Raw genomic sequence first — 144,179 nt, forward strand, 5'->3', positions numbered from 1 at the left:
TTCCACATAGGTAACCTACTGTTATCTAAGCATTATTAAATAGTCCATTCTTTCTCCACTGATCTATAAATGAGAGTTCTAATATATGGTTTGGGGACTCAATTCTGTTCCATTAATCTCTTTGTCTATTCCTTCACCAATACCATACTTTAAAATTTTCTATAGCTTTAAAATATGTCTTAATCCACCTCTACCTTGTTCTTCTTTAAGAAAGTTTAGTTCTTTGACTTTCTAAATAAATTCTAGAATAACTTGTTAAATTCTGTAAAAAAAAAAAATCCTTCTGGGATTTTGACAAGAATTACTTTGAGTCTATAGATTAATACCAGGAGTTTTTACATCTTCCTGTTAATTAATAAGGTGTGTCTTTCCATTAATTTAGGTCCATTTTCCTGCCTTCCAATGAGTTTTTTATAATTTTCTTCTCTTTTACCTTAAATCCAGAGTAATTTCATCTCAAGTTCCTTAACTAATTACATCTGCAAAGACCCTATTTCCCCAAATGACCAATTTTTGAGGTTCCAGGTGGTCATGATTTGGGGGGACACTATTCAGCCCTCTACATTAGTCTTGCCATGACCATTGATATAATGCTGAATAGACATCCTTATTATTGATTTTGGAATGAATGATTTTAACATTTCCCCATCGAATAGGATACTTTGCTGTCACTGATGCAGATGTTCTTTATCAAGCCAAGGCAGTTTCCTCTCCTAGCTTGCCAAAATGAATGTGTGCATGTGTGCTTCATGTAAGCTTAATAAATTTTATCAAGCAATTTTTCTGAATCTATTAAGAAGATAATATATAAATTTTCTCTTTTAATCCATTACTTAGTAAATTACAATAATCAGTTTTCTAGTATTGAACTCAAAAGCTTGCATCTCTATAATAAATCCAATTTAATTATGATGCATTATTCTTTTTTTTTCAATTGTTGGCTTTAGTTTGCCAATAGTTAAGATTTTTACACCTATGTTCATTAGTGTGAATGGCCCATAAATCCTTCCTTTATGTTCTTATTAGTTTTGATATTAAAGTTATACTAAAATCAAAGTGAATTTGGCACTGAACCTTACTTTCTGAAAGAGTTATATATATTTTTGAATGTTTGGTAGAGCTGAATGGACTTGCTCCTTGTTTTTGGGAAAAAATTTGAAATATTGCTAAATTTTTTCAGTAAAGGTAATTGTAGGTCTTTCATTTTCCTTAATTTTAATTTTTTCTAGGAATATGCCCATTTCACTTAGTATTTCAAATATATTGACATACATGTTTTAAACATTTTCTTATAATATTTTTGTTGCTATTGTCTTAGTCACATCCTCGTTTCTAATGTTTATTCCTGTCTTCCCTTTTTCTTGATCTGATTTCTGAGTGTTTTCAAAGACCTAATATTGGGCTTTGCTGATCCTCTCCACTGTATCTTGCTTACTGTTTTATTAGTTTCTACAGTTCGTTCTTGTCTAATATTAACACTTAATCTTGTAACTTACCTTCTAAATATAGCTTAGTTGCATCCTACAAATTTTGATATATAATACTTTATTTATGGCTCAGTTTCTAGGAGTTTCTTATTTCCATTAAGATTGCTTTTTGAGTTATGGGTTATTTAGTTTTCAAAGATATGCTTATCTATTTGTTCTTGTTTCCTAATGAAGTGTATTTCTGTTGGGGAACTTGAGAGTCTGATAATTTTTTAATATTTTAATTTTCCCCTAAAGTCTATCGTGTCTAATAATAATATAACTACACCAGCTCTCTCTTGATTTTTTTTTGCCTGATCATTTGCCTATAATGTTTTTGCTTTCAGCCCTTCTGAGTTCTTTGCTGTTGCCGTGTCTTTTACAAGTAGTGTACAGTTAAATTGGGTATCATTGATACAATTAGATAGTCCCTACTTTTTAGAGAGTATAGACCATTTACATTAGTATCTACCAACTTATTTTGTGCTTCCCAGGTCCACTGGATCAATGTGAGATCAACTTGGTCCAGGTTTCTGTTTGTCTCTTGGCCTCCACAAGCCTCCACTCTAGATAGGGAACCAGGGTGGTGTTTCAAGTCTCCTAGTATCCATGTCAGCTGCGAATATAATCTGGTAGATGGTCACAGGTCCATTCAGGGAAAGATTGGGAGAAAATCTGTCATTTATACTTGTAATAATGTGTTAGGGTTCTTACTCAAGGGGATCAGTCTTCCCGTCAATCAATGCTCTCTGAGTCAGAAAACTAGCTCAGACCTGAAACTTGATGAAGGGCCCTGATTTTCTACTGCAGTAGCTGACCTCACCAATCACCTTGCCAGATCTCAATTTTTTCTGGTTATACAAGTCAAGGAACACCATTGACTGCTTATCTATGTAATCCCTAAGAATACCACAGGCTATCAGCTATCACGAAGTCATTCAGTTGCCACTCTGGTCTTGCTGTCATTAATAATAATTATGTCCACTTTGCCTCTGTTGGTTAAGTGTCACAACCTGGCCTCTGCCATTTTGAATCATTCCTGTTATTACTGAGGAACCCAATATCACGCACCACATGCTACTCTCAGCTCTAGCTCATAGAGGATAGCCACCACCAAGTTTCTAAAAGAAACATCTTACTAATGCATTTCTTATTAACTTCTTGAATTATTGAAGGGGATCTTTTGGATCCTCCCAGGGAACCGAGGTGATGGGTAGTCTGATCTTATGTAATAAGTTTATTTTAAAATTGTCATTTCCCTGAGGCTTCTGACTCCTTCTTAACACTCTGCCAAGGCATCTCCTATGTCCCTACTTTATTTTCTTTAGGCCAGAAGTCTGTCCACCAAGCATCAAGGAGCCATCTGAGCTGCATAAGGATCACTTGCCAAGACTCAGTCATAGAGAGTACTTCCATGTCAATTAACATCCGCCCTGATCCACCACCTTCAAGTTCTATTCAATCACATGTTTTTGCAAGTCCTGCTGGTACATGTCTTGTAATTTGGGGCTGTACATTTTACTTCCTCTCAGAAAAGGCTCAACATTTCCCTGCTTGGGCTATACTGACATGACCCTGATTATTGGTCTGGAAGAAGTAGGAAATGGCAGGACTAAATCTTGAGGAAAACATGTACAACTTATGAGGCACGTACCCCAGCTGAGATCTTTCCACGTTCTCCAAATAAAGAAAGAATAGTTCAAGGTCCAGAAGAATCTGTGGCTCAAGATTTTCTGGCTTATTCACCAAATGTTCCCGTGCCAGTTCTGAAGGTACCACTCTTTATCTAGTAGATGCCTGAATTTACCATAGGGCTGTTTAGGCTGTGCTTTCATTGTCTTCCCTGTCATTCTGTTAACTTTACAATTAAACCCTGGGCCTGGCTTTCATCACTATCTGTTCTATGGCTGTGTGAGATAAGGGACTTTTAAACACTGACATATAGAGCCTCTTGCTTTCAAAGCATACCTTGAATGATAGTTGGTTAGCCTGAGTCTGTCATTTTCTTTTTTTTTTTTTTTTGAGGCTCCTAAAGCAGATAACAAAGGCCAGCAAACCCCAGAAGCCTTATAATTATCATTGCCTTCATATTTTTCAAGTGCCATTGCCACTGCACAAGCTCCCACTTGAATTTTGTCTTTATCCGCCAGTGAGAGTCTTAGTACTTATAACGCTACTGCATGCCGGGGGTTATCACCACTCCACCTTTTCTCAACAATGACAGTTCCAGAATTTCATCCTGAGTGTCTGTTTTTTAGGGTCACTTGTAGTCCCAACTGTCTTAACCGGGTTCCTCTTTCACCAGAGAAAGCAGAGTCCGGATCCTTCTCTTCCTCAGAAAGCAGAGACTGAGACACAAGGTTGGATGAAGAGAGCTTACATTAGGAGATGGAAAATTTGAAAGAGAAAGCCAATAAAAAGCCATGTCATCAAGGTGGTCACTGGTGTGGGCAGTTGGGGTTTGTGCCTACTCAGACCTTCTGAACTGCCATGTAGAAAGTTTTTCAGGATTGTCTCCTCCAACAGATAAAAGAGGGGAGCATTTTTAAACTAGTTCCCGTGTCTGATTGGTTAGAACCTGCTCTATATACTTCCATACATGTGGAAACATACCAGGTAGGTATGTGCAGGCATCGCAGATTTGGCATCGGAGAAACCTAAGGAAGAAAGCAAGATATACGTAGCTCAGCTAGGGTGGGACACATTCAGGTTATGCCAATTAAAAGCTGGTTACCGGAGCGATGGCTGGAGTAAAAGATGGGCCCTGTCACTGTCAAGCAGGATGCAGGGCAAGCCTGATACATTTATTTAAACTTTTTAAACATAACAGTCTTGTACTTTGTATCTCATAATCTCAACACCCACAGTTCTTGCTAGTCCAATTCAGTATTCTGTTTTGCTAACTTTCATTGATAATAATTTCTTAGACTGTGTTAGTAATTTCAAATTGTGAGCTCCTACTTCTTGAAAGTATCTGTGAAATAAAGTTAAATTTGAGGCCTGTGTTTAAAAAGTGTCCCTCCAGTGAAGCTATCAACTCCATTCTACCCAGTTTCTGAGAGTAGTATCAACCAGGGGCTACTATAAACTAAATTTTGATTTAGGTTTTTGTGGACAGATAAATCATGTGACTTACTATTCCAATCCTATTCTGAGAGCTTATAGCTACAAAGTCTCAGAGGACATGTTTATTGCCTTTTTTACTTGACCAAGAGCCAAGGTCAAGGTACATAAGTATACCTACTATCTTCTATTATGGTCAGATTTTCTAGTTGTCTACTATGGGTGTCACCTTTGGGAGTGCTAGCCTTTGGAAAAATCTCCATTTCATCCTCACCCCCCTCCTCCAGCCCACATCTTGTCTCCTGACTCTACAAAAGGTTGGCCCATTAACACAACCTCTGAGACACGGAGGGTTGCTAGACTCCCTTATGGTCAAAACAGGCTCTAGTGCGCAATTACCTCTCTGGATTGGTGCTTTCCCATCATTTCTATACCAATTATTTCTTTAACTTTGCTAACTCCTCCAATATGTTTCTTTTTTTTTTTTAATTTTTATTTATTTATTTATTTTGGCTGTGTTGGGTCTTCATCTCTGTGCGAGGGCTTTCTCTAGTTGTGGCAAGCGAGGGCCACTCTTCATCGCAGTGCTGGGGCCTTTCACTATTGCGGCCTCTCTTGTTGTGGAGCACAGGCTCCAGACGCGCAGGCTCAGTAGTTGTGGCTCACGGGCCTAGTTGCTCCGCGGCATGTGGGATCTTCCCAGACCAGGGCTCGAACCCGTGTCCCCTGCATTAGCAGGCAGGCTCTCAACCACTGCGCCACCAGGGAAACCCCTCCAATATGTTTCTTAAAATTATATTTGGTTATTCTGTGCCAAGAAGGTTTTCTCTGAATATTTAATCCACCATGTTACCAAAACAGATGTCTCTAGGTTCTGAACATCTTTACCTGAATGTCTCATAGAATCTTCAAAAACTGCACTCATCTCTTTTCCCCACAAACCCATTCTTCCTCCTGTATTCTGTATCTCCAACACGGGTACCTTAACCCATAGAGTCGCCCAAGGCTTTTAGAAGCCATTATATTGCCTTCTCTTTTCATCATATTATCACACCAATTTTTACCACTTACATCTCTTAAGCTTACCCACACTCTACTTTCCACTAGCGTGCCACTCCTGACTTAATTCAAGTTGCTTAAGATTTCTCTCCTGGACTATTAAAATCGCCTAATAAATAGGTGAACCCCATATGTTCATTTACTTTCTAAACTATTCTCCAGGTTGTTGCCACAGTGATATTTCTAACATCCAATCTAGCCATGATACTTGCTTGTAATATTCTTTATCATCCTTCTTTTGACAGAATACTGTCCACACAACTTAGGATGATCTACAAGGTAATTTCTCACCTAGCCCCTGGATTGCCTGCCTCTACTTTTTGGACCATATTCTTCTCTGTACCTGGAATGCTCTTCTTACACCCCATTATTTCCTTGAATTCTCCTAAAATCCTTTGAACCCTTTCCCTATGGCTTTAATAAGCATCTCCTCCTCTGGGCTCACATAACAGTTTTAGATACCTCTGTTTTGATGCCTTCCACCTAGCGGTGATAATTTAATCATTTGTTTGTCTACACCAGTAGGTTACCTAAAGTATCTTTAGGTTATCTAAAGTATCTTTAGATTTTGTACCCCCAGCAAGTAGTAGAAGCCACAGATTGTGATATTTCGATAATATACCATATCATGTTAAGTGAATACATATAAAAATGAATGACAAGGCTTTATATTTCCTCTGAGATGTAATGCTTACCAAGGTTGGACATTGTTACCTTTGAAAAGGAAGAAAAAAATAATAATACAAGTTTACCTAAAAGGTAAGTGAAAAGTACCAAAGATACTTCTTTGTATCTTGTATGTTCACCTTTTATTCAAATTTGTTTTCTACATATTTTCAGTCTTTCATTTATATTGAAGCATATTAAATTGTCATTGAAAAAAGACTATCAGATGATAGCATTTATTTCTTGAAAATTATTATGCAGTGTATTCTTTCAGAAACTACAATTTATACTACCGAATAGAAACACACTTTGAATAGAGTGTTTTCACATTTATGTATGTTTAAATTGTTTCACATGGAGAAGCAGCAAGGAATAATGTTCTAGTGTTACTTTATAAAGTATCACAACATTAACTTTTTCACTCTGATTTCACAATGCAACTTGCAAATATGCAAAAAAGGATTATTTAAAATGATTTTTGCATTAAAATAATGTCAAAGCATTTATATTTTGTAATAAGGATAATGAGATTAAAGCAGTAATAAAAATATATGAGGTATTAAAACTAGTGTATAGGTTCAGAAGAATAAAGAAGATAAAGGCAAGTGGAATTCACACACTGTAATGTATACTATTACTATAGAAATAAACAGGAAATAAAAATATCAAATGATATAAAATAAATAACATGAAATAAGCTTACCAGGTGACCTTAAGAGATGTAATTAAGACTCTCACAAAGGTGGTTGTCCCCCATATAAAATATATTATTAATACATGTAATATATAATGTATAGACACACATGCACATATGTATACACTTAATATACCAGTCAACATTATGTTAAGAAACATACTCTTTCAGGGCTTCCCTGGTGGCGCAGTGGTTAAGAATCTGCCTGCCAATGCAGGGGACATAGGTTCGAGCCCTGGCCAGGGAAGATCCCACATGCCGTGGAGCAACTAAGCCAGTGTGCCACAACTACTGAGCCTGCGCTCTAGAGCCCGTGAGCCACAACTACTGAGGCTGCGTGCCACAACTACTGAAGCCCGCACTCCTAGAGCCCGTGCTCCGCAACAAGAGAAGCCACTGCAATGAGAAGCCCGCGTACCACAATGAAGAGTAGTCCCCACTCGCTGCAACTAGAGGAAGCCCGCATGCAGCAACAAAGACCCAATGCAGTCAAAAATACATAAATAAAATTTTAAAAAATTTAAAAAAAGAAACATACGCCTTCATAATTTAGTACTGCTGAACTTTCATCAATGAACACATGTAAGACATGACTACCCCCTACCCAACACTTTCTATCTCCTTTTTATTGCTTTATTTTTTCAAAAATATTTTTGCCCTTCCAACACACTGTACAATTTACTCATGTATTTTCTTTATTACTCTCTCCTCCATGTAGAATTGAAACTCCAAGAGCTTACAGGGTAGATAATTAATATTTGCTAAATAAATGAATATTGTCATTTTCACTCAGTCTTTAGTCTATGTTTACTATGTACATATGTTACCCCATCTCTTTTTTCTTTTTATTTTTTTATTGAATATAGTTGTTGTACAATATTATATGTTACAGTTGTACAATATAGTGACACAATTTTTAAAGGTTATACTTCATTTATAGTTATTATAAAATATTGGATATGTTCCCCACGTTGTACAATATATCCTTGTAGCTTGTTTTACACCTAAAGTTTGTACCTCTTAATCCCCTTCCCCTATATTGCCCCTCCCCCTTCCCTCTCCCCACTGGTAACCACTAGTTTGTTCTCTATATCTGTGGACATCACTCCCATCTCTTAGCATTGCCTACCATTCTATTAAATTGAAACGGTAGATAAAGTTATATATAGGCATGCAATTATTTATATTATATATAAAACTAACATATATAATTATGTGAATATATTGGATATTACTAATTAATTGTTACAATTGCCTAGAAAGGAATGAACAAAATTCATTTCTCATATTTTTAAACAAAAAGAAGTTATGACTATAGTAAAAGCAGTTAACTTGGCCAAGTATTTGTAGGGTTCTAATAAAATCACCACTTATTTCTTATGTACTTAATTGTCAGTTTTGAAAGGGCAGGAGGAAAGGCCTTATACAGCACCCTCCATTTAGGAAACTTATTGAAATTGATATCCATTTCCTTGGAGGAATTACATTAACTATATTATAAAAGGGATCACAGAATTATGTTAAGAATTATTTCCAACTGCTTACTCTTAATTGATTCTATATTAGAAGTGGAAAATAAAGAGGACAGAAACACCATCCAACATTTTACCAATTAGACTATACTACCCAAGAGAAAAATTAAAAACACTCATTTTTAAAATGTTTTTAATCCATTATAAGTAGAATTACCATTCAGACATTCAAAATCAGCAATCAGTCGAACAATTCCTTGTATTTAAAAAAGAAAGAAAGCCTCTTTGGTGCTCTTTTTATATATCAAAAATACTAAGTAAGTTCTTGCTATCAAAATATAAATTCTTAAATCTTTAGGAAAATATTCCCCACTTGCTTTCCTAAAAACACTACTATCCCATCAAAAACTAGTGTCCCATAGATACTAATCAATTTTTTTAAAAATACATTTTGGTCAAATAATTTAGAAAAATAATTTAGAAAATTCTCAGTTAAGTATATTTAAATAAAGTTATGAATTACAGAATTTCCCACATCCTATCTCAAACTTACTTGCCCCGATTGTCCTAAGACTACTGTCCACCCACTCCCCTCCGCAACACACATCAGGATCACCTATCTTGAGGTACACTATGCTCCAAGAACTGCCGGATCAGTATAAACATCATCAAAATCATTAATTGTTTCGCGTTTATTAGTTCTATGGAACTCCACCTCAAACCAAGAATTTTTTTAAGACAATAACTATTAAAGTACAGTTATTGTCTTAAAAAAAGCCCGTGCGCCACAGCTACTGAGCCTGCGCTCAAGAGCCCGCAAGCCACAACTACTGAGTGCACAACTACTGAAGCCTGCGCGCCTACAGCCCGTGCTCTACTACAAGAGAAGCCACCGCAATGAGAAGCCCGCGCACCACAACGAAGAGTAGCCCCCGCTCACCACAACTAGAGAAAGCCCATGCACAGGAACGACGACCCAACACAGCCAAAAATTAAAAAGCAAACAAATAAATAAATAAATTTATTAAAAAAAAATCATTCCTATGGACTGGGATTAGGTTGGGCAGCATATCGATTCCAGGCCAAGCAGGAACAAATCCAACTGTCTTTCTGTATCTTTCAAAGTTATCAAAGCAATATTGTTATAATCTGTACTTCTCACAAATATTCCAGTGGATTCATTTGATGTAGTCATTACAGCAAGTCAGAGTTACTGATTTTTCTATTATATGTACTCTTCTTTCCAAGAGTTTTGGAACTGGAATAAATTTTGAATGATCCCCAAACTCTCCAATGTGTTGTCTATATTCATTCACTGCATTCCTCACTTATCAAGTCTCCTCAGTTCTCTCTACTTTCATTCCCACTACCATATTAAAACCATCCCATGGAAGGATATCAACAGTCTATATCTTGAGTAAGTTTATGGTCAATACCTTGCCTTTACTTGACTCAACATTTGACATACTCTCCTCTTTGAAACACTTTGAACATTGTCCTTTCTGTAATTCAATCTGGTTTTCCTCCTGCCTCAATGGCCAATAATTCTTTACTGGTTCCTCATGTTCTAAACAGCTCTTAAGTTCACACTTGATCTCCATGTGGCAAAATCCAATTGTTACTTCTCAAAATCCAACTGATCTGACCGTGATGGTTAATTCTATGTGTCTACCTGACTGGGCACTGGAATGCCCAGATATCTGGTTAAACATTATGCTTAGATATGTCTGTGAGGGTATTTCTGGAAGAGATTACATTTGAATCTCTGGACTGGGTAAGGCACGTTGCACCCCAGTGTGGGTAGACACCATCCAATCCATTTAGTGCCTAAATTGAACAAAAAGGCAGAGGCCGAGGAAGGGAGAGGTCTCTCTCTGCCTGACAGTTTGAGCTGGGATATCACCCTTCTCCTACCCTTGGACTAGAATTTATACCATTGATGCTCCTTGTTCTCAAGCCTTCAGACTCAGACTAAAACTACATCACAAGGCTCCCCGTGTCTCCAGCTTGCAGATGGCAGATTGTAGGACATCTCAGCCTCCATAATGGTGTGAGCCAAGATAGAGAGAAAGAAAGAGATGTGTGTGTGTGTGTGTGGATAGATAATTAGATAGATGATAGATAGTAAATTACATATATATGTATATATTCAGGTTATGTATATATATATATATATATATATATATGTATATGTAAAATTTACCATGCTGGATCACTGCCTCCTCTTTAAAGTAATTTTTTCACTTTGTGTTAAAGATAACAGACTTATATTTTTGTTACTCTTACCGTATTTCCTGCTCCTTCTCAGCTCCGTGCTGGTTCTTCTTCACCTCCCTAATATCCCTGACTATGTTCTCATTTCTTTATCCACACTCCCTCTGACTAGGTGACTTAATTCAGTCTCATGGATTTATATGTAATCTATACACTGATGACTCTATATCTTCTATGCTGATGATTCTCAAATCTGTATCTTTAATGCTGGCTTCTCAAAGACTGATATATCCTACTGCCTATACACCATTTCCACTTTGATACCTGGTGAGCATCTTAAATTAATGTGACTTAAACTGAGTATGTTAGTTTAGGGACCTAAACTGAATGGTCACCCCCAACGTCTATACAGCTTATCCCCATTTATTTGCATCTCCATATATGGTGCCACCATCTGCCCAATAGCTCAGGCCATTTGTAATCATCCTTGATTCCTCTCTTTCCTTAAAATACTTCTAATTGACCAGCAAGTCCTTTTGGTTCGACTTCCAAACTATATCTTAAATCTGACTACTTATAACCAACCTCACTGCCTCAACTCCAATTCAAAATATATCTGCCAAATGCCTGAAACAGCCTTGTAAAAGTCTTCCACTTTTCACTTTTCAGTTTTACACAGAGAAGCCAATGTTAACTTGCTAAAGTGTAAGTCAGATCATGTCTCTTTCCTATTTTAACACCATCCAATAAATGTTTAATAAATTTAGAATAAAATCAGAATCTCTTACCATAACCTAAGACCCTACACGATCTGGCCCCTAACTTACCCTCTAGTTCTACACTCTTTTTTTCTGTCCCTTTAAACCCCTGACTTTGTCCCCTTCTCAGAACCTTGCCCTTACTCTTCTATATGCCTGTTCTATTCCCCTTACTCAGATCTTTGTATAGCTGTCTTCTTTTCACTATTTAGATGTCAACTTCAATGTCCCCTCCTCAGAATAGTTTCTTATTAGCCCCTACTAAAGAATCCTCTACCAGTTTATATCATATTAATGTCTTTTATTTTCCATTCAGAATTTATTTCCATCTGAAATTATCATACTTTTTTTCATTTATCTCTTTACAACATTTTTGAGGGTGAAGACGTTGCTGTCTCATTTGTCAATGAACATCCTCCATTGCCTAGAACAATGTACGATACAAAAATTTGTTGAAGGACTGTGAATATCCCCCAAAGTTATCAGGTGAATAGAAAAGCTAATCTCATTCATTTAGGAAGTAACTTCCCTCCTCCTAACAGTCATATAAGGGTCCTGGGAAGCTTAATAGATATAAGCAGAAAGAGTCTTTTGGCCTTCAGTGTATACTTGTGTGGTAGCCAGACTCCAAGATGGTCTCCAATGAGCCTCATCTTCTGGAATTCAGACCTTTGTGTAGTCCCCTCCGACATTGTATCTGAAATGGTCTATGGGACCAACAGAATATTACAAAAGTAACATTGTGAGACTCCTAAGGCAAGCCCCAAAAGATACTGCTACTTGCTTCTTGGATCATTCACTTTGTGGCAAGCCAAGCACTATGTCCTGAAAATCCATAAGCCACCCTGGAACAGAAGGAATGAAAGGAACAAAAGTCTTTTGCCAGCAGCAACTTATTAGCCATAGGAATGAACCATCTTAGAGATAGAACCTCGAGCTCTAGTCAAGTCTTCAGATGACTGTAGCTCTGGACAACATCTTGGCTGCAACCTCATGAGAAATCCTGAGCCAGAGCTACCCAGCTAGGATGTGCCTGAATCCCTGATCAACAGATACTATGATAAGCATTGAGGTTAGTTATAACCACAATTAGTGACTAATATACCTGATCTCTACTGATATGTTCATTTTCCGAGTCCTTAAATTTTTCCTCCTTCTGTGCCCTCCTTTCTCCCCTACTTGGCTCATTCTTAAAATGTTATCACACCCTTTCCTGCAATCCCTCTACCTCAGGGAGCCTAGGATATTGAAATTAAAAGACAAGAGAGGAAGGTCTTCTGTGTGTCTGACAATTTTGCTTCCAACACTATAACAACAAAGCTACAGATACAGAGGTTGGCTGATTTCTTGGGAAATAAGGAAAAAAATCATGTATAAAAAAATTCAACTTAGCACATGTAAATTGGAAGTTAAAGAATGGTACCTACTTTATAGGTGTTCTGAAAGGAACAAGTAAGATATTGCATTTAAAGTTCCGAGCATGACTGATCCACGGTTAGAGCTAACTAAATATAGGCTATTATTATTGGCTTTTCTTTTGCCTGACTCTTTTTTTATTTGAACAGGCTTTTAATTCACTAAAATAGATTAGTGAAAATAGTATATTATAAACTCCTAACACTGCACCATAGCTGATGATTCATATGAGAGAAGTGTTTTCTAAAACCTGTTATCGTAAATTGAGAACAGACTTTTTAATACATACATTTTTGGAGAAAAAAATTAAGCTGAAAATTAACCAAAGGCTATGTTATCTTAATTGTAATAAGAGATTGTCATCTAACATATTGAAAACTAGAGAGGGATGAGTAAGAGACTTAAAAAGTAGTAAGAAAGTAAAAGCAGCAAGAGATTGACTTGAATGTCATTATCTTATTGCCTTTTGTAACTAAAAATGTATTGTTTCTCACATAAAGCAAAGCACTGAAAACTATTTGGCAGCAAGGTTATTATTTCACATATAATTACATCTCATACGGAGGTACATCGGCAGACATGTGGTGGCTAAATTGTCCATTTTCAACTAGAAAAAAGAAATGCAGTTCTTTTTTCACTTACATCAGTCAAGAAGATAGCCACCCACAGGAAGAGATAAAGACTTATTTAACACTAGATCTATAACCAATGATTTTAGTTATCACTTGAAATTAGTGAGAATTTTGAAATAGACTTAAGATTATTTGAAGAGCAATTTGGTACCAAAGTCAAATAGCAGATGAAATGGAAAAGTAAAAAAAGGAAAGAGAAACTGCTTGTTTCCATTCCTTGAATGTGTTTGGATTTAGAGATTTCTAAAACAGGATTTCTCATAGCCAATTAACCCCTGAAAGCACAGATGTATTAATTCACCATTTTTGAAAATAAATTAAGCATTTAATTAAATTATCTTCTCTATTAACCGATTAGATAAATCCTGAGTCAATGAATATACCTAAACATTATCCAGGGTGCCAACAACAAAGAGTGTTATTTATAAAAACCAGACAACTAAATTCTAACCCTCTAAGCTGCCCATTCTGAATATTTGTTAAATCATCAGAAGAGTACTAGTAACTGTAATTTTAGATAAGTATGGTCTGCAGGTATTTGTAATGTAGATGTGATAGCAAATACTTACATTCTTGAAAATTTGGAGAAAATGTTATCATCTGAATTCCTTTTAAGGAGAGCTCCTATCCAGGTGAAAGAAATACTTGGATCAAGCAGGACATGGAGGGTAATATTCCCAAGGTATGTTCAAGTTATATGAGATTTGGAGAGGAATTTTTTTCTACTTTTGAGGCTGAGAGGGGAAAAAAAAGATGGAGGGGTTAGGAAGAAACTGGAAGTAAGGAATAAACTGGGAGTAAGGAAAAGGAAGAAGGTTTGTGCATCATGACAGGTCTCACAAAGTCCCAAGGTTTAGTAAAGTCAACCACACTCGCAAAATGTTGAGTGGATGTGTGTGTGTGTGTGTGCGCGCACGTGTGTGTGTGTGCGCTGATAAAAGGGTTCGATTTTCAAGGATAGGGGAGCATGTAGCAAAAAAGCTTGCGAGGTAAAATGAATGGATGGTCTTAGATTATCATACTAACTGAAGTAAGCCAGACAGAGAAAGACAAATATCATATGATATTGCTTATATGTAGAATCTAAAGATATAAATGAACTTATATACAAAACATAAATAGACACACAGACATAGAAAACAAACTTATGGTTACCAAAGGGGAAAGGGGAGGAGGGATAAATTAGGAGTTTGGGATTAACAGATATACACTACTATATACAAAGTAGATAACTAACAAGGACCTACTGTATAGCACAGGGATCTATATTCAATATCTTATAATAACCTATAAGGGAAAAGAATCTGAAAAAGAATATATATATATATATAACTGAATATATATATATATATATATATATATATATATATATATATATATATATATATATATATATATATATAACTAAATCATTTTGGTCTACACCTAAAACTAACACAACATTGTAAATCAACTATACTTCAATAAAATAATTTTTTTTAAAGGTTTGCAAAATGCAAGCCTTAGAAAATTCTCAGGGACCATGGGGAAGGATAACTTTTGATATTCACAGGTCCAAGAACTGAGGGTTCTAAGTTCACCTTGCTCTTCAAAGAACAGAAAGACACCAATAGCCAATACAGTGTCTGTTCCTTGGTAAATAGTTTCTTCCTTTCCACCTTTCCATCATTAAATAAACAATTTTTGGATTAGTTAGGCTTCTTTCCTAACCTTCCCTGAATTCTATACGAGTTTTTCCAGTATAGCTGATGTCATACTTATATCATTAGCCACTAGAAAGAACTACTAAAATATAAAAGAGATTTTGGGGAAAAGAGATCAAAGTACAGACAACAAGCAAGTAAACAGAAGTAGGATGAGATGATACAGAGTGAGCAAGTTGAACCGTTTCACTCTAACTTTGTGCTTGTTCTCCTAAGAGCTTATCTTTTCCTCTGAAAAACTTCAGACCTTCCCCAAATTCTCTGAAAATTCCCAACTGTTTATGTTTTGGCAGTCACTTTTATTTGGTGTCCTATATCTCCTCTCAAACTCTCCTTGTCTCACCTCCTCCAGCTTGTATACACTATTCACAAACCCAACTGTGAAACACAGACACTTTTCCTGATTTCAGGGGTAGGGGGATATATACATGTAAATCATATGAGTCTAGAAAATTTTACTGCAGGCTGAAGATTGAATTGAGGATTAAATTTCAGATCCACATGCGAATGCCTTACCTTGGAATACTAAACATCCTTGGTCACCAAGAAATTTCACCTCTTGTAGTCTATGTAACCATCCTGACTCTGGCTCAGGATGCTTTTTTTCTTCACTCCTCTCTTCCTTTTCATTTACTCTTTGCTCTTTCACCCTTAAATTCATCTTCATTTCTTATGTGGAGAAGTCTAGCTCTCTTTTTTGTTTTGGAGTCTCCCTCTAAACCCTACCCTAGAAGCTTTAGTTTCTGATCAAAGACATCTACACCGGAAACGAATCACATTACTCACTTAGGGACAGAATTGTGTTTTAAAGTAGCATAGTAACATTTTTCCTCTCCTCTACATATGTCTTTTCTGGTGCAATGGCCAAAACCTGCATTTTTATATGCCTCCTTCAGCTCTGCACATTATAGGGTTTCAAGCATAATAAATGCTGGCAAGATTTATTAAATTTGGGGACCAGATTCAGAGAGAAAGAAATATGAAATCTAGTTATCTTTACTTCTAACACAGTTTGGCTTCGATACTTACTAAGAGCTAATTATTTGATTTTTTTATACTTCATTTCCCAGCTGCAAAATGGAGTTAAAATGGTAATATACTGTGCATGTCTTATAGGGTTACTTTATGTATCAAAAGAAATATATATGAGATTATTTTGAAAACCAAGAAGTCTCCTACAAACATTTGGCTATGCTACTAAACTTTATCTTCTACCCTGTAGATGAGGCTGGTATATAGAGTACATAAGCATTTTATGATCCTGCTTTTGAAAACACACACACACACACACACACACACACACACACACACAGAGAAATTAGAATCCTGTGTAAAATACATAGTAAGTTTCAAATAAACATGAGATAATAAAAAGATTTGTAATATGCATTGGAGGTTATCAGTGGACTTACGGAAATAAGTAAGAATGACAATTTATGAATGTGACCTTAGAAACTGTTACCAATATGTGACTGTCTCTGTGAAAATAGTTAAATATCATCAGAGAACAAGTCTTAAGTCACTATTTTACCCATAAAAATCCAAATTTATTTCTCATTTACTGGAAAAGCAGTGACGGGGTATTTTTAAGACACAAAGCAAAATGCAGAAATCTGTATATTATGATGACAAGCATATTAGGATAATACTTATGCCAGTCAAATAGTTCTACTTCTTTATTTCTTATCCTGCAAAAACATCTCCTCAGTGTCGGTGGTATTTTACTTCTGAGATGAAATTTTATCAGTTTAACATTACCTTTTCTTTAATTCCCCCTTGCTATGTCTCGCTAGGTACCTAAGAAAGACAAAGCTGGAACACTGAAGGCCCCATCATGGCACTTATCTAGGACTCTGGGATAAAAGGCATAAAATGGGTGGACCCATCCACAATTAATCATGGATGGTGATATCTTTATTGGCTACTGACCTTGCAATGAGTTGCATGAGTTATAAGAAGGTTCTCTGTTACCTCAGTCCCTATTCTCTTGAAGCAGGATATAAATCACTTTAGCCTCATGAATTGCTCATATTTACAAAGTATACCTCCAAATTTTCCACAGAGGATGCGGGGTAACCACTTCTTTTTCCAATTTAAAAAAAAAAATAATTTTTCAGCTTGTTCAGATGTCATGCAAGGAGGCTGATGATGGAGATGATCTGACTGAGAGTGACCTGAGGATCCACGGTGGATGTCAGCGAGAAGCCTGGAGAGAAGCGGACAGATTCCATCATCCCCATTTTGAGGTTGTTTGCATTACTTCTTCTCTAACCTTACGCTCGAAGCAACACTCATGGTAGATTGCCTTACTCTGTTCCATTAAGAACTGAAGCATGTAATAAATCAAATTCCATAGTGAAAAATCTTGTTTCAGTGGCATGATAAGTTGCTTCTTGGCTGAAATTCAGATAAAGAATATCTGGATTTAGTAAATATACTTCTCCATATTTTCTTGAAACCTAGAATTTAAGTATTAAGTGATGCTTGGAAAAATGGGTGAATAGAAAGAAGAGAGAGGGGCATGGCCTTCAGAAATATCAAGAGATCTCAGTGGACATATACCATAGTGTGAATTCTGAATAATTTTTCCTGTGTATGTAGTTATGGTCATGAGGAGAAAAAAAATATATATATTAAGCCTTGTTCTTAAAGACTCTATGTATTAAATGTAAATGTCCAAGACCATTACACAGTAACATGTCACACAAAATGTATACTCTACCATAAAGAAAAATATAACTTTCTCTCAAAAGAAATTACCCTAGTTTTAGTTTCATTAAACCCAGGGGAAACTAATGCTAATAAACCATCTATTAGAGAACTTTTAACCAAATGTTAAAGTTTCAAGCAATAAAATAGAATCTAGCCACAGACAAACATGAACTTCCCATTTTGAAAGATACTGGATTAAAATATTTAGTTATTAAAGAGACATTTTTCAATATTTACTGTGCATAATTGCTATTTTGACACATTGAGGGGCACAACGTATAAAATGTCATCTCTGCCCCTAAGGTTTTAGTCGCCCATGGGCGGGATAAAGACAGCCATGTGTGTAACTAGAATACAAGGCAGGCTAAGAGAAGTGCATTATGATAGGAATAAACCACACTTTGGTAATTTAGAGCATAACACTTGGCTTTGATCATCATTCAAATTTCATAATAGCTAAAGCATCTGACTCTGGCCTTGCAGAGGAGTGATCGTCTGATACGCAGAAACTGGGAGACACATCAGGTAGTGACAGCAAAAGCAAAGTCACAGGGACAGCCGTAGGAAGAGTAATCTCTGACATTGAATGAGCTCATCCTGTATGCTAGGCACCGCTCTAAGCATTAACCTGCTTTAACTCATTTCGTTCTCACAAAAGCCCTAGAAGGTGGGTACTCCTATTGTTATTCCCACTCAGCAGATGAGGAACTGAGGCACGGAGTGTGTAAGTCATCAGCCTACGTGAGCACTGAGTTTGGTTCTCAAACTCAGTCTGGTTCACACCCAGTCTATTTTCAGCAAGTTCAGGGGACTAATTGGATTTTGAGAGAAGATGGGCTAAAACTAAAGACATATTGTGGAGGATCTCAGACAACGAGTAGCTACTGATGGTTGTTGAGCAAAGGAATGACTAGAGACGTATAATACTTTAGAAAGAAATCTGATATCAGTCTGTATATTAGTTTTGGAAAATAAGCCTTACGATCAAAGGGACTGGTTAGGAAGCTATTGCAATCATCTAAGATAGTGTCGGAACGGGAAAATGTAAATGTGAAGGAAAATGGGTAACTGCTAGTATGTAGTTTATCTTCTCCTCTCAATTTAAAAAGATATTTACCTTCCACCTCCACTACTGGGTTATCCAGACTTGACAAGAGGACAACATAATCCAGCAAATAGTATATTTAGTCTTATTTTCTTAGTGATTTAGGTTGCTTCCCTAGCATAAATTATAAGCCTATGAAGATTATTACTTAATTGCACAAAAGAAATAATACAACAGCTCTGCGTGCCTAGTGACCTGAAGGAATGGACACACTTCTGAAGAATCAACTAATATGTATGCAGAAAAAAATCAAAATTTATCATTACCACACAAACACACTGGGTAAATATTTTTCCAATGTCTTGAGAAAATTCCCCCACTTTAAAACTTTACAGACACAATTTATGATTGATACCCAGTAAATATTACCTTTTAATGGCAATGATATTTTATGTCCCCTCTTCATTTTTTTTAATACTAAGGTCCTAAGGAATTTGTGACATTCTTATTCTAATGTTATATTTTAAAAGGGTTCTTCTCTAACTTGAGAGTTTTTATGTGAGTTTTCATTTTTTTCTGCACTTCAAAAAAGAAAAGCAGGATTTCACTGGTTTGTTTTTGGTGCCATCTGTGTTATCAGCAAAGAAAACCTAGCATAAGCTTAAAACAATGCAAGAGAGAACTATGTAAAATTCAGCTAAAACTGTCACAGTGAAACTGCTAAATTTCACAGAGATCAAATTCCAGTACCCTGAAAATGTTTTGGGGCCTGCCTAGAATTTCGCACCTCATTAGGTGTGAAAAACATAAACTGAGCACTGTTTTTTGCAAAATTTTGTACATGATGAGAACAGTTGGGGAAACCAAGCTCTTCATAGCCCTTCGATCTGGTATTCGGAAGACTGAGGAAAGTGATTGAAGGCTGCACCTTTTACAGATTCTGGGCACTTGTTCAGTGATTGTTTTTGAATCTTCAAGTGGCTTATGAAATAATTAATTCATTCTCACATTTCCATTTCTTTCCAGAACACAAAATTAGCACTTTTTGTTTTTTTTAAAAAATCAGGGAGATGGAGAGTCAAAAATACCTGGTCAAATTTCATATTCCAAGACCAGTTCCGAGGTCCAGAACTCACATTTTCTGAGTCAAACTATTCAACTCTAGATACTACATTTCTCTAATGGTCCCCATCCTTAAATTTCAGTAATTTCTCTCTGCTTACCAGACATCTTGGTGGGATTTAGCTCTATGTGCATATTAATACATTCCATTTATAAAGGTTGAAAACTCTGACTCATTGCCCATCAAGTTAAAGCACAAATTCAAGATTTTTAAGTACTTAATCTGTACCATGTAATGAGATTTCTATTACAAGTCAAAAAAAAGAAGTGCACTTAGGATACAGTCCAAAATAAAACTACCGAACCTAAGTGTGAATCAGAGCTTCCCAAGCATTTCTTTATTTTCCACACATTTTCCCCCAGCATCTATAAATGAAACGTCTTTCATTATCACCAATCCTGTACCACAAAAGTCTCCTGTCCTGCATGGAGTATCAAATTTTACAACATACCATCCAAACTTGTGCATCTTTTTATAATAATGTGTAAGAGCATCTCTCATTTCCTATCATTTAACACAAACATTTCTCCTTACTTAAAAGAATGATAGAGACCATTGAGTATACAACCACATTTGATACCATCGTTCATTTCCATGGCAACTTGTACTTTTTTAGCTGCAAAAAGTGACATATGGTTCAAAAGTGAGTAATACAAAAGGTCATTTCATCTTCCAATACCTAAAATATTTTTACACTGTACCTCCCAGTTATTCCCACCTTCAAAAGCAAGGACTTTGCAGATTGAAATAATAAAGGGTAATTATAATGTAGTTTAGAAATAAAAAAGGATATGTTTGGGTTTTTTTTTATATAATTTTTTTTTTAAATTTATTTATTATTTATTTTTGGCTGTGTTGGGTCTTCGTTTCTGTTCGAGGGCTTTCTCTAGTTGTGGCAAGCGGGGGCCACTCTTCATCGCGGTGCGCAGGCCTCTCACTATCACGGCCTCTCTTGTTGCGGAGCACAGGCTCCAGACGCACAGGCTCAGTAATTGTGGCTCACGGGCCCAGCTGCTCTGCGGCATGTGGGATCTTCCCAGACCAGGGCTCGAACCCGTGTCCCCTGCATTGGCAGGCAGATTCTCAACCACTGCGCCACCAGGGAAGCCCAAAAAAGGATATGTTTTTAAATCTATGATTGATAATCCTACTGTTTGTCCCTACTAGTATTCTAGAATAGTCAACAGAGAAAATGACTCTAGAAGTCAGTGTGCATTCAAAGGCTATGCTGGCTAATCCCATTTCTTTCTAGATAGAATTGCTGGATCACTACATGAAGTCAGTGTTGTGGAGTATATTTGATAATTTGTTATGACAATTTAGTTGGAAACTAAAGTATTTTATATTAGTGAGTATATTATAATTAACTCTGGTAAATGATACCAAAATGAGTATTTTAGGTTTCACTATTCCAGGCAAAAACCTGAAGGGAGAAATCAGTGTAATCATGCTTTCTTCCCCACGATAAAGGGGAGAAGTAAATCTCTGTTATTTCGCTAAAGTAAAATTTTTAGTATATTTTGTTTTAAAAAAAACAGCTGACAAGGAGGAGCTATCTCAGTGATAGTACTTGTAGAGAAACAGTAACTTCCTGCCAATGAGGTTAATGTTGATAGATAATGTCCTTTGGATATTTCAGATGACTCAGTATTGTCTGTTTATTTGCCTAAAAGAGAAGAGTTTGGCTTCACTGGGAGGATGAAATACTTTGAATTTGTAACTTTTCTCTAAAGAAAAGCAATCTGCTTTTATCAACTGGAGAACAGTGTGAGAGGAGAAAGAGTGGGGGAGGACACACATTTATTGCCAACAGCACAACAAACAATGAGAATTGAAAATTTATTACATAATCAGTAACATACTAGAATTTGTGCAAGGGCACAAAAGGAATTATTGTCCTCACTGAACTTGCACTATATGAAAGGAAGCACAAAACCAAGACTATAGAACCTCCCAATGCATCCTATCAGGATGAGTAGGGGCTTTTTTCCAAGGACAGTTAAGCAAGTGTTCCTGTCTCAGTTAGGATTCTTAGGTGAAAGGGTGTTTATTAAACCTGGAATTCTGGGGAAGAGGGCAAGTTAGGAACTACACTATTTAATTTTCATTTCGAAGTCCATTAGTAGAATCCAATGGTGAGCTCAGAAATCTAAATAGAAACATCATGTCATAGTTTTGCTTGTTCTAAAATTATGTATATAATGTAGAATATGCCTTTAATCAGAAACAGTCATCTTCTTGCTATTTATATGTAACGGAATCCCCATGTGTCGGGGGAAAAGCAAGGAGTACATACATTTGTACAAACTCTCAAAGCTCTGACGTCTCAGGTACATTCTGTTCAAGCAGTAGCTGGCATGTTGGGATTCTTCCTTCTCTAAGGTCTTTTTGTGCAGGGGACAATAGTCACAGAAACATGGAATGTAGTACTTTTCTCTTTAGGCATACAGACCGAGTTCAAGGACATTTTCCAAATGTATCTCAGTAAAAGTTTACTGACAGAGAACCACCCAAAGTAAGAAGACATTGTCTAGATCTTTTTGGTTTGACCTTTATATACAGCCTGTAGAAATGTGTTCAATTCTCATACTTATCATCCAATGTATAGCTTAATAGGCCTCTCCACTTAATGCTATCTGAAGGTTTAAGAAGAAAGCTTCGTCTTTAGAGAAGGACAGAGTGAATAAGCCACAGTCAGTTCTGTAGCAGTGAACATAGGACTTCTCTTGTGGGTGTATGTGTGTTTGTTTGATTTTGAATGATCAATCACTTGAGGGTCCCTCTGACATAATCTGGTCACCATATTCCCATTTCACCCACAATGGTTTCATAACAAATTATCAGATATACTCTGCAATACTGACTTCATCTCGTGATCTAGCAATTACTGTGATTATTAGTGATCTAGATTACTACAAATCTAGAAGGAAATGGGATTAGCAAGCATAGCCTTTGAATCCACAGTGACTTCTAGGAATCCACACTGACTTCTAGAGTCATTTTCTCTGTTGACTAACTATTCTAGAATACTAGTAGGGACAAACAGTAGTATTATCAATCATAGGTTTAAAAACGTATCCTTTTTTATTTCTAAAAGAGGACAATTTCCTACCCGTAATCTCCTTATTTTCTTAAAGATTATTGATGGTAACATTGAGAGTGCTCCTATAAATTCTTTAGACCTCAGAAAATAATGGTTCATACCTGCAGTCAGATCAGATGAAGCGTGATGCCGGAATGCAGAAGTATTTTGTCCCCAAAGTGCCGTCCCTTGAAGTCCTGTAAGACATATTGTGCTGCAAGGTCTTCCCTCAAGCCCAGCCAACAAGCTTATGACTTAAAACCTACTCCAGAGAACACAGTCTTCACTGCTCTCCCTCTAAATTCACCTCTCTGTCAGCTTCTCTCCTCAGTGTCTATGGAGAGGTGGTCCTAATGGGATATGTTAGGACACACTTTAGGAGGCATGCCTCGTAACACTAAGATTAACTTTCAGACACAGAGACAGTATTGTTCCGAGGTCTATGGGCCTAGACAATACCTGGTTGAATATGTTAACATGTCCTAAGAAAAAAAAATACTATACACAAAAGTGGGAATAAGCTGGTTAGCTTCAAATGTTGAGAAAAGGCAGAATGACAGGGATGAGAGTTAGGGTCACTCATGTTGGAACTGCCCAGGGCATAGAAAGATTTTACCCCTTGGACTTAATCATCATGGTTTCTTTGGTATTATCACCCATACAGATATCTCAGTTAAGAAAATTTAAGACCAACTTGACCTTGTTTTTCTTTCATGCTCATCAAGAAAACTGATGATTTTGCTTCCCAAGTAGTAATTCTCTACCAGGAGAGGACCTCTTCCATATCTTCCAGTATGAGCAACTTCACCAAGTCAAGTTCTCAATATTGAGGACTTAATATACCATGAATGGTTCTAAGTGTTAAGTGTGAATTTATTTAATCCTCACAGCAATCCTAGGAAGTACTGAGAGCTACAACTCTTCCTCTGTTCCTGATAATCTTTAGAGAATGCATGTACCATTCTTTTAAGCAGGAAGTTCAGTCTCTTCTTTGTGGCCTCCTTGATCTCAGCTTGGCTGGTCATCCTAATCCACAAGTGGGCCAATCCAACTCCTCAACAAGAAAGAACTGGAGAATCTGTTTTTTTTTTAAATTTTTATTTATTTATTTATTTATGGCTGTGTTGGGTCTTCGTTTCTGTGCGAGGGCTTTCTCTAGTTGCGGCAAGTGGGGGCCACTCTTCATCGCGGTGCACGGGCCTCTCATCATCGCGGCCTCTCTTGTTGCGGAGCACAGGCTCCAGACACGCGGGCTCAGCAATTGTGGCTCACGGGCCTAGTTGCTCCGCGGCATGTGGGATCTTCCCAGACCAGGGCTCGAACCCGTGTCCCCTGCATTGGCAGGCAGATTCTCAACCACTGCGCCACCAGGGAAGCCCGGAGAATCTGTTAATTCACTACTGCTGCTATTTCTGATCATGTACATTCTAACAGATATTTTTCTGTGACTGTTTTGGACCTCAGGCTAAACTAGTTTATATTCATATTTACAGTTATTTTCCTGTGAGCACAATGGAATGCCAGGAGTTCTGAGTCATAAGGGGCCCTAGTCTCAGCCACACATGGTGTCAGATCTGCCCTCCCTCTCAACATTTATATCCTTGGATTATGCTTAGGTCACTGGATTAAAGTTCTCTTTTGGAGCCATTAATGTCTTCTCCCCACAGCTTGAATTTAGCCACCCTAGTCCTTCCAAATGGGCTTCCCTAATTTTTAACTGCAAGATCAGAAAGTTGAGGTCTCACTCTCTTATTTTCTAGAAGGTTCCTGGACCCATGTTGCAAATTTCTTTTTCCTTTCCCATAGTAATGTATCAAGTGATATTGTGTAGAATATGCCTTTGTCAGGCTATAGAGGATTCTATTACACTTTTTTCCAAGTATAATGGGTGAAATAAGACCTATACATAAGCAGAAGGCCACATAGCATTACTTTCATGAAAAAGATAGATGATTTGCTTAGTCCTTCTTGACCAAGAATGTCTGGAGTTACTTATTCATCTTTATGTAAATTTGTATACATCACCTTCATGTACATTCATTATATTTAATTAATTAAAGTACTTGTTTCAATTTCCCCTTAAGAAGTGGATCCACTTTTTGTGCACTAGCATGACCCACGTAGGCCAAGGTGAAAGACTAAAACTAGAATCAAGTTGAACTGAGTAGAACATGCACAGTTTAATCATGCTGAACTACCCTCTAGAATGTCCTAGGCTTTCTCTTCCCTCAAGCTTCTATACATTCTTCCCACCTTGTCTCTGTCATTCTTCCAAAGGGGAGAGCCCTTTGGCCTGTTTTCTTCCCACTCACCCTGAAGATCTTAGCTGGACAGCACCTCCTTCCCTGGAGGTGGGGAACATGCATTTCTTTTTTGCAGTTGGATCCCTTCTGCCTGGCATGTTATCTGGCACATGGTAAGTGATAAATAAATAATGTTGAATGAATTAATAATCTGCAAGTTGGCAACCAGATCTCAGCTGTATCCACCTGAAATCACACTATCTCATCTTCCTCAAAACCAGCTCTCCCTCCACACTCCTCTGTCAAGAGATCCAATATTCTCCTTGTCATTCTGAACCATAACCTTCTAATCACTTTTGGCACATCCCCTCCCCTTCATCTCCTACTCTAGTTACTTAAAAATGTCCGATTCTTTCTTTATAATGTCACTTGGATTCTGCCTCACTCCATTCTGACTATGCCTTTACACCCTTATGATCTAATATATGAATTACTGCAATCGTCTCTTAAATGGTCACCCAGGTTTCAGACTCCATCAACATACCAAAAGATCCTAAATCTCACTGCTAGACTAATTTTCCTAAAATACCACCTTCATTATGTCACTCATTTGTCTACTAAGTCAAGAAAAAAAGAAAAAGTCTCTGTCTTTTTTAAGGACCTTCATAATTGGACACATGCTAAGTCTCCAAACTACTTTCCATTTATACCATCTGTTCTCATCAAAGAAATTTCCTCACTACCCCAATAGACAAAGCATCCAGTCTCACTTCTTTCCCATATTGGAATTTTGGGTTATATACTATATATCTACCCTATATTGTAATATGTACAATGGTTACTCCATATTGCAATGTATTTAATACATGACACATCATCCAAGGTTAAGCTCAAGTGACCAATGCCTATATGAAGACATCGTCACTAAACCACATGAACCAATCAGTACCTCAACACCCTTATTAAAAACATCATTTTCTACAGCAATTTCTCTGCATTTCATTATGGATTATCTTTTATGTTTTTCTGATTACTACATGTGACCTAGGCATGGCTTCTTGATATCAGTGAGTATCTTTAATCAATAGCAAAATATTGCATGCAGTAGGTGTTCCTCAGATTCTTGGAACTGTATTAGTCAATTCAGTAAATATTTATTAAATAACCACTATATATCAGGCACTGAGGATACAGCAGAAAATAAAACATATTTGCCATTACGTTCTAATGGTAGCTATTGAAAACACAAAAAGAAACAAAACAAATAAAAAACATTTCATGTAGCAGTGTGTGGATTGCATATTTATAATATATTTACATTAAATCACGTTTCCTCGCAAGTACAAATAGAAGCCTCTTGGATTCTTGTGTTGTATTTGAAAAATCTTACCTCCTCTAACTGTTACCCCCAAAACCAACGTCTACTTTCACTGCTTTTTAGGCATAGATTAGTCCTTATTTTTGCAAGTGAACTTTCGTAAGACTTATATCTTCAAACCAGAATGAAACTGAAATATTATCTTTAAGAATTAATTATAATTGAATATATGCCAAAAGTACATAAAGAAGAAAAGCTCTGGCATGCTATTCTGCCAGAATAGAAATAGATTTTGGACTCACTTCACTTTCTAGTAAATTAATGTCCAAAAGCACACGAGAGCAAATGTGCACACGTTTGTAATCTCGGCAAAGAGGTCAGGGTGCGCGCAGAACCTAGAATTTCATCTTTCCCTCTCCTCCAGAAGGTTATCTTACCTGTGGTCTCTATATAATGTTTATCAATCATGATCTCTGAAATGCTTCCTAAAGTCCATTCTTTTAAATAACTCTCTGTACATGTATGTGCAGTTTTACTGTTTTTCCTGATAAAGAACATATTTTACACCTTTCTATATAGTGGAAGGGAGGCATAATATGTTCAGTTGATTCGCCTCCATAAGGACCTGCAAAGTGAAATTCACTGAACTATTGACATTCATCAGAAGAATCATAGTTGTGTGTGTATATATACATACATATTCATTGCATCTTATTAGGTCATAACTGTATGCCAGGCATTGTGCGCAGCTCTGAGGATGCTGACATTAGACGTTACAATTCCTGCTCGGGAGGAGTTCACAGTCGAGTGAGGAGGACAAAACTCACAAATGATCCACCATGGTGCTGGGTGAGATGTACGGTACTAGAAACATAAATAGCTTCACTTTCAAGGAATTTTAGCTCTGAAAGAAACCTCAACATCACTGAGTCCAACTCAAGTGAGAGAAAGGAGGTCCCTATATCCTGTTGGTTCCTCAAAAGCAGCTGGAACCCAGGTCTCCTGAGACCAGGAAGATCTCAGTCTGGTTCTGCCTTTTTATCAAGCCATTTGCCAAAAGATTGATTTCTCTTCTAAGACCAGGTGGTTTGCACAGTCAACAAATTAGTTAAATGTATACAACAAGCTTTAAAATATATTAAAAGAGTAACACAAATTAGTTAATATCTCACAAAGCATGATGATAAATATTGTCATTCAATATGTGAGATGCATTACACTATCTGTTATTCCTGTCTAATTTCCTGATTTCTTCCACTAATGTGGGTTGTGCAAATTATTAAATTAACTTCAGGGCTTAGTTCATACTGAACCATCGCCAAATTCAGTGACAGAAGGAAAGATATAGGAGTAGCCGTATATAAAATTACTGTTGGGTAAAACAAGTGATTCTTCTTCTTGGTCATAAAATAATACACACTCTTCTGGTGAATTGTCTCATCCAAAAAATGAGATTCTTATCATATGAGTTTTATGTTCTCTATCTACTCATATATATAATATATATATATATATGTATATATATTGAATATGGTTTTTTTCCTTTTAAAAATGTCTGCATTGTCCAAAACCTTGTTTGAATGCTAGTAACTCTGATATAAATGTGTATGCATATCGTGTGTGTTTTCAAGATCCAACTTTGTAAGTTCAATAGGACTTTGTGTTATGTTTTATGAGAAAGTTAGGACTAAATTGGACCATTTTTTTATAAGATAACTATTGTAATATTGCATTGGATTTATTAAAGCAATTTTGCTAATGCTTCTTTTCAGAAAACACTGATACTTTCAGATACCTTCTATGCTTACCTTTTAATGAAGACTATTTTAAGGTGATTCTTGCAGATTTTAGCTACTTAGTTTCCTATGCATTTTTAAGGTATGTATATGCAACACTCCAAAAGAACCACACACACACAAAAAATGTATGTGTAGTAGCAATCATATCAGAAAGAACAGAAAAACATTTTAAAGCAAAGGAGGAATGTCACTTATTCAGGAAATACAAAATATTTCTTATTCAATGGTAGAGATTTTTATATTTACAAAGAAATGACACTTTAAAAGATAATTATGTGTTTCAGCGAATGTTTTTAAGAAACTAAACTAAAACTACAGAAATTAATTTAATATATTATTCATTTAAATCAAGTATCTTTTCTTCTTGTGAAATACCTAGATAACTGGGGTAATTTGAAGGAACTTTTAAAATTACCTGGCAAATTGCCTTGATCTTCCGCCTCAATATTCTATTTTACTTCGCAGATTAAATAGTCTTACCCTCCAAATAGAATGATTTCCTCCTATCGCTCCTTCTGGGTCATTGTCAGTTCCCTGGGGAGTTGTAAGATTAAAGGTGTCTAGGATGTGCTAGAAGATCCCAGCTTTTAAATCAATCTGATTTCCTGTCTTAAGCAGGCAATTACCATAGCAAAACTGCCTGAATTCTGTTTTCCAAGCCATGGGAAAATGGAGTCCTGAATAATTTCCATGGTAATTTCTACACGTCACCTTTATATTGTTTCAGTAAACGAAAGTTTCCTTAAACACCATCAGCAACAATATGGGTAAAACCTGTTTTTTTAGTTTTATCAATTCTAAGTTAAAATGCCTCCATTTATAAAACCCTAAAAAACACTTGCTCCCAACCTCTGTTTTCTGTTCACTGGGACAGAACAGCTGCCGTCTGGAAGCCACAGGCACATCTGTAACTATATCAGCCATACAATTAGAAGTCTAGTCTTCAGAAAGTCATATTTGAAGAGTAACAAAAATCAGTTTATCCGACCTGCATAAAGCCATTCAAGTATACTATATTTATCATATTAAAAATGCATCGTTAATATTTAAAAGCAGGAGCAGTTGCTCAATAAGCTAATGGTATAGTCTGAAAACTACGGTCAAGATTGTGTTGTTGAATTCGCAGTTGGCTAAAGGGGAAAGAGAAGGAGGCAGGGAATGTGAATGACCTTGCGCCAAGGTGGTAGGCCCTCAGAGATTCTGCCGTCGGCTGGGGTTGAGCTCCACTCGGAGGATGTTTACTGCACTGCACCCTGACGGCTGAGAATGAAAGTGTCCCTCTAAACACATGAGCTTGAAATCGCTTCACCTTAGAGCCTAAACGTCTGTCTCTATGGGCATGTGAATGTGAACACATATTTGTATTTATGGGGAGAATTTATGGGCTTTTGCCTGTGTGCAACAATGACTCCAGGCTCGTCACAGAACATGTTGTAGAAAACAGCATGAAGAAATTTAACGAGAAAAAAGAAAACGGATGGAAGAAAACTTAACCTTCGTGAGAATCATGTCAACTTATAAACTAGTAAATGATCACCTTTATGACTGGTTGGTTTATTCACCTCACATCATCTTGAAAAGAGCTAGACAAGGTTCCTGAAATCTATTAATTAGTTTCCTCTAGCAAATATTAACTCAGCAAAATCCTATTCTTTCATTAAATATGTGTAGAATGTTAAATTGAAATATCTACATCTGTATACCTAGTCCCTGAGTAGATAAATCTAACTTGCAAAATCTTTTCTTAAAAGTATAATTTAATAGCAAACTTACTTGATTGTTTTCTATAATTCTTTTGTAACAAATTGTGCACATCTAAATTTACTATAGTTAACATACTACTCATTGGTAACAAGAACATTACAAAATAATGATAAATATAATTTTCACCTAAAATCTTCTATGGGGGAGATGACCATAAAGTAAAAATTAAAAAGAGAGAGGTAAAAGAAAAATAGTCAGCAATTGCCTTTTCACTCCTTGGGACATTCTTTTTAAAGTGGTAACTGTGACATAAAATAGGTGATATACCTGTTTAAGGTCTTTGGGATGGCACTTTCCTTAACAAACATTTTAAATACTTTATGAGAAAAAAACATTGTTCTCTCATTTCTAATAAAATATCATGGTATATAAGGCCAATCTGTGAACTAGAAATAGATCTACTTTCTTTTTTTTTTTGGAGTAGTAGAACCTCTTTGGCTGTCAATGACTACCCTCAATTATTAAAAATAAGGAAACCATATCAAAATATTTATTAAATTACTATTTAGCCAAATTGTCAGAAATATTATTTTTTACTTTTGGATAAATTAGTCTACATTTAGAATCCACAATATTAAGGTAGTCTTTCAGGGACAAAAGCCTTAAAAATCTAAAATCCTTAAATGTTATTTAAAGTAAGAATCTGTTTTTCCAGGTAAACATAACAATGTTTCCTGGATTTGTTGTTTTAGTTTTTAGTGGTTTAGGAACTGCTTCTATTCCTTAATATCTACTATATTTTCTTAATCTTTTCACATTCCTCTTCTTCTGGGTATTCTCTGTAAGTAATTATTTACTTGCCTTTGTAAGCTGATCAATAACCAACTGTGAGATAATTTACAGGTCTTGTGAAATATCTATCCATGTGTATACTTTTTAATGTAATGGATTTCAGAGATATGCAGCTTGAAAGATAATCTTCAGCAGATGCATTTTATATTAAACATTAGCATTGCTGGCTTTCTAACACTGAACACTTCAACCTCGACCATAACATCATTTTCTCTTGCACCAACTTTGTATTCACCTATATATGCATTGCAAATAGCAAAATGTTCCCCCATATGTGCTCTCAAAAAATCATATAGGTTTTATGAAATGTGCAGTTTACAAAAAAAAGTAACGTCCTGCTGAATATGAAAAGTTACAAAGGGATTGATTGGTTGGTTCCAGTGAGATATCTTTGTTAGTTATTATACTTGGTTAACGGGATTAAGTTCTCAAAGACTCATAATAATTGGTGACTACTAATTTTATCCACTTGGGCAGACTATTTAAATATGAAAAGATAAGATTTTCACAGAAGGAGGATGGGCTGAATGAACTAAGCCTCCATGCATTCACTTACTTCATGTGTTTGTTTAATAAATTCTCATTTAGCATTTTCTATGTGCCTGGCATCAGAAGGTACTTTTTATCATATACAATCCCAGCAGGTAAAAGAAGCTGGAAATTCTCAACTGAGATTTTTTTTTTTTTGAATTTTTGAATTTTATTTATTTTTTATACAGCAGGATCTTATTAGTTATCTATTTTATACATTTTAGTGTATATATGTCAATCTCAATCTCTCAACTGAGATTCTGAAACAAAATTTTAAAGGATCTATTTACAGGTGTGGGCAAAGTTAAGAAAAATCTACAACAACTTTTTCAGGTCTCCAAGATAAAAAGCAGTGTGAACTCAGAAAGCCGTTAATCTCACCATTAGGCTTGAAGGAGCAAGAGAAAAAAAAAATGATATAACCACATGTACAGTTAGAATGTAGCCGTCAGGACATGAGGAGGGAATGCTTTCCAGTTGGAGCTTCCTCCTCTGCCCACCACCTCTGCCTGGGCTTCCCATTGGCTGGACTCCAGGGAATCTGGGAAGAAGGGAGCCCAGGTGATGTAGTCCACAGGGGTCAGGATTCAAGGGCACAGAGCAGGACAACGAAAAGCAGAGAATGGAGAAAGGGAGTTGGCAACTGAGAACAGTGCTTCCTGGTGCTGAAGATAGGATATGCATAATAAAAGGACCTCACAGACTAACCAGGTATTTGGGTATGTAAATAAATGTGAGCAAATAATTTCAGTATGGAGCAAGGATGCTATACTAGAATAGATTTCTTAGTAATGATGCAAAGCAGGTGGAGATTCTTTTCCACTTATTGAATCCATGTAAGCTTTACAGAGAATCAGAGGAAACAGAATTCAAGGCACACTGATTTGAGCTCTGGTAACAAGCACAGCAGATGACCAAGCTGAAGTGTTCTATCATGATAAAGTAACCAAATTTAACAATAAAAAATAATGTGGGCCAACCTAAAAGCCTACACTCTATTCCCTTTAAAAATATGTCTTTATGCTTTCACTCGAAAATATTTAAAGCATTTTTATATGCCAGGTACGTGTACTGGGTTCTCACGGTGCCTAAAATTTAGTTAAAGATATCAGTAGATTGAGGAAGTAGAGGATGCTTTGGGAGCACATAGTGATGACACTGAACCTGCTATCCAGGTAACAGAGAAGTCGTCTGGTAGGAAGTGATGATAAGTTGAGACTCCAGAGATGACTAGAAATTATTCATTTAAAGATAGAGGGAAAGGTTTCCAGGGAGAAGCTTCTATGAAGGTCCAGAGATGAGAGAGATCAGGGTATGCTCAGAAAACTGAAAGGAGTTCAGTTTGAGGGAACATCAGGCATCCATAATAAGTGAGCACATTTTTTGAGCACTTAATATGTGCCAGGCACTTCTCCTGATCTGTCCCACTTAATTTTTAAAACAATACCGCAAGGAAGTACTACTGTTGTCTGCCTTTTGCAGTGGAGGAAACAAGAACTGAGAGGTTGAGTCACACCTGTAGTAAGAGTCCTAGAAGTGACATGATCGGGTTTGAATGTTAGGGACTTCCCTGGTGGCGCAGTGGTTAAGAATCCGCCTGCCAATGCAGGGGACACGGGTTTGAGCCCTGGTCCAGGAAGATCCCACATGCCGCGGAGCAACAAAGCCCATGCGCCACAACTACTGAGCCGGCACTCTAGAGCCCATGAGCCACAACTACTGAGCCTGCGTGCCACAACTACTGAAGCCTGCACACCTAGACCCCGTGCTCCACAACAAGAGAAGCCACTGCAGTGAGAAGCCCATGCACCACAACGAAGAGTAGCCCCTGCTGGCTGCAACTAGAGAAAGCCCACGTGCAGCAATGAAGACGCAATGCAGCCAAAAATAATAAATAAATAAATGTAGTAAAAATCTTTTTTGAATGTTAGAAAGATTCCTCTAACAGTAAGAGAGGCAGGGTTTCAGAGGGGTGTAGGATGGATGCTGGGAGACAAATTAGGAGGTAACTGCATTAGAGCAGACAATATTTGATGAGGACTTAAACTAAGGCAGTGTGCTTGTGTAATGCAGGGAAAAAAGGAGATGTGGTAGACATCACCCAGATAGAATGGAAGGATATGGTCACATGAGAAGAGCAGAATGTGGAAAACGAAAACTCTAGGGAGTGCCTGAGTCTCTGGCTTAGTTAACTGAGAGCAGAGCAATATCATTAGCCAACATAAAACAATAAGGAAGAAATACATTTGTAAAGAAAGAAAATTAGGTTCCTTTAGAACATGACAAGGGGCACTTGTGGGACATGAAGTTTGAAATGTCGAGGAACAGCAGGACGAATGTAGGAATAAACAGTAGGAAAGCTAGACTGAAGCTACAGAGAGGGGAGTTACCGGCATAAGTGAGGCTCTCGTTCAATGAGAGGGGATGAAATCACCAAAGGAGAGTGTATCACATCGCAGGTCTAGAGAACTGAGGCTAGAAGCCTGGAGAACAGTAGCACTGAAGTAGAACAAAGAAGCAAGACAGAAAAGTGACATCAGAGACAGAAGGAATTATTCATACTGATGTTTAACTAAACAAGAACAGAATTTCAAATAAGGATGGAGAGACATCATCAAATATCCTAGGTGGGTTCAGAAGAGTCTTTGAGGTTTGGGGATTTGGAAGTCATGGATAAACTTTCATGTCCAATACAGGCCAGATTTCTCCAATGTGAGGGAACGTCCTTGCTGCTTACAAGGATGTGCAGCAAGGATGTGAAATAAATTTGTGAAAACAAATTCCAAATTCATGGGCAAGCTTCATGAGTCTCCTGAATCTGGTTCTACACCTCAGAGAATCAGAAGACACCAAGGCTGAAAGAAATTTATAAAAACATAAGCAAGCATGGTGTGAGCAAGGCAAGGTGGGGAAGTGGGGAAGTGGCTATGAGCTTTGCAGCCACTGAGCACATTCAGCTGAAGATAAAGGATCAACCTTCAAATATTCTATGCCATACAAGGATGTGTGTGCCCAGATAAAAGAACTGTGCAGATTTGGGGGAAAAGAGTTCAGAGATGCAGGTCCCTAAATGAAGCTGCCAGCTCACTTTCTTAAATTCTACTTCTTCAGTCAAAATTCTGCAAAATACCTAGCTTTAAAAGTTTCCCTCACTCAAACATGAGCAATCACTGTAAAAGAACCAGCATGGAATCATGCAAAACTAATTCACTTAAAAAAATGAAATTATTATTATAAATACAAGTCACAGGGAGGTTGCATACCAGCCAATAAAATAAGCCAGGGAGCAAAGGACATTTGAAACAACACCCTTGTTCTCGATTTCAAAAATGTAACAGCACAGTATCGTGGCAAACACATGGTCTTTCAGCCAGACCATGTGGGGTTCAATCTTGAGTTGCAGGTTATTGGCTGGGTGACCTGGCAGATTGCTTATTATTTCTGCGTTTCGGTGTCTTCAATGGCAAAATGAAGATGACAATAATAATATCTACCTCATAGGTTCTTGAAAAGAAGAAAATGATTTGATAGAAGCAAAGTGCTTGGGGGAGTATTTCATAAATACTAAGTATGATGTTAAGTGTAAGTACTTTCTATTATTCTTAACCACTTTGAAATGAAGTCTCAAAGTAAAAATAAAGATGAAAAAAAAGAGATTATATGACAACAGAGAGAGATTGAAAGTGACCTTAACAGAATTTGGGAAAGAAAAAATGAAAAAAAAAAAAAAAAAGAGCAAATAAATCATTGCAGGAATTCTAAGCTAGCAAGGCAAATACATAAATATTAAAAATAGGTAGACCCTTTTGTCATTAGAAATTATCTTGAAATGTCAAATCATTAAATGTTTCAAATTTTTTTAATGTAAAATGCACTTAAGGTTTTTTTCGTGTTATGTATATGCAGTTATGGAAAAATCACATGCTTCAGATCTTTTTACGTTTCTTCAAAGCATTACTTTAAATGCACACTTTGAGGCTTTTCTTTTCTATGTTAATAAGCTCTTTACCTGAACTCCCATCAGTAAAATGAAGGAAGAGCCAAGATATAATCATTAAGTGAAGACACTAAATCATCATAATTTTAGGTCAAAGCTTTCTCTTTTTCATCAATGGCGGCTTATTAATATATTTAATTCTAACTTTACCTTTTGAATATAAATTTAAGAAATAAATGAAATTCGGAGTTCTCGTCTTAACACCAATATTTGTAATTAGTAAAAGAAATTTCTAAGCTAAATAAACATCTTCTGTCTGTAACATCATCAGTTCTGGCCATGACTCCCTTGAATAAAATTTATTTATTATTTTTAAAACATCTCATAATGTGATATCATGTATTTTATTGATATTATCTTATTTTGAGTTTTGTTTGAAAGGATTATTTGTTAATTAGTAATGTGGGATAGTTATTCTGAAGCTAGTTTTCTGAATAAGAAACGAAATAAGAAAAATGTTTTATGTAGTATTTATCTTAATTTTTTACATCTATCTTTTTTCACATGTGTATTTTAATTTTTTGAACGTTGGTTTTTCTGTTCTTTTCTATAACATTACATAGTTAGTCTTAGATTCATGTCTGAGTTTAACCAAGAATTTTTAAAGACTCTTGAGCTGGTTTCAATTCATTATATGTGATGCTCTAGCTTTTAAGATTTCTTACTTAAAATGTGAATACTGGAAAACCATATATAACAAAAATATCTTAATTTTGGAGATAGATCATGACTATTATTGTCCAATAATATGACAAACTCTGCTTCTTAATGTGGGTGTGTTAGTGTGTGTGTAGTTGAAATTTTAAAAGAACTGGGATGTTGATATGATTTTTGTTAAAAATGTTTTTGAGAAACTTGGAAGATTTTTTTAGCACCCAAAAGACAATTCCTGCTTTCCTATAAATCTTACTAAGTATCACATAAATTAAGTTAAACATGCTACCTTTTTTTCAATATAATTAAGTAAAAATAAGGACACAAAACACATAAAACTCTTGAACTTCAAAGGAATAAGTTAGCAGCATTGAGTGTAAATAATGTTTATGGAGTAAACATAATTGGGCTGCAAGTGAAAAGAGGTTATATATTTAAACCGACTCAACCATCTGTGAAGATGTTCCAGAGGAGGTGAGTTTGTTGGACCTGTGTGAATAAAAGACAGAGAAGACTTTCTTGGATTCCTTTTTTCTTTCTAGCTGGTATCTGAATCAATGTGAGTGGGTGAGATCACCCAGGCAGAGTGTGAACTGAGGGCAAATTGAGAAGTGTGAATTGCAAAGCAAAAGGGGTCAATGAAACAATCCAGGGGAGAGACATATTTTAAAAATGGATACCAGAGACACTAAAGGAACTAAGGAGGAATAAATAGCAAAATGGGGGCAAATCAGGAGAAAGCAGTACCTTGGAGGAGAAATACTGGGGCAAAAGGCATTTTGGGCAAAGGGAAAATAGGTATTTGAAAAGGAGAAAGTTCAGGGACAGAAATGCTATAGAAAGTTCAGGGACAGAAATTCTCCCACAGCTGGATAATTTGGAGGACACTGGTGATCTTTACTAGAGGAAAGAGCAATTGGTGGTATTAGATGCCATATTTCAGGGTGATCAGCACTGGTGATTATTGGTGAGTAAAGAGGGGAAATAGAGACAGCTATTGCAGACTATTCTCTCTAGAAATTTGGCTGTGAATGGAAGGGGATAACGGGATATGGGAATGGGTCATGTCAACTACAAATTGGCATCTTTCCATTGGCACTTGCCATCTACCTCTACAAGGATTAAATCATGTACAGCTGCAGCTGCTGACTTTCAACACCCCCTAAAAGGAGTTCAGGGTGGAGAGCTGAAACGAGGCACTCTGTGCTCTGGGAAAAACTGGCAGAACAGGTCTTCAGATAGTTAGATATTTTCAGGAGCCAATTTTACGAGCCTTGTATCTCCTCATATCTAGAAAAGCACTAAAATCCTTCATGGTGACGTCTGCTCCTCGTGACTAGCAGTAACCTGCACGAGACTAGCAGAAACCTTCTGCAAAAAATATGTGCTCGATTGCATGTATTCCCCCTTCACCAAAATCACATATATACTGACCTTCCCCCCTGCCTCTTTGGAGCAGTTTCGCAGAGCTATCTGGGATGCTGTCTCCTGGCCTGCAGTCTTCATTTTGCCCCAAATAAAACTTAACTCGCAACTCTCACGTTGTGCATTTTTTCTTAAGTCGAGAGTCACATAACCTTGGAGTAAACATAGGGTCATAATAATTGTAATAAAACATTATTTTGGGCCATCCGCAAAATCTTTTCAACATTTTAGGAAGTCCCTGAAAATGTATCATTTGCAATCAAAACCCTAGCCCTTGAGCCACACCAACTCATGCCTTCAGCATGTGTATGTCAGCACAGTTCTCTCAACTTGATGGCTCTGTTTTCTCTCCAACTTTGGCTGCTTTTGCTATCGTTGTTGTGTGACATCACCAATTCCTTTTCTTTTAAATGTAAAATATAACTTAAGTCACTGGGTCCTCTTCCTCCTTTTTTCTGATGTGTGCCGTCTTTTCCATATCTTTAATTTCTGCTTTAACAGCATCTCTCTGAAGTGGGGAAAACGCCACTCTAATCTTACAACTACACATAATGAGCTTTACAGTATGGAGAAAGCATTGTAATTTCCTTGAATGGAAATTATTAATTTTAAACCACAAACCTAACCAAATCCCATCACACGAAATAACTAAAAATATTTATCCTGTATTGTTCTGTCTCTACCACATGGACAGAGTAGCTGGGATTTTTTCCCCTGATACTAGTGTTATGTCATTTTTAACATCTTCTCTTCTTGGCACTTGAGCAGAAGCTATTGGAGTAAATAATAGAGCCACAAAATAGTCTGAGCAGCACATACTGAATCAGTATTGATGGAGCAGAGAAACTTGGAATAGCAAACTAGAAGTAATCCCATGGACTTCAGAGCACAGAATGAGAAGCAGATTGGAAATGGCTGGCTATAGATGGATTGAGAACAATTATGCATTTCTTGGATTTTGTTTTAAAAAGTGTACCTTGAGTGTCTATTGTTTTGGGAGGAGAATTAGGAAAAAGGGTTTTTCTCAATAAACTCCTGTGTCACCTAACACACTGTAGTGGGTAGGCACTCAATACATGTTTGGAGACTAATTTACCCTAAAAAACTCAAATATTGTATTGTCTGAATGAGCAAATTAATGTACAATAATTAAATATCCAGCCAATAAAGTTACACCAAGTAAACCAAAGCTTACAAATCTCAGACACTTCAGAAAAATTTTAGAATCACTATTTGATAGGCTAAGACAAAATTAGTTCAGTCTCATTAAAATACTGAAATCAAACCTTGTTATTTTTTTAATCAACATGAAACTAAATGTTTACTTTTCAAGATTTGTTGTCACTGCTCACTAGAGAAAATTAACTGTTTCATTATTTATCATTAGTGGCCCATTTACGTAATGTGCCACTTTGTTTTGTTTTTCATCTGTGAAAAATTAACAATGAATTTGAATTCTTTGAGGCTCCAGACCCTTATATTTATATGCAAAGTTGTCCACAGAATCTATTTTATGCTATTTTTTTTAAACTGGTACACACTGTTCACACCTATATTTCAAGTTTGGAAATGCATATTTGCAAGCAGCAATACAAAAGCATTCACGAAGAATGCATAATCTCTGAAAATTATGAAAATATCCCCGCTACCAATACATTTCTAAATACAAAGCTGACTACCATATTGTTACTTCCGTGTAGCAGGAGAAGTTCATTTTCAAAACAGATAAAACTCAGTCTTTAGATGTGAATGGTATGAATGACAGTCTTTTTTTTTTTTTTTTTTTAATTTCTTAGTTGTTTGGGATCCTTAAGCATGCAAGTCTCAAAGAGGAGGGTCCACAAAGGAACCAGGGTTGTCTTATGACACCCAGTTAAGCCAGAGCTGGGAATGCCTCTGGGTCATCCACATCAGGAGGAGAAGCACTTGACTTGTCAGTCCTGATGCCATGGTTTGGATGTCCACCACGCCCATGGCCACCTCGTCCTCCCCTGCCGCCACGTCCTGGGCGGCCAGGGTCTCCGAAATTGATCTCCAGCGGAGACGTTATATCATTTGCTGGCTTCCGGAAACGGTGATCCATAACTGAGCCTTCAGCATGAGCCTCTTCACTTTTTGACTTATGAAGAACAAATCCCTTCTTCCACTGCCCATCAGCACCTTCACTGTGTTTTCAGATATTAAATTCTACTTTTGCCCGGTCCTTATTTTGAATAGCCTTCCACACATCCAAAGTCATTTCTTTTGGGTCTTCTTCCTTTACTTCTTCAACTTCATTCTCCTTATTTTCAGCGTCTGCCACTGGATGTTCTTCACCTTCAGGTGTTTCCTCAGTCACATGTGATTGCTGCAAGTCAGTTAATTCATCTTTGGCAGTTCCCCAGCTGTGAGATCCGCTACCTCCACGCTTGTCCTCATGCTTCAGGCCAGATCTGTCACTTCCACTCTGCCTATCAAATTCACGTTTGCCACGAGAATCAAAGCCACCTCCCCGGCCCATTCCTCGTCCACGACCTCCTCAACCTCTTCCAAGACCACCAAGGCCTCGGATAGGCCAGTCAATAATCAGTCTATCAACTGAAAATTCTCCTCCTTCACCCTTTTCTTCAGGTGGCTTTTCAAATCGTCCTTCACGAGGGGGTCACCTTTCTGGTCTCCTATCAATTATCTTCTCTTCACCCTGAAGTTGTTGATCAGATCTTCTTCCAAGGCGTCTTATTCCTTCTTTCTTAAGCGCCACGGGCGGCTGCATCTCCTCCTTCTTGTCAACCACGCCGACACTGGGGGGCAGCGGGTTCTTGCGGTCTTTCTGGGACTCTTTACGCAGCTGTTTGCCCGCCATGTTGGAGCTTGTCTGGGCTGCAGCCTGAGCTGCGCTCTTGGTCCCAGGGCCCCCAACGCCGCCCCCGCCGGCTTCTTTTTTCTTGTTCTCTGCTGCCTTCAACACCTCCAAGGGGTCCGATTCCTCGTCAAATAACTGGTCGGATCGGTTGGTGACCACCCAGACGAAGCCTTCCTGTAAGTGCCCAGGCACGATGGCGGCTCGGGGGCGCGTTCCTCCACGGATTGCAGCGGGTCTCGCCGAGCCGAGAGCGCCTGCTTCAGCCCTTCCCGCAAGATGGCCGGCCTATTCTTTTTGAATAAACTCTTAAATGAACATTACTTCCGCTTTCTTCCTAAAACCTTTTTATATTCTTATAAGATTGTTATCCAGATGATTTATTCTTTGCTGATTAAAGATGAAGAAGACCATAAGTTTATTAATTGTTAGATTTATATGTGCAACGTGAATGTGAGTGAATCAAATGTAAATCCCATGTCGTGTGCAAATGTACAATAGATTTATGTAATCTAACAAATGTATAAAGGAAATTTGACGGTATGCACTAAAAATTATTTTGCGGCACATATAACATAAAATTTGCATTATAAACCAAGGTGCTGTCTGCAACTCACATATGCAGCAGAATATGTCTGCATCCTCAAAGCTGCTCTAATCCTACAAGTACACATAAAGAGCTTTATAGTATGGAGAAGGCATTGCAATTTCCTTGAAAGGAAATTTTTTAAAAAAAATTTTTTTTATTTATTTATTTTTGGCTGTGTTGGGTCTTCGTTTCTGTGCGAGGACTTTCTCTAGTTGAGGCGAGCGGGGGCCACTCTTCATCGTGGTGCACGGGCCTCTCACTGTCGCGGCCTCTCTTGTTGCGGAGCACAGGCTCCAGACACGCAGGCTCAGTAATTGTGGCTCACGAGCCCAGTTGCTCCATGGCATGTGGGATCTTCCCAAACCAGGGCTCGAACCCGTGTCCCCTGCATTGGCAGGCAGATTCTCAACCACTGCGCTACCAGGAGAGCCCCCGAAATTATTAATTTTAAGCCACAAAACCAAACCGAATCCCATCACACACACCCTAAAAATCTAGAATCCCTAATGTTCACCAAGTTTAGTATCTTGAGCCTTGAATTAAATTTGTAGAACTCAGATCCTACATGGATGCATACATCCTCTGGATTAGACAATGTACTTGTCATTCTAGCATCATATCGCTTGAGGTCCAATGTTCTCAAATTTTTACTTCCAATTTTCATACTTTCCTCTGCCCTTGTATTAATTTTGGTCATGTTTACCTTAGAAGTAGACAGGGGTGATAATTTATTTATTTTAGATGATATCTAGCTTATTTAGAGCAAGTAATTTCATACTCTATGAAAATTAAAATATTGTGATTATGAAACTTTTTGTCAAAATCAACATCTATTGTTAGGAGACACTGACATGATGCTTTATAACTTTTTAGTCATCCAGCCAAAGGGTAGTTTGGTTTCATAGATAACTATGTTAATGATCATTTCAAATTTTCCTATTATTAGTGCAGCTTTATATTTAGAAGAGTTGGTGAATAAAATAATTATCCATCTTGACTGTAGAGCTTGTCTTTCTAACTGTCCTACATAAAATCTTTAGGCAGAAGAAACAATCAAAGCTTTGTAGAACAAATGAATTAATTGTAAAATTAATTGGGCCATGTTTCTACTTTTAAAAATCAAGTTACATTTTAGTGAGTCTGTGAAAACTCTTACTAAAGAAAGCCACAATCAGGCTGAATATACTAATGAAATTGGCTCCCTACATTTTAGGGAATTATTTTCTGTATCTTATCAAGGATGCTTAATATATATTATAAAGCAAAATTAAGAAAAAATACTAAAAAAATAATGGTGAACTATTTCATATGATTTTCTAGAGATGAGAAACATCACTGATTTGCTAATGATACACATGTTTTTTGCATTAGCTTTTAGATTGGAAGGCTCTATTTCCACAGATTTCACATTAAGAAACTTTTGCATTCCCTACAAATACTGACTCCATAACAAAAGCATAAGAAAGTATGCTTTGTACCCAAATTGGGTGATATTTCACTCATCAGTTTTTTTGCTGTTTTTTTAAATCTTGCTTTAATATTTGCATCACAGCACCAGAGAAATTAAGTGAGACACTGCAGAAGAATTCTGCGACACTATAAAAAAAAGCTTCTACAAGTTGTAGTTTTTTTTAAAGAATGGAGTCAGTGTGTTGTTTCTGTGCCCTTTAGTTAAGTGAATATATCATAGTTGTTTTTTAGTGAGCTTTATAATGTTGAGAGTTAGAAAGCTTACTTAGGTATAAAGATCAAGGTTATAGCATGCAAAGAACCAGAGTGGTTATGAAGGAAAGAAGAAAGGGGAAGAAGGGGGAAGGGAGGGAAGAAGAATTTATTTTTTACCAAAAAAAAAAAAAAAATCTTTTTTCTTACACGGCTACATATATGGTTTTAATTGTCCTCCCTCAAATGTATTCTCTCATGTGAGTTCTGTAGATGTCCTCAGAGCAGCACTTTCCCGACAATTTCTTTCACCATCACTTGACCTTAAAATGTGATGTGTGGAACACTTTAACACTCCCACAGACCCAAATGTAGAAAATAAATAACTCACTATACTCACATAGTAAGAGTGAAACAATTCATAAATATTTATTGAGAGAGTGAGTAGAGCTTTGAAATGAGAGTGTGGCTCTGAAATTGAGGTCGATCTGAGTTGTGTTCTGGTGTCAGGATTTAATTACTGAATGACTGTATCCAAGTTTATCATTCCCACCGGTACTGTGTGGCAGCGTCTCTGTCTTCTTGATTTAATTCTTGCTTTAGCTACAGTATAAAGCCTGGCTCTCAGTCACTATTTGTTGAATGTATTAATGTATAAGCACACCCCAAAGTTATCATCCAAGTAAGAAAAACAATTGGTACCTTAACAGGTACAACAAAAACTTTATGGTCAATGTTTCGGAATGGAAGAATCAGATTTCTGAGGGGAAGTGGCATTTCACAGTCGATAGGACTGGACCAGGAGCATCCTGAATGATAGGTAAGGAGTTTGGCTGCTTTCTTAGGCAATTTAGAGTCCTTCTTAGGATGCTGTCTTCATTTCTATTTTACCTGTTACTTTCTCAGTTTTGCAAACCCAGAGAGCACGAGTCCCGGACAAGGGGAGTGGGGCAGGGGAGGAGAGGGATTCAATACGAAGATGTATTTCCAGTCACCTTGACCGGAATTGCTTGATCTTGCAGGAACTTCCTCCAAGACCTAAGTAAACTACAGATCAGGTCAGTTGTGTCTAAAGGAAGACATGGGGAAAACTTAATTCGCTTGCTTCCATGAGTCAAAGCTGTGTCCAAGGCTCATTAATTCTCTTGAACTTCTAAGTTTGGCTTGCAGCCCTGAGCCAGACAAACAATAGCCTTCACTCTCACATTAACAAGGCAGCCCCAGAGCAGTGAGCAGAGGTGTACTTCCTTTGCTTTGGAAATTGTACATGAGGTGTTGAGATGGCGTGGCCGCGAGATCGAGGCAGTCAGAATTATTGCACGGAGTGTCCAGATAGACACCCCGGCCCTCACTCATCTGAACTTTTTATAAGACAGAAATCAAATTTGGGGGATTATGCTGCTGAGATTTAGGGGTAGTTTGCTGTTGCACAAGGAGTGGACTGTTCCAATAACAATAAAATTAAAATATGTGGCATTAGCTTAGCAATCGGGCTAGGGTAGCATGGAAACAGCCACTGGAATTTGGAAAGATGGCAATCCATATTTTACAGAAACAAAATATTCGGTAAAACTGTTGCTTGTTATGATCTGTGAAGAATCATGTATGTTTAATGAACGGGCAGCATCAGGAAAAGGGTTGGAGGACAGATGTTTAGAAGTGTGCTTTTTGTGTAAATGGCCGCATTTGGCATGATATTAGAAGAGGTGCATTTCAGGAAAGAAATGAAAGATATTCAAGAGATTCCAAAAATTGAGAGACTTATATTTTAAGAATTGCTGAATCATTTGAGAACAAAAACAGAAGGTCTCTGCACAACAAAGCCTGATTAAAACCTGGTTTTGTGACAAAGATCACACCAAGGAAAGGGCCTTTGCACCTACTGTTTTAACCCCGGAACAGTTTAAATTGACTCAGGGAAAAAAAATCAGGTTAAGGTGTAAGTTTCACTCAGAAGCTGGAAAACCTCAGAGGAGCCTCCTTCAAATTGAGAGAGAAGTAAGAAAACCAGAAAAGAGAGAAAGAAAACAGATCTATGAACTGCTTAAAAAAGAAATATCTGTGGAGGTAGTTACTGGCTTGTGGAACTAATCGGAATCAATTTTTTGAGAGAGTTATACTGCCAAAGAAACTCTCGGCCTGGACTCTAAAATTCTGTGACTGTTAGAGATTTAGATTCTGTGACGCTCAAATCCCCAACCTTTCTTGAGCAGGAAGTTGCCTGAGAAATCTATTATGCTATCAGGTAGAACACATTCTCCAACACCATTACTGATGTGGTCCAAGAGGATAATAGAAAATTTATATGTTTATATAATAATAATAATTTAATAATAATAATAATAAAATTTATAAAAATAATACACCCAAGTGTACTCGTGGATGGATGGATAGATGGGTGAGGTATATAAAACATTCAATAAGTGCTGTGAAGATAAATAATAAGGATGAGAGGATGGGGCAACAAGGGGGTCAGGGAAGGCCTATTTGAGACTACAGTTTATCACATTTAACACACTGTTGACACTGTAACTCTAAGTTCAAAGTTTATTTACTTATTTTCTTTTATTTTTAATAGAGCTTTTCCTCAGGTACCTCTACCTCTTCTGTTTCTTAGCACTGTCTGCCTCTGAAATATTGGTGACCTTGGTGTTCTGTCCTCGGCTTTTCTCCTTTTCTACCTCCATCTGCCCTCTCTGGGCAATTGCATCATGTTTTCATTCATTCGTTCATTCATTCATTCATTCCACAAGTATTTTTGAACTGCTGTTATACGCCAGGTGCTGTGCTAAGCTCTAGGGAAACAACAGTTGCTCTCAGCCTTAGAGTAGAGTAGGAGATAGAGCCATTAAATAGATAATTACATGTATAATTATTTAATTACAACTGTGGTAAAGGCTGCAAAGGAAAAGTGCAGGCTGTTCTGAGAATATGGTAAGGACATCTAGAGAGAACAAGGTAGTGGGGAAGCTTTACAGACAGAGAGGACAGTGTATGCAAAGACCCTGAGGCAGAGAGAAGTCACTTTCAGGTCAGTGGCCCTTTGAAAGTAAGGATAGAGGACGCCTCTAAATTCTATTTGTATCTGCAGCACTGCCACGGTATTTGGAACAGAGCAAACACTTAACAAGTTCTTCTTAAACAAATATCTTAAATAATTAGTGATGGGGAAAAATAAACCCAGTGAGAAGGCAAATGGAATAGTGGAGAAATTAACAAGGATTATATACAGTAAAATTTACATAACACAACTTGCTAATGAGATTCTATTAATTCTTTTGTTAGGGACACAATATTATTCAAAGATGAGTGTCAACTTTATGAGTCACCCATGTGGGGTTTAGAACTAAACTAATTCTCAAGTTCAAATTCAATTCTCATGGCTTATAAAAGAAATTATTTTTTCTTGCTATCTGAAATGAATGTATGTTAAAAAGAAATACGGGCTGAGTTTACTTATCTAGTACTTCTAATTTAAAGTTGGGATTTACAGCCTACATTAATTATATAAGCTATAAAACAATGGTTTTTTGCTCTGGTTTGAAAATTCACTTCCTCTCCGTAGTAGCACGATGGTTTTTTTTGTTGTTGTCGTTCCTATTTTTTGTTAAAGCCATAGGAAGAAAGAATGAATTTGAGAGTCCTTTATTATCCCAATCTGTAACTTATCACTTTTCACTGTGCAGTAAAATCTACATATATTCTTTTTCATGTATTACCTAGAAGGAGAATAGTATTATATTTATGTCCTATTTTATAGCTGAGTGTTTTATGGATTCAGATGGGGTTATATGGTTGCCAAGTAAATCAGTATTGTAATTCTATCTTCTAAGTATCTCTTAGAGTTCTCTGACTCTTGCCATTTCCACTGCCCCATCCTTTCAGATAACCATCTTCTACCTCCTAGACCTTTAGAAATTTGTCCTAACTCCTCTTCCTGCAACTGGGTTTGATGCCTCAAGAGCTAGAGTGATTCTTTTTTGATACATACCCTGAGAATGTTATTCCTCCTCTTAGAAAAGTTCAATAGAGCCTTGGAACAACTCAATCTGTATTGTAAAGTGTCAGGAAGAGGAGTCGGATGGCAGTGAGTTAGACGTGAATGTAAAGGCAATAGAGGCAATAAGATTGAATTTTCAGTAAATTTGGCCAGAAAGGAAATGAGAAAAAATGGGAAGTTGAGGGAATGAAGGAACCAAGAGAAAGATGGGCTAATTATTAAAAGAAGGTCTTAGAAGGTCTGAGGAAATCGGAGAGAAGGCACTGATGAAGGTATTAGTTTCACAGAAGAATGGATGGATAGGTTGAATAGGTATCTTCCTGAAAGAGGAAAGACAGAAGAGAAGTGGAAGATGATGTAAAGATATTAAAAAACTGAAAAAGGACAAAATGAGGAAAAATACATTGGATGACCTTCAGCTTCCCCTTTAATGAGGAGGCAAGATCATCTACAGAAAAAATGTATAAAAATTATAAATCATCCCTAATACTATACTATAGGGCCCCTAAAATCAAGCAGATATTAAAATTTTAATACTTTATTTTATAAACTGAACAAAATGCTTTGTTACTTTGCTGTGAGACCAAACAACTTCTTCTGACATCTTTCCAGTAAATCTAAGTGATAATGAGCACAAACTATGAATATAATACAATTGGAGATGAATTACATACTTACGCTACTACCGTAGGAAAATAATCATTTCAGAAGCCATAGTTATGGTCAAAGACTGTATCTAAAGTGATATTATGCTCAGATCAAATGTGGGGCACAGAAAAGGTTATTTAAAATAAATTTTAATGATCATACTAATAGTTAACATGTTTTGAAATCTCACATTAAAATAAGTTATTTCCTTTGAAAAGGTAAAATTATTAACATTTATGTGATGCAAAAAAAAAACTGAACAACAAAGTCTGAATGATGATGATGATAGATGGTAATACTATCATTTGAATTAGCATAAATCATTGGGAAAATCTGATTATAAAAAGGCAAAGCAGTTTAGCAAATGGTCATATTTCACATCATAAATGTGAAATATTATAATTCTATTGTCTATTCTTTCTATGAAAAGTTAGCTCCTTCAGGATGTCTTAATGAATAATAAAACTGACTTAATTTTTCCCACTGCAGTCAACTTTTCTGTCATGTTATTAATGATTAATAATGACTGTATGCTCAATCGTTTTTTTTTCTTCTCCAGATAAAAGTAGTATTCTAACATAAGACTTTTTTTTAGCTGTATAGGGGGTAAAAAGATACTCTGAACATACAGAACAGCTGAAATAAAAGAGAAATGTCAATCAATATCTCCACTCTACTCAAAATAATTAACTTATAATACCTAGGCTTCAGTAAGTTATTTTATCATGTTCTAGAAGAGATGGCATATGTTTTGCATGTATTACATTATCTTCATTGGTATTTTTACATTATAATACGGTGGATTTGAACTTAGAGCTAGACTTTTTAAAATAAGAAAATACAGTACCAATTCAAGAATATCTTAGCTGAATAAAAAATGACAATCCATATTTTTTTAACTGTAAGAGTTCATGTTTGTATAAATGTTTCTCTACACATCTGTAAGAACAGCAGCCTTTGACAAAGGTTTAAAAAGACCTATGAAAACCAAACATAATAACATTGTTATTCTGCTACTTATTAACAGAACAATGCTTCCTATAACAATTAGATATGAATATTGCAAACTGAATTTAATATTAAGCTGTCTTTGAAATGCCACTTTGCAGCAGGTTTTCAAATGCTTAAAGCACAGCAGGAGATTAAGTCCATCTTCAAATATTAAATCAAAACCTTTTTTTAACCTGATAAATCTTACTGAAAGCAAGGGCTTCTTTTCAAGAGGGAGTTATTCAACTATCAGAAGAGAAAATGAAACCTCCCGACCATTGACTATAGTTGGTACATGATCCATTTCTACAATAAAATACAAAGGTAGAAAGATTAGATAGTATAGATAGTTAGATAGATAGAGAGAGAGAGAGAGAGAGAGAGATGGAGGTAGATAATAGGTGATAGATGGATAGATGGATGGATGGATAGATAGATGATAGATAGATAGATAGATTGACAGGGAGATAGATGATAGATTACATAGATAGATGGATAGAGCGATAGGGAGATAGATAATAGTAGATAGATGATAGATAGATAGATAGATAGATAGATAGATAGATAGATAGATAGATAGATGATAGATAGATAGATAGATGATAGATGCAACAGGGATTGGACTCCCAAATCGGTATAAATGAACACACATTTGCACGCACTCTTTTATGACTGCAGCCCAATGTTTATCTTAAAATGATAATTAGATACTTCATCATTTAACTTTTGCTATGTTTACATATTACTTCCCATCTGCATAAGCTCGTTGAAGGTCTTACATTTCTTTGTATTCATGAAAGATGCCCAACATTTATTGGTTTGACGATTCTTCATAAGATGTTACAAATACATCTATGCTCAGTGTAAAGACACCAACAAAGTAATTTTCTACCTACGTACCTAGCTACCTATCTACCTCCTATCCATCCATCTAACTAACTAATTACTACCTGCCTACATATCCATCATTAATTTTCCCTTCTTTGCAAGGTGGGAATTTCAGCCAAGGTGAGAGTATTCAATTCTCAAATTCATCACATGAACTCTAAGAGTCAACCATCCATCCTGTCACACATGTGTCGAAGGCAAACTGTCCTAAAGTTAACTGGTAGCCTGATGTGGGTAATGCCTGTTTTCCACATTAATTAACTCTCTGTGGAACTGGAATTCTCTTCCCAAGTTGCTCCTACAAAACCAACCACCAGGAAGCTTGAAATAACCATTTCACTTGCATAATAGAAAAATGCAATAAAAAGCCAGAACAAACACATTGCCAAATATTTCTAAATGTCTTAAATAAAGTGATACTTAACACATTTGAGTTTAAGGAGAATAGCTAATATAATCTTCCTAACGACCTCAATGACACTGTATTTCTTTTTCTGCTTTTGCTCATCCTTACCTTTTTTTTTTCTAGCTGAGAAATGCCAAGTGTGGGCCAACTGAAGGAATTATTTTTAAGTAGATGTTATTTCCAAGAATTTATAATGAGATGATCACTTTTATTTCTTAAAGCCAAACAGTTCAGTGATAGATAGTAACAATTCAGCTCTAACTTATCAAATAGAGAGAGGCAGATTCACTCTGTACACAGGGTTATTTGCTTTCTCTATTTTATGAGCATTGCCACTCTCTTTAAAATTGAGCCTATAAATAATATATAAGTGGAAATCTATCAGATGTTGCTTGTTTACTTGTATAATACTGATAATTCAAGATTTATATCTTGTATTTTAACTGAGAGAATCTGATTAAATCATAGACCTACTGAATACAATTTTTTATTTCTATAGATTTGGCTAAAAAATTAAAGTTATAGAGACTGAATAGATTTACTGGTTGAAATAAAATGCCACAGTGGAAATATGAAAGTGGTTTCAGAGAATAATAAATACGATTCCCAATCCTAGCAAAGCCAATTACCAATGTATATCAGGAGTCAGGTTCCTTAATCTTCAAGAGACCTCAGTTTCCTTATCTCTAAAACTGGGCTACTAATCATATCTACCTCATGGGATAGAGCTTAAAAAAAGCTTGATAATATTTTAATAGAATACTGAGTGGGATTTTTCACATGTCCTGGAATTGGTCATTCTTGTCCAAAGTTCAGATGGATAAGGTACTCAAAAGTCTACTTTATTAAACAAATCCACCAATGCTCACTAAGGAAGAAGTAGAATGGATTCTACCACCACCAGCAATCACAACTTCTCTGTCTATATAAGAACAGGCTGGAGAGGAGGAATTAGTCATATTCTGTATTGTAAAGTGTATAGTGTTTGACATGAGTAGCTTCTTTTCACCCCTTCCTCTGTAGAAGAAGGGTGGGTGACCTCCCTCTCCACCAAATCACTTTGAGGAGGACTTCAAGAAAATCACTCCTAGAAACCAGGGCTTTCTACAATCACAGGAGCTCTTTGGCTGGATACACGAAATATCTGCTGACCCACTCTGATTCTGCAATCACTACAGGCCTTGGGAGAGTTGATGATGTGCCTCCAAATTTAAAGATATTGGTATCTGCTTAGTGTCTGGATTTAAAGAAAGCATCAGGCCATGAAGTGAGAAGCAATTGTAATTTAGCATATATGGAAAGAAAGTCCTATTGACCTATGCCCCATCTCAGTATTCCTAGAAAACAAAAAAGAAAACATCATTCATGGTTTCTCTCCTTCCACCTGGAAAAGCACAAAGGCCAGAGGAAGAGGGACGGGTTGTAAGACTGCTCAGGAGACTTAGTCCAGGCACAGAAACTGCCTACTTGGGGTGTGTGTTGGGGGCTCGGGGCAAATAAAATTGTCTTCTGGCTGCCTTCTCTGCCTAGATCTTAACCTTGGAGGTGGGAAGGTTAAGCTGAGCATCACCCAAGGAAACAATGAACCACATCAGCAGAAACCAAAAATAGAAATGAGAAACATTATAGTATAAGTAAAGCCAGATGATTTAACAAAAATCATTCAAAACCTTCATTTGTTAAGCAGTAATCCATTTCAAAATTTTAAGTGATGAAGACAGGAAATTGAGAGGAAAGAAGAGTGTGGGGAGTACTCGGGTTAATCCAGCAACAAAGTGGTAGACGCTTTCACTGCAAACTGCATGACATCCAAGTGCCAGACAAATCTACCTTAAATATGCATGTGTTGAATATTTGTGATGTGACTATTCAGAGAACTAACAATTACTAGTTCCTCAATTCCAAGACTAGACATTTTAGGTTTGTTTCCATACTATTATTACTACTTAATGCTTACTATAAACCAGGCATTTTGCTAAGTGCTTTAGTTATATCATTTTATTTTTTTACTGTCCTCATTTTTAAAGACAAGAAAACTAATACTTGGGGAGGATAAGAAAGCTGTCCAAGATTACCCAGTTCTTAAGAGTTGACCCAGGAGTCAAACTCACATAAATCAAAAAAATCCATGTCCTTAACCAACGTGTGTCCTGCCTCCCAATTTTTCTTCTTAACTGCCAAAATTAACCCTTCTCAGGATCAGACCAGATTTAGTACATGATGACTGTCTCATCTTTGTTCATGTTATTCCTTCTACCTGAAATGTCATCTCCTCTTCTCCTGTACTGTACAAATCTTAGCCATTACTCAAAGCTCATCTTAAGCCCCATTGGTCTTTTAGGAGTACATATAAAGCACAAAAATTATATGTAGAAAGTGGGATGAGGTACACACACACACACACACAAACGTATGTGGAAAATATATTGGACTGATTTTACAAAAATAAAACATTTTAAATTGTTTACTTTCTTGTTAAGTTACATTTTCCCATCATCTTAAGTCTTTTTCCGTCTTACCATTTTCTTCTATGTAATTTTGAAATTTCTGATGTTCACTAACAAATTTCTGATTAACTGCCTTTATGAATGTTTGCTTCTGTTTGCAGGAAATTTCTTTTATAGGTTCTCCATTATTCAGAAAACTTTATAGACAAGGTTATAATTTATGAAGTGGGGGATCATTCTGGAACAAGAGACCAAATAGATTTTTAACTACCTCATTAAAACCATCCATAAGTAAAACAAAATACAATGCCAAGATAACATTTGTATTTAAGTTTCTAGCAATTACTTTTTTCCCCTTTAGTGGTGATGTAATATAAAGGATACAATCTCCTTGTTTCATTTCTTTGGAATTCTTTTCTCGTGAATATGACTCACTATCCAAAGTCACCAAATATGATTAAGTGTCAATTGACTTTATTTGTTAGTATCTCCTGATTTCCCCCCGTCCTTGAAACAGAGCAATTGATGATGGAAAGCTCCAGAATTAAAATAACTAGTCAAAATCCTGCTCCATCGCTGTTCCAACATCACCCACCTCTGTGATCTTGGACCAATTTCTCTTACCCTTGTTTTTCTATCTCAAAAACAGGGGTAATCTTACTTAACTCATTTAAGTTGTTGGGAGGTTTATTGAAACAATATGAAGTGTCTAGTAGATTGTTTATCATATGAGTAAGAGCTAACTGTTTATTGAATCCAGAATAGCTCTAGCTCTCAGATACTTTCATCAATTTGCTCATTAGATATATGCTTGCATACATTAGTCACCAATTACTTTATGCCTTGATTCCTTAAGGCTTAGATCATAGAATATTTGAGTCACACAACAAACATGTACCCCAGCTGACACTTTTTCAGTGGTTGCAAAGTGCTAAGCATTGTAGAAACACTTCTTATAGATAATCTTATTTAATCATCACGATAATCCTAAGTAAAAAATGACAGAGGCTGCTAATAAACACAACAAAATCCATCTCCCTTTCTTTGCAATCAAATGTCTGCCCAGATAGACTTTATTTTCCAGACTCCTTGCAGTTAGATAAGACCATGTGGTAAAGTTCTTGCAAAGGGACTTTGAGTGGAAGTCATGTATGCAATCTCAGATATATAGGGTTTTCCTCCTTCACAATATCTTTTACTTTCATTCTGACAGGAACTCAGACATGGCAACTACTCCACTTCCATCATGCATATGACAACGTCACTCTAGGGATTGGCAGGATAACCTCATGGAGGACGTCTTTGTCCCTGAATCACTGCGTGGAGTTACAGCTGCCATGATGCCTTACATCATTCACCTCAGAACTATGTAATAAACTATATCATTAAGCCACTGTATTTTGGTATCTTTTCAACTATATTAACTTAACTTTATCCTAATAATACAAACAGTATTAGCTTTATTTTACAGATGTAGAAACTGATCCTCAATGTGTTTATGTAAATTGTCTAAAGGTTACAAAGATAGTAATTGGTTGGGTTAAGATTTGAAACTTAGCTAACTTCTATACTATTTTCCCCTGGTAGTCATGTTCACTGAGAATGACTACTCAATATTGGACTGTGTCAAGTCTTACATACTTTGGAAACAGGGAGGGGGAGGCATTCTTGGTTTTCCTAAATTTTATGCTTTTACATTATCTTTGAAGTTTAGACATTTGGAAGCGGTAGGGTATATGAATTGAAATTTTAAAACAGAATATATTCATTATAATATAAAAATTAAAATTTCTGGAATGCCACTACTTTCAGAGAAAACAAGATCCAGACAGCAGGTAAAGTGGTGAAGGCAAATTTTATTCCAGAACTATTGGAATAGGGGAAAAGAGACCTTAGTGTAGAACTGAGCTTGATTTCAAGGAAATAAAGACAATCAGAGATGTTTAACCAAGGAGTGGGGTGTGGGCTGTGGATGGAAAATTACCAAGAGAAAACATCAGAGGTAGGGGGATTCTGGATAAACTGACTTGAGAGGGTTCTTGCTGAAGGCAGGCCAGGGTGATAAGATACCAAGAGTAGGGGATGAGGAATTTGATCCGATATCAACGGTGAGGGGTTTTCGCAAACTGATCCAGCAAAATTCTTGCTAAAACTGTACTAAGTGAGCCAAGGACAGAGCCCAGGTGTGAAGCCTGGTCAAGAAGAGGATTCAGAAGAGCTTGAATAAAGTTTGTCTGAAGAGAGGCTTTATCACTGCGAATCAAGTACTTTACCCATATATTACTAATATCCCCACTTTATGGTAGGGAAAATGAGGCTCAAACAGGTTACACACACTGTCACATTTACAGCAAGAGACTGAGAAGAGTTTCCCATCAAGTCAATTTTATTCCAAAGCCTGTGGTTTTTCTACCATGCAATGGTGCCTCTCAAGGGCCAGGGACAACTAAACATTTGTGTGTGTGTGTGTGTGTGTGTGTGTGTGTGTGTCCTATTTATATGGATGTTCCAAGTAGAGGAATATACTACCAGTTCAGATCCAAAGTTTACTTTCATTCATTTATATTCTACCTTTTGTCTTAGAGAATCCTCTCAATCCGTGGACTAATTTACATTATAACTTGAAGGCAGAAATTATGAGACCTAATCCTATAATTGTGCATCTTATTTGTGAATATACGTTAACCCTTGTGTCTAGTTGTACAATGAAATATTAGTAGATTGAGAATAAACAATGAAAATGCATTATTGCCACTACCTGAGTAGCCGAAAATGTGTAGATTATAGAAGTAGAAGAAATAAAACAAACATCAAAAGACAGAGTTCTAGATAAATACATGCAACAATATGAGTTATTTTGTATGACCAGTACTTAAACATGTATGTTTCTTTTTTCATAGTTCAAGAAGCATCTAGGGAGCCCCCTTTTCTGGACTCTGTAGAGAGTAGAAAGCAAATATAATATGTTCTTGGATGGATTGGGTTTACACTACAGTTTAATCAAAGACAATGAAACTCAGGTGTAAAACTAACAGGCAACATCCATAACAACAAAATAAATTGATGCAAAAATCAATGCAGCCTCTGACTAACTATAGATGTAAGTCTTCCTTTTAGGGGCATGTTGTAGAGGACAATTTTGCTTAGAGGTTAAAAGATAAGTCTGGAATCACCCTTTCTGACTTTGAATCCTGGCTCTGGCTCTCCAGAGGACCTTGGCAAATTATTTAATTTCTCTCAATTTCTTTATTTTTAAAGTAAAATCGTTCCAAGAATTTAGCAAGATGATATTGATAAAAGGCCTATACCTTGTGCATAGTCAACAATAAATATTAGTTGTTGTGCTGTTATTTACGGCACCACCTACGGTACTCCATTCAGTCTTTCCTCATATATGGTCTTTCTAGTCTTTCTAACTCAGCTTGGGTGGAGATAATATCTTCTCAACTAAAAACAATCCTATATTTAGATTCTCCTTTATTATTTAAATTTTCCCCTTTCACCTCCCTTTTAAGTAGCCATGAGCTCTTTTTAAAAATAAGCTTTTTCTCCCTTAAGGTATTATTTTCCATTATTCTGAAAGGAGATATTGTTTGTTGCAGTCATTTATGGCATTGAAAAAGACTTCAGTTTGGAAAAACTGAAAAATTTCCTAGGCCATGGTTTATATTCTGATTAAGTTTACACTCATTAAGTTTTAAATGAGCAGGGGCTACTCATTTACAAGCAATGGTGAAAAATAAAATGAATTCTGCTGACATCACAAAAAGAGAGGCAGTCAGATAGCATCCTGAACCTGATAAGGCCTCTAGATCCAATTATCAATATATGAGAAGGACGAGGACAGAGGAACACCATGAAGATGCAGTCTGCAAAATCCATAGAGAGGACACTCTAGAGAATACGACATGGCTTCTTCAACAAATAAATTACAAGACAAAAGAAAGACATGGATGGAGATCTACAGATTAAAAGACACATAACATGTGTCAATCATTCACAATGTATGGACTTCATTTGAATTCTGGTTAAAACAAACATGCTGCCCAAAAATACAACATTTGTGAGACAAATAGAAATTGAATAATACCTGGATATTTGATGATAGTAAGGTATTATTAGGTTTTTGATGGTATGAACATAGTAATGAGTTTATATTAAAGAATCCTATTACTTTAGAGATATATACTAAAATATATGGATAAATTTATATGAATGTGGGATTTGCTTAAATTGAGTATGTAGTGAGGAGAAAAATAAGTGAGGGATAGATGAAATAAGACTGGCTATGAGTTAACTATTGTTAAAACTTGGTGATGAATACACAGGCGTTCATTATACAATTTTGTTTTCTTTTGTATATGTTTGAAGTTTTCCATAGTAAAAAGATTTTTTAAAGAAATAACTTCAGACCTTATAATAATGTAACATAAAAGAGGTAAAAATTATTTCAAATTTAGAAGATTCTCTGGTATCCTTGATTACAGTTTCAAGACATGTTTGAGGATGGCCAATCTAAAATATTTTATGCTGATATTTTGAAGGCTACAATTATAAAGTGTCATATTTTTCTGATTTTCTTCCAATATTCCTGGGTGTCAGGTATGGAACAGTGATGGGAGTGGTCACTTTTCTATAGCTCCCAGGACATTATTGATACATATGTATCGATAGAAACTCTCAATGCACAATAGAGGTAGGTGGTTTGGTATGTTACTTTTCTATTTTATTTCAACAATATATTCAGTTGCTGAAATGCATTCTGAAACCAAAAATAAATTATATGATAATTATCAATCATTTTGAACTACCTTCAAGTACTAAAATTTTTTCTGGAGAAACAGAATAGAGATGAGATTTAATAGAACTTAGCCAAAAATACTTTCTATAAGACAGATCTTGGAGCAGATTTTGAAAACAAGACACAAGTTAATGAAAAGGAAAAGTTGAAGAATGATATATATATAATATATTTAAGTTACTGCTTAAAATACGAAGATTTTTATAAAGCTAACATTAATTATTATAGTTTTATGGAATATATTAACTTTGTTTCTAATTAATTAAAATTTGAGAAGAATTCAGAAATTTCCTTATTATCCAGACATGTATAAATCAGTTTCTTAACACTGCTCTAACAAATTGTCACAAACTTAGTAGATTAAAACAACATATATTAATTATCTTATAGTTCTGGAGGTCAGAAGTCCAAAGTGGGTCCCTTTGGGCTAAAATCAAGGTGTCAATAAAGCTGTGTTCCTTTCTGGAGCTCTAAGGAAGACTGTGATTTCTTGTCTTTTCCAGCTTCTAGAAGCTGCCGGTTTTCTTTGGCTCATGGCTCCCTTACATTTTTAAAGCTGCCAATGGCCAATTGAGTCTTTTGCACGTAGTATTACTCTGACACCAACTCTTTGTTTCTCTCTTAGGAGTTTAAGGACGTCTGTAATTAATTGGGCCTACCAGGATAAACCAGAATAATCTTTCTATTTTAAGGTCAACTGATTAGAAAACTTCATTCTGTTTACTAACTTAATTCTTATCTGAACCTAACATATTCATAGGTTACAGGAATAAAAATGCAGATGTGGACATCTTGGGATGGGGGCCATTATTCTGCCTACCACATAGCCCAGCTAAACTCCGTAAGATTTAAGGCTTTTTTCATAGATACTTCTTTTTCACAAATAGTTTAAATTGCTATTTTACTGGTTAAAAAATATACGGCTGCTTAAAATTAGTAGTGCTGAGTTCTTTCAGGTGAGTCAAATAAAAAGATCTATAAAAGCCATTTTGAATGCATATCCAAACCCTCAAGAAATGTTTACTGATGTTTTCAAATGACACATATATAGCTTCAAATCACTGAAGAAAGTACAGTGGAATTCCCTTACCTCAGCAGCATTTGTTTATGACTTAGGCATAATGTATGATGCAGTTTCTGAGCTGTGTGATTTATCCAAACATCTAAAAGAAAGACATAACATTGCCAGAAGCCTATTCTATAGTGTCAAAGCAGATTCAGGTCTTTGCATCAATGGCTGACAATCCTGGATCTTTTGCTGAAGATGCTGTCAGAGCTTTTCAGAACTTGCTCTTTTAACAAAATTCACTGCACACAATAAAATGTCTTAAAAGAAGTGATGGAGAAATTCCCATTAGTCCTCAAGATAAAAAGACCAAAATTCTACACAACTGCATTCTTTAAAAATGTTATTTTTTTTCTAAGTAGCTGTATGCAAAATCATAAACTATGTCATGGATTAACATGTCTTCTGAAAACTATTTTGATTCCTGAACCAAGATAGGTACACCTAGACTCCTGCCCACTTTCTTATTTAGACATGGTTTTCTTTAACCCTTGCATTTTTAGATTCAACAGTCATAACAACTGCTTTCTGAAATATATTTCTTACGTGGGCCTAATGATCTACTCCTAAAGTATTTGCATTTCAGTGGTAACTCCTACAGGTCATTTGATGAAGTACAATATAGAAACACATGGTATGTTTAGCTAAAACCACGTTAAACATTCAGTATATGGGTAAGATACAAAGTAGTATAGTGGATATTCCACTGAAATTAGAAGTCCTCTCCACCATTCAGTCTTGTCAACTATTTCAGTGTACCAATGTCCATTCTGTTTACTTTTCCTGATTCATTCCAGAGAAATCAATCTGATTCATATTCCAAATATACTGTTCAACTATGCATAGTTGTACTAGCTATTGAATAAAGACAAATCAAGAAAATTATCATTTAATGTAATATATTTGAACTAACTCAAACTTTTGGCTCAATAGTTCTGTCAATGGCACCACAATTCTCTCAGTTCCTGGGGTGTAAGACATCATCCCTCTCCCATCTGTCCATCTCTTCTTCCCATCTTTTCCCCACCTACAGCACTAATAAAAAATGATGATCACTGCCATCTCTATTCTAGATCCAAAGTTGTATATTCTCTCTATTGCTTACAATATTTCAAGGTAGATATTATTATTCCTTTTCGACAGATGAGAAAGTGAGGATCAAGAAGGTGAAGTGACTTGCCCAAGGCCATATCACTAGGATGCATTGGACCAAAGATTCAAACCTACCATGTCTGTTTTGTTCAAAGGAAAAGCCAGATCCACTGAACAGTGATTCCTCTAATCAGTCGAGTCGTGTCAAGAGTCTCTGCAAAGTTGTCTGTATCGGTTCCTTCCTCTCTAGTCTGATTTTTTCCCTTGCCCAGACCTTTATCATGTCTTATTTCAACTCCTGAAATAGCTTCTCAACTGGTTTCTGTATTTCTAATATTTCAATCCTTAAAAGTCAGATTAAGCCACTTTGATCATGTCCATTCCTTTCTCAGAACCTCCAATGGTGCCACATTGCCTAGAGGTGGGTTTTCCAGCAGGCGGATCACAGACCTTTGCCAGATGGATTATAAAACCACATTACCACATTCTTTGCAGGCCTCTCCACTGCTGTTGACTCACACATTTGAAATGCACAGGGACGGCTGCCATGCCAGTCACTTACTTGCATTTCAAATGCCCCAGATTAAAGAGAATATGAATGATTAGAAGTGAAGAGGGACATGATTTCAGCATGTCCCTCTTCACTGCCATGTCCCATTCATTTGGGGGAGTTGGCTAGAAACCACACAGACTGAAATACCAAAGGCTGCCTGCAAACTCCTAATTCTTCCCTTGATCCTTGTGGTATTCTGACAGAACTTCCCTTTTATCAGAATATCTGATGCTTTTCTCAATTTCTTTCCTTGAATGAATACTTAAAAATATGAGACTGCCCAATCAAAATCCATGTCCCCCCAAATCTCAGAGATGTCAATCTATAAGATACAATGCAAACTCCTTAGCCTGTATTCAAAGCTCCTTATAAATTGGCACCATCTCCCATTTAGCTTTATTTTTGCTGCTTTTTCAACATTCACCCTTGACTCTAGTGATCCCTGGCTACTGGCTACAACCTCACCATCATTAGCATGCATTCATGCTGTGACATTTATTCAAAGCATCTCTTCTGTCTAATTTGTCATCTGCATTGTTCTGTATTTACCTGAATGTTAAACAACTTTCTCTGCTTAACTACAGGTATAAAATAGAGAATTAAAACTTCCAGTGAGGTTTGGCCCAAATAACCTCTGTAGTCCAATCCTGAGAATACGAGTATCTAATATGAGTAGGGAGGTGTCTAGGTGAATATTGTCCAGAAAGGTCACTCTCCACTGAGAATAGCTGGAGCACACCTTGTTCATGAACTCAGTGATACAATTCCAGGATTATAGAGCTTAAAAAATTTTAGAGATAATTTTATTCAATCCTCTCACTCAACTGACACATGTTATAATTCTTTGCACTGATAGTTCTTGTGTATACGTGTGTGTGTGTGTGTGTGTGTGTGTGTGATCCCTCCCTTAAAGGAGGAAATGTGCCTTAAACATTTTTGTATTTCCTAATGGTAGATATTTAATTATTTGATATATGATATATTGACAGAATGACAGATTCAAGGTAACATAGGTGACTAAACATTACCAGAATTTATTTAAAGTTCTAAATCTAATTTAAGAAGGAATTGTGGACACAATTAAACGTGAAAGTGGTCAAGAAGGAAAACTGTGCAGGGAAATTAATCTCACATTTTCTCCAAAAATATCTGGCCGTAAGAAATATACAAAAGAAAGCATATGAACAATGAGTTAAAAAATAAAAATTTTTTCACTAGGTCATTTTTTTCTGAGGTAGGACATTAGGTAAAATCACAGAATAAAATCAAAATAAAACAGTAAGTGTACCGTTTTAGAAAATTTTCAAGTATAGTACAGAACCTAGGGAAACAGATTAAAAAATGAAGTCATTTTATAAAGGTTGAAATTATAACAAAGCCACACACTAAAAATTCTAGAAACCATTTTCTATAATTTTCACTAAAATGCTTATTTTGAACAAATAGTTGCTATTCTAAGGTGAATTAATTAGGCGCTATATTTGTTTTCTTTGGATGTACAACTGCAATCAAACCATGCGTAAAGCTTGTTAAAGCTTAGTAATTTTTTTTTCAACAGCACTTCAGGCTCTATATTAATGCCAAACACACACATACCAAAAATATCCACCTCTACTTCAAGTTTTAAGTCTCTAAAAAGGGTATAATTGTACTTCACTCAAGAGTTTGTTAAATAAACACTAAAAATTTGACTGCCAAATGTATTATCTTAGAAAGAAAAAGAAACTGATATTTTAAAGGCAGAGAGTTCCTAATATTGGAAATTAATCAACATGTAACTATGCATCTTCTATCAGCGAGTCCTAAATATGGGACATGGGGTAGCAGTTCCCCTCCCTCTCAGCTATGCTGCAAGGAATTCAGGAACGTGTCTATTTTGTGCTTGGGAAGAGGAGCCAAGAAGAGAGCAGGCCACCTCCCCCAAGGCCAGATGGGCAATTGCTATGGGAGTCACCAGGAAAAGAGAAGGTGATTATATCCCTGGCAGTCTTACAAGTTGAGTTCCCATTTCCTCCATCTGTACAATGGTTAGACTCTAACGCTTGGTGGCCTTTTTGTTCAGACATTCCTAATTTCATAGAACAATAGGTACAGTGGTGTTGCCTGACCTGAGGAGTTTCAATAGTGAAAATCTGGGAATCTACATAAATTTTCCAGTTCTTTTTAAAGATCAAATGCGATCATTAGTATGGCAAATTAAGGTTGGTTGGTTGGCTTGTTAACAAAGCGCCATACTTGAAAATTCCAATACCTTGCCTATATTGGCCATGCCTGGTGGAGTGCTAGTGAGTAGAGATACATTTATCATGCAACAGGCGGGAATTTGCCCACCACAACTACAATACACAAATAAAATGTAACTTTCAGAATTTTCTATAATGAATTTCTTCTTGCTCTAGACACCTCTCCCCTCCCCTACCATTTTCACTGATTAATAGAAAGAAACTGAAACTATTACTCGAGGGTTTATACAAGAACCCCCACACACCCCAGCCACCTTGAGATAAACAAGGTCTTTTTTGAGAAACTTGTTGTATTTTAAAGTTTCTTTACCCTTTCCTCTCCTCTCTTTGCTTCTCCTCTGGTGGCCTCCAGATAGCACAGGGAAGACTCATGTCATCTCATTGTGGAAAAGAAAGAATATCTTTTCTCTATGTGGTCCTTCTCTACAGGCTCTTACTGATCTCCACTGGAGATGTCATTTTCTGGACTGGTCTGTGGACGTCATCCAGCAGAAATTATGGAAATTCTCTCTGTATGGACTGGTGTAATTATGGCTCCTGGAAAACTCAGCTGTTCCCTCTGTGTTGAGATCCATGAAACTCAACTAAGTCTTCATTTGGCCAATGATTTTGGAGTGTCCACCTCAGATCATTTGCTATGGGACTCACTTGTCCCACATGGTGGCTTCCTCTTGGCTGACACACTCAGATACTCTCTGACACTCCTACAGCATCCCATGACAACCTCTGAATCTCTTTCATGACTTTGGAGGTCATGGGAACTAAGGGATGCCCTGTGTCAGGCTCTCTCATGCTCTCTACCCCACCCTGCCACCATTTTTGATTCAGGCTCACATATTGGTACAGGGCCTCTCAAATTACTTTAAGTTTTCTCATTCCATGGTCTTGAGGTCAGAGGAACTAGTTCTGCAATTACTCCAAACCATTCTTTTTGTTTGACAGACTTCACTTAGTGGGTGAAGGAACCCATAACAAGACATTCATGGCTAATTGGTTCATATTCTTTCTATCTATCTATCTATCTATCTATCTATCATCTATCTATCTATCTATCTATCTATCCATCTATCTATCTATCTATTTCTACTTCTCTCTCTCTCTCTCTCCCTCCCTCCCTCCTAGTTAAAAAAAAAAAAAAAAAAGAGGTCCACTATGCCCTTCCTCTCAGGAAAGGATTTTCTTTGTATTGTTTTTATTATTATTTTTCTTTACGTTCTTCACCTTTGCCATAAAGGGAAAAAAGCCTGCAGGAAAAGTAGTTTGCTGAAAAGGAAAATTATATTAGGAAATATTTCAAAAATATTACCTTCATTAAACATATCTGGGGAATTACAAGTAGTTTGGTGTAGCGACCAATTAATTCCTAAAGGCATAGACACCTGAAATGGGAAATAATGTGCTTGGGTTACTTTAGCTGATACTACAATCAGGAAAATAGCCTTAGAGTGATACATTGTCTTGATTTAGGGAGATAGTTTAGTGATCAAGAGCAAGATCTCTGAAGTCATGTTATCTGGGCTCAAAATCTATATCCACTGCCTACTTACTGTGTGCCCTTGGGAAATTTATGTCACGTCTTTTTATGCTTTAGTTTCCTCATCTATGAAAGAGCAAGAGTGCCAGTATCTACTTTGAATGGCTGTTGAGATAAATCATTGTTTGTATATAAAAAATCAGAAGAATGTTTGGTATACTGAAAACACTCAAAAAGGGTTAGATTTATTAACATTGACATGCTGAAAATAAAACCTCCATTTTCTTATCTGGTGAGAAAATCCATCATGACCCATGGGGAATGTGTGTGAAATTTTAGCCATTTTTATTTTAGCAGAATAAGAACAAATAAGCACTATGCTTCATCTCATTATTTAATCGTGCAACCTGGAATGACAAAGCTTAGTCAAATCAGTGTTAGATTTTAGATAATCAGCATATGTGTTTATTTGCCTGAAAAGGCAGCAATCAACACAATGCTTTCATTTTCTCTTTCTTTCACTTGAAAATAAAATTTTCCCTCTGACCTGAATTCACAACTTCCTTAAAGTTAATGGAAACCTTGGGGTCAAGCCAGAAGGCAAAATTTGGCCCCAAGGGACATTGGGCAAGTTGCCACTACAATTTGTTCACATTTAATCATGTAGGACAACTTGAACAACTATTATTATTGAATAGTTTGTTCCCTAGATGTTACTATAACAGGTGAGGCCCCTTGAAGTCGTCAACTACGAATTGACATTTTCCATTGGCACTTGCCATCTACCTCTACAAGGATTAAATCATGTGCAGCTGCAGCTGCTGACTTTCAACACCCCCTAAAAGGAGTTCAGATAGAGAGCAGAAATGAGGCACTCTGTGCTCTGGGAAAAACTGGCAGAACAGGTCTTCAGATAGTTAGATATTTTCAGGAGCCTATTTTATGAACCCAATTCTTATATCTCCTCATATCTAGAAAAGTACTAAAATCCTTCATGGTGACGTGTGCTCTTCGTGACTAGCAGTAACCCACACGAGACTAGCAGAAACATTCTGTAAAAGAATATGTGCTTGATTGCATGTACTACCCCTTCACCAAAATTACATATATACTGACCTTCCCCTCTGCCTCTTTGGAGCAGTTTCTCAGAGCTATCTGGGATGCTGTCTCCCAGCCTGAAGTCCTCATTTTGCCCCCAATAAAACTTAACTTGCAACTCTCATGCTGTGCATTTTTTTAAGTCAACAAAGTTATCCTACAAATTATGTTTTAATAAAGATCTGAATTTGACTTGACTCATCCATGATTATATTTTAATTTACTACTCCATTTTCTACATGGATTTGGTTTTAAAATTAGACAATTTTTTGCATCAGCAAATTAAGAAATTGTTGTGACAATTTTTTCAAGCATGTTGGTCTCTGAAAAATTGAGAAACTTTTTAAATGAAATGTCAATATAGAAAAAAACGAAAAAAATTTAATGACCACTCAAAAGTGAACAGAGGAAAATGTGATGAGAAACCCCTATGATGTTCATAGTTAAAGGAAGACAATTAAGTGATGCAATTTATTTTAAAATGTTTAATATAATAGTGATAGGAGAATTAAAAGCTAACACAAAAGGTTAAAACAAATTAAAGGTTAAAGGTATTTTGAAGTTAGAAAACTAGGCAAGTATGATACTTGAATTATCTGTAACAAAATTCAGCAAGCTAGAGTACCCCAACTGTAAAAAATAAAAGGCATTAAGATATGTGAAGACAAACTTTAAACTTGTAATTGCTGTAAAAACCTGCATTATTTCTACAGACTGGATGATTTGCTGAATAAAAGATTTACTGGCAAGAAGTAGCCTCATACACACTTAAAGATGTTTTAGCGTGATAAAGTTCTTTCATTCGCACAGAGAGTAAGGAAATTCTCAGATTTGACACAGCAGGTTTAGAGTGGGCTGCTCCCAAAGTGAACTTTCTTGTCTCTGAATCACTTTTTTCTTTCCTGTCATATTTGTAAGTGCCACTATAAGCCTTTGGGAAAGCTTTGTATTTCCTTATATGAATACTGAAAATGTCTGCATATAAATGACATAAAGATTATTGCTTTAATCTTTGAGCAGGAAATCAGATTCTTCCTCACTAATAAATTTGGTAATGCGTTAGAAGTCATAATATAGCTCTATGCTTAGTAGAAATAACCACATATGAAGTGTTTTTGAATGACTGAATGAAGGAGGAAAATAATAATTATAGAGTTATAAAATTTAATATCAAAATGCAGAAGCATCAAAATGAAGCCACTTCGTTTAGAAGATCTATAAGTAACTTTAAGAAATTGGGACTCTAGACAAGCCTCTTAGATAGCCTAATCCACCAGAGGACAGACAGCAGAAGCAAGAACTACAATCCTGCAGCCTGTGGAACAAAAACCACATTCACAGAAAGATAGACAAGACGAAAAAGCAGAGGGCTATGTACCAGATGAAGGAATGAGATAAAACCCCAGAAAAACAACTAAATGAAGTGGATATAGGAAACCTTCCAGAAAAAGAATTCAGAATAATTATAGTGAAGATGATCCAGGACCTCGGAAAAAGAATGGAGGCAAAGATCGAGAAGATGCAAGAAATGTTTAACAAAGACCTAGAAGAATTAAACAACAAAAAAACAGAGGTGGACAATACAATAACTGAAATGAAAACTACACTAGAAGGAATCAATAGCAGAATAACTGAGGCAGAAGAACAGGTAAGTGACCTGGAAGACAGAGTGGTGGAATTCACTGCTACGGAACAGAATAAAGAAAAAGGATGAAAAGAAATGAAGACAGCCTAAGAGACCTCTGGGACAACATTAAACGCAGCAACATTAGCATTATAGGGGTCCCAGAAGGAGAAGAGAGAGAGAAAGGACCAGAGAAAATATTTGAAGAGATTATAGTCAAAAACTTCCCAAACATGGGGAAGGAAATAGCCACCCAAGTGCAGGAAGTGCAGAGAGTCCCATACAGGATAAACCCAAGGAGAAACACGTCAAAACACATAGTAATCAAATTGACCAAAGTTAAAGACAAAAAATAATTATTGAGAGAAGCAAGGGAAGAATGACAAACAACATACAACGGAACTCCCATAAGGTTAACAGCTGATTTCTCAGCAGAAACTCTACAAACCAGAAGGGAGTGGCATGACATATTTAAAGTGATGAAAGGGAAGAACCTAGAACCAAGGTGACTCTACCCAGCAAGGATCTCATTCAGATTCAATGGAGAAATCAATAGCTTTACAGACAAGCAAAAGCTAAGAGAATTCAGCACCACCAAACCAGCTCTACAACAAATGCTAAAGGAACTTCTCTCAGTGGGAAACAAAAGAGAAGAAAAGGACCTACAAAAACAAACCCAAAACAATTAAGAAAATAGTAATAGGAACATACATACTGATAATTACCTTAAACATGAATGGATTAAATGCTCCAACCAAAAGACACAGACTGGCTGAATGAATACAAAAAGAGGACCCATATATATGCTGTCTACAAGAGACCCACTTCAGACCTTGGGACACATACAGACTGAAAGTGGTGGGATGGAAAAAGATATTCCATGCAAATGGAAATCAAAAGAAAGCTGGAGTAGCAATACTCATATCAGATAAAGTAGACTTTAATAGAAAGAATGTTATAAGAGACAAGGAAGGACACTACATAATGTTCAAGGGATCAATCCAAGAAGAAGATATAACAATTATAAATATATATGCACCCAACATAGGAGCACCTCAATACATGAGGCAAATGCTAATAGCTATAAAAGAGGAAATCGACAGTAACACAATAATCGTGGGGGACTTTAACAGCTCACTTACATCAATGGACAGATCACCCAAACAGAAAATTAATAAGGAAACACAAGCTTTAAGTGATACAATAGACCAGATAGATTTAATTGATATTCATAGGACATTCCATCCGAAAACAGCAGATTACACTTTCTTCTCAAGTGCACACAGGACATTCTCCAGGATGGATCACATCTTGGGTCACAAATCAAGCCTCAGTAAATTTAAGAAAATTGAACTCATATCAAGCATCTTTTCTGACCACAACACTGTGATACTAGAAATCAATTACAGGGAAAAAAACATAAAAAACACAAACACATGGAGGCTGAACAATACGCTACAAAATAACCAAGAGATCACTGAAGAAATCAAAGAGGAAATAAAAAAATACCTAGAGACAAACGACAATGACAACATGACAATCTAAAACCTATGGGATTCAGCAAAAGCAGTTCTAAGAGGGACGTCTATCACAATACAAGCCTACCTCAAGAAACAAGAAAAATCTCAAATAAACAATTTAACCTTACAACTAAAGGAACTAGAGAAAGAAGAACAAACAAAACCCAAAGTTAGTAGAAAGAAAGAAATCATAAAGATCAGAGCAGAAACAAATGAAATAGAAACAAAGAAAACAATAGCAAAGATCAATAAAACTAAAGGCTGGTTCTTTGAGAAGATAAACAAAATTGATAAACCATTAGCCAGACTCATCAAGAAAAAGAGGGAGAGGATTCAAATCAATAAAATTAGAAATGAAAAAGAAGTTACAACAGACACTGCAGAAATACAAAGCATCCTAAGAGAATACTACAAGCAACACTAATGCCAAGAAAATGGACGACCTGTAAGAAGTGGACAAATTCTTAGAAAGGCATCCCCTTCCAAGACTGAACCAGGAAGAAATAGAAAACGTGAACAGACCAATCACAAGTAATGAAATTGAAACTGTGATGAAAAATATTCCAACAAGCAAAAGTCCAGGACCAGATGGCTTCACAGGTGAATTCTATCAAACATTTAGAGAAGAGCTAACACCCATCCTTCTCAAACTCTTCCAAAGAATTTCAGAGGAAGGAACACTCCCAAACTCATTCTACAATGCCACTATCACCCTGATACGAAAACCAGACAAAGATACTACAAAAAAAGGAAAATTACAGACCAATATCACTGATGAATATAGATGCAAAAATCCTCAACAAAATACTAGCAAACAGAATCCAACAGCACATTAAAAGGATCATACACCATGATCAAGTAGGATTTATCCCAGGGATGCAAGGATTCTTCAATATACGCAAATCAATCAATGTGATACACCATATTAACAAATTGAAGAAGAAAAACCATATGATCATCTCAATAGATGCAGAGAAAGCTTTTGACAAAATTCAACACCCATTTATGATAAAAACTCTCCAGAAAGTGGGCATAGAGGGAACCTACCTCAGCATAATAAAGGCCACATATGACAAACCCACAGCAAACATCATTCTCAATGGTGAAAAACTGAAAGCATTTCCTCTAAGATCAGGAACAAGACAAGGATGTCCACTGTCACCACTATTATTCAACATAGTTTTGGAAGTCCTAGCCACGGCAATCAGAGAAGAAAAAGAAATAAAAGGAATACAAATTGGAAAAGAAGAAGTAAAACTGTCACTGTTTGCAGATGATATGATACTATACATAGAGAATCCTAAAGATGCCACCAGAAAACTACTAGAGCTAATCAATGAATTTAGTGAAGTTGCAGGATACAAAATTAATGCACAGAAAACTCTTGCATTCCTATACACTAATGATGAAAAATCTGAAAGAGAAATTAAGGACACACTCCCATTTACCATTGCGACAAAAAGAATAAATTACCTAGGAATAAACCTACCTAAGGAGACAAAAGACCTGTATGCAGAAAACTATAAGACACTGATGAAAGAAATTAAAGATGATACAAACAGATGGAGAGATATACCATGTTCTTGGATTGGAAGAATCAACACTGTGAAAATGACTATACTACTGAAAGCAATCTATAGATTCAACGCAATCCCTATCAAATTACCAATGACATTTTTTACAGAACTAGAACAAAAAGTCTTAAAATTTGTACGGAGACACAAAAGTCTCTGAATAGCCAAAGCAGTCTTGAGGGTAAAAAATGGAGCTGGAGGAATCAGACTCCCTGACCTCAGAGTATACTACAAAGCTACAGTAATCGAGACAATATGGTACTGGCACAAAAACAGAAATATAGATCAATGGAACAGGATAGAAAGCCCAGAGATAAACCCACACACCTATGGTCAACTAATCTATGACAAAGGAGACAATGATATATAATGGAGAAAAGACAGCCTCTTCAATAAGTGGTGCTGGGAAAATTGGACAGCTACATGTAAAAGAATGAAATTAGAACACCCCCTAACACCATACACAAGAAATAAACTCAAAATGGATTCGAGACCTAAATGTAAGACCGGACACTATAAAACTCTTATAGGAAGAACACTCTTTGACATAAATCACAGCAAGATATTTGTTAATCCACCTCTTAGAGTAATGGAAATAAAAACAAAAATAAACAAATGGGACCTAATGAAACTTCAAAGCTCTTGCACAGCAAAGGAAACCATAAACAAGACGAAAAGGCAACCCTCAGAATGGGAGAAAATATTTGCAAACGAATCAACGAACAAGGGATTAATCTCCAAAATACATAAACAGCTCATGCAGCTCAATATTAAAAAAACAAGCAACCCAATCCAAAAATGGGCCGAAGACCTAAATAGACATTTCTCCAAAGAAAACATACAGATGGCCAAGAAGCACATGAAAAGCTGCTCAACATCACTAATTATTAGACAGATACAAATCAAAACTACAATGAGGTATCACCTTACACCAGTTAGAATGGGCATCATCAGAAAATCTACAAACAACAAATGCTGTAGATGGTGTGGAGGAAAGGGACCCTCTTGTACTGTTGGTGGGAATGTAAATTGATACAGCCACTGTGGAGAACAGTATGGAGGTTCCTTAAAAAACTAAAAATAGAATTACCATATGACCCAGCAATCCCACTACTGGGCATATACCCAGGGAAAGCCACAATTCAAAGAGTGACATGCACCCCAATGTTCATTGCAGCACTATTTACAATAGCCAGGTCATGGAAGCAACCTAAATGCCCATCAACAGACGAATGGATAAAGAAGATGTGGTACATGTATATGATGGAATATTACTCAGTCATAAAAAGGAACGAAATTGGGTCATTTGTATTGGCATGGATGGATCTAGAGACTGTCATACAGAGTGAAGTAAGTCAGAAAGAGAAAAACAAATATTGTATATTAACGCATATATGTGGAACCTAGAAAAATGGTACAGATTAACTGGTTTGCAGGGCAGAAATTGAGACATAGATGTAGAGAACAAACGTATGGACACCAAGGGGGGAAAGCAGAGGGGGTGGTGGTGGTGGTGTGATGAATTGGGAGATTGGGATTGACATATATACACTAATATGTATAAAATGGATAACTAATAAGAACCTGCTGTATAAAAAAATAAATAAAATAAAATTCAAAAAATAAGTAAAGACTTAAGCAGAGATAAATGAAACTTTATTTGGTAAGGAAAACTTTTTTATTTTTCAAATCAGAATTGCTAAGTAACTGATTTGTGAATTAAAAATCACTTGCATTTGTCTGAATGTACATTATTCAGTTTAATTTAAAAATGAAATCAATTTGATATAATTCCCTAACTAGTGGATAAAAAAAAAAGAAAATTGGGACTCTGGAAATCAGAAGAATTTTTTTTTTAACATCTTTATTGGAGTATAATTGCTTTACAATGGTGTGTTAGTTTCTGCTTTATAACAAAGTGTATCAGCTATACATATACATATATCCCCATATCTCCTCCCTCTTGCGTCTCCCTCCCATCCTCCCTATCCCACCCCTGTGGGTGGTCACAAAGCACCAGGCTGATCTCCCTGTGCCACGTGGCTGCTTCCCACTAGCTATCTATTTTACATTTGGTAGTGTATATATGCTCATGCCACCCTCTCTCTTTGTCAGCTTATCCTTCCCCCTCCCCGTGTCCTCAAGTCCATTCTCTACGTCTGCATCTTTATTCCTGTCCTGCTCCTAGGTTCAGAAGAATTTTTTGATACTTGCCATTCACCATGAGAATGCTACACGCTACACTACTTAATGAAACAGAATGGGCCAGTGAGGCACCTTGTTTTTAAAATGACTTAAGACAAAATTTTGATTGATTTCTTAGTGTCTGTAATATCCTGAGAGTTTGCCTACAGTTTCAAAGTAGTCTGGGCACTCATCAAAACGTGAGACCATCAGAATTTACTAAACCGGAAACATCTACATTTTTTTCCTGCTACTGTCCTACCACTTTGCTACTCCTACTCCCAAAAAAGTAGTAAAAATGCATTATGTAAAATTAATGCTCATATCAGACATTTTACACCAGTTACAATTTTTACTTCTAATGGTCCATGTTTGCTCCTCTGTAAATTTACATATTATTTTCAAACCCCAACACATAGCAATTTATATGTCAGTCATCTACTTTCTTCTAAAAGCACCCACTCTTGTATAAGTTCTTTCTCATGCTATCAACAGTAATTTCCAAAGAATCTTAGGACAGGGGAAGATATAAATTTTGAAAGAGACATATATGTAAAGGTAACAATGCCAACTAGAGACATCACTCTAAAAGAAGTTGAGGAACTAGAAAACATAGAAAAGGACTTAGCTCAAAAATCATTTCTCTTAGTAACATTATTTTTTTTAGAAATTGTACAGAAATAGTTTATAATTTGATGCAATATCAGACAAGATTTTAAATTTCCAGCATGAAGTACTAATAGAATAAATCTCATAGAGCAAAAAATATTTACCATCAGTACAACTTTTCAAATAACAGACTAACAGGAAGATGCAGAATAAAGGTATAGACAAAACAATGAAATAATTTTGTTATGCCACTTTTCTTTACATTCAAATCAGAAAAAGGTATTTAAAAGAGTAATGAAATATGAAGGAAAACACACTTCTAACATTTTCTTCTAATTTGAAATAATTTTTCTAAAGTGCACTCAATTTATGTGAGAAAGTCACTATATATATTCTCTACACAAATAAACTTGCCTGTTATCCCAAGGTGATCATTTTTAAGCATGTAAAAATTAATATTTTTTTAATGTTTCTTAAAATCCTTTGATCAAAGCAGTCAAAAACACTAAGAATTATTTCATTGGCCAATCACTCTAACCTTACTTTATACATTACAGCTTGGGCTAACCAATCAAAATGCAAAATATTAGCAAGGTCATATAGTAGTATGACAAAACACACATTATATTTCACAGATTATGAAAGATATTAAAATTATGATATCCCATTCATAAGGAAAAGGTTGTAATGAGAACAGAAAATGGCACAACATTAATTCATTGTGTGACAAAGAATATAATGAGAATGGGAAATAGTACAAACATAACTCATGCTTGTTACAGTTTTAAGATTGTAATGTCATGGTTCATATCACATACTTAGCAAGAAGGTGGTAGTCAATGTGTTGCAATATTCAATGACTATTCTGAATTTAGTAAGAGCATTATTTTGAATACATATATATGTATCTATACAAACACACTATATATTAATATGTGTATTTTCAGGATTGGGTATGTTTAAAAATTAAACAATGTTGCTAAAAAGTTTTATTTGAAAAGATAGCATGTGATTAAAATATGAAGAGCACTATCATAAATCCACTGGGCAAGTGAAAATATGAAACTAAAATGTGCTATTGGATATGTTCAAGTTAATATTTTAAAATGGAATAAAATCTATTGGTAAGCAATCGCTTTCAATCATTCTATAAAGCAATGCATGATTTTATAAAATATTCAACTATTACATTGCAAAGTCAGGAATATTTGTAGCGTGGTTACAAGTCTTCACCCAATAATCAGTGCTGCTCTTTGACTTTCTTAAGAACAAATATGGTCTCTAGAACTACAGGAGGTGATATTCTAGGAACTGTGGAACACTGGGAAAGCAAAGCTGGTGTTTTGTAATAAAAATATAATCTTTAATAGTAGCATAAAAAGACTAATGAGCACTTTTAAAAAATTTTATTGAAGTATAGTTGATTTATAATGTTGTGTTAATTTCTGCTGTACACAAAGTGATTCAGTTATACACATATATCAGATTCTTTTCCATTAAGGTTTATCACAGGATATTGAATATAGTTCCCTGTGCGGTGCAGTAGGACTTTGTTTTTATCTATCCTATATATAATATATAATAGTTTACATCTGTTAATCCCTAACTCCCAATCCTTCCCTCCCCCATTCTGCTTCCCCTAATGAGCACTTGTGGCCAGGAAGATGTTTCTAAAAGAGTCTAAAATGTTGCTGTAAAGTAATTTTAAGATAAAAATGACAGCTCCATTTCATCAGCTTTAAATTATCCACCCTAGGAGGAGGGCATATGGCAGATCATCACAAACATTTTGTGTGTCTGTGTGTGTACTTAAAAATGCATTCCTATTTCTCCCCAGTTGATTCTACTTTTTAATTACATAAGCAGTAGTTAATATTAAGATTTAGGTTTAAACTTATTTGCAATTCTTAAATAAATATCCAATAACATGCTGGGATGTGGGGTCAGATTTAATTAACCCAGGATTTAAAAATTGACATGAATTATCCCAAAAATAGATAACCCACACATTTTTAATTGAGTAGTTGGCATGGGAATATTCCACTTTTAAACATCTTTAGTTCATGGGGAAAGATGAATGTAAAAAGAGGTTTTGTAAAATGAATAATTACCTCTGTTAAAAATGTGTTCAGTGGGAAAGAAGTGTTAGTTCCATTATTGAATCAAAATTCACACCTGAGATGCTTAAAACCACGTTAACAATTTTTTGAAAATATGGTTAAATAAGGTTTTTATTTAATTTTACAAAATGTGAAGTTCTGATAGCTTTCAAGATTTCAGTGATTATTTAGTGCATTGAAATAATATTTAAAATAATGTCTTTGTTATACAAATTAGATTTCTTTATGATATATGAAAATAACATGGAAATATAGACAATTTATTAACTATAAATGAGAATATTACTTATTAATTAGGTGGTAAAACTGTGATTTCGTGAAACTAACTAGTACTGATCTAAAGGGAATAATGTCTTAATAGATTTTAGAAGACTTTAGAATTTAGGGAGTTTATTATTTAAAATTCATTGTGTATCCAATGGATGGTCAGACTTTCTTCTTAACAACTCATTCTATGGCACAGAAAACTCATATCTAGATTAATTGTTCCCCCCACCCCCCCCCCAAAGATTGTGGTTTTGAAGAAATTGAAGGAAAACTGTAGAATACTATGTTATAGGGCCTTCCTATAATTATCTTAAAGTTCAAACAGATTCCAAAAAGTAAGATGATTCCAATACTTAACATATCCCTTGGAAAATTAATTATTTGGTCTAAAAAAATTTTAATGTAGTATTTTCACCTGCATTTTTCAATTTATTTAAGCTAAAAAAGAAAAAAGTTCACCTTTAAATTTTTCTTTAAATTTTTTTTTAAAAAAGAAAAATATATTAAAGTTAATTGTGAGGTGAATTTAAACAACTATGACTAGATCAGGAAATTCAAAGGACAGTTTTGAAGTATATTTACAAAGCTTAAAAGTAAACATGCTTTTTAAAATTTACCAAATGTGTGTTTTGAATTTGCTGTAGACAATTGGACAATTGCTTTGTATTGTAATATATACCTAAGATTTTAATTCTAGTTTTCCTCATTTTTTCCAAATAAATGTTTTAAGATATGTTAATTTAATGCAGAAAATAATATGATGCTTTCTTAAGCATGGAATATTGTGCTATAGTTTATGCACACAAGCAGCTTTATGTATCTAACGTGACTTTGGCTCTGTAACTTTTAATGCACCAATTAAGATGTTCAAACCTCAGATTTAAATAGCTGTCTATGACTGCCGTCGGTTGATTTATTTCCTGATAATCATTGGAGCTGCTAAGTGAAAAATCAGAGATAGCATCTCTTTAAGAACACTGCTCTTCTTTGTCACACTTGCTAAATTCAGACTCTGTGATTGTGACGGGGGCAAAGGGCTAGTGTGACATTTAAAAGATCTGAACACATAGTTCTCTTTCTTGGAGAATCATTTTTCATCATCTTACAAGCATTTTTGACCATTCTTAATGTACTAACCATTGAATAGAGTTTGGAATTCAATACTGAACTTGTGATAGTGAGATTGAAGATATTCTACAAGCTTTTTTAAAAATTTCAGGTAGGGCATGAAAGTGGTAGTGTTGGTAAATCAACTTTTCACAAGGAAGCAAAATGTATTCATCCCCTATGGTAGGCAGAAAAATGGTCCTCCAAAGAGGTCCACATCCTGAACCCTAGAACCTGTGAATATATTACCTGACACAGAAAAAGAGACTTTTCACGTGTAATTAAGATAAAGGTCTTGAGATGGGGATGGTCTCCTGGATGATCCAGGTGGGCCCAAAGTAATCACAAAGTAATCAGAAGGGTCAGAAAGAGATTTGAAGATTCTGCTGGCTTTGGAGATGGAGGAAGAGGCCAAGAACACAGCCCTGCTGATACCTTGATTTTAAGTAAGTGAGACCAAGTTTGGACTTCTGATTTTAAGCAAGTGAGACCAAGTTTGGACTTCTGGCCTCCATAAACCTAAAAATAATAAATTTGCGTTCCTCTAAGCCACAAAGTTTGTGGTGATTTGTTACAACAGGAATAAGAACTAATACTACTCCCCAACACTTTTTAAAGAAGGTTGAGTGTCATTTAAGGGCCAGTTTCAACATATATTTTTTAAAAACCACACAGATATAATTATTTTTTAACTACAATTGCACAATAGCTATATTAAAACAACAGTACAAAAAACACTTTGCATTTTAAAGATGAAAAATTCTTTTTCAAGTTCAAAAATGATTTCAAATTAGGTATATTTTTAAATGTCTTTCTTCAGAAAACCAAATTGCAATTTTGCAATTCCTTCTATTTCTTCTTTAGCATAATCAATGAAAGATAATGTGATAACAGAATAAACCAGCTAAGAAGCAAGAGTGTTATTTTTAATTCCTCTGTAGCTGACAGGACTGAGAAGTCTTACTCTCTTACTTATTTGTTGCAATAAACCTTGGTGAATACATCTCATCACCTGATTGTACTCTTGGTAAATTTCCTTACTTTGCAGTCTTTACTGCAAAGAAAGATACCCATCATCGTAAATCTTAAATCTCTTTGCAAGTACAGGTGAAAATACAAGCCCATATATGTTAACAGCTGTACAACTGCCTCTTGGGATAAATGTATTATAGATGTAGAACAGTCATAATAGCACTCACAATCTCACTTTTCCCATTTCATAGGTTTTATACCTGTGCCATCTGGGCAATACACCTGGATGTACAACAGAATACTTACAAGGCTTGGCTTTCTAAATGGCCTCTCCTGGCCTCTGATTTTTGTGGAACTCTTTTGATTTTTTGATTCACACTAAACTTGAATGCCTTACATGTTGATGTGTATAAATGTTAATATTAGAAGGAAACACATTTTGTTGTGATTTTTAAAAAAACATGGGATTTAGTTTTATGAAATACAAATGAATGAGATCAAACTTTTTTTTTTTTCATTCTTTTCATTAACAAAGAGACTTTGGCCAAGTCATTTAACTGGTGTTCATTTCCTCATCCTTCTGAAAACTGGGAAAATAGTTGAGGTTATTGTTAGGATTAAAGGAGATAAATGTGCCTGGAAGGCATATTTTGAAGTACTATTTACATAATTAGTTGTATTATTTTACTGATGATATTTCTTCAAATTCATTAAAATGTAGTTGAATAGAAAAAATGTTTTTATTTCCTTGCCCCTTTCCAGTTTTCCTTTCATTCTTACTCCTCATTCATTGCTTTTGTTTTTCCCCTCACCCAGTAACTGCATTACTACTATGTCAGTTTTCTTATATTTTGGGTAGAAAAATAACAGTAGTTAAAATATAAGCTGGGGCTTCCCTGGTGGCGCAGTGGTTGAGAATCCGCCTGCCGATTCAGGGGACACGGGTTCGAGCCCTGGTCTGGGAAGATCCCACATGGCGCGGAGCAACTGGGCCCGTGAGCCACAACTACTGAGCCTGCGCGTCTGGAGCTTGTGCTCCGCAACAAGAGAGGCCGCGATAGTGAGAGGCCCACGCACCGCGATGAAGAGTGGCCCCCGCTCGCCGCAACTAGAGAAAGCCCTCGCACAGAAACGAAGACCCAATAAATAAATAAATTTATTAAAAAATATATATATATAAGCTGATGTGACTGAAGTCAAAATAAATTCAGCATAAAATAGTTCTTTGTTATCTATTCTTGTTTACCTCTTTTGAGAGAGGCAACTATGTAACTTTCAAAGGCAGCTGGTCTCAAGAAATGTCCAGTACATCCCACCATGATTGTTACAAGAGAATCATCGTTTCAATGACACTCTTCCTGGAATGACAGGGTCATTCATTTTAATGAAATTGGTCTATAGTGTTCTTTCCCTCTTTTCTTTAGGTACTCCTACTCTTTTGCAGAGCATTTACATCTTCTGGTGTCAATGTCCTCCAATTGTCCTTAAAGCCCAGGGCCATCACTTGACTGTCCACCCAAGCAGTCTTCCCGGAAGCATTCTGTTTTTACTCTTTTCCCCAGAATAGCTGCATTAACAAGTCCTGTTGGAGAAGACTGGTTCTTCAAAATGCTAATTGACTAAATGAAACATAGCTTATGAGTCATGTCCAATCTCATTTCAAGTCTTGGATCCTGGCATACCATATGACCAGTTTTTCCCTACTGGTAATGATTTTAATAAAAATGAATGTCCTCTCATTTCTAGAGACAAGAAACAATAATAAATGGTGAAAAGTCAGGCTATTTGGTTAACAAATTAGGGTTAGATTAAATAAGTATTACGTTGGCGGGGGGGGGGATTCTCAAATGAAAAACTGAGTCACTGTTTTAGTGAAGCATAGGTATGCATATACACATATTTTTTAATCCAGCTTTTAGAAAAAATTATCCACAGAAACACCATTAGATAGCATCTAAAATGTTTACCTTCAGGATGTAATGCTTAGATGAGAGTCAGTCCTGACACTATGGTTTTACCTCTGTACCCCAGTGCTTGAGGATGCAATTGCTGGTCATCCTCTCAGCCATCTGGCGCTATGATGCTGCAAAAAAAAACCCAGTCAACTTTTTTCCCCCATTACGTGCAGTTAAGTTCCTGTTTGCAAGTGTTATTTATAAGGAAGGCAGCATGCCTTGGAAACAAACCAAAGAATAATGTAAGCATAAATGCTTCCAAGGAGACATGTGTCGCTAATGGCTTTTCAGAAACCATAGGGAGTGAGAGAGTAACACTTCCACTCCATCGAGCTGGCTTAATTTTTTTAAGCATGTGAACTATCTGAAGAGCTTTACAGAATTTCACTTCTGAATCGGGACTTTGTTGCTTTGAAACTGGCTGTTACTATTCTAATATAATAACATGAATGGCAATAAGAAAATACAAAGACAAAAAAAAAAAAATCAAGATGTAACTTCAGGAAATGTGTCTGCCATTTTCATGGTGGTCAGGCACACATCCAGGGCAGCAAGCGTGCTTCCATGGTGATAAATATAAAAGATGACTTTGAGGAAAACTATGCATGTAGATGAGGATCACACTAGGACGAAGTCATATTTTTACATATAGTTTAGGAAGAAGATAGTAGTTCAAACTTTCCTCGACACCTCTATTTAAATGGATACACATCATCCAAATCCGTCCCACAAATCATAAGGAAAGGGGGGATTACCTTTATTCAATCTTTAACGCTATCACAGTCAACATATTTAACTTAGGTGAGGTCGGTTCATGAGACAGTGAGTTTGAATCTTTTGTGTGTCGTGCTTATCCTTAATACACATTGCATGAAATCTTCCTGTTTATCAGTAAGGATGTTGGCACGCGTTTTACAAAATATTTATAAGAAAGGCATCTATGATGAAAAGAAGGAGTCAGGAGGTATGGATCCTAAAGTATTGCTGAACGGACGGACGCATGTGCCGTGAACCAATGATCGTACCCTGAGCGAGTCAGTTAATTATCCTTTTCTGGATATTTTCTTCTGTGAGACAAACGTTTTTAATTCAGTTACCTGTAGCCTCTCTTGTATCTCCAGAATTCTGTGGCTATTATAATAAAGTTAGAGTTGCAAATTAGTATAGAAGTTGAATTCAGGGCTTCAGAGACGAAGTTCAGGAAAAAACAAAATCTTGTCAAGCCCCTCAGTAAGAACAAACAGGCTAAAATCTTTACCTCTCCTGGTTCCCTGGTCCTAGAAATCTATATTAACTCTTCACCCCCTATCCCAGCTCTGTCATTATTGTCCGTGCTCTACACGTCTTGTCAGGTAGTTTTAAATAAGTTATTGTTGTAACTCTCAGTTTTTCTGTGACTTCCCAGCAAGGACTTTGAGATGTACGTTATGTGGGCAAAAATTCCAACTTATTTCTAGCACAGTTAACTTTAACAATATTGAGCAGCTAGCCAGCGTTTTTGTTCCGCCCAAAAGCAGCTTTACTTAAGAAAAGGGGAAAAAAAAAAAGAAAGAGAATTATGGAGACGTCAAGTTAGTTTGTTTATAAGTAATCACGGTCTTCTCACAGCCATATGTAATCAGAATGAACAGCTTCTCAATTTCTTTGAAAGCAAATAATTGAGCTGAAAGCAATTTAACTGTCTTAGGCCCAGATATATAGTGTATTAAAGGGATGGACTAAGGAAGATCTGCAGCCCAAAGGTACAGATTTTTATCTCGTCAGTTCTCCCAGAAATGCTTGCAACTTTCGAGTGGGCAATTCTTTGAATAATCTGATCACTAACTAGTAAGGCTTTCCTGAATATCCATTTTGACTTCCAGGTCATTAGTTCTCAGCATTCTGTTCTCAGATATAAAGTGAAATCTGGTAATGGTTATTTAAAAAAAAAAAAAAAAGATGGTCTATCTGAAGTTCAAGTGAATATGGACTTTTATGGAGTGTCTGGAATTTCCTTTTAGTGCTATGCAATGGCAATAATGGCATTCTGGGTTCTGTTAAATGGAAGACTACTGAAGAAATTAGAAGAGTATTTATTCTATCTGGGTTGTGAAAGCTCAGTCTGCTAATCCGAGAAATGCTTTGATAGTTTGATGGAACATTGAGAGCATTTATTTTATGGTTTTAATTGAGCTTCTCAGGTTGCGTCTACTGAAATTTGGATCTTCCCCCAGCCCCATAAGATCTTTCGATCTTATGGTTTATATTGTTTCCAGAAACTTTTGATAAATTCAACACTGACTTGTTCACTTGCATAAGTTATTCTTTCCTTTTAATAAAACAAAGGAATTTCCCCAAATCAAATAGTTTTAAAAATGTTATGAATAATTAAAAAGTGACTTTAGTTTAAAATCTCACATATATATTAGTGATTAACAAAAATTAAACATACAATAGAATTATTTCATTTAAGTTTAGATATTTTTGGTTTTAAATTCTATATAAATGAGAGCTTTAGAGCTGAAATTCTATTTTGAAGCAGACACTATAGGACAGTGATTTTTAAGGTGGAAGAGATGGGGAAAAGCGCATCCTTCCCAGAGAAGTAGATCGAAGGAGAGCAGAATTGTTCAGGTTTCACACATTTTCCTCCCTAAGATTTTAATACATCTCTCTTTGGGCACCTCCCACCATCTACCTCAGAATAGAAGCCTCATTCCCTAAGGAGAGTCTGCACAGGCCTCAAGGCTGATGAACAGGAGAGTTGAGAAGCTCTGCCCTCTATGGTCCTTGCACACTGATACCTGGGAGAATTAGACATATAGTCTAAAGGAAGGATTTTGGGGTGGAAAACAACATTTTTTCTTGAAATATGATTTTGTTTTTCCAATTTGGACAGACCCATGGGGACGAGAAATATTTCCATTTCCTCTTAACTACTATTAAAAAAAAAAAGAAAACAACAGTGAAGGTATGGGGGAAATGAGACTTGCCACTTGGTCTCAGACTTTCAGACCTAATCGGTCCAAGGTGAACTTAAGGACAAATGTCCTATCTAAGGAGGGGCAGCTGCTACTCATTTCCTCCTAACGGTTACCATAAGGAAATATGGGCTGAGTATTGCCAGATAATTTTTTTTTTTTCCTAAAGGATGCTATTAATGTGTATTTATATGTGAAGTCTCATACATTTTAAATGTTGACTGCTAGTTTAGAAAATATTTTAATAGTGTGATCCAAACAAAGCTCAATTGGTCAATTGGAGCTTACCCATTTGGAACTTCTGATCTGTATCTCATTTTTGTTTTATTTTGTTTTGTTATATTAAGTATAGGTATATAGGTTGGTTATAAATCTTCAAAATCAGGGGTCAAGGACCAAGGAAATATGGTATAAGAGAAAAACAAAATTAGAGTTAAAAAAAGTTGACCCGGGTTATGGGTAATCTTAGGCAAGGAACAATTTTCTGTGCCTTGATTTCCTCTCCTATAAATGAAAGAGTTGAATTAAATGACCTTTAAGCTACATACCACTCACAAAGTTCTATAATTTTGACATCCCTGGGGAGTTCCCTATAATAGTTTAGAAATGCATGAGTGTCTGGGTGAGTGTAAATATGGTAGGTCAGGATTTACAAGAATAGATGTAGTTACAGATATAATTAATAACAGTTATTGGCTCAGACTATTCTATTTTTTTCTTTGCTTTAACCAGTGTTTTATATCATTTAGGCCCATACTCTTAACTACTGTGCTGTGTTGCATTGCCTGCTCAAGCATCTGTGGAAAGAAAATAGAACTACTTTACAAAATACATCACTCCAGAAAACAAACCAAAAGTTATTTTAGAAAAAGTCTACTCTTTACTTAATTCTATATACTACATTAAATAACTGCAATATTTTACAAAGCCACTTTGTGTATCATTGTTTTAATTTACGAAGTTTGTATGTTGCTTTAGAAAAACTACCCAGCAGTTCCATTAAAATCACATTTCTAGCTAACAAGTCCATTTCTTTCTTTTTTTTTTTTTTAATTGGGGTCTAGTTGTTTTACAGTGCTGTGTTAGTTTCTACTGTACAGTGAAGTGGAGTTCCCTGTGCTATACAGCAGGTTCTTATTAGTTATCTATTTTATACATATTAGTGTATATATGTCAATTCCAATCTCCCAATTCATCCCACCTCCCATCCCCCACCTCCCACTTCCCCCCCTTGGAACAAGTCAATTTCCTTCCTCTTTCAGTGCAGATTCTTCAACAGAAAAGCAGAAAAGTAGAAGTATTATACTTCCTGAGAGCCATAAGAGATTAGAAGTGGGTTATGGTTGTTTTATTAAAAAATAAATATGCTTAATTTGTATATTTCGGTATCACTGTTTTGTCTAATCTAATGCCTCCCAAGGCTAAATGTACAGGATGCTATTAAAAATATAAATTATTGGGCCTCATCCCTAGAGATTCTGTTTTTTGGTTCAAGATGGAGGAGCCACTATTCTAAACTAATACCTTTTACAGACGAGGAATTGGTTTTACAGATACATTCAATGGTTTGAAGATAGGAATTGATCTTTAGTTTTCGGACATAAGCAGGTTGTAATTGGACAAACTGAAATCAGCATTTTTGGACCTGGGCTAGCTTCAAACTCATATTTGATCTAGACTTGTTTCCAGTTGCTTTGTTTTTTAGATTCCCCAAAATTAATCCTTTCCAAATGCATAGTTTTAAAATGTTAAATATAACCTAATTGTACTCGAAGGCTTACACCTAATATTTGGTGACATAAAAATTGACAAATAAGTATGAAATGTATTTATTATGGACTGAAATGTGCCCTCCCTAGATTCACATATTGGAGCCCTAACTTCCCAGTACATCAGAATGTGAGTATATCTGAAGATAGGGCCTTTAAATAGGTAATAAAGTTATAATGAGGTCATTAGGCCATTAAATCTGACTGGTGCTCTTATAACAAGGGGAAATTTGAACACACAAGGAGACACCAGGGCTGCACAGGCACAGTGGAAGGACCATGTGGAGACCGTGAAAAGGCACCATCCACAAGCTAAGGAGAGGGGTCTCCAAAGAAACCAAACCAGACAACACTTTGATCTTGGACTTGTAGCCCCCAAGCCTGTAATAAGATAAATCTCTGTAGCTTAAGCCACCTAGTCTGGTGTTTTGTTATGCCAGCCCTAGCAAATTAATATTGTATTCTTAGGTGAAATGAACAACAGACACATATATAAATTGTCTTCCATATTTATCACAATTTTCCTGAGACTCTGAAAGTATATTTTCCAAAAATATAATGTTAAAATGAAAGGTGTTTACTCGACAAAGGACTCAATATCAAATAAAACATAAAACAGACAAATTGTGTACAATGCAGACAAAGGCACCATTTATAAACAAGGCTGGGCCAGGGTATGTGGGTGATGAGAATAAAATTCCTGGGCTCGAGATGCAGATGAGGTCAGGACAACCAACCCATGTGAAGATTTTTAGCCAATTTGTTTCTCTTGAGGGGCGTGATTTTTCCCCTAATATGTATTCTCTGAAGCACTGAAATTAACTTTTATACTACTTTGAAATAGTAACTTTGTAACAAAAGCCATAGAATTCTGGAGATAGAAGATGGATTACGGGTAACAGAATAAAAAAACATTTGTCTCACAAATATCCAGGACAAGAAAATTAAATGAATTGATCAGAATAAAACACCATTGGTTTATAGCAGATGAATTCATCCAGCAAGTCTTTAAAAACCAAGTTTCTTGATTCCTCATTTAAATGTACTCTTCATTTCACCACATATGCCTTCCTTATAAATATTTTGTAAAATGGGTACAAACACGCTTGCTGATAAACAGGGAACTTCTATGTAATTTACATAAAGGGTAAGCACCCCATACAAAGGTGCAAACTTACTGTCCCATTAACTAACCTCACCTAAGGTAAAGGTGCTAATTATAATTGCATTAAAGACTGAGTAAAAATAATTTTTCCCCCCTTAGAAATATTAATAAATTCCATTTCACCTGAGATCACCCTGCTGAGAAGTAACTTGGACGAAAGACATCCTTGTCTGTTCCCTGGGCCAACCCGCTTATTGAGGCTTCGTCTTCTTTTTTGTTTTTTCCTGATGCTTCATCTTGATGAGCACAGGCACGACCAGTAAAAGAACCACCCAATCAATGTACAGAATGGTGAGAAGCAATGAATTGTTATTGTTCCAAGACTCTAAGTTTTGAGTTACTTTGTTACACAGCAAAGACTAAATGAAACAGGACTTTAAAAAATTACATAATTAATACCCTCATAAAGATAGCAGAAGATATTTTGAGAGTTAAATAATAAAAACGTGCTATTAAAAAAAGATGATCATGGAATAAGAAAAAGTTCTTAGAAGTTATAAAATAACCAAAGTGAAATATTCAATGGAAATCTTGGAAGATAAAATTGTAAACATACAGAACTAGAAAACAAACTTATGGAAGACTGGAGAGAAAACATAATACATGAGAGAATTAATGGGGGAGGTCCTACAATTGATTTATTTTTAAGTGTTCCAGAAAGATAAGTCAGAAAAGAAGCTACCAGTGAGAATTGCAGAAAAACTTCTGATAGGGAAGGACCCATTTCTTCAGATTGCAGAAGGACCACACTATTAATAATAATAATAAAAAGACCTATGCCAAAGGCTATCACCACAACTTTTCCTAAAAGCCTCTAAAGAGAAGAAAAATAGGTCATATATGCAGAATTATTGACCATAATGGCCTCAGATTTCTTGATAGCTACTCTGGAAGTTGAAGACTTTGACTTTGGAGCAGTATCTTTAAAATTTGGAGGGAAAGTTATTTTCAACATAAAATACTATATACATCCAAACCTTCAATCAAAAGTGAGCGTTGAATAAACATAGATTAGCATACGTTGGCTAAAAAGTACCTTGTGCTCTTTTGGTTAGGCAGCTGCTAGAGGGCCTCTTTTAGCAAAAGAAATATTTAAAAAATGGATCCACATGAGGATACACTTGAGCCAGGAAAAGGGCTCTCACCAGAACCTGACCATGCTGCACCTTGATCCCAGCCTCCGGAATTCTGAGAAATAAATGTTGGTTGCTTGAGCCACTCAGTTCACGGTATTTTGTTATAGCAGCCCCAGCTGAATATGACCGTGAAGCTGTGCGACTTCAAAGGCTAGATCATCAGTGTCATTCAGTTTCCTCCTCACTCCCTCTCTCTCTCAGAACGTGTCCATTGGATCCTGAAGCTAAAATCTATGACGTCTGGCTAAAATCTATCCTGAAGCCACCATGCTGGAAAGACCTTGTGGAAAGAACACATGAAAACAAAGCAGGTGGCCTGAGGAGTGCCAGCTGTTTCAGCCCCAGCTGTTGGAGTGTTCCCAGCCCAAGTGCTAGACATGTGAGTGAGTCGGCCTTTAGGCGGTCCCAATCCCAGCCTTCTAGCTGCCCGCTCTGATATCAAGTAGAGCAGAGATGAGCCATCCCCACCAGGCCCTACCCAAATTTCAAACTCATTAACAAAAAAAAATGTGTTTAATGTTTAAAGCCACCAAGTACTCGGGTGGTTCATTGCACAGCAATACATAACTGGAACACTGTCAGTGCCTTTGATCTCAACAGCCTTCTTCTTCCCTCTAATTTGCTATTTCTAATAACGGTTTAGAAAGCAGATAAGGAGACACATTGAAATTTTGTGTAAGAAGAGGGTAAAAATACACTAACAATAGACTCAGAATGTTCTTCTATGAATAAGTGTATGACTTTTGTGTCTGAATTTTTCAATACAGATTTAGATTTTCTGGAACACTTTTATGCTTGTATGCTAGGTTTCAGTTTGTTTTCTTCAAGGCATATAGCAGAGTTCTAGATAATAAAATGGTAATATTTGTTTAATATTCTTTTTTCACAATATTCTATTTTTCACAGACTGCGCTTATGATAGTAAACTAAAGAGGGGGAATAATTAATCATGATTCCTTTTTTTTTTTTAATTAATTAATTTATTTATCCTTGGCTGTGTTGGGTCTTCGTTTCTGTGCGAGGGCTTTCTCTAGTTGCGGCAAGCGGGGGCCACTCTTCATCGCGGTGCGCGGGCCTCTCACTATCGCGGCCTCTCTTGTTGCAGAGCACAGGCTCCAGATGCGCAGGCTCAGTAGTTGTGGCTCACCGGCCCTAGTTGCTCCGCGGCATGTGGGATCTTCCCAGACCAGGGCTCGAACCCGTGTCCCTTGCATTGGCAGGCAGACTCTCAACCACTGCGCCACCAGGGAAGCCCGATCATGATTCCTTTTTTATTATGTAAAAACAGCCTGGTGATAGGAATAATTTCTTAAATATTAAAACCCACACAGATGATAATTCTAGCCACCTTTGATTTTTGGAGCAAAGGCTCCACAATGAGGCTACAAATGCTGAGAGTATTGAAATCCTTGCTTTTATTCAATTAAGCCACTTTAAGGACCCAGTTAAAACATGAAAACAGACTAAGAAAAAATAACTTTCCTGAGGGACTCAAGTTCTCCATAGCAGAGTCATTCACTTTTTACGATCGTTATAATTATTAGTAGTGATGGTGATAACAATATATCATTTATATAGCACTTTAGAATTGCACAGAGCTTTCCTACCATCATTTATTAGCTAATCTTCAGAACACTCTTCAGTAATAAGTCAATATTTCTGCTTCCATTTAACAGGTAGGAAATTGAGGCACCACAGGCTTGAGCCACTTGTCAAAAGTCAATCAAAAGTCAGTTCATGGCCTGAGCTGAATACTCAGTAACACTACTAACAGCACCATCCTCCTAGACCAGCCTGGATCTCACTCAATAACTCTCACTCACTGCTTTTAACAGATGTGATTACAAACTTGATTTTTAAAGCAAATTCTCTGATATTTTCAGCTGCAATCTTAAGAAGATTCCCCCAAAGTGAAAATTCTTCTTAATTGCAAGGATCATTTGAATATGAAAATGAATGTATAAGTTACACCTCTATCTATATAATGTACATTACGTAATAAGTAAGCCCTTCAAGATGAAGCCCTTCAAGAGTCAGAACTCTTCTGAAAATAGGAAAGAGTTTAATTATGTACCTGAAATGTATCATGTATAACCCAGAGAGGTCATGGAATTATCCCCCTTAGTTAATTTTAGGAATGGCCTACCCCTCAATGGTGTCTCATGTACAGCTAAAGAATACATAACATTAAATAATAAGATAAAACAGGAAATGTCAAATTCAATAGGAAATATTACCATAATTTCCAGATTCATACCAGAGGCAAATCTGAAAATCTCTGCTGTTGGAGTTACTGATGATGCCTAGATATAACTAATGTGGTACCATGATAGTAGCCGAATTATTCATTTCTCTATCGAGCATGTAGACATTAGGTGTACTATCTTGGGATATATTTCTTTATGGAGAAGACTCTACCTCTCCCTTTTTTACCCCTCCCCCATGTCTTATTCCTCTATCCAACTAGTACAACACAGAGACTAGCTTGAGTGGACCACCTAGGTTTCCCCAGTAAACTGACGTTTTGTTCTCAAACAGTGCAGCAAAATAGAACATCAAAATATGCTCTTGCAAAACGCATTGAAACTTGGCATTTGTGCTTTTAGCACAAATATGGCAAATCAAGGACCCGTTCTTGTGGGCTTCCTTTGGAGATGCCCATCACCCAGCATCCATTTCATGTCAGGTCCTGCCAATTGTGCCCTGTGGCTCACACTGGCCCACACACACACAAGTATGGCACAGTCTATGGAATCAGAGGACTTCTTTTCTTTTGTTGGTTTCTTCATCCTCTGAGCAAGAATTCAAATGTCAATCACTTTTAGTTAGATTTCATGGGGCAGCATCATAAAAATGGTAACCAATCCAATTGCAAATGACTTGATGAATCTTCTTTGAAGAGTTGCCAATAATGCTAATCGTCAAATGGTTGAATCCAGCTTTGTAAAGATGCGTTTGTGAAGAACAGCAATCTCCGTGACTTTGACAAAGGAACTGCTGACTTGCATCACTGTTTGTCTTTTGATGTGAAAGAGCAAATCGATTTATGGAGCTTTTGCTTGCAGATGTAGGATATGATTAGTATGCAGAAAGACCTTTCCACAGTGTCATTTGTTTATTTAGCTGCCTCTGCACTCAGCTCTGATTGTGTATACCTAATTAATGTATACAAAGCTAAGAGAAGTAAAATCACAGATCCACACTCACAGGAAACTGTAGAGCATGTCATTTATCACCATTGGGTCGGGGGACACTCCAGTTTTAGTAACTGCCCACCAAATAAAACATGTAGATTTATAAAGGATAACAATAAAAATGCCAGCCTTTTTCTCATCAAAGTGATTCTTAGTTATTGCTAAACTTAGCTAGGTGGAAATTAACCCGTTTAAATATGAAAAAGATGTACTTTCTTTCCGTGTTGCTATTTGAATTTTTATTCAAAGCAGTTGTTGAGTCTTTATGAAAAGTACCCATGATTTCTTCCAGAGGTCAAAGTACTTTGTAAAACATCCTGTGAGACTTGAATCATCCCATCCTTCAAGGCCTCCCTGTTCAGAAGCTTGGAAATTTTAGCCGAGAAACAGTTTCAAGTGAAAGAGCAAAGACGCTAGAGATCTTCATGTCAATAATGAATGATCAATAGAAGTCACACACTCAAAAATTGACATTCCGTCAGCAGTTGCCTGTTATTCATGCACATTTCACATTGTCTATTCAGGTTCTGCAAGAGGCATTGGTAGCAAAATGGCAAAGCTGCTGAAATCTTTAGACGAGCAGATAATGAAATCCAGAGTGACATCTAGTGACATCCTACATCAGAAGCACTTGCTTTGCGTCTTATATATATAAACTCAGCTTCATATTCCAGCACAATCAACTGGTTAGCCTTTCCAGTACAGGGACCAGCACTTTCTATCTAGTTACTAAACTCTAGACAAAACTCTACAATAATTTTCTTAAGTACGTGTTGCCTCCAATGGTTGCCTTGCTTTGATACGTCTCTTATTTTCAACCACCAAACTATGAAAACTTCAATCACTGACTACAAGTTTAAATGGCTCTTTGAATTTCTCCACAGCTATTCTATCCATGGCAAGCCAGCCTTTCACGCATTCCCGCACTGCTCTGTCTCCGCTTTAGTGCGAAAGCACGCCAGAATCACTGCCCTAAATCATGCCAGGGAGCTGCCAGAATAGTTCAAACCTCTCCAAGAGCAGAAGCCAAGGGAGCTGTTATCTCGTTGCTGAATCCCAGAACATGCTATCCCATCTAAATCACTGGTGTCATGGTCTCATTTGCAATGAAATTTCTTCGATCTTTTTTTCTAGTGAATTGGGGGATTTTTTTTCCATGGCGTGTTGTTCTGAATAATATGGCCATTTTAGAAACAGAAAAAAGAAAATTTAGGTAGAAGAGATGAAACTAACATAATGTTAAAAATAAAAGATTCAACATATATGCTTTTCATGGATTTTAGACGTCTTACAATGACTCTTTCACCTGGTGTGAACCTCAGTTGGAGTGTAGCAAAGGCTTGTTCAGTGAACATCTCAATACAGTGAATGTCTTTTTTTTTTAAGTAAGTCTCTTTTAAATAGAACTATTCTCTTTTCCTTAGGCTCCTCCTCAAATGAGACACGAAGAGCATGTCACATATAGAATTAAATAAATAAATGCCCAAATGCAAAGAACAATGGTCTGTGGGCAATAGACATGTTTCCTGAAATAGCCATAATTAAAAACAGAATGACGTAAATCCATCTTTCATTTCCACAATGCAAAAAGAATTCAACAGTACCTCCCCCTAAATATCATAAAACTTGTTGGATAAGGAAGACTGTGATGGTATTAAAAGCAAAATTTCTCTAGGTTTTAAAGTATGAGATTCATACAATACTTCATAGTAATATGCCCCATGGTAGGTGTTGAGGGTAAAAGACAGAATAAGCCATACAACATTGTAAATCAACTATAATTCAATTTTTAGAAAAATGGTTAAAAGAAAAAAGAGGTGGAATAAGCCAGTCAAGTTCCTTGAAATCCTGTCTTTAAGCTTATATCTCAAGATATCAATTCCTGACAGGACTCCCACCAAGAAAGAACATCTAGACTGATTAATGAGCCTCAATTTACCTCTCTGTGAGCTCCTTACTTCTGTTTTGAATTTCACATTACACTTTACTTCAAGGAGTCATCCTAACATTTTTTACTCAAGTTCATTTCATTCAACTCCTTTTACAGTTGAAGAAACAGAGGTCTGAGAATTTAAACACTTTCTCCCAAGGTTGCAGTTTTAGCAAAGAGCAGATCAGGTGAGAATTTAGGCTTCCTGATTTGCTATCAATTTTTCCCCACTACAATAGTTGGTTTCATGTTGTCACAGGCAAGAAAGCATAATTATTGTCAATAATATAATAAAAATTTCACGATATTGTTAATCTGTTATTTTTTGCTCTTTGCTGGATTTCCTGAGGACTTAAATTAATGCTGAATTAACTTACAGATATGATATGTTTAAAGCAATTCATAGCTCCTCTAATTTGAGAGGGGCAATATTTTATAGGGGGAAAATATTGTGAAAATTAGTAAAGGGGAGCCATATTAAAATGGAGTTGGGACTTCAGGAGGGGGAGTTCTCACACATGTGTCACGCATAGTCAATACAGATCGGAACAGGAAGAGACTACCTTGAACCTCTGCCAGGAAGTGATTCCACTTTACTCCTGCCAGCAGGAGAAAGAAAAATTTTCTCCTTGCCTGGCAACAGCTAAGCCAATGAGAGGCTGTCACAACTTTTCAGCCAATGAAAAGCCACTACACTTCAAAGTCCCTGTTTTCTCCAATGGACTTTTTGTTTATAATAGCCCCTCCCAACTTTCCTTTCTCCTCTATAAAAAAGTTTTCTCTCCTTTGCTTTACCAGGACTTGCAGGACTTGCATGTGGTTCACCATAGTTGCATGTTTTTAATTGCAATTCTTTGCTGCTCTATTTTGCTGGTAAAGTAACTGGCTGCTTTATTGCTTTACGTTAACAACACTGACATGAGAGAAAAAGACATTTAGGTTTTTATTATTATCTATTTTAGTAAATATTTGGGAGATTCTGAGTATCATTTTTATCTGTTTAAAAAAAAAAAGAAATTCATGCCATGATCTCTAGAGTTTCTACTAGCTGTAAAAATTTTACTTAAGGTAAAAATATTTACTTTTTCGTACCTAAGCTACATTTGTCGGAATATAATTCTGTCATTATCCAGCATAAAAGATTGTTTTCTCACATAATTAGAAAATGAATTTAAATTTTATACATTTTAAAATACAGTAGTGCAATTTTTTTCTGATATTAAATTTAAAACTGCTCATGAATTATTGGAAACTTGACTACATTCAAAAACTTTTTCCTACATAATAAATACCAAGAGGATGTCTTAGGGAGAAAGATGTTTCTCCCTCCTCCTGTATCTTGCCAGTTTATTTTACCTCCTTGTCAAAATAATCCACACAGAATCTTGTCTAAGTTTCATATACTTGTTTAATACTTAAATATTGCATGCCATTCTCATTTTTCAATATCTTTTAAGATAAACTCATGGAGTAGAAGTATCACTAGACTCTCTTTTCATCTTTACATCTCCACAATTTACAAGAGTGCTTGCTCTTATACATGGCACTCAATAATGTGCTGCAATGATAAATGCATGCACAAAGATTACAGATAGAAGGAGCCTTAGAGGTTATTAATCCAGTTTCCCCATTTTAAGGCCATATAGTCACTGAGTCCCACAGATATTCAATGACTTACCCAAGGTTACCTAACCAGTCAATTGAAGGATCTGGAAGCCTTCTGACTGAAGATTCCATATTCTTTCTAATATCCCTTTCGCTTTTCAAAGATATTTTGAAAACATTCTTCTAAAACATGTACTCTGTAAAATGATGTTTGGTTATTTTTCCTCACAATTAGTCCCCATATATATCTCACGTATAATCAACCTAACAGCATATGCTCTCCAGTATATAATTTACAAGCTTATCCATGCTACTTGATCAGGCTGGGGGCATGACACATGTAGTAGCTGAATAATGGCCCCCAAAGATATCCAGGTTCTAATCCCCAGAACCTATGAATATTCTTATATAGCAAAACAGACTTTGCAGATAGGAGTAGTTATCTTGAGATGGAGAGATTATCCTGGATTATGTAGGTGGGACCTAAATGGAATCAGAAATGTCACTGTAAGAGTGAGGTAGAGGGAGATTTGACTACAGAGAAGAAGGCAATGTGGAGACTGAAGCAAAATGTTGCACTACTGGCTTTGAAGATGGAAGGAGGGACCAAGATTTGTTTTAAAGACCAAAGATTTGTTTTAAACAGACTGACCAAAGTCAGTTTTCCTCCTAAGGCCTAAGTAAAGAGAAGGAAGTTTCCCATAAAATAAATAAATAAATAAATAAATAAATAAATAAATAAATAAATAAATAAATAAATAAATAAATAAATAAATAAATACTGTGGATGAAATGCGTCCTGTGATATTGTGATTTATAATAGGAAATATTTATTTAGCCTGCATCTCGTTTCTGGCACAGAGCTCTCAAAACTCTTGAAATTTCCTAAGTGATGAGAGAAGTAAAGGTGTCATTTGTTATGTTAATGAGGTGACTTTTGGACCACACCAAAGGATGAGAGAGGGGCTGAAGACTGAGTTCAAGCACAAGTGACCAATGACTTAATCAACCGTGCCTATGTAATGAAGCCTCCATAAATACCCCAAAGGACTCGGTTCAGAAGGCTTCCTGGTTGGTGAACATGTGGAGATTCAGGAAGAGCGGCGCAGAGAGGGCATGGAAGCACCATACTCTTCCCTACACCCTGCCCTATGCATCTCTTCATCTGGCTGTCTATTTGTATCCTCTAATGTCCATTATAATAAACCAGTAATCTAGGGAGTGAACAGGTTTCCTGAGTTTTGTGAGCAGCTCTAGCAAATTTATTGAACCCAAGTTGTAGGTGGTGGGAATCTCTGATATATAGTCAGTAGTCAGAAGCACAGGTGAAAACCTGGGCTTGTTATTGGCATCTTGAAGTGGGGACAGTCTTAAAGACTGAGCCTTTATCCTGTGGGATCTGATGCTACCTTCAAGTAGATAGTGTTGGTATTGGGTTGAATCGTCGGACACGAAGCTGGTGTCAGAAAATTGGTGGTTGTGTGACACACACACACATTGGAATGGGACCCATGACACTTTTTAGGCCCTAAAAAAGAATGTGCTGGGAGACACGAAGATCTACACTGGGAGAGTACTCATTTGGTCCAGAAAGAGGACATGAATACAAGAAATGCAGCCCCAGAAGCTGGAAAATGCAAAAAGATGGATTTTCTGAGAGCCTTGGGAAGGAGGACAGCCCTGAGGATATCTTGATTTGAGCCCAATGAAACTGATTTTGGACTTCTTGTCTCCACAACTGTAAGAGACTAAATGTGTACAGTTTTAAGCCACTGTTCATGGTAATTTCTTATAGCAGAAATAGGAAACCAATTCAATAGACACAGTATTGGTTAGGGAGTCAAGAGCCCTGACTTAAACTTGGCTGACTCATGCCATCTCTAGATGTTAGTTCTACAAATGTCTCTGTGTGGCTCCCAGTTATATAATGAAGTTTCTCAATACTGTATTTTCATTTAAGCTCAGTGAACCATCTCAATACAAGACAACACTACTCTGCTGGATACCCAGATAGAGTCATAGGCACAGCTAATGTTACCCTATAGGAATCTTAGTTTAAGGTTTTAAAAGGTGCCTCCCTGGGAAGATAAATTAGAAATAAATAAATAAATAAATAAAGCCTTCAGAAGAAGAATAAAATCTCTTCCTCCTTGAGACAGCACAATGCTGGAGCAGAGCCCAGGCCTATACTAGTGGAAATCCACCAGACTTTATAGCCTCTAAACACCCGAGCCTTTGTGCAGTGCACACACTGTGCTACCCTTCCCAGCGCCCTGGTCCTAGGAGAGAGAGAGAAGCAGAGCTCAACTCAGCTTCCTGAAAGGGGAAAGATACAACCTCTCCATTTTCCTGCCTCTTCCACTAGGGACAAATACTCTTGAGAAGAATTGTCTGCTTCTTGACACCAAATCACTTTGGGCCTTCAAGGCATAAAAGTAGTGTATATCAAGACAATATCAATTACGCAGTTTATTTAAAGTCACTTTTTTAGATAATTCTTGGTTAAATGAAAATATGTTACATCTTACCAAGTTGTTTGCTTTCATATTTGAAGACCACAATTACAAAAACTAGTTAATAAGGACCACTTAATTTTTAAAATAAAGGAAAATACATACGCCTGTTAAAATAGAAATTCTATCCTAGACTTCTCACTAGTGTAATTAAGCCATCATACCACTTAGGTCCCTTTTGCTATCGACTTCCTGAATGTTGTGTTCTTTTCTTAGAGCTTGATAAGACAGTTCCCTAAATTTCCTTCAACAAGAAATTCATATTGACGTTAAATTGCTATAGTCATCAAACTACTAAGCACGATAGAATACACATGGAGCAATCCTTCCCCATAGTTAACACTATGGTAAAATCCTCAGGAGGGCTTAATTTTGAAGTGACACTTCTTCATTGTAGAAAATGTAAATTTTCTACGATGAAATCCTGCAGCCAGAGAAGTCCTTTGATATCAATTAAAAATTTTTTCTATAATGAAAAATAACATAGTCATATAATGTACTTAAAACCTATATTTACATTTTGGCAAACAGATACAAAGTGAATACTCATGTAACCACTCCGCAGGTCAAGAAATCATACATTATTTTCACCCCAGAAAATGTGTCTCTTTTGTGTCTCTTTCTTTTCGTAACCTTTTCCTTCCCAAAGGTCACCACTATCTTGAATTGTGTCACCCTTATTCCCAGCTTTCCTTTTGTTTACCATCCGTATATGTATCCCTAATGCTATTGATTAGTTCCTGAAGTGTATATAAATGAACTCACACTGTACGTAGTCTTGTGTTTCTTACTTGTTTTATTCAATGTTGTATTTGTAAGATTCTTTCATATTGTTCTGTGTAGCTACAGTTCATTTATTTTCATTGTATTATAATATCCTTTTGTGGAATATACCACAATTTATTTGTCCATTCTACTGATAGTAAACATTGGCATATATCTCTCTGGTCTTATTTTATATAAGCATTGTGCTATATATACTCTTTTGTGTATATCCCTAATTATTTTCTTAGAATAAATTTTTAAAATTGAAATAATTTGCAATAGGATAAATTCCTGGGGTCAAAGGATATTAAACATTTTAAAGAATTTTGATTTGTATTGCCAATTTTCCATTTAAAAAATGTATCTCTACTTTCTCAAGAGCACAATACGAAGTACCTAATTTTTCAACGTTCTTGTCAGCAATAAACATTGTATATTTTTACAAGCTTCACAAAATTAATAAAGGAAACTGGCATGTATTATTTGAATTTGTATCCCATTGGTTCCTGAAAGGTTAAATATTTCTTCAACTTTAACAGCCATTTTTTATCAAACAACATCTTTTAATCTATAGTGGGTCATCCTTTTGCAAGACCATCACTTATACACTAATTAATGAATAACAATTTTTTAAAAATTGCACTTTCCAGAGAATAGTTATTATTTACATCACTCCAAGCCCTGATGACTCTTCCTCAAACACTGTAAAAAAGAGGCAGCCATCTCTAAGGAAATACTGTTGACAATTCTGTTGTTAGCTGACAAGCTGGGAAGGAAACTTTCCCACTTGATCAAAATGTCATTTTAGCCATCATCACCAAGGCCTTGTTGTATCAGCCCTGTGACCCCCATAGGGCTAGTAAGCCCCTATGGCCTTCTTTAGTTCATAGCAAAGTCTAGCTCTCAGGATTAAAAAAAAAAAGAAAAGAGCAAACAGCATTTACATACAGAACACTACTCAAATTATAATTTATTCGGGGAGTGTCACCTAGTTCTGTGGAAATGGGAAAAATGATTTGTGTTGAGCGCTTCAGTGGTAATTCAGCAGGACTACATCCTCCTTCACTTTTGATAAGTTGAATTATGAGAAACCAGACAAACCTCAATGGCTAATCTCCACCACGTATTTATTGTAGAACATTCCGTTACTATGGAGCATTATTTCAGAATGATCTGCTTGATATAGGCAGATAAGTTGGGGACAATTAAATACAATTAACATCCACAAATTCCACAAATGGAATTAAAGTAAGTGCAGACAATATTAGAAATGATAGTATATTATAAATAATAGACACAGAGCTGTGATTTGAAGACTGTTGACATAGAGCTAAAAATATACCAAGCAGTTTTGAGTAACAGTTCTTTATTATCAAAAAAGTTGTTTTCACTTACAAACTTACATGAAGTTTTGGGCAAGGCTTCTTGACCACATTTCCTGGATAAGTTGATCCCTTTTGTGGTGTGGACTATATGACCTGCAATACACTATTCTGTTGTATATACTCTTTTCAATATTACAACCAGGGGCTTCCCTGGTGGCGCAGTGGTTGAGAATCTGCCTGCCAATGCAGGGGACACGGGTTCGAGCCCTGGTCTGGGAGGATCCCACATGCCGCGGAGCAACTGGGCCTGTGAGCCACAACTACTGAGCCTGCGCGTCTGGAGCCTGTGCTCCGCAACAAGAGAGGCCGCGATAGTGAGAGGCCCGCGCACCGCGATGAAGAATGGCCCCCGCTCGCTGCAACTAGAGAAAGCCCTCACACAGAAACGAAGACCCAACACAGCCAAAAATAAATTAATTAATTAATTAATAAATTTTAAAACAAACAAACAAACAAAAATATTACAACCAATTTTAGACCAACAGGTAATCCTTCCAAGAAAACAATGAAAGAAAAACATTATTTTCTTCAGAAAAGGCATCACTAATGAGCTGTTCATTCACTGCAATATTTGGAGGAGTTATTTTTAAAATTGAATAACACGTTAATATGGTTTTAATTCCTTTGACAATTTACAGGCATGCTTGCCACACCTAATTTAAGAAACAAAATATCTTGTAGTTACTTATTTCAGTTTTCATTCAATTTTAACAGCCTACAGTGGAAGCCAATGGGGTCTCCTAAAATCAAAATTGATGGAAGAGATGAAAAACATTTCCTGATTACTAGAGATTGTCCCTACTGGGAGAGAGGAGGGAATGGGGATAAGGGAGTGCATATAATTTATCACCCAAAGTCTCATGGAACCAAAGTCTAAAATTTTAGTGTTAGAAATTGCTAAAATATATACTCCATTTAAAGAGTAGCATTGTAGCTGAATTCTCTCACTCTCATTCCTTCTCACTGCAGTGTTCTGTCTTTGAGCTCCCTTGGAAAAGAGAAGCATATAACTGAGATAAAGAAATGCGTGTAAAAAAACAGAAATTTGCACCTTCGTGTTATGCGCCTGATGTGTTTTTCTGTTTTAAATACTCTTCTAGTTGTTATGTCCCATAATCGTTAGAGTCTGTATGCTGGTCCATATTCTGTTCAATTATTCCTAGAGTAATGAGACTTCCTGCAAGATCTTTTCTTTTAAAATTAATTAATTTATTTATTTATTTTTGGCTGTGTTGGGTCTTCGTTTCTGTGGGAGGGCTTTCTCTAGTTGCGGCAAGCGGGGGCCACTCTTCATCGCGGCGCGTGGGCCTCTCACTATCGCGGCCTCTCTTGTTGCGGAGCACAGGCTCCAGACACGCAGGCTCAGTAGTTGTGGCTCATGGGCCCAGTTACTCCACGGCATGTGGGATCCTCCCAGACCAGGGCTCGAACCTATGTCCCCTGCATTGGCAGGCAGATTCTCAACCACTGCGCCACCAGGGAAGCCCCCTGCAAGGTCTTAAATACTGATTTAATATCTAAAATATTGCACGAAACGTAAAGTATTCATGGGTGACGTTTTTAAATAAACACCTGTGAATAGATTAAACATAGACCGTGAAAATAAAAGCTGTTCACAGAAAGGCATTTAAAATGTTTTCTATCATTACTAAAAATTGTATAGTAGGGAGCAGTAAAAATATTGAATTTTGAAGATTATACCCAAATTAAATTTTAAATGATCAGACAATTTCGGGAAAACATTCTACAGAATACATTCGCTTTAATAAAAGTATGGAGAGAAGTAGAGTTAAGGAATGCTTGTTAGTATGTGATGCACTGAAACCTCGTCACCTTTTCTGCTCACGGCTCATGCTTCAGGAGCTAAGAAAGACAAGGTGAGAGAAAGTGAGTGGCAAAACTGTGACGACGTCTTAACTTTGGTGTTTTTTATCCTTCTTTACTGTCCTCTGATTCCACCTTCATCTGTCTTCCTTTTCTCGTACTTTTCAGAAAGGAGACAAGACAGAGCCTTAAGACAGGCCCTGGTAAAACATAATATGATCCTGAAAAACGGTGAAATTAAAGCAGAATGGCCACACTCCTTGACTTATGTAAAGTTTATTTGAACCTGCCTTGCCCTCCTTTTGAACCTGATACTGCATGGACTTCTTAATGATGTGTAAATTAAAAGGACTTTATCCAAGGCTCAATAAGTATGTAGTCAGTGCAAAAATAACTGAAAGAAATTCTCTAATAATTTCAGAAGAAATATAATATCCTGCAATATATGGATCTAGAACAAATATTCAAACACAAAATCCCAGCTGAAGAGTTAAAACGATTGCATTTCTCCTATGTAATCGCCCTGGAGAAATATCAAAATCAGATATTCTTAATAAGTCTACTCACTATTTAAACTCCATTCCTTAGATTAATAATAGGTATAAAGATGTTTTGTCTCTATAGCATTAGATACCAAAAGAGTTCTGTTTTCAGGAACACACTAGGTGATAACTCTCACTGTGGTTCTAGGCTGTCATGTAACTGAATTAGGTTTATTTGAACTAGAATATTAAAAGAGTGATTCCGAATTTCAATCATATTGCATAGAAATGTTCTGAGGGAGGTTGAGAGCATGGGAGAAGAACGTGAGTAAGTTGATTTCAGAGGCATTCAGGGTCATCAGCCACGTAGAGAAGAGTTCACCCAGAAACATATGTAATCAAGAATCAAAAATAAGGTAGAATGCTCTGGGAGAAAGACCTTGAAAGAACCAGCAAAGAGATCTAGAAAAGAACACAGCGGAAGATTGATCAGATGTTTAGAGAACTTAAAAGCGCAGACCCTTAGAAGTTAGGTGAGATGAACACCTATTCCTTTCTTTCATTGAGTTTTGGCTGTTCAGGATGTGAACCATCTCCTATTCACTGATACTGGGGAATGTATCACTCTGTGGGTCTGGTAGTTGGCAGGGTCATTCTCAGTATAGAAGATGCAAGAGCACATTTATTTCTTCTCTCAATTCTAGTAGCTAGGCCAGACATGATAACCTATGCTTGGCAACCTAGAGTTTCCCAACCGGGAATATGAATTGGGAGTAAGTGGCACAAAGAAGCAGGCACTGTTTAGGCTCCTTCCCTGGTGGCTGTGGCAGTGGTGCCCTGTGTTTAGCAATGGGGACAGCAGCACTGTCTAATGACCCATTCCCTGGGGCAGGATCTGGACTGGGATTTGAAGTGTCCAGTAGGTTCCCAGCGTCTTTCCAGACTGTGTCTTGAGGCTTGGTGTTGACCATTAACCATGACTATCCTTCCAAAAAATTCCTTCTCTGCTTCGTTTTAACCCAGCATGCTGACCAGGATAGGGCCAAATGCAAAGTGAAAGTGCAGGGCCTCCTGTTAAAAAAATTATTCAGAATTTTAAAACAGCAACAGCCAAGCATTAAAACAAGCATGAGGCCCTTCTAAGCATGGGACACTGTGTGGTCACCCAGGCTGCAAACCCATGAAGCTGGACCTGCTGGTACATCACAGAAGGAAAAGCACTTATTGATAATATAAGGTCAAGGAAAAAAATTCCTGAGAAAGTGAATACTCAAGGTTTTTTTTTGGGGGGGGATGTTGTTTGTTTGTTTTTGTGAGCGGTCATAGCCTGAGAATGAATGTTATAGTCAGAATCAAGTTATCAGTTAGGGCTCATTTCAATCTAATTGAATTGCCAGGGTGCTAGTAAGGTTTGGCAGGATTTGCTGTGTCTTCCCAGAATAAAAACTTTTCTTCTGTGCATGTATTTTATTTGGAAAGATCCTGGGTGTGATTTATGAACTTTGAGATGGAAAAATAAAAAGTGAGTCAAGAGTGTTTTAAAAGGTCCAACTCTAATCCCAAAAGAGCCACAGCAGTGGTGCCATCTATTCTGCCACTGAGAGATGGTCATACTGTGGCTATTGACACACTGCTCAGGGGTCATCTCCAGGGATTCTGAATCCCTTAGTGGCCAACACATTCAGCCAGGGTACAAGCCAATTTCAACCAGCAGATTTGCTTTTTCAGGGAAAGCCATCTGTTTAGATTTCTATCCAGTAAAACTGCCCAGTCTCAATATACTCACCCGTAAATTTTGTGTCTGAGCTTAAAATTCTATGCAACCTTGTATTGGGTAGAAGGAAAAATCTCACTAAGTGAGAAAATTCTGGTAACAATGGCTCAAATCATCTGGTGGCATCAGGTCTGCCCTGGGGCTACCCTCTGGCTTGTCTTCTTATACCACTTGACCTGTGCAGTCCTGGGAAATGGGTAAACATCTAACAACACACAAATGGTCAAAGTAGCTACTGTTATACGTCCTGTTGTCCAACCAATGTCTTCTGTTTAGCCCCAACATATCTTTAGACCAAGTCTCACAATTTTTATGTTAATGGAAAGAGCAGGGAAGGAAATCTGCGGGGATGTCAGTGGCATGTCAAAGGCAGTGGCAGGTTGGAACACCCTTGTAGTGACATGAAAAAACCTTTCGGCTACAAACGTAGTCTTTCAACACAGCAACATGGGCTTAGCAGACACATTCGAAGAAACAAGCTCTGCTCTGCAATCAGGAACATGAAAAAAATCACCACTCCTTGGCCCACTGGCAGAGCTATTGAGATTTTCAGCCTAAAAGAGAAAGACTGCTTATGTGCCTACCTAACCTTTTCCTCTGTCTCATACACCCTCCCTGCATTATTGTTGGTTTATTCAAATTAGTACATAATTGAAAGCAGCTGTTATTTCATAGGTGACTGGAAGTCTTAATATTCTTTGGGAAACATGGAAAATTAACTGCGTTCACATAATTCAATATCCATTTTTTTCATATTCCTCTTAAATGGATTTTAATTACATAAATAACTATCTCTATGGAGCACCTACCCCATGCTAGGCATCAGCCTATCAAATACCAAATCCTTTTGCTGTATTCATTTCATCCTCCTAACATTCTAGGAATTAAATATTAGGACACTCAAAAATGTGGAATCTTGAATGTAGAGAAGATATGTAATTGATCGAAAGTCACATTAATGGATAGAAGTGGTAGGATTCAAGTTCAGTTCCTGATGTCTTGTTTCCTGTTACCTCCAACAATTTTGGAGTATCTCTTATATAAAAGTATCGTGTTGGAGTTAAGAAAAAAAATCAATGTAAAACAATATCTTAGGCCTCAAAGAGCTTTTAATATAGAGAGATAGAAATAAGAACATTTATAAATCCCCACGTATCTAGTCAACTGATTCTTGACAAAGGTCTAAAGGCAATTTAATGGGAAAAAAAGTCTTTTTAACAAGCGTTTTTGGAACAATTAAACATCCGTTTGCAAACATTTTGTTAAATGAACCTCAACCCATATTTTGAACTGTATACAAAAATTAATTCAAAATGGATCATAGATCTAAATGTAACACTTAAAAGTACTGTATAAAACTTCTAGAAGAAAAATAGGAAAAATCCCTTGTAGCTTGTGTTAGACAAAGATTCCTTAGATTCAACACCAAAAGCCAAATCCATAAAGAAACTATTGATAAATTGAACTTTGTCAAAAGTAAAAACTTAAATCTTTCAAAGATACTGTTAAGGAAATGAAAAGATAAGCCACAGATTGGAAGAAAATACTTGCAAACTGCATATCTGACAAAGAATTTGTAACCTGATTTTATTTATAAATACATAAACTCAATAACAAAAAACAAAAACTCAATAAAAATAAGTGGGCAAAATATTCGATGGAAACTTCACCAAAAAATATATATGGATGTCAAATAAGCACAGGAAAGAATAGTAACGCCATTAATCATTAGAAAAATTCAAAGTAAAGCCACAGTGGTATTTCACTACACACTTTTTAGAATGGCTAATTTTTTCTGATGACAATACTAAAGTTCTGGAAAACAGTTTGGCAGATTCTTATGAAGCTAAACATACATTTATAAATGACCCAGCAATCCCACTGTCAGGCACTACCAGGTACTTACCCAAGAGAAGTGAAAACTTAAGTTTACACCAACACTTATATGTAAATGGTTGTAACAGATTTATCCATAATCTCCCCGAACTGGCAACAACGTTAATGTTCACCAACCACTGAATAGATAAACGCATTTCAATACAGCCACAGAATGTAATACTTCTTATCGATAAAATTAACAAACCACAGATAACTACATGAATCTCAAAAGCATTATACTACAATAAATAATGACGCTCCCTGGTGGCCCAGTGGTTAGGATTCAGCGCTCTCTCTCAAAAGCATTATACCAGGTAAAAAGAAGCCAGATTTTTTAAAATGAGCATGCTGTATGATTCCATTTAAATGACATCCTAGAAAACGAAAAACTATAGGGAACAGACTAGTGGTCTCCATGAGGTAGGGGTGGGGAAATGTGTTCACTACAAAGGAACAGGGTAACAATTGAGGGTGATGGAGATATCTTCCATCTCAGTTTTGGTGGTAATTACGTAAATATTCACATTTGCCAAAATTCATAGAGCTGTATACTGAAAAGGGTGAATTTTGCAATATGTTAATTACATTTCAACAAACCTGGCTTTAAACATTCAGCATATCTAAAACTGAAGCTAACCATTCTCTTTCTCACTGAGCCTTGCTCCTTTCCCAGCTCAGAGAAAAGCACCATTCCAATCCACCTGAGGATCCACTATTGGGTCCTCCTCCATCCCTCACTCTGAGCACAGTAAGCTTTGATGCCCAAGAAATCCTATCCCTGTATATATATTCTCAGAAACCTTTCTTCCTCCCTATTTCTGTTGTCACTGCTTTGTTGGTTCCTTCAATATTTCTAGCTCCATGATAGGTTTTCTCCCCTCGGGTCCCGTTTTGCTTCAATCAGTCTCTCCTATGCTCTGCTTTGAATGATCTTTACAAACCGTAAGCCTCATCGGGGATATCTGTGCTCAAAATCTTTCAAAGTTTCCTGTAAGATAAAGTCCAAGCTCCTTAAACTGCATAGAAACCCTGTTCAGTGTATCCTCTGCTGCTCCCACAGGTATATTTTCTGTCCCAGCCATACTGTGACATACCTCCCGGTTCCTGAATGTGCCACACATTGTTTTTTTCTCCCCTGCATCTCTGCAAGTTCTGCTCTTTTGCCTGAAATGCAGTTTTAAAAAGCTTGTCTCTAGTGAAACCTATTCATCCTTTGAGATTCTCTTGACATCATTTACTCAATGGAAACTTCTCTCCACTGCCCCCATCAGGCCGAGATGTGGATGCCCCAGCCCAGGGCTCGCCCCTTAAAGAGGGCACTCAACCTTCCTGTTCTGCAACTGTGCATCGACCTGGCACAGTGGCCCCCAAATTATGTGCTGCTTAAATAAAGTGGTCATGGATCATATACCCTTAAATCCTCAGCAACTAGAGGCATTTGGTATATATCTTCCAAATAACTGAGCAAATCAACATGTAAATACATTACATAGACAGCATCAGAAAAAAATTACTTGAACGTTTTACCCTCCTGACCTACATCTCTTGATATTTTGGCCCTGGGTAGACTGCTTTCTGAGAAAAAATCCCCTAACACATGCATCAGCAATGGCGCAACATGGTCCAAACAAATCCCTGGGGCTATAAAAGAGCAAATGTGCTAAGGCAGGCATAATAGATAAAGCAGATCAGTTGTGGGAAAAATTCAAGAAGGGTGAGTAAGGTCACTGTCCTATATTTAAAGTCCACAATAAAGGTTTTCATGGGCTGTTTGTATTATTCATAGGTCACTCCTACTCCTGATTCAGACCAGGGGAGTTTCTGAGCTTGCTATTTGTGGAACCAAACCAGGGGACTCAGTGTGGACAGATTCTTGTGGTGTGCATCTTCATTCGTTATGCCCTGATAGGCATGGGGATTTGTTTTTTTGGGGCTGAGAGTGGAAGCTAATTTTTTTGATGTGTGCTTATGTGCCTGTGCACTGAATGAGAGCAAAGACGAGAACTGGGGCATGGCATGCCCTCCGAGACGGCCCAGCTTGAGAGCTGGTTTCCCCCAATGGAGAAAGGAGCTTGGGACAGACATTGAAGAAATGTAGCCAATAAAATCGTGGCATCCCTGTGCACAAACACAAGACTGCTTCAGTGTCCGGGAAGCCATAATCACCACAAAGAGGGGAGAGGAGAGGCTGTCTGTCTCCCTAATTCTATTACAGACCACAGGATCAGATACGTACACAAATCATTTAACTGAAAGTTAAGTGAATATTCCACACTCACAGGTTGTTATTTTGGGGTTTTGTTTTGTTTTCTTTTTGGAGGGGAGAGAATGGGACTAATTAGGACATTTTAATGTACTATAGAGTGATTTTGCCACACTTTTATTCATATTAGTCATTTTCTTCTCTTTTTTCTAGAATTGGGGGAGTGTCTTCTCTGTCTTTTGTGTTGAAATTTCTAATTCATTTTCAGTCAATCTGCTCTCACTGTTTATTCACTGGAAATGAATTAGAAATTACAAAAACTATAGATTATTCATTTCCAACCAAATTGTTGTTTGAAACGAATTGTTGTGCTGAGCGTCTTGAATTTTAATCAAATTATATTTTGTCAAGTTGGAGTCAGTGAAATTGCATTGTATCAATGGTTTATGGGCAAAATGACTAACGAGGAATCACTGGGAACCCTCAGAATGGCCCCTGGCGAAACACAGAGGGGTCCAATGGATACATCAGCCAAGCCCTGGTATCGTAAATGGCCCTGACAGCAGGGTGGTGAGGAGAGCTCCTTAGAGCAAATCAAAGCTAAGAAACAGGAGAGAGCTTGTTCCTTTCTACCTATGGCAACCCCCCCAGGGGAATCCCAAGAATATCCAAGGGGGTCTACACTGAAAAAGGTAATCTTTTTTTTTTTTCCTTCTTATGTCATATGGCAAGTATCATAGGCAAGGCTGTAATACGATCTGCAGGGCCCAGAGCAAAATAAAAATGCAGAGCCCTTTTTCAAAAAGCAGGAAAAAGTGCTGTTAAAGGTACTAAAATTTAAGGTTTTCCCCTTCTTCTGTGGTTTCTCAATTTGTCATGGTATTTTTTATTTGCTGTTTAATTTCATTCTAAGTAACAAAAAATTCAAATTTAACATTATTAGCATGGATTTTTACCATTCTTTCTTGTATTGTACAATGTCAGTTTTAAATGCAAATATAAGAATTTATAGTGGAATCACTGAAATTACACAATTTGTATTTCATAGCTTGTACTCGTATATGTATTTATTCTTACAAGAACAGGAAAAGCTCTACCAAACTAATTCAACTGCTTCCATTTTACTTCTTTTTTTTTTTTTTTTTTAATTTATTTTTTATTTATGGCTGTGTTGGGTCTTCGTTTCTGTGCGAGGGCTTTCTCCAGTTGTGGCAAGCGGGGGCCACTCTTCATCGCGGTGCGCGGGCCTCTCGCTATCGCGGCCTCTCCTGTTGCGGAGCACAGGCTCCAGACGCGCAGGCTCAGCAATTGTGGCTCACGGGCCCAGCCGCTCCGCGGCATGTGGGATCTTCCCAGACCAGGGCTCGAACCTGTGTCCCCTGCATTGGCAGGCGGATTCTCAACCACTGCGCCACCAGGGAAGCCCCATTTTACTTCTTGATGCAGATTCTTCCAAGAATCTCTACCTTCAACTTATTGATGAATAAGAAAGGACTGAGAGGAAAAGGCATTATGGGTTGCCCTATTATTATTATGGGTTGTAATCATTTTCATCATAAGCTGTTGGTTAATACAATACAGTAACACATGATTAAAAAATACAACAGCGTTGCTTAGCTGTTTGCATTTGTTAGCATATCACTGCCTTCTCTTACATTTGAAGCAAGTTCTGTTTTCAAAGAGAAAACATGGCTTTTCAGAGCTTTCAGCACACCCCAGGCTTATGTATAAGGACAGACAAAAGATCAAAAGGACAAATTAGAGAGACTCCAGAAAACAACGAAAACCTGGAACAATCTAAATTTCTCTCAACAGAAGAGTAGGGAAACTGTGGCTATTCACACAGTGGAATATTACTCAGCAATAAAAAGGTACAGACCACCCCCAACTTACAATAGTTTGACTTGAGATTTTTCAGCTTTACAATGGTACAAAAATGCTATGAAATCAGTAGAAATTGTACTTTGAATTTTGAATTTTGATCTTCTCTGATACTCTCTTGTGTTGCCAGGCAGGGCAGAGAGCTGCAGCTCCAGGTCAGTCAGGTGATCCTGAGGATAAGCAACCAATACACTTACAGCCATTCTGTACCCATGCAGCCATTCTGTTTTTCACTTTCAGTACAGTATTCAATAAATTACATGAGATAGCCAACATTTTATTATAAATTAGCCTTTATATTCGATAATTTTACTCAACTGTAGGTGAATATAAGAGTTCTGAGTACATTTAAGGTAAGCTAGGCTAAGCTATGATGTTTGGTAGGTTAGGGGTATTAAGTGCATTTTCAACTTACGATATTTTCAACTTACCACAGGTTTTTCAAGGCATAACCTTATCATAAGCTGAGGAAGATCTGAACTGATTTGTGCACCAAAAAGGGTGAATCTTAAATCTCACTATGTTGAACAAATAAAGCCAGATGCAAAAGAGCAGATACTGTATGATTCCATTTTAATGAGATTGTACAACAGGCAAACCTAATCTATGATGATGTGTATCGCAATACTGGTTCCTCAGGAGGGGCTGAGGGATGTCTGTAAAATGTCCAGAGGAAACTTCTTGGGGTGCTGTAGATTTCAATATGATGACTGGGGTGTGGGCTATATGTGTATATCCTTTTGTCAAAACTCATCAAACCATACATGTAGAATCTTTGAATTTCACTCTATATAAATAATACCTCAGCAAAAATTAAGTTACTTTTCTTTCCCTCAGATTTGGTTTTCCTTGTACCTTTCTCTTCTAAGCAAATTTGAAGATCAGATTGTCAAATGCCAGAAGGATTATGCTGGAATTGAGACTGGAAAAGCATTCACTTATTTAGGGCAAGAGGCATTCTTATTAAGTCCAATGATTATATTCCAACCATTAAGATTTTTCGTACATTAATTTCTTTAAAGTTATCCCTATAGAGACTTTTCACATTGTTATTACATTTATTTGTAGGTTATTTACAGATTGGCTTATCTTAATGTAGAAATTGATTACCACCATCTGATTTTCTTATTGACTATTACTGGAAAATAAAGAAATTAATTATTTTTAAATATCTGACCACCTTATTGAATTCTAGTATTGGTTTTAATAGTTTTTAGTTGATTCTCTACATAGTAAAATTTAATACCTGCAAACAATAATTTTTTTCTAGTATTGTATATTGCTATTATTTCTTTTTCATTTTATTACACTTACTAGAATACAATATTAAATAGTGCAATACTAAATAACAGTGGTAGGAGATGACAACCTTGTCTTGTTTATGAGAATATTTTTATTATTTCACTATTAAGACATTTGATCTGAGTGTGTAATAAATAAACGTGTATCAGGTTTAAGAAATTTCCTTCCATTTCTGGGAAGATTCCAGGAGGTTCTTATTAGTTTAATTTAAAAGGATGATAAATTTTGTCAAGTTTTTTGGTAACTATTAGGATGCTCATTTTTTGTTTGTTTCTTAAAATGTTAGTAATAAATTAATATTAATAATATATTAATGAATATATCATTAATAAATGAGACATTATTAATAATATAAATATTAATAAATATATCAATATTTAAACATTTGAATACTAAATCTCTACTTGTTGGTAATGTATTAGTCTTTTAATATGCAAGTGGCTTCCATTTGTTAATACTTATGTAGGAATTTTCCATTGATTTTTTATAGTTTAGATTGCTGTTTGATTTCCACTATTTCTCTCAAACTATGTCTGGATTTGATATCAGGGCAATGCATGCCCTCAGTTGACTTTGGGAGGCTGCCAATTTGTATCTAGTTTAGAAAGAGTCGAAATATTGGAAGAAGATTTGGCACAGCTTGTCTGTAAAATTATCTGAGCATTGAACGTTTGTTAGAAGTTACCTCCCTCATCAATTTCCCCCATGATTATTGGTCTATATAGTTCTTTTCTTTTTTTACTCTTCTTAATCTATATATTTCTAGGAAATCCTTCATTTCATCTAGATTTTCAAATCTATTGGAATATAGATCCAAGTATGACTATGTCTTTTTCTTATTTATAATACTATTATTTTTGTTCCAGAAAGTCTTGTCAAAGGTTAGACCAATTTATATGTCTTTTTGCTGAGCAACTTTTAGTTTTATTGGTCAAGTCTATGTTTATTTTTTCTTATCTTATAAAATTCTGTTTTTACCTATATTACATGTTTCTTTCTACTTTTCTCTTTTATTTTTATTTGTTGAACTGAAAGTCTCAGTCATAAATTTTCAGTCTACTTTAATCTAGGAAATAGCATTTTAAGATTACAAATTTCCTCTTGAATACTGCTTTGGCTGCATCCCATGGGTTTTAATAAAGATCACTCTTTTTTTTTAAATTGATATCTTGACTACTTCTTGATCTCAAGAGTTTTTTGGAAGATTATTTTTAAGTGATTGGATGGGGAAGTTTTATTACTTCATTGTTAATATATATTTTCATTGCACTATGGTCACAAAATGTGAATTTTATGATTCATAACTGCAGAATTTATTTAGATTTGTCTTTTTGATGTAGAATATGTGGAGAGTTTTTGTGACTGTCTCATCATATTTGAAAAGACATATATTACCCATTTTTGAGAAAAATATTTCTATATGTATGCTAATTAAACTATTCAAATATTTTATATCATTCCCTTTTTTGTTTTCTTGGCCTGTAAATTATGAGATGAGTGCTAAAATCTCTCACAGTGATTTTGAATTTATGAAATTCTTCTTAAGTTTCTAGTAGTTTTGACTTATATTTCAAAGCTATGTCATGAGGTTAACAAATGCTTGTGACTGTTCATATATTCTTGATAGATTTTTAACTCTTATCAATACAAAGCATGATTTTCATTAGAATTTTTTCCGGTGTTCCAGTTTTGTATCTCTTTCTTCATTTTATATTTGCCTAACACATTTTTTTTGGCAACTCTTTTCAAATATTCCACATCACTGGATTTTAGAAGTGTCTCTTGAAATTATCACATATTGTATTTATTCTGTTTATTCTACAAAGTTTGATATCCTTTTAACTTAGTAAAATTTTAACCTTTACATTTATCACTTTTAAAATTTTATTTTTTTATATATTTTTTAATTTTGTAAGTAAAAATTATATTTAAGGTGTGCAACATGATGATTTGATATACATATATATAGTGAAATGATTACAGCGGTCAAGATAATTAACATATACATCTCCTCACATAGTTACCATTTGTGTGTGTGTGTGTGTGTGTGTGTGTGTGTGTGTGGTGAGAACACCTGAAATTTATATTCTTGGCAAATTTCCAGTATTCAATATAGTATTATCATCTGTAGTCATGCTGTATATTAGACCTCTAGACTTCTTCATCCTACAAAATTGCAAGTTTATACACTATCATGTTTTTAACTACTTTGACTTTTTGTATTATATTTCTTTAGAAATTGTCTTTTCATCTTTATCTTTCTCTCTCTCTCTCTTTTTTTTTTTTTTTTTTAGTGATTAGTAAGTTTTGTTGACAGACAATTCTCCATGGATCTCACACATTTCTGCACATCTCATGAACAAGGTCATAACTGTCCTTTGTTCCAAGCTGTCTTTTCCAGGATGCTTATATAGTGAACAATCTTAGAAGACAGAGACAGTATCTCCCTCCAGAGCAAAGAACAGGTTTGGTTAACTTCTTAGAAGATAGAGATTGTTTTTCTCTCTGGAGCAAAGGACAGGCATGTTTGATGTCCCTCTGCAATGTGTCATCTGATACTCTTCATGTCACCCTTTGGGAATTAGAGCTCAGGTAACCAGGGCAGATGTTTATTCTACTTACTGTAATAATGTTCCTTGGTCTCTGACCAATGAGTTTTGTGTCTTCTGCCAGCATCCATGAAACTATGGTAGGGATTAATTTGTTAGCTTTCAGGTCAGGTAACTTCTCAGATCCTGCACAGTTCTTGATCACTGATCCATACAACTTCTATTCTATTGAAACGTTGCTCAACATGATGTCTGTGGACCATGGGAGCACTTTTGTGACTAAATGAGAACATTTGGAGTGTGGTCTCTTGAGGTGGAATGCCCATTAACACCATCAGATCCTCTTGGGCTAGCTTCTGATGAACTGGAGCTAACGGAAACAAGAGTAAGTGTACATTTGAAAGTGTGAATTGTCAAGAATGGGAAAGTTTAGAAACTCTAAATGGGAGACAGAACTGGAGTGGGTAAGGTGGGCAGTGACAGTCTGACATGAGAGGTTGCATAAATCATTAGAGCAGCAGCGGACATTGGACTCACTAAGAGCCCGGGAGCCTGGACACCTCAGGGTCTCTACACCCTTCAAGATACCAGGAGGCAGAGGGCTCTGGACTAGGGCAAGTTCTCAAGTCCAACCCATGTATAAGTTCCAATCTTAGGCTTGGGCATACAGCTGATTTGGACCCCAATGTCAACCAGTGTTGTAATCAAGGACACCTTTGTGAAAGCTCTTGTGGCTTGCAAGACCTGTGGCCTGTGGTTATATTTACAGTCTAATAATTGTTAATCTAATTACTATAAAAAGAGCAACCAATATGAGAAGGGCAGGCTGGGTCCTTTCTCAATGTAGAGAATGAGGCAGATAGTAGCTGCAGAAGAGAAATATAAGCTGAGTCTAAGTAAGGGAAAAGGCAAGGCCTAAATTACTGGTGAACAGTCAGCCCCACAACTGTCTACATGGCACAGACTAAGAGCTCCTGAGAAGAGATTACCCAGACCAGAAAATCCCAGACTCACTTCTTTTCCCCAGGAGTAGGTGGGAATCTACAGCAGAGGCAAAGTATTGGGGGAGCTGCCTGGCACCCGGCTTCTGCTGATGCCATGGGAGGCCCTCGTTGCTTGAAGTTCCTGAGAAAGTAATGCCAAGCAAAGGCTGCTTCCAGTGTTGGAGTACCAGCACCGAATGGGCTAACCATTCTACCACTCAGAGTCACTGCATTTCTGCGATGATGGGCCCTGAGGCTCTGAAACGTACATTCTGCCCGGTGTGATGCTCTCCATCTAGTGCCCTTTGTGTTCTCTGTGCTTATACTAGTACCGTGCAGGTACCAAACAGCACTGCTGGTTTTCAAGCCTTCTAGTTTGCAGGCAAAAACCCCTGAAGGACAGCAAGAATTGTAGCAATTGAACAGATCGCTGGCCCAAATTATTAAGAATGAAATGGCCCTCTCTTGCTGCCTCTGGAGGCAAACATCTGAAGCCCTCTTCACTGCAGTTGCTGTTGGCTCTGAGATGTATGAACACAAGTATCTGAAACCTTTGGCTTTGCAATAGTTGGCCTAAACTTTGTTCTGGCCACTTTAGGCTAAAGACTAAGTGCCCAGCAATCATGCTGAATGTTGATTGTGGATATGACAGCCATGAAAATGAAGGAACAGATTAGGACAGTACAGTCACTATAATTACCATTTCTTTTCTTCATTACTGTAGCCATCACTGTTGGATCTGTGGGGCTGGACCTCACTGCCCATTTGAGGAAATGGTGGACTCTGGACAGGATGCAATAACTTCCCCAAATTTTGAAGTTATCTTTCCTCCAAGATGGTTCAAAAAAAGCTTTCTCATTTTAGTCTTGCTACAATAGAGGTGGAAGCAGAAATGATGAAACGGAGGTGATGATTGAACCAAATTGTGGGGACCAGGAGAAGTCACTTATAATGCAAACCTTATTAATACTATGTCAGGTGTCTCCCAGCAGTGTTCAAAATTACCAATATTTACATTCTTGTATCTATAAAGTATTTTTAAGCTTGAATTTATTTCATCATATAAAGGAGACATTTGTCAAAAGGAGCTTGTAACCATGACCAGAAATGAACCCCCAAAAATTTGTAAAGAAATTAATCCCAAATCACAGGTACAAACTTCCTCATTTTTTTTTTTTCCTGGTCGTGTTTAATTGTTTGGGTTTGATTTGTGGGAGAACAGGATTGCTTTTGCTTCAAATGGAGTTATTTTCCATATTTTTTTCATTTGATGTGATCTTGGGAAAAAACATAGATATCCCTTAAGAGAGACAAACAATTCACGTCATGAAAATGGGCTGCATAAAATTGCAATAAATACATATTCAAGGGTATAAATATGTAGTAACACATTGCAGCTAAAAATTAAATATGTGGTAGAATTTCCCCTAGGGAGAGAGACAGGCTGCATCAAAAGCAATTTACCCTTTCCCTGAAGGCCCCAAACGTCCCACATTCTCAATTCACACATCCTGCCTTGTGGACGACTTTTGACATTAAGGATCGGTAATATTTTCGTGTGTTCTTGTTTTCAAATCATGGTGTCACTCCTAGACAGGTGAGGTACAAATCCGTATCTCTTAGAGTAACAGCTATTGCTTCACTTTCTCTAAATACCCAAGACAGTAATTTTCGTCTTTCTTCTTAATATGTACAGAATAGACTTTCATCTCCCACTCCAAATGAAGTTTTATCTCTCTGTCCACAGTGACAATTGCAAGAAAGCTGACTTGGCTTTTCATGTTTCCCTCAAACATAGATCTTGTCACTACCGCTTAAACTACAACTCATATAACAAAACAATTCTTTTGCCACAATTCCGTGTTACAAGCTCCATCCTTTCCATCAGACACCAATGTCTAACCAATGGCAGTTTTTTTGTTGAGGGCTGGGTGAAGAAAGCAAGGCACAGGAAGGGCCAAGACCTTCACGTGAACAAGGCAGAGAGCTTTGGTCTCCAGCCCAGGAGGATCTTGGTGAGTGTTCATTCTTTCAGTTGGACCTGCATTGTTTCCTTTGATACTCCAACTTCTGCCCTAATCCCAAGCTTCCCAGATTCCAGCTAAGTGAGATGTGTTTCCCTTTCCCATCCAGCAAATGAAGTTCAAGTGAATGACTGATTCAAAAGCCGCACCTCCCTTGCTGAGTCATAGAGTTGTTCTGATAATGGGAAAGGTAATTTATGTTAGACTCTTAACACAGTGCCATATAGGGGTTAGCTGCTGTCATTGTAACCATTATTGCCATTGTTATTGTTGTCATTATTCCGTGGCTCTCTTGAATTAATATAGTTTATTTATTTACCTAGCTCTCTTTTGTTTCATTATATTGCATTCTAACCTTTAAAAATTTGACCTAATTTTCCTTTTCTTTCAAATTTCTGAGGGGGGTAGGGAGAAGGATATTTTAAGAAGTTAGCTTAATGTCTTGTTTCATCAGCTCCAACAGAATCATGCCGTAATTTCAGTTTCTCTACATCTCATCATTCCATAAGAAATCAGCCTTATCTCTTCACCTGAAAAGTATTCATCAATGTGTTCAAATAATGACAGATGGATGGGTGCTGCAAACAGCTTTAATTTGATCTGAAATGTTTTCTCAAAGAAATGAAGTAGAGATAAAAGTAGTAAAAGTAATCAGTAAGTGGAACAATTATGCCTAAAAATTTTCTTTTGCTTAAGTAACAAAGAAAGCTAACCCTACAAATTGTTGAGGAGAGATGGTTGTTGAAGAAATAGTTAACAAGCTGATACGAGAGTAATCTGGAAACTTGAATAAAGTTCACTGCTTAAAGACAGAATTCATCAGACTTTTACCTTTTTGACGAAAACAATACCTATGGAGTGAATTGGAGTACAGTCTGCCTGGTTTTGGTATTATTTAACTATTATTTCATGTAGAATCTGAATAGTTGTGGTGGCCGGATGCCTGTCTTGTACAGCTTAATTACATCATCTTTGAATTTAGAAAGCAAAGAGTCTATAACTTCATCTACTATTGTCTTCGTCATTTACTAGCTAATCTTGGGCAAGCTACTTAATCTCGCTATGCCTCAGTCTGCTTATCTGTAAAGATGATAGAATTTACCTTACAAAGCTGACTTGAGAATAAAATGGAGTAATGGGTGTAAATTATTGAGAGTGTCAGTTCATTGTAAAAAATAAATATCCATTATTATACTAGGGATCTTTTCCAGTTTTATGAAAATAATTAGATATATCATGAGTATGAAATCACTAGTTCTCAGGCTAAAATTTTCTCAAATCTACAAAATAAAGAACTACGCAAACATAAAACAACATAAAACTATAATAAAAAGTCCATCAAAGATACTTGAACTTAGACTTCTCTACTTTTTAAATTAGATTTCAATTGGTGTTGAATTCATCATTCTCAGATCATGACCCCCTAAGACCTTAGAAGATCCCTCTCTTGTCTCATTTAATTTCTCCATCCTATTCTCCTTCTTTCTCTGATTATCCAACACATGAAAACACAGCGCCTACTCTGTATGTAAGTAGTCTTGAAAAGAAATATTGAATTGTTTTATGCATGTATCATTCTTAATTTACATAAATGATATTATACTAGAGATCTTAGTGTATCGTATTTGAGTCAACACTATGTTGATAAAATCTACTCATGTTTCTGTGTGTACATTTAGTTCATTGTCTCTGACTGCTGCATAATATTCCATGCATCCACTCTCCTAGAGATAGTCACCTAAATAACTTTCATCGTCCTGTTACTACCAATTCAACCACTTGTTCATGTTCTCCTGTGAAACTGTAAATAAGAGCTTCCTGGAAATATGGTTCCTGTAGAAGGAGACACCGTAACTAATTGCACTAATACAGCTAGATTGCTTTCTAGAATGATTGTACTATTTTCTCACATCCTCATCGACCTTGCCATTACCCAACCATTTCTCATTTTTGCCACTCTAAGTGTAAAGAGATTTCGCATTGTATTTTTATTCCACATTTTTCTGACCACTAGTGAGTGAACTTGATTTCTGCTTTCATACTTCTCTGCTATCTCCATGGAGTCCTTATTCATGTCCTTTGCATATTTTTCTATAGGATACCCTCTCCATTTCTTATGGATTTACAGGCTTTGCTCGTATATTTGAAATACTAGGTTAGACCTTGCAAATATCTTCTCCTAGTCAGTTATCCACATGTTGGCCATATTTATGCTGTTATTCATTGAGCAGAAGATTTTATTTTTATGTAGCTAATCTATTACTTTTCCTTATGGTTTATGCTTTTGAGTTATTGTTTAAGAAGTACTCTTCCCACCCCCACCTAAAGTCACAAAAACATTTTTCTTTATTTTCTTCCATTAGCCTGTCCAGTGGAAACAAAGCCGGACACTAGTGAAAGAGATATGGACTAAAGTCAGTAATACTTTTGTAATAAGGAAGAGGGTTCAGCATAAACTGAACTCAATTTCACTGAAACAAAAGTCTCTAGACTTTTTAAAAGCTGAGGGGCGCTAAGGGAAAGGCACTGAGGAACATGACGGGAACTTAGGCCATGTGACTAGGCCACCTGGATTTGTTCATTGGCATATTATCCAGAGGAGAAAAATACCTCTCATATCTCTACAACAGGAGGTAGTGGTACAAACTGAAGCAAGGTGCCCATGGAAGTTAGGCCCTTACCTTCCAACAGGGAATGGGAGAGAGGGTCAGAGTTTTCTCCCTGAATGTTTGTATTTTAAAGAGATGGTTATCCAAGCCTTGAGGAAATAGTTTGGGGTAGGAGTTTTATATCTCAAAGGGCAGAGAAAGGATTTATAATTGAAAGCTTTCTAAAGTCACTGCTCTACATGCTGATTCAGGGACTGTATTAGTCAGGGTTCTCCAAAGAAACAGAATTGATAGGATGTGCGTATAGGAAATAGATAGATAGATAGATAGATGTCGATGTAGATATAGATATATTTAGAGGGGGGGGCGGGGAGAGAGAGATTTGTTATAAAGAAGTAGCTCACATGATTATAGAGTTTCAGAAGTCCTAAGGTCTGCAGCAGACAAGCAAGAGACCCAGGAGAGACAATGTACAGGTCCAGTCCAAGTGTGAAGGCCTGAGAACCAGGAGACAGTTCCAGTCCAAAAGCTGGTAGGCTTGAGACCCAAGAAAAGCCAATGTTTCTGAAGGCTATGAGTCTGAAGGCTAGCAAGAAACAATGTTGTAGCTCAACCAGTCAGGCAGGAGGAGTTCCCTCTTATTTAAAGGGTCAGCCTTTTTGTTTTATTCATGCTTTCAACTGATTGGATGAGGCCCACCTCCATTAGGGAGAGCAATCTGCTTTATTCAAGTCTACCACTCAAATGTTAATTTAATTCAAAAACACGCTCACACATACACACAGAATAATGCTTGACCTAATATCTGGGTACCCTATGGCCCATTCGAGGTGATACATCAAATTAACCATCACAGGGGTCTATCTGCCTCTCACCAGGTTTTGGCTGGAACAAACAGTAAGTTTTCCTGACAATGCTGAGCTTTCTCAGGTAGGCATTTTAGAGGGGGCTGGAGTCATCTTAGGGACACAGCTTTATTCTGGTAGAAGTTATGCTAAAGTTTGGTTGTCTCTCAGTGCAGAGATTTGGATGGAGTCATTTTGTGTCAAGAGTTCTACACTTGTCCAGGTTTAGAATTTATCTTTCAGGTTAATCCATCTGGAATTTATTTTTAATATTTTAGAACATAAAAATATAAGTAATTTTTTATAGAGTAATCTAGCTTTCCCAACATCACCTAATAAACATTCTCTCCTTTCCCCTACTATTTAGAATCCATCTCCATCTTATACTTATGTTTGTTTCTGAATTCCCAGCACCATTTGTTGAGGAGACTATCCTTTTCCCATTGGATATTCTTGGCTCCCTTGTCAAATATTCGTTGACTGTATATGCCAGGGTCTAATTCTGGGCACTCTATTATGTCTCACTGGTCAACGTGTCCATTTTTGCACCAGTACCACAGTGTTTTTGTTATTATAGCTTTGTACCATAGTTTGAGATTCAGAAGCATGATGCCTCCAGCTTTGTTCTTTTTTCTCAGGGTTACTTTGGCTATTCAGTCCTGTTCTTAAAGTAATATTAAACATAACATGCCCACAGCAACTTTCCACGCCAAACTTCTCCATTTCCATGTTCCCTGGATCAGTAAAGGGCAGCTTTTCACCCAGCTCCCCATGCCAGAGAAAAAGACTTCTAGACCCCTGCCTGTCCCTCCTACCATAGGCTATCAATCTTCAAGGATTCTGAATCTCAGTTCCAAAGCATCTTTAGACATCTATTTCTTTCTAATCTGTTTCCTACCACCTACATCAAATGGCCATCTTCTCCTGTCTGCACCACTGCATTAACTCCAGTTTCCCATCTATACTTCCTCTGCCCTGTTCCTCTCCCATACATGGTTCCCCACAGGTGTAGTGATGACTGGTTTTCCAGCATCAAGAGGCTTACAATCTACATGGAATGTAGAAGGAAAAAAAAAAAAAGGCTAAAATGAATTAGACTGAAAAGATTTTTAGATCAGTGATTAAATAATATCCTCTAGGACCTGAAAGGAAGACATCTCTAATTGTGAGGGGTTAGGTTAGGGAAGATTTTCATTTTAACATAATTAGGTTGTGGTATATTAGTTTTAAAAGATATTTTAAATATTTAAGCATTTTTTCTCAAGGAAAAAAGCCTATGTCTAATCAAGATTTCCTATTGACATTTTGCAGACCCAATACCAGCTGGTAATGTATCTCCTTCTTCTAGATTTTTCCCCATAATGTATCCTTACATCATTGCAGGATTTTTCTAAAACATAGATTATGCCAGTCTCCTGTTTAAATGCTCCCCAGTGAATACATAACTAAGTCCATTCTCTTTAGAGTAGCATGCATGGCTTTTCACCAACTGATTCCAGCCTCCTTTCTAGCCTCATTCCTAACCCCGTGTCTGTCCCTCCATGCATACTCCCAATTAACCACTGCATATGACTGAAGAATGCCCTGCCCATTTTCATGGGCCCACTCTCCTGGGGCTGTTCTCCAGCCTGGAGTGTCCTTCCTACTTTTTACTATCTGACAAGAACCTATTGTCTTTTAAATTCTTATTCTTGTGCCCTATTTTCTCTGTGCCTTTCTCTTAGACATCCCTCAACTGTTTAATTCCCTACCCCAGGAAATAAATTACTCCATTAATTATTTAACTAGTGCTATTATAGTATTTACTATATACTGTCAATTTCAAAATGCACTATCTTTTGCATTTAATATCTCTGAAATCAGGATGTGTGTTATAATGACAAAAATGTTATTATTTGACATAATCTATTTCTTCTTCTTTCCCTGACCAGTGATTGAACCCAGGCCCTCGGCAGTGAGAGCATGGAGTCCTAATCATTGGACCACCAGGGAATTCCCCACAATTTATTTCTCAGTGTCACATAAAATAATGGTACATCTTATTGTACAATTGATGAAATCTTAGATTAGATGAAATACAGTAGTTCTTTATGGATATGGCTCTCCTTCTAGACTGTGAATGCCTTGGGTACTCTAATTCCCACAATACAAAATACATATGCATCCCATAAATTAAAAATTGTCTACTTCAGTGGGTGGTAGATGCACTAAAGCAGGGGTCCCCAACCCCCAGGCTGTGGACCGGTACCAGTCTGCGGCCTGTTCGGAACTGGGCCGCACAGCAGGAGGTGAGCAGCCCGCGCAAGCGAATCTTCATCTGCCGCTCCCCATTGCTCGCATTACCGCCTGAACCATCCCCCGCCCCTGTTCGTGGAAAAATTCTCTTCAACAAAACTGATCCCTGGCGCCAAAAGGCTTGGGGACTGCTGCACTAAAGCACAGAAGATACAAGAAACATTAAAAGAATGTAATTTTGACTAATGAACTCTGAATAAGGTCTGTGGATTGTACCAATGTCATTTTCCTCGCTTTGATATTTTGTAAGATGTTATCATTAGGGGAAATATGATTAAAGGTACGCAGGATCTATCCATACTATATTTTGCAACTTCCTATGAATCCAGAATTATTTATAACCTAAAAGCTTTTGTTAAGAATAAATGCACAGAAATCCATTAAAAAGACAATATAATTTTGACACCATTGTAGACTGAAATCAGAGTGGCACGTAAGCGCTCCATAACTAGTTACTATTACAATTTTACTTATTTTGACTTGCCCTTGACCTGTCAAAATTACCTTATTCATGTAACTATTGAGGAGCCAATATGCACAGTCCATGCAATCGTTAAAATGCCAAATTTCACCTAATGTCAAAACTTCCCCCACTCTTGGGCCTGAAGCAAAGAGGGCGGAAGACTTGTTTTCTATTTACTAAGCTTCTACTCACATCCCTTGCCCTCCTTTCTCCCCTAGAGGCTTCTAGATTTTCTAGATTGGTGAAAAGTAGAAAAGGGAGAGGCAAAGCATATAAAAGGTAGGAAGAAAGTCTTTCCTTAATGGGTGACATGGTAAATAGACAATGGATTCTTCCAGGATTGGAGAGATTTTAGAGGCAACACTCTCTGGACTTTGCAAATGGACAAACCTGACTCTCTTCCTCATGGGGACATCTGTGTGTTTCCCATGTGTGGAAGCTTCCTGGTGGCTCTCTTGGCAACATGTTAACTGGAATTAGCCCTTGGTCCAGCCCAGTTTCTCTCTCTACTCATCTGCCTCAGGTTTCCACAGCAGCCTCTTACCTTTGAGGTCCTTGCAGTGTCAACACCAGCCTCCAACATCAAGATCATTATCAATCTCCTCAAATATCTTCTCAAAGCTCTGTTTCCCACAAGACTGGGGATAAAGGAGAAGAGACCCTTCCTTGTCCATGTTGGGGGTAGGAAAGTGGAGAAGATGTCACACCAAAGATAGTAGCCTAATTTCCAACTTTGACACTTTCATATGTTTGAAGTGGCTGTTGGCTGAGGCTTCTAAAACTAGTGGTCCCCCCCTGCTCCTTGGCAAGTTCTGTGCTGTCCCACTTTACCTGACATCCATGGTATTAAGGCCTTGGCCAAAATGGAAGTAGAAACCCTTACATGTTTACAACCACCTCATCAATTCATCCTATGAAAAAAGAACTTGAAATTTTGGATATCAAGAAATCCTACTGCTAAGAGCAACATCTTTACCAAACAAGTGATTTTTTTTGAAATAATCAGGAACTGATGAATTGGGGGATTGGTATTGATATATATACACTAATGTGTATAAAATGGATAACTAACAAGAACCTGCTGTCTAAAAAAATAAATAAAATTGAATTAAAAATTTTTTTAGGGCTTCCCTGGTGGTGCAGTGGTTGAGAATCTGCCTGCCAATGCAGGGGACACGGGTTCGAGCCCTGGTCTGGGAAGATCCCACATGCCGCGGAGCAACTGGGCCCGTGAGCCACAACTACTGAGCCTGAGCGTCTGGAGCCTCTGCTCCGCAACAAGAGAGGCCGCAATAGTGAGAGGCCCGCGCACCGCGATGAAGAGTGGCCCCCACTCGCCGCAACTGGAGAAAGCCCTCACACAGAAACGAAGACCCAACACAGCCAAAAATAAAAACATAATAAAAAAATAATAAATAAAAATTAAAAAAAAAATTTTTTTTCAAACAAATAAATAAATAATCAAGATCTTCAAGTTTGTTTCCAAACTATGTCATGTATTTAGGATACTTAATTATTTTAATATGTATTCAACAACATCTATATTTCTGCCAAATAGAACACAAGGAGGGAGAAAATTTCTATTGTAAATTAAATAAAATTACATCAAATGGTATTAACAATAAATATGTACATGATGATACAAGTGATTTCTATGCTTTACCTGGTATTTCACCTTAAGCACTTTTATTAAAGAGAATATGGCCTCAACAATAATACTCTCCGTCAGTATTTTAAAATTTGAGATATAAACACTAAACCTATTTTAAAAAACATGTAAAACAAAATCTACGTGTATTGGTGGATGAGTTTCACATCTAATTCTGCAAAGGTAGCAGGGATTGTGTGTGTATGAGTGTGTGTATATATAGTCACATTTATACACATATACACACATACATACACCTATATATAATATGAGTAGACCTTGCTTCTAATGTATATTGAATTTTTAAGATGTCTTTCTGAAGTGATTTTGTGTACATATGATGGTCTTGTTTAATAAGGCATTTAAAAACAAAAAAACAAATCAGAATAAAATATCCACTCTTTAAAGTCTAAGTCAAAGGCTATACACATGGAAGACTGAAAAATAACCAGCTTTGAGATTCTGTCCTTTCAACAATACGACTGCACTTTCAAACGTGCTTTGTTGTTTTCTTTTAATTCACTAAAATTAATCTTATAGATGTGGATGCCAGATTTGCATTAATTAAAACTCTACTGTAGAAGCCAGGCTTAATTGCAATCAAATTTGCTTAATTATGCATGGAGAGAGATTCCCAAACGAGAAAGGTTTTAGTAAGGATTTTGGTTTTTTGCATTGACAAAATAAATTGAAATTGTCATTTTTTGTGTTTTATGTAACACTTGTAAATAATTTGTGGAGCACCTTAAGTCTTCTATGTAAAGCAATGTTATTGCTTAAGTAATTATAACAATCTGCATTTTTCATTGTTAATTGTGGGTGTCAGACTCATTAATTTTAATTTACAGGCTGTAATGAAATTAAGAAAATTTTATGCTGATCTGCTGAAACTTGTCTTACAGGAAGTTGTTTAATACAACTAAACTTTGAAAAAGTCAAGGCTCATTTTTGTAATTTGTATTTCAACCAATACAATCATTCCACAACAGTTTTTCAGTAAAATCTGGCTTCAGGACAAAAGCAGATCAACTTTATGAATAATTTTGGCTTTAAAAAATCACTTGATGTTTCAAGTACAGCAACAATTAAATTTAAATTTAACTTTGAACTATACTTTTTGTTAAAGAAAATCTGCAAACATAAGAATATAGTTTCAATTCTATTTCATTTGTTTTCTACAGGGGATTATGTTATTGAGGAGAAAAAAGATAGACACAATCAAAAATCAATTTAATCATTCTTAGATCAAAGGATTATCAGCACACTATTTAACTCATATTTCAGTGTGGATTACCCAGTTATTTTATCTCAGATATCTATAGCCATATATCTATAATTTTAAATACTACATTTGTAATCTCATTTGATTTTTAAATGTGAATTTAAAACAAAGTAATTCATTTGGAGATTAGCAAGACAGGCATTTAAAATAAAGTTGATGACAAGGAAAAATGCTAACTCTTTTTGATTTTCATGTTACATTTTGCTCTTGAAGCCTATTTAAACTTTAAGTGGTATAATTACTAATATAAAAATATAATGGAAACAGAAAGTATCTTTCATGCTTATTTAGTAGCAAGTGAACTCTTAGGGAAATTAGCTAAAAAGCCTTCACCTCAATTATTATACATCCAATTAAAAATTCTGAAACAATTACTATAAATTCTGCCTAAAACCAAGCATGAAAGTTTGGTAGTCAAACACACTTAGTAATATTGAATGTCTCAAGAAGAAAATGACAAAGCAAGATTATTCCATAATTAAGGCTAAACTTTAATTGCAGCTCCTTTAAAATCAAGTTATTCTGAAGAGATAAAATAAATCATCAAAGGGGTTTTGGCACTGCATGGCATACTCTACAACAAGGTATTGGTGGAGAGAGTCAAAATCTTTTCTCATTATTAACTCAATAGGAGACATAGTAGAGATAAGGAATGCTTAGGGAGAATACCACATACATGAAGAAATGGGTACCACATACCTAAAGGAGTTTTCCCGTCACTCATAAACAATGAGAATAAGACAATGAGGTCCAACGTTTAACAAATTGATAGTGAAAATTCAGAAAAACTCGTTTTCATCCAAGACTTCAGTTTGAGAATTACTTTTGCATTTTATTTACCCTGATTAAAGCCTCAAAAATCTGTTCATTTTCTATTTCTTCATCAGGACATTTGATCACTATTTCATTTTTTCCATTTTTAATTCTAACCAATTTTTACCAGCTCCTGGGGAACACAAAGACTCTACTTCCCCAAACAAATTTTTCTATGATTTTCTGTGCCTGTCTTTAGTACATCATAAGGAACGTCTTTATTCAGATGCATTTCTATTACCCTGTGAATTAGCAAGATTTAATATTCTATTATTTTCTTAAAGCCCAGGTACTGTTATTTACTAATGCACTGAGTTTATTTTCCGATGCTCCTTGATCTTTAATTTGCTCCCTTAATTATGTTTTTGTCTCTAGTCATGCTTAAATCTTCATTTTCAGTTGTCTCTCTCATTTCTTCACTCTCTTGCCTCCCTTATCACTCTCTGTTTCTAATTCCTAAGTATTTTTTCCAGTGGTATTCCTCCCCCTTTCTGTCACTCTTTGCTGCCCATTTCCTCTATTCCATTCTCTGTCCCATTTCATCCTGTCCTCGCTGCCCCTGGTTTCACCCAGAGATGCTATTACGGTGATTGATTTACACAGTTCAGAACATTCCATAGGTATCATATTGCTATACAACATACACGTCCCATACAACAATAAATCTAAAAATAACTAGCAAAAGGAGACGTTTAAGTTGAGAGTTAAACGTGCTAACAGGGTCAGCTGGTACAGTCATTCTGTGGACGGTGGTTTCACTACCTTGGAGACAAATGGGCAAGAGCCAATGGAACTGGGCACTCATGATGAAATCGGTAATAAATCAGACACAGAGTATAAGCATGAATCAGATTACTGTACTCAAATAAAGAGCCAGGCACAGACTTGAAAGGAAAATATGTCATTTCCTTCCCTCTCCTACCATCTCACTTCCATCCGTCTTTTGTCTCTATTACTTGATGCCTGTCTTTCTCATTCCCACCCTTCTTTTTAAGTTACCCTTATTCTATAATTTTCTAAGGAAGCAAGATTCATACCTTAATCCTGAAATGCTTATGCTTCTTATTCAATGTAATTTGAGGTGTTAAGCCTAGATTTCAGTTCTCTAAAGAGTCGGGTGGGTAATGATGAATAACATCTGTATGTCTTAAAAAGTGAAAGGCCATTCACAATTCCGAAATGAACAGACGTAACATCCAAAGATAATTTGTAATCTTCATATGACCTCTAATAAGAGCACTCCATCACTTGCTGGAAGATGTCGCTTTTTTTTCTCTTCTCTTCTGTTCCTAGACTCGCATTCTTTCAATTGTTCTTTCAGTCATTCAGTAACCACCCTCCACTCAGGTGTACGCACAAGTACCTCTATGTTAAACCACTTGTGAGACATATTAAGCACAGCCTCAACAATGCATGAGAAATATTAATCCATGAGAAATAATAGTGCCAGACAGAATGAACTAGCTGTCCTCTTAAATGGGCCTCTTATCTAAGGCCAAAACTCAGGTTACTTTCAGAGAAGAAGAGGCATAACAATAAGTAGACTTTGCCAACTTCTGAGCTTTTCTTTTAGTACCTAAGATTTTTCTTTTTATTATGGAAAAAATCAAACATATGAAAAAGTAAGGAGAATAGTTAAATGAATCCCATAGCCCTATCAGACAGCTTTACCAATTATGTTTCCTCTCTCCCCCAATCTTTCCCACCATTAGATCTTAGACATTGCATAGAATCCATAAACCCCAATGAACCTTTAATCAAATGTTATTGTCTCTTTGTCTCTTTGGTTCAAAAAAGGACTCTTTCAAATGTCAGTGAAAATTTACTACAATGCTGTGTCATTTCAATTAATAAAAAACATTTGTCCACTGTCTACTGTGGACAAAAAACTAAGCTTGCCACTCTAGTGAGGGTCTGGAGAGTTTAACTGCTGCTTAGAGACTTTTAACCAACATTCTTTTTCAGTGTTATCCATGCCGCCCACCTGCGGAATTATCTGGTGTCTCTCATTTTGAGTCTTTTCAGAGTTCTTTAGTGGAAATTAATTTGCATTTGTTGGTTTTCTCTGATTTAAAAACAGTTATCCCGAACTCTCGTCTTCAAAATTTAGTTAGTATATCTTCTACTGTTTTATCATTTATATTTTCTTTGTTCTTATAGAATTATACCCCCTTTTTCCTTTATTTTCATTTTAGTTAATTTTAGGAATAAATAGGTAATCTTGTATGCCCTCACTTTAAGGTCTAAGCCACTTTTACTTGAGCATCAGTACTTAAAGTTTATAGAACATTCTATGTGATGATGGGATTCTGATTGGCAAAGAGGGAAAGACAGAAAATTGATTCCAAAACAGGGATAAGAAAACATTGCTTATACTTATATTAGTTTCCCTGATCTATCTCTGATTTTTTCTTTATATTAACAAAGCCATATTCCCAGTACTATCTCTGTATTTTGATTAATAACACATTTGCAATTGGTGGAGAGATGGGGCAGAGAAGAATGGTGACTCTTATAGGTCCCCTACATAGTTTCTTCCTTTCCCGGCAAAATGTCACCTACAAAACATATTGCCCTTTTACTCTATTTATTATGAACACATTTCTACAACATCTGTCTCAGGACCATGTAAAGTAGGAATCGTGTGTTGGTTATATGAAAACATCAGCTGCATAATGTTGGAGGAGGAAAAGATCTTGACAGAACAAGCCGAGGATGACCTGTGACTGTGTTCAAAACAGTTGAGACTGTTGAGTGATCTATAGAGATAACCTCTTGTCGTGTTTTGATCTAGTTGTATCCTAGTTGACTCACTCCTCGGGAGTCTGGGATGCAGGATCCACTGACCTTCTCTGGCCAGCATCATGGGAACGATGGAACTCCAGCCATGTCTCCTTGCTGGCATCACGCTGCGCAAGTTTCCTGGTCCTAAGAGTCCCCCTGGCTCCATCTTTGCCAGGTGCCTGCCCTTGCCTGTACCAGGCTGAAAAGAGGAAGTATCTGGTTGAGGGGACTTGCCCCTCTGTGTTTGTCCACCCTACTTGTTTGCCCTGTGGATGGGCATGGTACTCTGATTACAATGCCGCCAAGACTCCACACCAGGGGATGGCAGTAATTCCCAAAAGGAAACCTGAGCACCATGAATAAGGAAGAATGGCTGCCAGAAAGGTACAATTTACTCCACACAATTATCTTCTTTTTCTGTACAAATCTATTAGTAGTCATTGCAAGGATTAAAAAACAGCAGACTTTCATAAATAGGAGAAGCAATCAGTTGCATTATTATCTCTGTTTTCTTTAAGCCTTTTCTGCCTTGAATAACTCAGTTCCTAACATCTTGCTAAAATATTACTGTCTTGCTCTCCACAAGAGTGAACCCATCTTCGGGTCATCTTTCTCAGCACTTCTGAACTTCTTCAGTACTCCCTGAAGCACCCAGCACACTAGTTTGTTCATTACATTTACCATCAAAAATATGTGATTATGAACCCATGATGCTGTAGAAGTAGTCTACACAATGTTATATCCCTCTTCACTGTGTTTACTTTTGTAACAAAAATACAACATTCAAAATTTAACAGATAAACCCCAGGCTAGGATATGTCCCCAAAATGAGGCATTCCCAAGTGTGAACTGCAATTCCTAATAATGATGCCCAATATTTGCAAAGTATTTATGACTTCTTATTTGTCAGAAGAGCCATGTGAACTTGGCATGTTATTCTCTAATAAACAAATGAAGTAAAATAGGCAGAGAAATGACAACTGCCCTTCCTCTGCTCTACCATGAATCTTGGATTCCCTACACTGCAGTTCTGTGATGTCGAGTGAACTACTTACCTTCTCTGCACCTCAGGGTTCTGATTTGTAAAATGGAGATAATAATAATACTGACTCACAGGGTTAGTGTGATGATTAAATGAATTAATATTTATAATATATTTAGGACAATGCCTAGCACATAGTAAAAGCAGTATTAGTGTTAGCCATATTATTGAAAATTAATTAATTAATTAATTAGTTAGTTAATGAAGCAGACCAAGAAGGTCCCACTGAGAAAGTAGCATTTGCTTAATTGCCTGAGAAAGGTGACATGATGATCCACACTCTGTCTGGGGAAGAGCTAGTGGGAATAGCAGGAACAAAGGCCACGAGGAGATGTGTGATAACATGTCCGAGTAACAGCAAAGAGGCTGGTGTGGCAGAATCAAGGTAAGTAACGTGGAGGAAAAATATCACCTGTCATATTAGTAAACAAAGGATGTTGCAATCATCAAACCATCAAGCCACTACAGCCACACGGATGGTGAGCCCTGAAGGAAATCAGGATGGAGACAAACAGGCTGCCAGCCACCAAGCCGGCAGTCACTGCAGTCGTTCCCCAATGGTGCACCCTGAGGGGACTCAGGATGGAGAAAAGCAGGATACTGGCCCTAGGTAGTTAAGGTGCATATCAAAGGAATCATTTCAATAAGCCCAGACCCATGCATTCTCGCATATGTAGAAAAGTGCTAAATCCGTGAACTTGAGACGTCTGGTTTTCTTTAATTAACAGTAATCTTTTGATGTTCTGACTACCTGGTCTTTGTTTCAGAAACTCCTATATATCCTGGCTCCTCCCTTACCTCTTCTGAGCGGTCCCTCCAAGCTATCTGTGAGGCTGTCTTCCAGGCTTAATTCCTCAGAAAGTCTGCTGAATAGAACATAATTCTCAACTATTAGGCTGTGCATTTTTTTCAGTCAAGAGTCAGTACAGAGTATGCGGAGATGAGGTCAGTAATGTAACTGGGGACTAGATCAGGTAAGGCCCAAATACAACATTATAACCATTTTGGCTTTGCCTGAGTGAAATGGGAAGAATTGAAGGGACTTCTCCAACAGTGATATGACCTGACCTTTTTTTAAAGGACCCCTGGTTGCTGCCGTGGGGCAAGGGCAAACTCAGTGATAAATGTAGGAAGCTACTGCAGTCATCCAGAGGAAGATGGTGTCTCAGATCAGGACAGGAGTATAGAAGGTATTGAGAATTGGTCAGATCCTAACTATACTTTGAAGGTAAGCCCACAGGATTTGCCATTATATGGAATGTGGGATGTGAGAGAAAAGGAGAAGTCAAGCATGATTTCGTTGAGATGAAGGTGGAGCACGTTGCAGGGAAAATAGTTTAGTACTGAAAAAGTTAAGTTTTGAGAATCTTATTAGGTATCCAAGTAGAGATGCTGCAAAGGCAGTTGGACTTCAGTGGAAAGATTAGGCTAAAATGTATTTAGAAGTTGTCTACATATTGATGATATTTAAAGTCATGTGCATAAAGGAAATATCAAGAGGAAAACATAGAGAAAAGATGGAGTCCAAAGTCTAGTTCCCGAGCAAACCCAGAGCTAAGAGACTAGGGCCAGAGAGGAGAGAGGTAACCAGGAGCACGTAGAGTCCTGGAAGCCCAGTGATAAAGTATTTCAATGAGGCGAAGCAATGGTCTTTATTAAATGGTCCTGAAAAGTCAAGGAAGAGTAGAACTAAAAAATTGTCTATCCAGATTGAGCAGCGTTGGCAACCAGAAATCGAGTAGAGTTGGTGTCTGTGTGTTTGGGGTGAGGAGGCGGGGAGCCCCATTGTTCAAGGGAGGATGAGAAAAGAGAAGTTGGAGGGAGAGAATACAGACCATACTTCTACGGAGTTTTATAGTAAAGGGTTTCAGAGAAGTATCTCCAAAAGGATATTGGGGTCAAGAGAAGGGTTTTGGGGTTTTTTGTTTCTGTTTTGAGAAATAAATTTCTGTTGTTCTTAAACCACCCAGCCGATAGTATTTTGTGATAGCAGACCAAGTGGACTCAGACATGACTCTAGCTCATCCCCCTTACCCACTTTCCACTCTCTAACATTATCATCTTTATTTTCTTCATGAAACTTACCATCAGAAATTAGGATGTGTACTTCCTCGTCCAGGTGTTCCTTGTCTATCTCCTTCCATGACAATATAAACTCCATCTTGGCAGGAACTGGGTCTTTTTTGTTTATTGCTATACACCCAGTACCTAAAGCAGTCCCTGGCCAATAGTGGGTGTTCAATGAATACTTGCTGAAAAAACTAACGTACAATGCAGCTGTCTTTTGTGAAATATGTTTGACAGATAATAATGTCCCAAAATGGATATTTATCAGGGGATCACCACTTTAGAAGTTCTCTTGCTTCATTTTGAACATATATAATTGGCAGAAAGTTCCTGATTATATTAAACTTAAATGTTCTTCCCTAGGACACCTTCTTGTTGGTCCTAGTTCTACCCTTTGAAGGCATGAAGAATGCATTTAATTTCTTGCCCACATCGTTCATGGATGTCACAGGTCATGTTCCCTGGGAAGCAGACTCTGAGGTGGATACTAGGATAGAAGGAGTCTGTGAGGGAGTGCTGTCAGGAATCAACACTTGCAGAGGAGTGAAGAAAGAAGGGGGAGGAACAAGAGGGGAATATGGGCTGTGATATGGTCACAACAAATGCCCTGGGCATCTCATGGGGTGCCCGGAAACTGGGATGGATCTTCAGAATTTTCCTACCTTGGGGCAAGGGGAGTAGGACTTTGTACCATCACATGGACCAGTCAGATGCAGGGAAGGCACATAGGGCTGTAAGGTGTCTGTTGCCAATACTCAGCCCCTGAGGAGTGACTACTTCAGTCCTGAAGAGGATGTGATGGCTCATCACAGTAACCAATACACCCCTAGCTTTATTTTTGCAGTTTTGATACCCTTGAGGACTGGGGGTTAGGAAAATTGTATTCTAGCACTAATTTTAAGGTTAAGCTGTTTAATTGGGAGCAAGTCTCATAATATCTTCAAGTCTCAGGTTACTTTTTATATGCAGACTTAGGATGCTGGAGATTTTCAACAAGGTAATTGCTGATCTTTATTCCTGCTCTCAAACTTTAGGATGGTTTACAATGATATGAATTCAGTTTATAAATTGCATGACTTTTGGGTCATTGAAGTTTTATATCCAGCACCTCCCTGGTTGCTTTCCTTTGGACATACCCTTGTTGAAGCTGAGCATTGGCACTTGGTTCCCTGTCATCACTTAATCTTGGTACTTGTACAAGTTTCCTGTGACTACTGTAACATATTACCACAAATGTGATAGCTTTAAACAATAGAAACTTATTCTCTCATAGTATGGAGGCCAGAAGTCCTCAATCAGTATCACTGAGCTGGAATCAAGGTATCTGCAGGGCTGTGCTCCTTCCAGAGGCTCTAGGGAAGAATCCACCCCTTACCTCTTCCAGCTTCTAGTGATTCTGGCACTCCTTGGCTTGTGCCCACATCCCTCCAATCTCTGCCTCTGTCTTCATAGCACCTTCTCCTCTTCTGTCTGTGTTCAAATATCCCTCTTCTTATGAGGATACATGTGATTGCCTTTAGGGCCCACCCTGATAATCCAGGATAATCACCTCATCTCAACATCCTTAACTTAATCACTTCTGCATAGACCCTGTTTGTTTTTTGGGTTTTTTTAGACCATTTTTTTATACATCTTTATTGGAGTATAATTGCTTCACAATGCTTTGCTAGTTTCTGTTGTGCAACAAAGTGAATCAACTATATGCATGCATATATCCCCATATCCCCTCCCTCTTGCGTCTCCCTCCCACCCTCCCTATCCCAGCCCTCTAAGTCATCGCAAAGCCTCAAGCTGATCTCCCTGTGCTATGCTGCTGCTTCCCACTAGCTATCTATTTTACATTTGGTAGTGTATATATGTCAATGCCACTCATTCACTTCATCCCAGCTTCCCCTTCCCCCTCACCATGTCCTCAAGTCCATTCTTTATGTCTGCATCTTTATTCCTGCCCTGCCATTAGGTTCATCAGTACCATTTTTTTTAGATTCCACATATATGCCTTCTCATAGGGTATTTGTTTTTCTCTTTCTGACTTACTTCACTCTGTATGACAGACTCTAGGTCCATCCACCTCACTACAAATAACTCAATTTCATTTCTTTTTTATGGCTGAGTAATAGTTCACTGTATATATGTGCCACATCTTTTTTATCTGTTCATCTGTCGAATGTCCATTGACAGATGAATAGACCATGTTTTAATATAAGGTAATATTCATAGATTTCAGGAATTAGGACATAAATGTTTTGGAGGGTGTAATTTTTCAGCCTACCACAGTGCTCAAAATATCTTTTCCAAGGGCTGACATCATATATATTAACTTATAATATTTACAGCAACTTGTATTTATCGAGATAAACTAGGTTATTCTGTGGCAACGACAAAATCACCTGAAATTTTGGTGGCTTCAAGTATGAGAGTTTATCCCCCATTCATGTCCCAGTTCAATGTGGAGGGGAGGACTTGCTCCATCTCATCCTTCAAGGACTCAGGCACTTCCATCTTGGGGATTTACTCTCTACTTGGTCCTTGGCACCCTTTCCAGTTAGCTGGCAGATGGGAAAGAGAGAGGGGATCACTAGCACACCAGCAGCCCCTGACACAATATCCTTTGGCACCTTTTCCATTCTTCACGTAATAGACTGTATTATTGTCCAAAATATTCACTGCCCCACCCTGGGATGCTCTACCTTTTGGCGCCCCTCTTAGAGGACAATTGTATATCTTCACTCTGTTGAACTCAAGCACGGCCATGGACTTGATTTGATCAATAAAAGGTAAGCAGAGGTGACAACTCTGGTTAAACAACTCTGGCTTTGATCAGACTCAGTCATGTGTCCACTCTTACCTTTAAGGGAGGCCAAACAATGTCTAGCTCTATCATCAAGAAAAAGAAGAGAACACGTTGTTGGTGAACCCACCATTCTCTGCTACAACAATTAGTCATCTTTTTGATCCTCTCTCTCCACATGGGAGATTATATTGTGTTCAAAGTATTTGCTGTTCCTCCCTGCAACTTCCTCCCTGTGGCATTTCTCTTTGAGGGAAGATTTTATAACTTCACCCTGTTGAACTCAGGCATGGCTGTGTACTTTGCTTTGGCCAATAAAATACGATCAGATGTTATAAGTGTCATTGTTGGAACTAGCATGTGTTCATCTATCTCTCTTTTCCCTCTGCCATGAGACAATGTCCACATGAAGGGTCCTCCATCTGCCTAGATCCTGGAATGTGAAGGGTATACAGCAGAGCTACAGCCAACCACCATGGACATGCTATATGAGTTAGAAATTAACCTTTAAGCTGTAAGCCACTCAGATTTGGGGACCTTTTGTTAACACAACATCAGCTGAGAAATACACTCCAGCATTTCTCTGAGTTTATTAATGATAAGCCCATGAGCTAGAGATGAAGTAAATGCAAAGAAAATATCTAGAGATTCTCTTACAATCTTCTCATCTCATTCACACATCTTAGATTCCTGATGTGCCTTTACCTTCCCAGATGTCTTCCATTTTTCTTAATTTAAATTGTGTTTCCTTTTTTCCTTAATCTATCTGTTCTCTTTCTTTGTCCAAGTCACTGAGAGTGTTTTCTGAGCATTTAAGCAGAACTAGAAACAAATGTACAAATCTGTCATTTCTGTATCTGGCATCATTCAAATATATTAACACTCTGATTCAATGGTGTGCTGAAGCTGGCTTATATCAGCTCACAGAATTGACTGTTAATTTTTCAGGAATTTTGTGAACAGCTGCTAAACATAACCATTATGAAAAATTAAATTACATACATTCACAATTAGATAACTTATATTTGAAACCAAGGGATTAAATAATCAAAACTCATCATTTGCTCTCTTAATGTTATTTCTCTATTATATCTGTATGGTGGAGATAGTTTTTAACGATGTGCTACCTTGCATTTCTTTCAAACTCTGCATTTAGTGGTTTCACACTGGTAGTTTGAAATCAGGCAAGGTTGGAATACTTATTCCACAGAAATGAGCATACGGTATGAATCAGAGTTTCGGGGGTTTTAACTTTTGCCAACACCTCACCATATGTACTCCTTCTAAAATCGCTATAAAAGTTATATAAATATTAAGTCTAAAATTAAGCAAGGCTTGAAGGGGTTATTTTTGGAGAAATACATTCTCTTAGCTTTGAGGCAATACTTTTGACATCTTCAGTAAAGGTATTTGTGGAATACCCATTTTCTCCTTTAAAAAGCATGTCTGACTTTATGGGAACACTCTGATATAAGAACTAAACAATGTGAATTAAATGTAAGTCTGTTAGAACTAACTCACTGCTCAAGAATAGAGATCAGCAGAAAATAAGAGATGAAATTTAGTAGGCTAATGAGATGATTGAATTTTCTGACAGGGTTAATTCATTTGTAATAATGAAGAAGGTCTGGACTACTGAAGGGGAAACGAGCTTTACTATACAGGAACGTGTTTACATTACATATATTTATTGCTGTGATTTCAATCTTTGTTTGGAAAAGAAAAACTAAAGTTTTCGTAGGCTAATCATCTTCCTTATCTTCTTACTCTAGCTAATTAGTAATTATAAATTGCCTATTCTAAAATAAGATCTAGGACACAATGAGGTTTGTTAAAAAGTTAAATCAAGCTGGGCTGAATGCCCAGAAAAATTAAAAATTTAGTTTAACACTCTTGGGATTTCTATGTATGTCTATGTATCTATGATTGGGTTAATTAGACATAACTAATTGAAAAGAAAAGATAAAATATCTGGAAATTAAACCTCAAATAATGTTAGTCAGAGATAAGAAAGCATTTTTTAAAATCAAAGTTAAATGGACAGAAAAAAGTCTATCAAGTAACTTAATGCAATAATTTTTTTTTAAAGAAACTTAAGGTGTTCAACTTCCCTGCATTTAAAATTAATACCTAGAGACAGAAAAGTTATTCTCTAAACCCAATACTGAGAAATATAATGGAATCAAGGGTAGACAAAGCTGTAAGGGAGAGAAAATAGGAGTTAAATAATAAAAGTAAAGAGACAAACAGATGGGGACAGACATACAGAGTAGAAAAGAGAACACAGCAGGACATCCATATTGGACATTTGCCAAAAGAAATTCTACCCAAAAGAGAATCAGCTGGAAGGCAGGAGAGGCCTCACCTTGGCCTGGAGATAAAAAGGGTTATAAATGTTCATAACTGCACTGAATAGTGTGGTAGCTGTAATACAGTTTTGGTTTTGTTTTTAATGTTGCCTTGACCCAGTTTTGAGGTCCTGGCTGGAGGCCGGTCAGTTTCCCTTTTGAGGAGCTGAATCCACACCCCAACCACTTCTAGCATGGGAATCATACTCCAGGACCACTGATTCCTTTAATCACCAGGTACCGAACAACTAGGCAGAGCTCCTATGCTCTGGAACCTCCAAAGTTCTTCAAATTAGCCAATCCACAGGGAACTGAAAACAGGGAACCACACATAAGCTGCCCCCTAGAGCCGCTGCTTGCTCTTACCTTGTCCCCAGTACAACCTCCTGTGTGTCTCTGCCCAGCCTTCTCTTGTTTGGAGCTGTAAGCAACAAAAAGTTCTGTCTTCATCTAGCCAAGTGTCATGGTGTTGTATCCTGCCATCAAAAGAATCTTTAAATCTTATAAAATAGTTGTCACATTTAGATAGAAAAGGATTAAGATAAAGGAGGTAACCTAACCAATGGCAACTACCTAAGATATATTCTTATTAATATTTTTATCAATAAAATAATGTTTTTACCAATATATATATATATATTTTTTTAAATTTATTTATTTCTATTAATGGCTGTGTTGGGTCTTCGTTTCTGTGTGAGGGCTCTCTCCAGTTGTGGCAAGCCGGGGCCACTCTTCATCACAGTGCGCGGGCCTCTCACTATCGCGGCCTCTCTTGTTGCGGAGCACAGGCTCCAGACGCGCAGGCTCAGTAGTTGTGGCTCACGGGCCTAGTTGCTCTGCGGCATGTGGGATCTTCCCAGACCAGGGCTCGAACCCGTGTCCCCTGCATTGGCAGGCAGATTCTCAACCTCTGCGCCACCAGGGAAGCCCTACCAATATATTTTAATCAATATATTTACCAATATAAAATAATTTAAACTTTGACCACAAAAGTAATTAAGAAAAGGCTCCGCAAACGACATCCATGGACATCACCTCACAGTGGTGTGCTCTCCTCGTGGTCACCAGTCAGAGGAAAGGAGCTCCAGACAGAAGATCTGACCAATCACAAGAGGGAGCAGGGTATCATAAAATTGCCCAGCTCTCCTGGGGTTGTGGTTGTAACCTACGTTTAATTTCCCAAAAACCACCTGAATCTTCTAAGATTTTGAGGGTCAAAGAAGCATTTTGGTCTATTCTAAGAGCCAGCAGTAGGTAACCATTAGCAATGAGGAAAAACCAAATATTCCTTAATGAAAAAACCAAAAATCCCTTAATCTCCCTAATCTTTAGTTCCTCATCTGTAAAACCCTAATAATTGTCTCTAGGTCATTAGATGAATAGAAATGACAAGTGTACAACAGTTAGTCTAGTTCTTGAAACAATAACGTTAATTCATGATAGCTATGTGTCAAAATAAAAATTCTGCTACTCAAGGTTGCTTAATCCTTCAAGTTATCTTTCATAGCTACTTTTTCCATTTTATAACCAAGACTCTTATCCTACCAAATCCTTTTTACCTCATCAAGCAGTATATAATGTACTCCAATATCTCTTTCCTTCTAATTAACCTGCCTACAACTTCCTGGTAGGTTGTTAGAGAAATACTCATTCCCACCCTTTCAAGTTCACACTCCTCAACCTCACTTTCAAGGTATCAGCTTCCTAACTCCTTTCACCATCAAGTTCCTTAGCTATACCTCTAGCCAATTTTTCCCATTCATGGAAGCACGCTTCTACTAGTCAGAACAACCTAGCTCCTGCTCCCACAATGCCCTGAGCTGCCATTCTTAGTCTCACTGCTGCGCTTCTTCCTGCTCTGCAATGCCTTCCTAGAAGGCCCTATAAAGAACAAATCTTACTCAATTTTCAAGACCAGTTCAACTACATGTCTTCCATAAGACTGTCTTTTATCTCTTCATGGTGATCTCCACTTGTCTCCACTTGTCCCTGCCTCCTCTGCACTTGTATCATGTTTTGTTGATACCATTTAGTCCAGAAACTTATTTCATAGCCCCAAGAAAATTATAAACATTATTAAGGCCAAAATTACACCATTCATTTCTTTGGGAGGCTTAGTACTTGGCACTAAAGGTGCTCATGAAAAAATTGATTGCCTAAAAATAAAAGCCCTAGGATGAAAGCTGACCTTTATGGAAGATTTTCTTTGTGTCCAGAATGTGCTCTTTACGTGCAATCATTGTCCAAAAGAGCTGTTGTCATGGTTGTGAATTATTGTCACTTACAGATGAGGAATCTGCAGTGCGGCAAAATTAAGTCGCACGCCCAGGGTTGCAGTGTCAGTCGGCCAGGCCACAACCATTTACTTAGAGGTTCCTCCAAGTACACAAACTTTGACTAGACACATTGGTCTTTTCTTCTCTCCCTTGAAGAGTCCAAGTTCATTCCCATCCAGAGCTCTCGCACCCTTCTCCTTCCTCCAAATTCTCACATCACTGCCTCATTCTAGTGACGAAGGTCTCAATGCGTTGCGATCTCCTCAGAGAGACCTTCCCAGACCACCTGCATCATAGTGGTCCCCAAGTAGTCCCCACCATATCATCCTTTATATCTTCTTCATAACAGTAAATGAAGACTCCAAATTATCTGTTACTGTTTATTAGCTACAAATAAAACAAAATCCCTGCCGTCACAGAGTTCTATACATTACACTTAAACTACCCAGACAAAGGTCTGCTCTCTGTCTTCAAGGCGTGCTTCTTAAAATTATGAGCCTGAATCATAGAAGTAGTTAATATCTATTTTTAATTGAAAAAATCTGTTATTAACTCTTTTTTGTTCTATTTGCCTTTTGATATTTTTTCTACTTGCAGTCTAAATAAATAAAATTCTTTAAATTATAAAAATTATTATGAGCCATATGAATTCACTGTCTCTGTAGGTAGAAATGGTGTAATATTGGTCATTCTATGTTCAGCCAAATAGACCAGCTTTAGTAACTGGTAATCTCTAGACCCCAGTTGCAGTTTTCTAGACCCCAGATTCCTGCCCCTGAGTTATCAGACTTGGGGAAAAATTATCCTCTGCAATAGTTTACTTTTCTGAACAGACTAAAGGTGCTTTCTACATTACTCAAAAGCTATGTGCTAAGGAGAATTCTGGTTTACCTTTGCTACTTTTTATGGAAGCATATGTTGTGAAATAGTTAAACATTAGCTTGACTGTGTAGATAAAACACTTTGAAATAGGCATGGTTAATGGCTCCTTTTTAAAAGAAAAATCTAACTATAGGCACATACACACTGAGACACAGTGCATCCATCAACGTTAGAAAAAGGTTTCTGTTCTAAGTATTGACATGCAAGATAGTGGCAGAGCTCAAGATAATGGAGCAGCTTTATTCCTAGAGTGATGTTTTTAACTGGGACTTCATTGATGTTTGTAAGGTTTCCTGAGATAAAATAATAGATCAAAAATGGTTGGATTTCTGGGTTTCACAGGAGACTTTTTTTTTTTTCCCAGACAAATCATGTAGGATTTTCCTACAGGTCACTAGATTTCCCTAATTCTAATTTCAGACTACTCTAAATTATCTGTGTAGATTATCCAATTTGTGGGTTATTTGTGGCAGTCTTCTTAATTCTTGCTTAGTATTTACCTAAAAACGGACCCACTTCTGAACCAACCCCCTTTCCTGGCTATCTAACAGCATGAACTCAGGGACGAGCAGTTTAAGTAAATCCAAATTAAGAAGGCAAATCTTCCCAATGTAAAAGTTGTATAACATACTCCAAAATATTTTGAAATTTTATATTATATTAGATCATTTGTGACTCTATATTCCTTCACTAGGGTGTGATTTATCATCTTTATTTTGAAATTTTTGATTCAGCACTCCAAATATTTATCACCTTCAAAAATCAGTGGACTTGAGATACACTTAGGAGAGGTAGGTATCACAGCAGAAGTTTTGTACTGACTGGTTTAAATGATAATCATGGTTTGCTGAAATAGAACAGTAAACTTCTCCACTCATCAGTTTTATACAAATCAGAAGTAAGGCCGTAATAAATAAATCCAGCTGAGCATGAATAATATTGCCAAGAACTACATTTAAGAAGTAAAACAAAATCTAAAGAAATAAAAAAGAAACCTAACACTGATTAAACCATAGTTCATTGAAGTTCATTGATTAAACCGCAGTTCATAACAAGTGAGAAGGATTCTTTCCAACTCACAGAATACTTTCAGGTTTATGCATTTCTTGAGCTCATCTTCAATCTATGTTTTCATATATTTGAATTTTAAAAGCCTGCTGCTGGCAGATTTTTCTTGCTCAGCTAGATGCTAATATGAAAATCTTCCCAAGGAGGATCCTTATTAGGTTGAATGTCTTGAAAGCCCAATTGAAGACAGGGCCTGGCACCTGGGAATCAGTAAACAAGAAGAGAAATGCATTTGTAGGGCTTCCCTGGTGGCACAGTGTTTGGGAGTCTGCCTGCCAATGCAGGGGACACGGGCTCGATCCCTGGTCTGGGAAGATCCCACATTCCATGGAGCAGCTAAGCCCGTGCGCCACAACTACTGAGCCTGCACTCTAGGTCCCGCGAGCCACAACTACTGAATCCACGTGCCACAGCTACTGAAGCCCGCATGCCTACAGCCCATGCTCCGCAACAGGAGAGGCCACCGCAATGAGAAGGCTGCACACAGCAACGAAGAGTGACCCCCACTCCCTGCAACTAGGGAAGGCCTGCGTGCAGCAACGAAGACCCAATGCAGCCAAAAATAAATAAATTAAATAAATAAGTTAATTTTTTTAAAAAAAGCTATAAAAAAAAGTTCTTAAAACAAAAAGTGCATTTGTAATAGAGCTTGGTGTTTCATGGGAAAGGAGGTGGCAAGGCTAGAAAGACCTAGGGGAAACACACAAGCTTTGTGAAGTCCTGTGCTGTGTTATATGTTGTTATGGGTTGAATTGTGGCCGCCCAAAATTCATTTGTTGAAGTCCTAAACCCCAGTACATTAAAAGGTGACTTTGTTTGGAGAGAAGATCTTTATAGGAGAAATCAAGTTAAAATGAAGTTATTAGCTTGGGCCCTAATCCAATATTACTAAAAAGGAGAAATTTGGACACAGAAATGCATACGGGTAGAATGCCATGTGTACATGAAGGTGGCCGTCTACAGATTCTCCACTCACAGTCTTCAGAAGGAACCAACCCTGCCGATACCTTGATCTTGGACTTCTAGCCTCCAGACTGTAAGACAATAAATTTCTGTTGTTAGACACCCAGACTGTGGTACTTTGTTATGGCAGCCCTAGCATGGCATGGGGATGTTAAACTTTGTTCCATCTTTATAACAAAATATTCAGTAAAATTTACCTTGCAAATTAATTCTTTAGTGTAAAGGAATTATTTCCGGGGAATGTGAAGAGCTTCTGAAATCTGAATATTTGTGAGTATGGGATTCAAAAAAAATACAAACTGAGAGCTAGCACCTGAGGTATTCTACTTTCTCCTTAGTTCATATTGTACCATGAAAAAAATTGCCTGATAGAAAGTAAAATAGGCAGCCTCTTCTAATTTCACTATTCCTTTCCACATCCTCATGGCCCTTTCTAAGTCTCTCTATTTGTGCATCACTGTGTAGGAGAAAGTCTGAACTTTAAAATTAGTCAAATGAGTATTTAAACAGCAGCTCTGCCACTTGTAAATAAGTTACTTAATTCTCTGAGCCAAAGTTTTACGACATGTAAAATAGTGATAAAATTTTCTTTAAAAGTTTCTGTCACTAAATAAGGGGACTACAAAAACAGGCTAAACAACACTAAAGAAGCAACCAACCAAATGCAAAGTGTGGGATACTCTATAGGGTAAACGGCCAGGTTTTCTTAACAAATAAATGGCATAAGAAAGGGCAGAGTGACACAAAGATTAAAGAAAAGCCTGAGGGACATATCAACCAGATGCTGTGTGTGCAACTTGTTTGATCCTGATTTAAGCAAACCAGCTCTAAAAAAGATTTCTGTTAGATAATCGAGGGAATTTGAATACAAATGGATATTAGGTAATATTAGCAACCTATTATTTGGGAAGGTTGGTATATAATTGCTATGGTCTGAATGTGTCTCCCCAAAATTCATATGTTGAAATCTTAATGCCCAAAGTGATAGTATTAGGAGGTAGGACCTTTGAAAGGTGATTAGATCATGAGGGTGGAAACTTCATGAGTGGGATTAGTGCTCTTATAAAAATGGTTCCAGAGAGACCTCTTGCCCTCCTTCCACCATGTGAGGATACAATGAGAAGTTTATGGTAATTAAGAACCACCTTCTAAAGAATTCTCAGAGAAAAAACAAAATTAAAAATGATTAGAAATTAATTACAATGGTAATACTACATATAAAAACATGGATATGACTAATGTAGTACTCATCAGAGGAAAATTCATAACCTTAAATGCTTCTATTATTAAATAAGAAATAATGAAAATAAATGAACTAAGCAATAAAATCAGAAAACTGGAAAATAAAAGGCAAAAGAAAGGACATGTGACTTCATAAAAATAAAGGCATAGAACTTTTAATTAATTTGAAACTTCTGATTAATTTGAAAATAGAAAAACAATAGAGTTTTAAATAAAATCATGATTTGGTTCTTTGAAAAGATGAATTGCTAAGGCAAAAAATAATAATGTATGTAAAACATTAAGCATAACACTGGAGATACAATCATTACACAAATGTTTTAAAGATTGTAAACAAAAACTTCAGGCAATTCTCCACTAAGATGAAAATTTTGATGAAAGTAAATTACAAAAACTGGCTCAAAATGCTATTTGATCCATGGAATGTAAGAAATTAGAATAATTATCAAAAAACTACCCCTCAAGATGGCATTAGGCTCTTAAATTTTTAACAAATAAGTTCTACTGATTATCCATTCAAGGGACAATTCATTTCGATCTGTGTTTTAAAAATTACTTTTAAAAACATACAAAAGCATAGAAAATTTCACAATCCATTTTACAGTGGGTCACCCAATGAAGAAAATCTCAGGGAAAGGAAACTGTAGAGCAAATTCGTTTAGGAATACAAATAAAAAACAACCTTTTAAAAAATTAACAAATTGAATCCTGGAATATTTTTAAAGTTTAGCATATTGTGACCAAGTAAGGATTATTTCCAGAGTGCAAAGATGGGTTGATGTTAGGAAGTCTAGAAACAGAAATCATCATATTAATATGCCAATGGATAAAAATAAAATGATCACCACAAATAGACACACATAGAGATTTAATAAAGTTCTATAAAATTTCAGAATAAAAATCTTAGTAAAATAAAAATTGGACAATGGTTTCTTACTATGATTTGAAAATCTATCACTAACCAACATCCAGAATCCTGCTGTATAATAGGGAGTAGAATCTCCCTATTCAACCAGAATAATGAAAGGATGCCTGCTAACATCATTTGGGAAGTACAAGCAATGAAATCATTAAGCAGGGGATGGGGGAAATTATGAATATTGGAGATGAGGTAGCAAAACTATCATTATGGTTGTCCTAAACAATTATTATTATCATTATGTTGACCTAAACAACATAAAAAGAACAAATGAAATTTGACTACAACTATTAGGGAAGTTCAAAAATATGACTAGTTACAAGATTAGCATACACAACTCAGTTTCTTTCCTAGATAAAAACTTTTAAGACTATGAAAATGGAAAATGATCCCATTCGTGATACAACCGAAGTATAAAATGCCTGGGGGAAAATATTTAAGATACATTGTATGTTTATGAAAAAAACTATAAAATTTACTGAGAAAATAAAAGATGTTAGTAAATTGAGACACCATGTATCTGATATGTAACCCCGGTACTGGAGAGATTCCAGGTTTCTCAAAATTATGTATAAATGTAACAAAATCATGTGCAATTTAGCATAATAGTTAAATGCACAGACTTTGGACACAGCTGAGTTAGAATTCCAGATCCACATTTTACCGTGAGACATTGGATAAGTTACTTAACTTACCTGAGCTTCTTCATTTAGCTTTAAGATATTCATAAAGAGATATCTATCTTGTAGGATTGCTGTGGAGATTAAATAAAACAGTGCATGTAAAACCTGTAACACTGTGTCATACTCTAGTTAGAGATTAATAATGTTGGATATTTTAATTATTATTATTTTGTTCCTAGCCAGAGATCTTACACATTTTCTGTAAAGGGCGAGGTAGTAAATATTTTAGACTTTGAAGATATATAATCTCTTTGATATATTCTTCTTTGTTGTTTGTTTATTTGTCTGTTTACTACCCTTTAAAATGTAAAAAATCATTCTTAACAAAGGTCTGCGCCAAAAACAGGCCACGGGCCAGATTTGATCTATGGGCTATTGTTTGTAGACCCATGTCCTAAACAAGTAAAACAAATTTAACCTCAGTAATAATCAGGGAAATGCAAGTTAAATGCAAGTTATCAAGTGGATAAAGGTTTTGTTTTTTTTTTTAATACCCAGTATTTATGAAGATATGAGGGAATGGGCACTCACATACACTGTCAGTGAATTTATTACTGGTAGCAAATTGAATGCATCAAAAAGCTTAAGGTGTGCATTTTCTTTCACCAAGAAATATCTAGATATAGATTATATCTATATCTAGATATAATTCCCAAAGAAGTAATTGGAGACATCCTCATATGTTTGAATAAGAATGTTTATCACAGGGATAGTTATGTTGAAGAATCAGTAACTACTTAAAGGTCTAACCATAGAAGATTGGTTAAATAAATGACAGTGCCTCTATACAATGGAATACTATGAAAGTATTAAAAATAATGATGGATTGTATACTGCCTTTTTCAACTGAAAAACAGAAAACTAAAATAGTGTCATTAATAACTCATACAAAAGAGCTGGTGGAAAAGTCAAGTAAAAAGCTTCATCTAGAAAACATTATTGTAGGATGACTCTTTGTCTCTCAACAAAAGGCTAGGCATTGTCTTCAGTGGATACAAATGGAAAGAAACAAAAACCACACAAAGTAGGACAGGGACAGTCTGCCAGAAAGAATCCCTTCATTTTTTAGACATATGCTTTTTCAAAATCTTTTTTAAATGTTGAGATCCAATGTAATTTTTTTTCAGAGTCTCTTAAAGACTTAACATTTTATTTAAGGTTAGTGAAAAAACACATGGAATTCATGGAATAGCATTATCATTTTCTGGGAAGTTCCTTCAATTGTCCAATTATACACAATGTATGCTCAGAACTTTGAATTGGGTGAGATTTCAAGACTAGAAAAACTGTGAAGTAAGCAAAATTTATCACCACTGCTGATAGTAAGTTCATTGACTTTTTGGCTCAGTTTCCTTGGACTACATCCATTTTCTAACCCCCAAATGCCCTAAAATCTTTATTTTGCAGTCTGTACTCAGCTACTCAGAAGCTCTCACTTTAGAACTAGCCCATATATTTTATTTAACGAATTCATGCCCCTG

General features: G+C 36.6%; 1 pseudogene; it reads right to left on the bottom strand.

The window, feature by feature from the left end:
• Window positions 1–39,309: 39,309 nt before the first annotated feature.
• On the bottom strand, window positions 39,310–41,753 carry LOC118884056 (annotated as a pseudogene).
• Window positions 41,754–144,179: the final 102,426 nt, after the last annotated feature.

Source organism: Balaenoptera musculus, chromosome 18 (genome assembly GCF_009873245.2).
Source record: "Balaenoptera musculus isolate JJ_BM4_2016_0621 chromosome 18, mBalMus1.pri.v3, whole genome shotgun sequence".
NCBI classification, from domain to species: Eukaryota; Metazoa; Chordata; class Mammalia; order Artiodactyla; family Balaenopteridae; genus Balaenoptera; species Balaenoptera musculus.